At 45.2% G+C, this 144,179-nt stretch overlaps 1 protein-coding gene and 1 pseudogene across 1 annotated transcript; both read left to right on the top strand.

Moving 5' to 3' along the window:
* The first annotated feature begins 26,802 nt into the window (after positions 1 to 26,802).
* On the top strand, positions 26,803 to 96,196 carry LOC126209827 (uncharacterized). Its single transcript, XM_049938959.1, has 3 exons — positions 26,803 to 26,956; positions 94,422 to 94,549; positions 96,017 to 96,196. The coding sequence occupies exons 1-3, from the start codon at positions 26,803 to 26,805 to the stop codon at positions 96,194 to 96,196; spliced, it is 462 nt and encodes a 153-aa protein (XP_049794916.1).
* Positions 96,197 to 114,474: 18,278 nt separating this feature from the next.
* On the top strand, positions 114,475 to 114,592 carry LOC126210997 (5S ribosomal RNA; annotated as a pseudogene).
* The last annotated feature ends 29,587 nt before the right edge of the window (positions 114,593 to 144,179 follow it).

Below are 144,179 nucleotides of genomic sequence, written 5' to 3'. Positions count from 1 at the left end.
TTGTCGGCGGTCTCTGTCAATCAACAGACGTGGTCGGCCTGTACGCTTTTGTGCTGTACGTAGCCCTTCAGGTTTCCACTTCACTATCACATCTGAAACAGTGGACCTTGGGATGTTTAGGACTGTGGAAATCTCGCGTACAGACGTATTGTAAGTAGGCTGTTTAGGTTTTCTTATTGGTAACGCCACGTAGCGCAGTCTGTGGCTAGTTTGCATTGTTATCTGCCATTGTAGTATCGGGCAGCTGGATGTGAACAGCGCATAGCGCTGCGCACTTGGAGGTGAGCCACGAGCAGTGGTTGATGTGGGGAGAGAGATGGCGGAATTTTGAGACAGGATGATCTGGACGTGTGTCCATCAGAGACAGTACATTTGTAAGACTGGATGTCATGAACTGCTATATATATTATGACTTTAGAACATAATTAAGGTAAATACATTGTTTGTTCTCTATTAAAATCTTTCATTTGCTAACTATGCCTATCAGTAGTTAGTGCCTTCAGTAATTTGAATCTTTTATTTAGCTGGCAGTAGTGGCGCTCGCTGTATTGTAGTAGTTCGAGTAACGAGGTTTTTTGTGACGTAAGTGATTTGTGAAACGTATAGGTTAATGTTAGTGAGGGCTATTCTTTTGTAGGGATTATTGAAAGTCAGACTGCGTTGCGCTAAAAATATTGTGAGTCAGTTTAGTGTTGATCAGAATAAGTAGCCGGCCAGGGTGGCGCTACAGTCTGGAACCGCGCGACCGCTACGGTCGCAGGTTCGAATCCTGCTTCGGGCATGGATGTGTGTGACGTCCTTAGGCTAGTTAGGTTTAAGTAGTTATAAGTTCTAGGGGACTGATGACCTCAGATGTTAAGTCCCATAGTGCTCAGAGCCATTTGAACCATTTGAATCAGAATAAGTAAAGAGAGTAATGTCTGAGAACGTTCAGTCTTGCAGAGCTGTTTGAGAAGCAAATAACGTAAGAGGTTTATCAGCACAGTAATTCATTAATTTTTCTAAGGGGGCGTTTCAGTACGACACGCATTATACCCAATCACCTAGCCACGTTTGAAGTCCGTGAGTTCCGCGGAGAGCCCCATTCTGCTCTCTCACGATGTGTAATGACTACTGAGGTCGCTGATGTGGAGTACCTGGCAGTAGGTGTAGCGCAATGCCCCTAATTTGAAAGACGTATGTTTTTGGGGGTGTTTGGATACTTTGATCACATTCTGTATCGATGGAGAATGCGTAGGGAACTTGCCCTACCCATCTCATTTCCAAGTGCGATTGCACTGCTGCTAAAGTGCGGAGCAACAGCAGCAATAACATTTTTCCCCCTCTTCTATATTCACTTGTTTCCTTTTGTTACGTTGTCTAGGTGTTACCCTGCCACTTTTACCTAATTTGTTGAAGAGGTTGATAAATAACTACCGAGACGGTCTACGTCTGTTGCTATATCTTGCCACATACGCTGTACAAGAACGAATTGCGTTCTTCCTACACTCTCCACACAAAATGAGCAAGTCGACCTTTTCTGCACCCTATCATCCACTCACGACCTACTCCTTGGACTATCACACAGCAACTGACTAGCAACCCACAGTGCATTCGAGGAACACAAGAGCACACTGTAGTAAACATAACAACGTGGTACCTAGCAACTACGCAGGTTGAATGGCACGTTAAGTGCCGGTGTGGACACTTGCCGAAGTACAATATTTCTTAAACGACTCCCACTAGAATCCTGCAACAAACACCACTGACGTTTTAATTTATCCTACTTTTAGTTTTTTAATGTCGCTAGGCTCTGCTCCATTTAAGAAGTGTATAGCGGCACAAAAATACAAAGTATCATTACAATCTACTGGATAACAATATGAGCTGCTGACAACGAATCCTCTTGTGTGAAAACTGCACATCAATTGCGCTTTCCATTTCCGCAGTATTTGAGGTACAAGTTTCAGGTGATTCACGCTATAAATTTAACGTAAAGTGAAGAAAAAAAGCCGGGCAGTTCTAGGTGCTTCAGTCCGCAACCGCGCGGCTGCTACGGTCGCAGGTTCGAATCCTGCCTCAGGCATGGATGTGTGTGACGTCCTTAGGTTAGTTGGGTGTAAGCAGTTCTAAGTTCTAGGGGACTGATGACCTCAGATGTTTAAGTCCCACAGTGCTAAGAGCCATTTGAACCATTGAAGGGGAAAGAGCTTATTATGTCAGCTGCATCGAGACTGTAACTGGAGTCAGCACAGGCACCACACACTCATAAAATTATAGAACTTGTATGCTTCTGACGCGGTGCATATGACGGCTAATGTTGTGGATTGGCAAGACAGCCAATCCACTAGGAGGAAGCTGAAAGGCACGCGTTTAAGCTCACGCAGGCTGGCGTGAGGTCTGGAACAGGACACGGAAATGAGAATAGCCAAAAACGTACGTAGCTGCTGGAATACTTAACTCTAATCCATAATTGGTGAACATCGCTCTTGACGGTACATGTTTTACAGCATCAATAGTGACTGGTAATGGCGCCTTGCTAGGTCGTAGCAAATGACGTAGCTGAAGGCTATGCTAACTATCGTCTCGGCAAATGAGAGCGTAATTTGTCAGTGAACCATCGCTAGCAAAGTCGGCTGTACAACTGGGGCGAGTGCTAGGAAGTCTCTCTAGACCTGCCGTGTGGCGGCGCTCGGTCTGCAATCACTGATAGTAGCGACACGCGGGTCCGACGTATACTAATGGACCGCGGCCGATTTAAAGGCTACCACCTAGCAAGTGTGGTGTCTGGCGGTGACACCACATTCCTCCCCCGCAAATCGGTGGACGGTTGTGGCATAAGGCTTCCGCCCGCCGTGGGGAGGACCCCATGTTGACGTATGCGACGAGGTGGGGAGCCTAACAACAGGCGAGGCTGTGCCACCCGCACCCTGCCATTCGGTCCGAGGGGAGCTAGGAAACGCCTGAAAACTTGCTCCAGGGTGCACGCCAACATGCGGTGTATGCGCCCGCAGAGAGACAGGAGGGGCCGAAGGGTCGACCTCCATCGGGCCGGGGCACCCGACGGGCGAAGACGACATATGGTCCGGAGCGGGCAAGAGTTCCATGACGGAGGACAACTGGTCATGGGAAGCGATGGGCGGCGGGTGACCCAGGGAGGCACCCGGCGGTTGCAGCGACGCGTCCACTGAGGGCGGCGCCGGCGGGAGAACAGGCGGCGGCGGCGGCGGCGGCGCGTCGCCATGGGGCAAAATGGAAGACATCGTCGGTAACACCTGGGGCTGAGGCGAGCCAGTAGATTGGTCCGCAGGGCGCTGACCGGACGGCACCGTCGCTGAAAGCAGACGGGGAGCGGCAGATCCCGTGCGACGACAGAGATGCAGCTGATTGAGATGCCGACGCACCTCACCAGAGGCCCCCAAAACCAGATACATAGCGCGGCCGAGGCAGCGAAGAATGCGCCCTTCGAGCCAACGCCGTGAACCTCGATAGTTGCGGTAGTAGACAACGTCGCCTGGAGCAAAAGCAGGTGTCTGCCGCTGCACAGGAACCTGATGCGGCGGATGTAGCAAATACATCAAGGTTCGATGAGGGTGACCGTGGAGCAACTCAGCCGGCGAGCGACCATCTCGGGGCTGAGAGCGATACGAGGACAAAAAGAGCAATAACGCGTTCTCCCGAGAATGCGACTCTTTCAACTTCAACATCTGTGACTTGAAAGTCCGGACCAATCGTTCAAAGGCACCGTTTGACTGTGGCGAAAACGGCGCGGACGTCAGATGTTGAATACCATTGGCCTCGCAGAATGACTGAAATTCTGCGGACATGATTTGTGGGCCATTGTCGGAAACAATAGTCTACGGAAGACCTTCAATGCAAAAGATAGCAGATAACGCTTGGATGGTGGCGGATGACGTCGTGGAAGACATCCGGACAACAAAAGGAAAATTACTGAATGAATCTACCACAACCAACCATCGAGCACTCCAGAATGGACCAGCAAAATCGATGTGTAAGCGTTGCCAAGGGGAAGTGGCTTTTGGCCATGCAAAGAATTTCCACGGTGGTGCGGATTGTTGTTCGGCACACACTATGCAAGAAGAGCACATATTCGTAATCGCAGCATCGATTCCGAACCAAGTACAGTGCTGACGAGCAAGTTGTTTCGTTCTCACTATACCCCAATGTCCTTGGTGGAGAAGCTATAAGACAGAGGAATGTAACGAACGTGGGACCACGACCCTGGACTGATAATTATCTGAACGCAATAGCAAAACACCACGTCGTACAAAAAGTCTCTCCTTGTGAGCAAAAAATCGGCGAACCAACGGATCCCCGATCCGTGACTTTGACAAGGGCCATTGCGTAGCAATGAAACGCAGAACGGTAGAAAGGACAGGGTCGGCAGCTGTGGCTGTAGCTACACGACGAAAATCAATCGGAAAGGATTCGACCACGTCATTGGTTTCCGAATCAATGAACATGCAAGCAAGTTCGGATGAATCGAATGCTCTATCCTCAGCAACAGGCAAACGGGATAACGCATCGGCGTTTCCGTGCTGAGCAGTGGACCGATACAAGATATCGTAGCGGTACTGCGATAGGAAAATAGACCAGCGAATGAATTTCTGCACTGTACGTGGAGGTACAGGCTTGTTCGGATGAAAAAGCGATGTCAAAGGTTTGTGGTCTGTGATGATGGTAAAGTGACGACCATCACGAAATCATGAAACTTAGTGACACCAAATACGAGAGCCAATGCTTCTTTCTCGATCTGTGAATAATTTCTTTGCGCAGACGAGAGCAATTTGGACGCAAAGGCAATAGGGCGATCGTGCGATCCATCTTTCTGCGCAAGCACAGCACCGATCCCGAAATCCGATGCATCTACCATCAACAAAAGGGGTTTCTGGGGATCGAATGGCGTAAGGCAAGTATTGGAAAGCAACGCCGATTTCAACTGGCGAAAGGCGCGTTCGCATTCCGTCGTCCAGACGAACGGAACACCCTTACGGCGTAAGCGATGAAGCGGAGCTGAAATGGAAGAGGCGTGGCGCACATAGCGATGATAATAATTAATTTTTCCCAGCACACTCTGTAGCTGCTTCAAATTCTGCGGCGAAGGCAAATATTGTATGGCACGGAGGTGCTCGGGACTAGGATGTATGCCTTGGGCATTGAGTATGTTATATCCTAGCCAGTAATGCCAACCGAGCCCGCTGCCAAAAGGTTGGCAGCATCGAAGTCCGGACGCCGTCCGCATAAGCAGCGCCAGCGATACAGGAAATCGCCACAAGTCTGCGCGCGCCACCGCTGGTTTCTGGCTTCTTAAGCGCTGGAGTCGCGAGCGCTAGGACAGTTCTGTATTCGCCGCTCAGTTGTATACTCGCCACCGATTTGTGTACTTGCTAGTCAGTTGTGTGTTCATCGCAGCAGAGTTGTTGTTTGTCGTCAGCCGACGCTGACCTAGCCGCTCCGACTCGAACTAGACAGATTTCTGTAGACACGGAGTTCACTACCGTGTTTCTGTATCTTCGTTAATAAAGATAAGTACCGACTTTTATTTAATCAGAGTGTTTGGGTTTTCATCTTTCTGTGCACTGTTCCAGCGGACCGGTCGGCCCGCTATTAAAAGTGTGGCGGTGACTTCGTAAGCCATTCCTACAGCGAAGTGTTTGTCGCTACGAACGACACCACAAAATTGGCGACGAGGACTTCCGAACTCGTGTGCAGGGCTGGTTCAACTTGTTTCTTGTTATACTAATTATAGAGATAAAATTTTGGGGGCTGGTTTAATTTGTGTTCACTATGTCTGCCGAATTACAACAGTTGATCTTGTTACAGAGTCAGGAAATACAAAGCCTGGTGGAAGCAATCGCCAAACAAGCGGCTAATCCACCAACACAAAAGGAACAAGCACAGGCAGCACCACCTTTCCGTGCTTTTGATGCTTCAAGAGAAGAATGGCGAGAATATTTCGCGCAGTTGCAGGCGCACATGACAGTCTACAAAGTCACAGGTACTGAGCGGCAGCTTTATTTAATTTCCACTGCAGGCGTGGAAGTCTATAGACTACTTTGTAAGTTGTTCCCGGAATCCAAGCCAGAAGCTTTAGACTATGACGTTGTTGTTAACAAGCTTGCTGAGTATTTCGAGTCGCGAGTTCATGTGGCAGCAGCCAGATTCAAGTTCTTCAGATTAAAGAAACTGCCACATCAATCTAATAAACAGTGGTTAACAGATTTACGGGGCCTCACTCGTCAGTGCCGATTTAATTGTGTGTGTGGAGCTTCCTACAGTGATGTCATGTTACGAGACGCTATTACTCAAAACATTGCAGATTCTCGTATTCGTGCTGCTATCTTAAAGTTGCCTGACCCGTTCTTAGAGACTGTGATGAACATCATTGAAGCCCAAGATACTTTTGACTATGCTGAGTGTGAGTTACATCAGCCATGTATTTCTCAAATTGCCTGTGCTAAGCAAGTTATGTCACGCCCGCGGCCCCACCGGCAGCGTCAGACTGTAAACACTGGCCGGCCGCGTCATGTTAAACACATTTGTCAGCCGCGTGTGCAAAATGATAGAGTTAAGTCTTGCCCTAAGTGTGTTCTCGCGCACCCTCGTGAACGTTGCCCGTTAAGAAACGCGGTTTGTCACTTTTGTCAAAGGAAAGGACACATCCAGACTGTTTGTTTGCGTAAACGCAAGAACAATTCTAGTGCTGCCCAGCCCATGGATATTCATGTTCTTCAAAGCCAGCCCGCCCAGAAGGTCGCGTTTAAAGACTCTTCCACGGTTCGTGTGGGTAATAAACTTGTTCGCAATAAGCCACCCACCCAGCCCTCTGCTATGCGACCCAAGCGTAATTCAAACGCTGTAAAAAGTAATGTACAGACTGCAAGTGAAGCGGGAGTTGTTGTTCCACCCGCCCAACCCACGAGTTGTCGTAAGCAGCGAACACGCGCTAAACGCGCTGATTTTGTGTCTTCCGCCTCCACTGCACCGATCCAGAGACAGTGTAATAAACTATTTGTGAAGCTACGCATCCAGGATAAGACCTTCAATTTTCAATTAGACACTGGTGCGTCTGTGACTCTCATCAATAGTGCTACGTATGCGGCTATCGGCCGCCCTAAACTTTCAGCGGCAAAACATTCTTTGGCTACTTATAGTGGAGAACAAATTCCTGTGTTAGGTGTATATAGCGTGCCAGCCACATTCCGTGGCAATACAAAAACAGTTTCATTCACAGTGCTCTGCGCTACAGACAGTGTAAACATTTTCGGATTAGACTGTTTTGACTTGTTTGGCCTGTCTATCCAAGACAATGTGTTGCAAATTAATTCTGTTGTTGTTCCTCAAGACAGCATAACCGATTTGTGTAAACAATACAGTGACATTTTTAAGACGAACTAGGTTGCGCTGCGAACTTTGCCGCTCATATTACGTTAAAAGATAATGCTCAGCCTCGATTTTTTCGTGCTCGTCCAGTGCCTCACGCCCTCCGGGCACCTGTAGAAGATGAACTTCGTCGTTGGCAAAACAACGGTGTTATTCAACCCGTTTCAGCGAGCCAGTGGGCTTCTCCCTTAGTTATTATAAAGAAACCGTCTGGCAAGTTACGTTTGTGTGCTGATTTTAAGTCGACAGTTAATCCTCAGACTGTCATTGATTCTTTTCCTTTGCCTAGACCGGACGAGCTGATGGATAAGTTAGGGGAAGCTCGTTTCTTTTCCAAAATTGATCTCCGTGAAGCATATTTGCAATTGCCCCTCGACGAGCAATCACAACAGCATTTTGTCATAAACACGTCGTTGGGGTTGTTCCGTTTTCTGCGTTTGCCTTTTGGTTGTGCATCAGCTCCAGCTGTTTTTCAGCGTTTTTTGTCACAACTTCTGGCTAATGTGCCATCGTGTTGCAACTATTTAGACGATATTGTTGTGTCCGGTCGGACGCCTGCTGAACATTTCCGTAATTTGGAGTGTTTGTTTACAGTGTTGTCTCAGGCAGGCCTACGTTGCAACTTCGATAAATGTTCATTTTTCCTTACGGAGATGGTGTATCTGGGACATGTTATTAATGCTCAAGGCATTCATCCCTCCCAGTCACATTTAGCAGCTATTCGTGATTTGCCCGCCCCTCGCAATCTGCATGAATTGCAAGCGGTTCTTGGCAAATTGACATATTATATTAGGTTTATACCTAATGCATCACAGACTGCTGCACCGTTGCATCGTCTCCGCCGTAAGAATGTTCCGTTTGTGTGGTCAGCTGATTGCCAATCAGCCTTTCAGCAGCTTAAAGAGGCTTTATTGAATGATCGTTGTCTGGTCCATTACGACCCAAACAAGCCTCTAGTGTTAGCTTGTGATGCCTCTTCTTTCGGCCTCGGTGCGGTGTTGTCTCACCGAGTCGGTAACACCGAACGTCCTATGGCGTTCGCATCTAAACTGCTAAACAAAGCTCAGTGTAATTATAGCCAATTGGACAAGGAAGCGTTGGCTATTGTGTTCGGTGTCACAAAATTCCATCACTACCTCTATGGTAGACCATTCTATTTAGTAACAGATCACAAGCCTCTGACGTCACTGTTTCATCCGTCTAAACCAGTTCCTCAGCGGACAGCTCAGAGACTACAACGTTGGGCTCTTTTGTTATCACAATACCAGTATGAGATACTGTATCGCCCGACAGCTCAGCATGCAAACGCTGACGCGCTTTCTAGATTGCCGATTGCTGCGGATGATGTCTTCGATTCCCCTGAAGACTCTTGCCATCAGATTGACGCCGATGAGCATCAATCCCTCCGGGATTTTCCGATTGATTATCGTCAGGTGGCACGTGAGACAGCTACGGATCCTCATCTGAGTTTACTATTTTTGTTCAACGTGGTTGGCCGTCCAAGACAAAAGACATATCGGATCCTGTGGTTCGTCGCTATTATCCGCAACGTCATCTGTTGTCTGTTTCGCAAGGAGTTTTGCTGCTACGCACCGAGAATGACCAGCTTCGTGTAGTGGTTCCCCAAGTGCTCCAATCCAAGGTCCTCGACTTGTTGCATCAAGGTCATTGGGGAGTGGTCCGCACCAAGCAGCTTGCCCGCCGTCATTGTACATGGATCGGCATTGATAAGCAGATTACGCAGATGTCTACGGATTGTTCGACGTGTGCCGAACACCAAGCTGCTCCGCCTCAACGCTATTTTGAGTGGGCACGCCCTGCCGGTCCCTGGCAGCGAGTACATATTGATTTCGCTGGTCCATATTGGAATTCTCGTTGGCTCATCGTGATAGATGCATTTAGTAATTTTCCGTTTGTTGTGCCCATGCAGTCTACAACGTCTGCACAAACTATACAGGCGTTGACTTCAATTTTTTGTATTGAAGGTCTTCCAGAAGTTTTAGTGTCTGACAATGGTCCACAACTTACCTCTGCTGAATTTGAAAGTTTTTGTTCTGAAAATGGCATTCGCCATGTTCTTACTCCGCCGTTCCACCCTCAATCGAATGGTGCAGCGGAACGTTTTGTACGCACATTCAAGGATCATATGGACCGCCTTCGTGCTACGCACTCTCGTCAGCAGGCCCTCATCACGTTCCTGTCGTCGTACTGGACCACGCCACGCGACGGCCCTTCGCCTGCGGAGCTTCTCCACGGCCGTCGTCATCGCACCCTACTACGGTTGTTGCAACCCCCGGATCGACCCGCCGCTTCTGAGCATCGCACGCGTTTTCAGCGCAACGACGCCGTTTTTTTTCAGAGTTTATCACGGTCGCCGTCGTTGGGAACGAGGCACCGTGATAAGTGTCCAGGGTCGCGGTTTTTATACTGTTCAAGGTGCTACTGGGGTGCACAGGAGGCATCAGAACCAGTTGCGCCGCGCTGGCCGCCCGGATTCTGCCGCTCGTTCTTTGTCCACAGATTTGGTCCGCGACGGGTTCCAGCCACGCCTTCCGACTTCGCTGCCGCCACCAGGGCAGCAGCAGCAGCCGTCGCCGCTACCACGCTGACAGCCCGTCCCGTTGATGCCTCCCGCGCAGCTTCATCCGGGAGCGCCCCAGGTGGTCGCTCCAGCGCCTGCGGTCCCTCTTCAGTCGCCACCGCCTTCGGAGCAGATGGACGTCGACCCCTCAGCCGGGCCGCCATCCCAAGCGGTGGCTGTGCAGCCTGTCCTGCAGCCGCTTTCCTTGGGCACCCCCAAGGAGTCTGACACCGCAGCGCCTTGTCCGGCGCCCACTCGGCAGCCGTCGCCGCAGCGTCAGGAGACGCTGCCTCTCTTCGTGGGTCCCGACGCCCCGTCGCGTCCAGTACCGGAAGCTGCGCCCGTGGTCACAGGCGTGCACCCTGACCTCGGTTTTCAGTCGGTGTTTCCCGAGGCCCCGCGCAGCCACTGCTGGGGTGCGGACCGGGGACTGCCACCGACAACAGTCTCCGCCCCGGTCTCTTCTGCTACACCTGCGGCCAGACCCCTCCCCCGCCGTCGACGCTCGCCACGTCATTATTCAACGACGGTGCGGCGATTTGGGGGGGAGGAGTGTTATATCCTAGCCAGTAATGCCAACCGAGCCCGCTGCCAAGAGGTTGGCAGCATCAAAGTCCGGACGCCGTCCGCATAAGCAGCGCCAGCGATAGAGGAAATCGCCGCAAGTCTGCGCGCACCACCGCTGGCTTCTGGCTTCTTAAGCGCTGGAGTCGCGAGCGCTTGTTCTGTATTCGCCGCTCAGTTGTATACTCGCCACCGATTTGTGTACTTGCTAGTCAGTTGTGTGTTCATTGCAGCCGTGTTGTTGTTTGTCGTCAGCCGACGCTGACCTAGCCGCTCCGACTCGAACTAGACAGATTTCTGTAGACATGGAGTTCACTACTGTGTTTCTGTACCTGCGTTAATAAAGATAAGTACCGACTTCTATTTAATCAGAGTGTTAGGGTTTTCATCTTTCTGTTCACTGTTCCAGCGGACCGGTCGGCCCGCTATTAAAAGTGTGGTGGTGACTTCGTAAGCTGTTTCTACAGTGAAGTGTTTGTCGCTACGAACGCCGCCACAAAAAATGGATGCATGTTATCAGACACCTGTCAGAGTCGTATATAGAAGTATCACTGGTCCCACGTTACTCCAACTGCACACACCGCACACCAATGCAGAGCCTCCACAAGCTTGAATAGTCCACTGCTGACACGCAGCGTCCATACCTGCACACGCCAATCAATTTAAACGAGACTCGTCCGACCAGGCAACAAGTATCCACTCATCAACAGTCCAATGTCGGTGTTGACGGGCCCAGGCCAGGCATGAAGGTTTGTGTCGTGCAGACATCAATGGTACACGAGTGGACCTTCTGCTACAAATGCCCGTATTATAATGACGAACCGAGAAGGTGGTTAAGATCGAACCCAGGGAAATATGTTATATTGTGGCAAATCTCATCCTACGTGTTTGCTGCCAACATGAGAACTGCAATGAAATTATTTGAGAAGACTGGTGTTTGGCCAACGAACCTCGACCTCTTTTCAGTCGGTGACTTGCCACCAGCCGCTACGACTGGTATTCTGCCGCCACACAGAAGCCTTCAGCCGACCGTTCAGCAAAACCCACGCACTGACGCTCCCACTGACTCCCCAGAAGCACCTCGTGGACTCGCTCAAGCTGCCTGCAGCGCCAGATTACAAACTACTGAGGTGGAACAAAGACGTCAGTGTTCTTTGACGCCTGACGCTCCAAATTCGTCCATAAGTAACTCCACTGGGTCAACCGTCCCTAGTTTTACCCCGGAAAATGTCACGCCAGTACCCAGAGCAGGTCAGAGTGACGGAAAAGACAGGTCGAACCGCCATTCTCACATCATCTGCCTACGAGAATGAGGTACAACAAGCGACCAAGAAACCACGTAAGCTAAAGAATCTGAACAGAATAGAGCAGAGATCAGGCTGCTGGCTGGAGAAAAGGAGAAGAAAGGAAAAGAAACATGTCTTCCCTTACAGGATAAAATTGGAGTAACATTTTTGCCAATACGTATACTGGGTAACATGGGACTAGTACCATCGCCGTAGTTGTTTTCAAATCGACAGTTCGCTTAACTTTTTTGTTATGACTGACAGTAAACATTGAATGACGTTCGCTACCAGACTGTTTCTCCCATCCCGGGCTACTTATCGTTACAACGCAGGAGCACTGTAACTGTGTGTGTGTGTGGGCGGGGGGGGGGAGGAAGGGAGGTGTTGGTGCTCGGTTCCTGTCTGAGCTGGCTGCATAGGGTTAACTGCCTTTGGTTTACTTCGAACCGGCGGCCATTTGTGTAGCCATTCGACATCTGTCTTACTGCATCTACGTTACAGTGTACTGTATTAAGCGATGTTCGAACGACGACCCCGAGCTAGCGCCCAGGCAAGTTGTGCAATGCGATTAATTCGTTTTGCAAAAGATTTTAATTGGGATGAAACTAATGCACAGCTAATGGCACCATTTGTAGTTGCGCCGATAGCATTTTGTGTGCAATAACATGCAGAAAAAACGTTTATCCGGGAATTTTTTGAAACGTGCAGCTTCTGTACTTTAGACTTGCATAAATGGGTTCAAATTTTGTACGAAGGTAGGTGAATGGATAAAGTCAAAACGAGGCAAGGTACTAGCTACACACGGTTTCAGTTTTCAGTTGCTACGACGTGCCATTTTGGGCTTCCAAACGCGCATCTTTACTTGTGTAACTGAACAGGCGCGACCGATACGTGCCCGTGTAAACCCCGCTTAATGTACCAACTGCATTCTAGAGTCTGAAATGACTCCGCCAGTTTGCTGTTTCGGTTGTGTCTTTGCGCTACGACATACCTGACAGACGCAAATGCACAGGGTGACTCTGGAGGAACGTCCGATATTCAGGGATATTCCAGCGACAATCATTCGAAGCAAAAAACGCCTTAGCAAACGTATACTCTAAAGCACATACCTTAAGAGCTGTGACCTCCTCTTCATCTTCGATACTGTGAAGCAAATCGCTTCTACTGCCAGCTCTTTGCTTTCCATATTTTGAGAGGAGGTGTAAATAGCGATCAAATAGTTTCAGTATGAGGGTATTTCTGCAATGTATATGAAAGCCGGCACGATTCCGATGCTTGTATATAATCACCGACGTGTAATCAAGGGTGTAGTGTGATGATAGAAACTAATGTGTTATAGTGATCAGTGAATGTTTCGTTATGTTTTCTTTCTGTTACCCAATAATTGTATTGTGTTACGCCTCAGTCGGGCAGGTAGTTTAGAAAATTTTAAAAGGGAAGTGGATAGGTTAAAGTTAGATATAGTGGGAATTAGTGAAGTTCGGTGGCAGGAGGAACAAGACTTCTGGTCAGGTGAATACACGGTTATAAATACAAAATCAAATAGGGGTACTGCAGGACCAGGTTTAATAATGAATAAAACAATAGGAGTGCGGGTAAGCTACTACAAACAGCATAGTGAGCGCATTATTGTAGCAAAGTTAGACACGAAGCCCATGCCTACCACAGTACTACAAGTTTATATGCCAATACGCTCCGCAGACGACGAAGATATTGATGAAATGTAAGATGAGATAAAAGAAATTATTCAGATAGTGAAGGGAGACGAAAATTTAATAGTCATCGGTGACTGGAATTCGATAGTAGGAAAAGGATAAGTAGTAGGTGAATATGGAATGGGGGTAAGGAATGAAAGAGGAAGCCGCCTGGCAGAATTTTGCACAGAGCACAACTGAATCATAGCTATCACTTGGTTCAATAATCATGAAAGTAGATTGCATACATGGAAGAGGCCTGGAGACACAGCAAGGTTTCAGATAGATTATATAATGGCAAGACAGAGATTTAGGAACCAGGTTTTAAATTGTAAGACATTTCCAGGGGCAGATGTGAACTCTGACCACAATCTATTGGTTATGAACTGTAGATTAAAACTAAAGAAACTGCAAAAAGGTGGTCATTTAAGGAGATGGGACCTGGATAAACTGAAAAAACCAGAGGTTTTAGAGAGTTTCAGAGAGAGAATTAGGTAACAATTGACAAGAACGGGGGGAAAGAAACACAGTAGAAGAAGAATGGATAGCTTCGAGAGATGAAATAGTGAAGGCAGCAGAGGATCAAGTTGGTAAAAAGACAAGGGCTAGTAGAAATTCTTGGATAACAGAAGAAATATTGAATTTAATTGATGAAAATATAAAAATGCAGTAAATGAAACAGGCAAAAAGGAATACAAACATCTCAAAAATGAGACCGACAGCAACTGCGAAATGGCTAAGCAGGGATGGCTAGAGGTCGGATGTAGAGGCTTATCTCACTAGGGGAAAGATGGATACTGCCTACAGGAAAATTAAAGAGACTTTTGGAGAAAAGGGAACCACTTGTATGAATATCAAGAGCTCAGATGGGAACCCTGTTCTAAGCATTCCATTAGAACTATTGACAGCCTTGGGAGAGCCAACCCTCACAAAACTCTACCATCTGGTGAGCCAGATGTATGAACAGGCGAAATACCGTCAGACTTCAAGAATAATATAATAATTCCAATCCCAAAGAAAGCAGGGGTTGACATATGTGAAAAATACCGAAGTATCAATTTAATAAGCCACGTCTGCAAAATACTAACGCGAATTCTTTACAGACGAATGGAAAAACTGGTAGAAGTTGACCTCAGGGAAGATGTTTGGATTCCATAGAAATGTTGAAGTACGTGAAGCAATATTGACCCGATGACTTATTTTAAAAGACAGATTAAGGAAAGGTAAATCTACGTTTCTAGCATTTGTAGACTTGGAGAAAGCTTTTGACAGTGTTGACTGGAACACTCTCTTTCAAATTCTGAAGGTGGCAGGGTAAAATATAGGGAGCGAAAGGCTATTTACAATTTGTACAGAAAGCAGATGGCAGTTATAAGAGTTGAGGGGTATGAAAGGGAAGCAGGGCGTGGAAAGGGAGTGAGACAGGGTTGTAGCCTATCCCCGATGTTAATCAATCTGTATATTGAGCAAGCAGTAAAGGAAACAAAAGAAACATTCGGAGTAGGTATTAAAATCCATGAAGAAGAAATAAAAACTTTGAGGTTTTTCGATGACATCGTAATTCTGTCAGAGTCAGCAAGTTAACTGGAAGGGCAGCTGAGCGGTACGGACGGTGTCTTGAGAAGAGGATATAAGATAAACCTCAACAAAAGCAAAACGAGGATAATGGAATGTAGTCGAATTAAATCGGGTGATGCTGAGGGAATTAGATTAGGAAATGGACACTTAAAGTAGTAAATGAGTTTTTCTATTTGGGTTGCAATAGGTACTGGGAGATGAAGAAGCTAGCACAGAAAATAGAGTAGCATGGATAGCTGCATCAAAGAAGTCTCTGGACCGAAGACCACAACAACAAAACATAATTCAATTCCTCAAGTAAAAGTGGGTGAATTCAACAGCTGGACACAAACCGTAAGTTTTCGGCCGTGGGTTTTTGTCCAAAATACACTCCTGGAAACGGAAAAAAGAACACATTGACACCGGTGTGTCAGACCCACCATACTTGCTCCGGACACTGCGAGAGGGCTGTACAAGCAATGATCACACGCACGGCACAGCGGACACACCAGGAACCGCGGTGTTGGCCGTCGAATGGCGCTAGCTGCGCAGCATTTGTGCACCGCCGCCGTCAGTGTCAGCCAGTTTGCCGTGGCATACGGAGCTCCATCGCAGTCTTTAACACTGGTAGCATGCCGCGACAGCGTGGACGTGAACCATATGTGCAGTTGACGGACTTTGAGCGAGGGCATATAGTGGGCATGCGGGAGGCCGGGTGGACGTACCGCCGAATTGCTCAACACGTGGGGCGTGAGGTCTCCACAGTACATCGATGTTGTCGCCAGTGGTCGGCGGAAGGTGCACGTGCCCGTCGACCTGGGACCGGACCGCAGCTACGCACGGATGCACGCCAAGACCGTAGGATCCTACGCAGTGCCGTAGGGGACCGCACCGCCACTTCCCAGCAAATTAGGGACACTGTTGCTCCTGGGGTATCGGCGAGGACCATTCGCAACCGTCTCCATGAAGCTGGGCTACGGTCCCGCACACCGTTAGGCCGTCTTCCGCTCACGCCCCAACATCGTGCAGCCCGCCTCCAGTGGTGTCGCGACAGGCAAGAATGGAGGGACGAATGGAGACGTGTCGTCTTCAGCGATGAGAGTCGCTTCTGCCTTGGTGCCAATGATGGTCGTATGCGTGTTTGGCGCCGTGCAGGTGAGCGCCACAATCAGGACTGCATACGACCGAGGCACACAGGGCCAACACCCGGCATCATGGTGTGGGGAGCGATCTCCTACACTGGCCGTACACCACTGGTGATCGTCGAGGGGACACTGAACAGTGCACGGTACATCCAAACCGTCATCGAACCCATCGTTCTACCATTCCTAGACCGGCAAGGGAACTTGCTGTTCCAACAGGACAATGCACGTCCGCATGTATCCCGTGCCACCCAACGTGCTCTAGAAGGTGTAAGTCAACTACCCTGGCCAGCAAGATCTCCGGATCTGTCCCCCATTGAGCATGTTTGGGACTGGATGAAGCGTCGTCTCAGGCGGTCTGCACGTCCAGCACGAACGCTGGTCCAACTGAGGCGCCAGGTGGAAATGGCATGGCAAGCCGTTCCACAGGACTACATCCAGCATCTCTACGATCGTCTCCATGGGAGAATAGCAGCCTGCATTGCTGCGAAAGGTGGATATACACTGTACTAATGCCAACATTGTGCATGCTCTGTTGCCTGTGTCTATGTGCCTGTGGTTCTGTCAAGTGTGATCATGTGATGTATCTGACCCCAGGAATGTGTCAATAAAGTTTCCCCTTCCTGGGACAATGAATTCACGGTGTTCTTATTTCAATTTCCAGGAGTGTATTATGTACCCACTACCATCTACATGTATTAGAAGTTTGGAACAGGAATTTCAGAACACCCTGTAGCTCAATGCAATTACTAATCCACGATCGCATTTATTCCGGTAGTTCCAGATTTTTAGTATGTCATATTAACTTACCCCTGCTGTAAAATCTAAGGTCTAGACATTAGAGGGGACGTGCGCATGTGGTCACATTCGAAAAACCAGCCGAAATCGCGACAAAATCTTTTTCCCTGTATGTCTACTTTCCAGTGGAAATTTCGGTAAACGCAGCGTCAATAAATTTTGTAGAGCATTTTTCTGCAAACTTGCATCTACGATTATTTCTCTCCATTATGGGTTCCTAGATATTATGCTTTAAAAATATGTGTGAGTTAGGAGAAACACGCATTTTTCACGAATAGGTTTGAATTGTCACGAGTAGTTCTTTCCAGGGAAATTTTGAGAAAAATTAACTGACAACAATGTAGTACAGCATAAATTACCCATAATACATATAAGCTGGAATGGGTTAATCCTGTGCCCTAGTTAGAAATGCCGAGATAAGGGAAAAGGAAGAAGAGCAGATAGTTTAAGTCTGAACGCCATTTTAATTGACATGTTACAGTTTCCAGTCTGTAACATCCCAAAAGAACGTTAATGCATTTAAACTCTTGTTTTTCTGCGGGTATTAATCGACATGCGAGATTTTGCTCATCACTCCAGGTAATTTTCGATAGCAGGTGTTCCAGACTTTGTATCGTTCGAATTACTGATTAAAATTGCTATATAAATCGCTGGTGTGTTTTGTGACCAATTACTAGCAACAACTGCTGGTGACATTGCCAGCGAGATATTGCTCATGTGTAGGCTGCTAGATGAACTCGTCGCCGGCGAACCTATCAGATAAGAGGATACACAAGTGTGTAAGAGGTCACAGGTAAATGATGCTCACTGCTGTATGTTACATATCACTGAAATAAAACACAGCTTTAATCAATGATGATCACAGCTCTTGAATGATATTTCCGCCTTCTGACTGTACACACTTCCTTGTTCTATATTAAAATCATGATTTTGGCCTTAAGTCATTATCAGGTTCACTGCGTATAATCAGACATTGTTAAGTGAAGTCATCGTCAAGGTCTATTGAAATGGATGTCTCAGCGTGCAGAAAGTCCAAAATCGTCTAAATCTGTGACAAACAGGTAGCAAATATGTTTTCCAGTCATTAAACAATCGAGCCACAGAAGGAACATTAGTACAGTAGTTACATGTGTAGTGAATTTGGTCTGAAAATATACTATGAAAGATATTGATTGACTAATGCCCAAAGATGAATAGCATAGGTTGTATGTCCCTGTACGATAAGACATGTTCACAGGAAGATCATAGGTACATAAAATCATACATCTTTGGAATAACTATGTTTTCTGTGAATACACTTACAAATACATCTTTGGAAGATCAGTGTTTTCTGTGTCTACAAGGTGTAAACAGCATGTCCATAGCATGAAAATGTGACACCATGCCGAAAGGAATACCCACATCATACACAGGATTAAATGAGAAACATGTCCATGTGTCATACATGCCATACTACAGAAAATTACGAGAGTTTGCCTTTGCTAAAGTCGACAGCGAAATGAATCAAAGTATCAGCAGCTCGAATTCGTGCAGTCTCTACTATTTCAGTTCTAGGGAGATGAGAAGCCAACATAACGTGACAGCATTGCACTGGTGTTAAGGATGCGAATTTCATTGGCGCAAGGACGATAAAGACGCCTCATTTAATGACACACAAACGGTAAAAAAGCAATGAATAAATTCTAGTGTCCTGTTTCACCCTCGGCTTTGACCACAGGGTGAGCATTCGGATGCACGGATTTGATTTTCTGTTGTCGACACACATTGCCACAGTGGGCACGTGACCTCGGGGCGGCGTATGTCTGTCCGTAAAACGTCCCACAAAGTTGGAATGCCGCCATATCCTTAGTACCGACAGAGACCCTTCGTATGCGCTGTGTATTTGGAACAGGTGTTTTGTAGATGCCATAACAATTTGCATTCGATACCTGGAATAAATTCTTCTCTCAGCTTAGATGAGTAAAATGAGCGGGCGTCATCTAACTGCACCGTCAAGTCAGCGTGTGTTCACACTGTCTGTCACGTCATGTAGCGTCAATTCCCTTAGTCTGTGTGAGAGTATAGTATTGCAACTGAGGAAACAAGGTTGTTAATGGCCAAAGCAAACCTCATAAGGTATGTTCTTGATCAGTTTCGTTTGTGCTGAGACGTGAAACAACATTTCAAAACGTCGACATTTCTGTGCTGTGGGAAAGTGAGCATTTGTTCTGTTACTGTCAAACCTAAATAGTTTTGTCGCTTTCGGATATCTCACACTGCTTGTGTAAAAACATCCAATGCACAAAACCTCCAAGTCGGCATGAAACATTTACAATTTGCCACGAAAATAAAGCACAATAATAAAAGAAATATTAAGAAGATACAAAGCACCACATCCACTACTATAACACGCGTGAGTGTGGCAACATAGGTTAACTTACGATGTTAGCAGACGATGATACTGTCGACATTTTCTTCCCGAAAGTCGTTGACCTGCCGTGACGTGACGAGATGTGACGGTCTGTTGACGACTTGACTGAATGCCACCATTTGAAATGCATTGTGGAACATTTTGACGGGACTCAATGGCCAAGATGAACTGTTCTTAAAAACAGTCATGCCGAGATCACGTGATAATTTCTGCTTAATGTTGACAACGTGAGCATCACGCAGTGCACACTCCAGAGATTTTTCTACTCTATGGCTTTGACCGACGTCTTATGTAAGTCACAGACGCTACATCTGAAGGCAATGAGGTTTATTCGTAAAGCAAAGAATGTATCGCAGAAAAGAAAGATAATAGACGAACATACAATAAAATTTCATAGCAGCTCACGCGACTTAAATAGCCACTATCGCAAAGAAATTGAGGTAACAAAAAAGAAAGTAACAACATTAAAAACAAACAGGCATAAAATAATTCCAGAATGAGATTTTCACTCTGCAACGGAGTGTGCCCTGATATGAAACTTCCTGGCAGATTAAAACTGTGTGCTGGACCGAGACTCGAACTTTTTTTTTTTTTGAACATATATAGACTTTTATTTACAAAATAACAATTTTCGTTTTACAATTACAGTTTGCGTTTTACTTGTAAAGACGAGACAATCCATTCTTTGCTTTTATTTTTCTGTTACTGTACTGTCCAGGTAATTATTTCATTTGGTGCTTTTTTTATATATATATATTTAGAGAGTCTGTCAGTCACATTTCGTTAGTTGTTTCTTGCACTGTTTATTGTTGCAGTATAGCTTTTTCTGAGTCTTTGTGCACTACATCTGTGCGTGTGGCAGAATGGATTGGGAGTAAGCATTGATTGTACGATCTAGTTATTTACAGAGAAAAATTAGTAAAAAAAAGTTATTTTGTGGAAATTTTACTTATTACTAGTTATGGTATTATTATTATTGTTATTATTTTTGTAGATATTTTGAGTTGTGGATGTGCTCTATTCATTTTACAATAATGTTGAGTTATTACTATCTTCTTAGTAAATCTTGTGTTAGAAAACAAGGGGGAGGCATTTCACGTTGGGTCTTGAAAACGAGACCTTAGTGGGACATGCACTAGGCATGAAATCAGTTTGACAGAAATATTAACGAGTGTATCAATTGTCCGCTGTTGTTTGATGAGTGAACTCGGGATCTTTGCCTTTCGCGGGCAAGTGCTCCACCGACTGAGCTACCCAAGCACGACTCACGCCCCCTCCTCACAGCTGTACTTCTGCCAGTACCTCGTCTCCTACCTTCCAAACTTTACAGAAGCTCTCCTGCGAACCTTGCAGAACTAGCACTCAAAAAATATTTTAGCATTCTGAGGCGAAAGTTGGTGATCGAAATTTCGTGATAAGTTTCTGCCGCAACGAAAAACGCCTATGTTTTAATGATGTCCACCCCAAATCCTGTATCGTGTCAGTGACACTATCTCCTCCATTTCTCGATAATGCAAAATGTGCTGCTCTTCTTTGAACACTCTCGATGTAGTCCGTTTATTCTGTCTGGTAGGGATCCCACACCGTACAGCAGCGCTCCAGAAGAGGACGGACAAGCGTGGTGTAGGCAGTCTCTCTAGTAGATCTGTGGCATCTACAGCCAATAAAACGCAGTCTTTGGTTCACCTACCCACAACATTTCCTATGTACGGTTTCCAATTAATGTTGTTCTTAATTGTGATTCTTAGGTGTTTAGTTGAATTTACAGCCTTTAAATTTGACTGATTTATCGTCTAACCGAAGTTTCACCGATTCCGTTTAGCACTCATGTGGAGAACCTCACACTTTTCATTATTTAGGGTCAACTGCCAATTTTCGCAACATACAGATCTCTCTTCTAATCGTTTTGCAAATTGGTTTTGATATTCTAATGACTTTACTAGATGGTAAATGACAGCATCATCTACAAACAAGCCGGCCGGAGTGGCAGAGCGGTTGTAGGCGCTTCAGTCTGGAAGCGCACGAGCGCTACGTTCGCAGGTTCGAATCCTGCCTCCGGCATGGATGTGCGTGATGTCCTTAGGTTAGTTAGGTTTAAGTAGTTCTAAGTTCTAAGCGACTGATGACCTCTGAAATTAAGTCCCATAGTGCTCAGAGCCCATCTACAAACAACCTCAGACGATTCATCAATTGTCTCCGAAATCGTTTATATAGATAAGGAACAGCATTACCTCGGTATCATTAAGTGCATAAGAATAACGTTGGGGAATTTATAACGGAATGCAGAGTTCAGTAAACAGTTCATTCGCTTATCGCCTCACGGCAGCAAAGCAGAACTCGGAGGTCGCTTCTGGGCACAACAGGTGGAATCGCCAGGCTGGCGTACAACTTAGCAGTCAGGGTGCACGGAGTGACCACGAGAGTGACCCAGCCTTCATACGAAGCCCCACTGCAGACCGTAACCCCGGGTGTGTAGCAGGCAGACAGGTCGGCTGCAGGCACTCAAGCCGCCTCCTCCTAGTCGACTCCCGGCCATCACTGGCACCGAGGTGGAACCAGCCTCCACCAGGAAACACAAGACTCCTCCACCCTGCTGCGCTCCACTGAGTTCTCGCTTGACACCGCTCAACTCTCCAATGTGGCTGGTCTTGTGGGCAGTGATATGCACGCTACAAGGCTTCCACCTCGGACCTGTTCCTGAAGTAACCACTTTGTAACAGCCCATTGTGTCGTTGTGGTGCCAACTTCCACCTAAGCTGCCGCTGCAGATGCACTACGGTACGCCAGACCCATACGCCAAACACAATTGTTTTCCCTCTCTGTAGTTCCACGTGGCCGTTTGGAGTCCAATCTTATTGGCTCCGCAGTACATTGTCGTGACCGTTTCTGGCAACAATGATGTACAGTGGCAACATTCGGGGCAAGTTTTTCTGTAATGTTGCAAAAGGAACATGGACCTTCTTGTAGCCCTAATACACAACCTCTTTCAGCCCCAGTGACAAACATCAAGTGGCAAAGTCCAATTTCAAAGATAAATGAAATGTCATGTGACTAGGGCCTCCCGTCGGGTAGACCGTTCGCCAGGTGCAAGTCTTTCGATTTGACGCCACTTTCGCGACTTGCGCGTCGATACGGATGAAATGATGATAATTAGGACAACACAGCACCCAATCCCTGAGCGGAGAAAATGTCCGACCCAGCCGGGAATCGAACCCGGGCCCGTAGGATTGACATTCTGTCGCACTGACCACTCAGCTACCGGGGGCGGACAGTTTCAAAGGTAATTTAACGCTCACGAACGTTGCAGAAAGTATTTAAAGGAAACTTGATTTGCATCCTCATAGTGGCGCTGCTAGCCACACTCTTGTGCGACTGGCACTGCTCTTAAATCTGGATAGACATCATCATTCTGAAGCAGAAAGACGCCTCCCAGCTTACGTTTCAGTTGCAGAACTGCTCCTTGGTGTTGCGATTTTCAGATCCGACTATAGGGGTGCAGCTTTCTCCATTTCGAAGGAATCCCCCCCTGGCGTACCCCCCTCTCCACCCCTCCCCTCACAACCACCACCTACTCCCCCCCCCCCAGCTGATGTGGTGGCTTTGTCTTTTCAACTAATATCCTAGTAGCGCAGTTTTCTCGCCAATAGTAGCCATCTCGACACCTCACACTTACTACCATATATACACACACATGATCGACAATCATTTTGATCAACAAATTTATTTTTATTACAAACGCAGTTATCGACGGGTTTATATAACGATACGATATTGCAGTGCCTGTGTTATTCCGAATTACGACGTGAAGCTCGCTTCGACGTGCCTGCATCGTAGTTCGGAATAACACAGGCTCTGCAATGTCGTATTCATCCTCCGACTGTAGGCAGGCGACTTTATACAGAAACGTCTCCCCTATGTTGGAATACACATAATGGAGGTAAGAGTACAGCTTGCAGACACATGGTTGACAACAAACAGGTGTTTGCGGCTGGCCGCGGGTCTCGCTCGGATAGCCTAATGGTAAGGCGGCCACTCGCGACGAGTGGGACGTCCGGGTTCGAGTCCCGGTCCGGCACAAATTTTCACTGTCGTCATTGCACTCCACAGCTTACGGTTGTCCATATTCACAATTTCGAATACATTTAATGGCGTTCAAAAAGTTTTGCACAGTCGTCTCTAATTTTTTTATTTTTTGAAGGAGGAGAATGAAATTTTTTGTGAACATACTTGGAACATTTAGCTCTACATTGAGCCTACACTATGTAGCCTCCATCAGCTGTGACGCATCTGGCCCAACGTTCTTTCCATGACGTAAATGCACTTTGGTAAAATTCTGGGGATTGACTTTTACACCATCGCGTGACACAGGAAATAACTCTCACTATCAAATGTTTTACCGCGCAGGCGGGCATTCTGACGATCAAAGAGGTAAGAATCAGATTGAGCCAAGTCCGCACCGTACGGAGGATGAGGAACAATTTTCCAACCCATTGTCCTGATTTTTTTCTGAGGCATAAGAACTGTATGGGGTTGGGCATTGTCACAGTGTAGTCTGATGAACTGCCGCTGGAGCTGTGGTCTGTGGGCCTTGATGGCACGTCGCAGCTTGTCCATTGACAGTAATGGTCCCGATTAACTGTGGAGCTAGGTTCCAGAAAGTCAATGAAAACGACACCACACTGATCCCAGAAGAACGAGGCCATCACCTGTCACCCTGCTGTTCGTGAACCTGGATGGCGCCGCTCCATGGATTGGACTTTGCTCTCAGGTTCGGACAAAAACAACCATGTTTAATCCTGTCATGACGCCGTCAAGACACTGTTTCCACTCTTCAGTAAAGGTCTTCATTAGACCATAGCACACATTCTTCCTCATCGTTTTCATTTCGCTTGTCAGTAATCTAGGCACCCAACGTGCAGAGACTTTTCTGTACCCTAGTGACTGTACCAGTGATACCACACTACCCAATGACAAACGAGTCATTTGAGCAATCTGTCGTGTCGTCAAACATCTGTCATTTTGGATGATTTGATCAATGGTCTCCTTATTCACGTCACTCACTGCCGTCGATGGTCTACCGCATCGTGGATTGTCCAGTAGAGAGAAATCAACTTCTTTAAACCTCTGCAACCACCGCTGGATACTGCTGCCATTCACAGTGTCCCCCCCATAAACAGGGAGAAACTTCCTGTGAATCAATGTGGCAGAGTGATCGCCTGTTTTGAAATGGGAACTCCATCAAATGGTTCAAATGGTTCAAATGGCTCTGAGCACTATGGGACTTAACTTCTGAGGTCATCAGTCCCCTAGACCTTAGAGCTACTTAAACCTAACTAACCTAAGGACATCACACACATCCATGCCCGAGGCAGGATTCGAACCTGCGGCCGTTGCGGTCGCGCGGTTCCAGACTGAAGCGCCTAGAACCACTCGGCCACCCCGGCCGGCGGAACTCCATCATCGACCATAGTCGCCACCTGACATCTACTTCACGGTCCATTATGGCTCACCTGCAAATGAAAGGAAATACTTTTATACACCAACTTATAGCTGAATGTTCCAAGTACGTTCACAAAAAATTTAACTCTCCTCCTGCAAAAAATAAAAAAATTAGCGACCACTGTGCAAAACTTTTTGAACGCCCTTTGCAGATCTACAATGAAGCGCGAAAGAAACTGGTATAGGCATGTATATTCAAATACAGAGATATGTAAATAAGCAGAACACGGTGCTGCGGTCGGCAGCGCCCATATAAGACAACAAGTGTCTGGCGCAATCATTAAATTGGTTATTGCAGCTACAGTGGCAGGTTATCAACATTTAAGTGAGTTTGTACGTGGTGCTATAGTCGGCGTACGAGCGATGGATATGAAGTGGGGAGTTTTCCCCCTACGGTCATATCGCGAGTGTACCGTGAATATCAGGTTCAAAATGGTTCAAATGGCTCTGAGCACTATGGGACTCAACTGCTGAGGTCATAAGTCCCCTAGGACTTAGAACTACTTAAACCTAACTAACCTAAGGACAACACACACATCCATGCCCGAGGCAGGATTCGAACCTGCGACCGTAGCGGTCGCGCGGTTCCAGACTGTAGCGCCAGAACCGCTCGGCCACCAGCGGCCGGCCGTGAATATCAGGAATCGGGTAAAACATCAAATCTCCGACATCGCTGCGGCCGACAAAACATCCTGCAAGAACGGTACCAACGACGACTGAAGAGAATAGTTTAACGTGACAGAAGTGCAACACTTATGCAAATTGCTGCAGATTTCAGTGCTGCACCATCAACAAGTATCAGCGTGCGAACCATTCAACAAAACATGATCGATATGGGCTTTTGGAACCAAAGGCCTACTCGTCTACCCTTGGTGCCGGCACAACACAAAGCTTTACTCCTCGCCAGGGCCCGTCAACAGCGACGTTGGGCTGTTGATGGCTGGAAACATGTTAGCTGGACGGACGAGTGTCGTTTCGAGTTCTAGCGACGGATGGATGTGTGCAGGTATGGAGACAACCTCATGAATCCCTGCGTGTCAGTAGCGAGGGTTCAAGCTGCTGGAGGCTTTGTAAGGATGTGGGGCATGTGTACTTGGAGTGATATGGGACCTCTGATACGTCTATATACGACTCTGACAGGTGACACGTACGTAAGCACCTTACCTGCGTCCATTCATGTCCATTTTCCATTCCGACGGACTCGCGCAATTCCAGCAGGACAATGCGACGTCCCACACGTCGAGAATTACTACAGAGTGGGTTCGGGAACACATTTATGGGTTTAAACACCTCCGCTGGCCACCAAACTCTCCAGACATGAACATCACTGAGCACATCTGGTATGTGCTGCAACGTGCTACCCAGAAGATATCTCCACTCCATCTTGCGGATTTATGGTGTTCATTCCTTCCAACACTGCTTCAGACATTAGTCGAGTGCATGCCACGTCGTGTTGCGGCACTTCTGCGTGTTCGCTGGTGCCTTACACGGTGTTAGGCAGATGTACCAGTTTCTTTGGCACTTGAATGTGCATGAGTTCCCAATTCATTATTAAAGACTGGCACGTCATGAGATTTTGTGTCGGAATAGTAAACCAGTACGGCTGGACATCTGCTACAAGTCTCTTAGTGTAACTCGATGTCGTCCTAAGTCCACGTTGCAGGCGTATTTGTGAAACAAATGCTCTTTTGTGACGAATGCGTGTCCGCAGTTGATGACTGGTAAAGTAAAGGGAAAAATGAGCGAGTCACGGGTGGGAGACGTCACGCTTACTGCGGTTTAACCTTCCTGCGGAAACACTTCCGCTGCACGTAGCGCACATTCAGTCAGTGCTCCCTGCGGTACGCACCGCGTGTGTTCGTTCCCACCTCTGCGTGAGTAGCTGACAATGGACCCAGCGGGCGTAGCTACTTCGCTGCTGGTTTTGCTGGCAGCAAATAACTCCTCGATACTCGACTGTGTCTGTAACCACGTCGCCAACGTCACCGACGAAATGAGTTACGGCGATGGACTGATGTGGGAGACGTACTGCCAAGACCTCGGTGAGTACATCTTCGTAAAGTGTCGATTCACTCGACGTTACGCAGTACACAGTTATTATCTGCAAACAGGCTGTTTGACTTACACAAGGTGCTGTCAAACGTTCGCAGCCCACCAGCGAAGGAGTATATCATACGTCCACATCTATATGATCACTCTACAGTTCATATTTAAGCAGTTCATCGAACTACATTGTACCTTCAAGTTACGTGGCTAGTGTTCCACTCACGAAGAGCCTGCAGGAGAAATGAACATTAAATCTTTTCATACGAACCCTGATTTCTATTCTTCTTCTTCTCTGTGTAGGTGGGCGCCAAAAAAGATATTCCCACACTCGGAGGAGAAAGCTGGTGAATGCAGTTTCATGAGAAGAACCTGCTTTAACGTGAAACGTCTTTGTTTTCATGACAGCCACTCCAATTCCTGTATTATATCTGTGGCAAACTCTCCCTTTTTCGTGGTAATACAGAACGAGTGCCCTTCTTTGGACATTTACGATGTCCGTCAATCCTACCTGGTTAAGAATCCCACTCAATACAGCAATATTCCGGAACAGGGCGGACAAGCGTAGTGTAGGCAGTGTCTCTAGTAGACCTGCTACAGTTTTATAATCTTCTGCCAATAAATCGACGTCTTTTGTTAGCCTTCCCACACACATTACCTATGTGACATTTCCAATTTAATTTACTCGTAATCCTAATCTCTAATTGTTTAACTCAATTAGATTTCTTTAATTTATCGTGTTACTGAAATTTCGCGGATATATTTTACTACTCATGTTAATGACTTCACACTTTCCATTATTTAGAGTCAGTTGCACACTTTTCAAATCATACAGAGATCTTGCCTAAATCATTTTGAAATTGTTTTTTATCATCTTATGACTTTACGACAATCGTAAATTACAGCATCAGCAGCAAGTGGCTTGTAGTGAAATAGCGTGCTGACGGAATATCGTTTCAGTTATGCGACTGGATTCGTAATTTCCTGTCAGAGAGATCGCAATTCGTAGTAACTGGCGGAAAGTCATCTAGAAAAATACAAGTGATTTCTAGCGTTCCCCAAGGTAGTGTTATCGGCCCTTTGCTGTTCCTGATCTACGTAAACTGTTTGGCAGACAATCTGAGCAGCCGCCCTTGGTTGCTTGCAGATGATGTTTATCGACTAATAAAGTCATCAGAAGATCCAAACGAATTGTAAAACGATTTAGAAAAAATAACGGTATAGTGCGAAAATTGGTAATTGTCGCTAAATAATGAAAAGTGTGAGATCAGCCACATGAGTGCTATAAAGAATTCGTTAAACTTCGATTACACGATAAATCAGTCAAATCTAAGCACCGCTAACTTCCACTATACAACTAGGAATCACAATAACCAACAATTTGCCGGCCGAAGTGGCCGTGCGGTTAAAGGCGCTGCAGTCTGGAACCGCAAGACCGCTACGGTCGCAGGTTCGAATCCTGCCTCGGGCATGGATGTTTGTGATGTCCTTAGTTTAGGTAGGTTTAACTAGTTCTAAGTTCTAGGGGACTAATGACCTCAGCAGTTGAGTCCCATAGTGCTCAGAGCCATTTGAACCAACAATTTAAATTTGAAGGAACACATAGAGAATGTTGTGAGGTAGGCTAACCGAAGACTGCGTTTCATTGGCAACACACTTAGAACATCTAACGGGTCTACTCAAAAGACTGCCTACACTACGTTTGTCCGTCGTCTTTCAGGATACTGCTGCGCAGTGTGGGATCCTTACCAGATAGGATTGACAGAGTACATCGAAAAAGTTCAAAGAAGGGCAGCACGTTTTGTATAATCGCGAAATATGGGAGAGAGTGTCACTGAAATGATACGGGATTTGGGCTGGGCATCATCAAAACAAAGGCGTTTTTCGTTGCTACGGAATCTTCTCACGAGATTTAAATCAGCAACTTTCTCCTCCGAATGTGAAAATATTTTGATTACGCTGACCTACGAAAACGATAAGAAAATAAGGGAAATCAGAGTTCGCTCTGAAGGATATAGGTGTTCGTTTCCTCCGCGCAGTACGAGATTGGAATAATACACAGTTATTGTGAAAGGGGTTCGATGAACCTTCTGCCAAGTACTTAAATGTGATTTACCCGTGTAGATGTAGATGCAGATGAAGAAAATCTTTGTGGACTGTTCAGATTGTCTCCTAAATGATTCATGTAGATCAGGAACAGCAGAAGTCCCGTAAATATTCCTTGGGAATTACTCGATGAGTTTCCGTCGATTACTACGAACTATGGCCTTACCGACATGAAATCACGAATCCACTCGCACAACTGAGACACACGTAATTTGATAACATTCCGCCTGTGAGGAACAGTGTCAAAAGCCTTCTGAAAACATAAAAATGTTAAATCAATTTGACATCCCCTCTCGATAGCAGTTAGTACTTCATGAGGATAAAGAGCGTGTTGTTTCCTCACAAGAACGATATTTACTGAATATGTGATAGTTATCTCTCGATAAAACGTCTTCTTCCAGGTGATTCATAATGTTCGAACATAGTGCATCTTCAAAATCATACTGCAAATCGTCGTTACTAATATGCATCCGTAATGCACAGGATTACTCCTGCTTCGGTTCTTAGTACTGGTGTGACTCGTGCAACTTTCCAGTCTTCGAGTAGGGCTCTTCCGTGGAGCGGGCGGTTTTATGCGACTTCAGAGTACGGAGCTGTTGCATCAGCGTAGCCTGGAAGGAACCTGGCTGGTGTACAGTCGGGACTGGGAGAGTTCCCTTTATCAAAAGATTTGAGCTGCTTCGCTACAGAGAGGACAACTACTTCTAAGTTACTCATGTTGACAGTTGTTCTTTATTCGAATTCTGGTATATTTACCTCGACTTCTTCGGTGAACGAATGTCGGGAAACGATGTTTACTAACTCTTATTTACTGGCACTGTCATCACAAACATCACCATTGTTAACGCGCAGTGAAGGTATTGATTGTGTCTTGCTGCTAGTGTATATTACATATGATCGGAATCTCTCAGTTTTCTTTCAGATTTTTAGAAAACTATTCAAGACATGTTCCATCGAAGTTCCCGCTAAATTTCGAGCTTCTGTATAACTTTGTCGATCTAGGTGTTCTTTTGTTCTTTTAAAAATTTGTGTGCTTTTTTCTTTTGCTTCTGCAACACCGTTCTGATCTGTTTCGTGTATCGTGGGGAATCTGTTTGATACGCATCTCTCAACTGCGGTCGATGCCATTTCCTAGCATTCAAACCCCATCTTGTCTGTATTTAGATATTGCGATCGAAAAGAGTGGAGATTGCGTGAGGCGGATTTTTATCTGCTTGTTTAATTAGATGTATTTTGCATGTACACTATGTGCTCAGAAGCATCCGGACATCCCTAAAAACATACGTGTTTCATATTTGATGCACTGTGCTGCCACCTACTGCCAGGTACTCCATATCAGCGACCTCAGTAGTCATTAGACATCGTGAGAGAGCAGAATGGGGCGCTCTGCGGAACTCACGGACTTCAAACGTGGTCAAGTGATTGGGTGTCACTCGTATCATACGTCCGTCCGCGACATTTCCACACTCCTAAACGTCCCTAGGTCCTCTGTTTCCGATGCGATAGTAAAGTGGAAACGTGAAGGGGCACGCACAGCACACAAGCGTACACCCCGACCTCGTCTGTTGACTGGCAGAGACCGCCCACTGTTGAAGAGGGTCGTAACGTGTAATAGGCCGACATCTATCCAACCATCACACAGGAATTCCAAACTGCATCAGGATCCCCTGCAAGTACTATGACAGTTAGGTAGGAGGCGCGAAAACTTGGATTTCATGGTCGGGCGGCAGCTCATAAGGCACACATCACGCCGGTAAATACCAAACGACGCGTCGCTTGGTGTAAGGAGCGTAAACATTGGACGATTGGACAGTGGGAAAACGTTGTGTGGAGTGACGAATCACGGTACACAATGTGGCGATCCGATGGCAGGGTGTGGGTATGGCGAAAGCCCGGTGAACGTCATCTGCCAGCGTGTGTAGTGCCAACAGTAAAATTCGGAGGCGGTGGTTTTATGGTCTGGTCGTGTTATTCATGAAGGGGGCTTGCACTCCTTGTTGTTTTGCGTGGGACTGTCAGAGCACACGCCAACACTGAAGTTTTAAGCATCTTCAAAAATGCTTCAAACGGCTCTGACCACTATGGGACTTAACTTCTGAGTTCATCAGTCCCCTAGAACTTAGAACTACTTAAACCTAACTAACCTAATAAGGATATCATACACATCCACGACCGAGGCAGGACTCGAACCTGCGACCGTAGCCTTCGCGCGGTTCCAGACTGTAGCGCCTACAACCGCTCGGGCTGGCTTTAAGCATCTTCGTGCTTCCCACTGTTGAAGAGCAATTCGGGATGGCGATTTATGGTGGTTAAAACACGATCGAGCACCTGTTCATAATGCACGGCCTGTGACGGAGTGGCTACACGACAATAATATCCTTGTAATGGACTGGGCTGCACAGAGTCATGTCCTGAATCCTACAGAATACCTTTGGGATGTTTTGGAACACCGACTTCGTGCCCAGCCTCACCGACTGACATCGATACCTTTCCTTAACGAAGCACCCCGTGAAGAATAGGCTGGCACTCCCCAAGAAACCTTTCAGCACCTGACTGAACATACGCCTGCGAGAGTGGAAGCTGTCATGAAGGGGAAGGGTGAATTCCAGCATTACCACGAACTTGTAAGTCATTTTCAGCCAAGTGTCCAGATACTTCTGATAACATGGCATACGTTTGGTGGGTTTAGGTGTTACGGTATAGCCGGCCGCGGTGGTCTAGTGGTTCTAGGCGCGCAGTCCGGAACCGCGGGACTGCTACGGTCGCAGGTTCGAATCCTGCCTCGGGCATGGATGTGTGTGATGTCCTTAGGTTAGTTAGGTTTAATTAGTTCTAAGTTCTAGGCGACTGCTGACCTCAGAAGTTAAGTCGCATAGTGCTCAGAGCCATTTGTTACGGTATTCAGTCTCGTTACAACAGCCTTGTAGTCACTAATCTGTGTATCCGCCATTGTGCTCTCTATTTGCTCACCATTATTTGTTGCTAAGAGTTAAAATATAGTTTCGCAGCCATTAACACTCCGAGCGCGCTCCTGAACTAACTGTTCAAAATAGTTTTCTAAGAAAGCATTCAATGGTATTTCGAAATACGTTTCTTGCATGCCACCGACTGTAAACATATATTTTTTCCAACGTATCGAGGGTAGTTCGAAGTCTCCGTCACCTATAATTGAACGTATGGGTGGCGTGTTTGACATGAGACTCAAGCTTCCTTTGAAGGACTACGTTTATTAGGACTGAGTTTTTTAGAGGAAATCGACACCTCAGTTTCAAGTCTACAGATCTATGGACTTTGTCTAATCTGTTTTTCAGGCGAGACGATATCTTGAAGTATTTTTGGGAAAGCCTGCAAATTACCCGTGTAGATCAATCATAAAGAAAGAAATTGCAGAAGGTAGTTGAAGATTGCGATCTTTTTTCAGGGGCAAGGAATCGGAATTCGGAGCATGCGCAGTGATAGACAAATGTAAATTTCCGTGTCATAAGCGAAAATGGCGAACGGCATTCTGCGTATTACAATTTATCAGTTATCTGTCTGGCATGACAGCACTGAGCAGCTGTCATCAGCGATTCAGTTAAGCGCCTCCTAATGGTTCAAATGGTTCAAATGGCTCTGAGCACTATGGGACTTAACATCTGAGGTCATCAGTCCCCTAGAACTTAGAACTACTTAAAGCTAACTAACCTAAGGATATCGCACACATCCATGCCTGAGGCAGGATTCGAACCTGCGACCGTAGCAGTCGCGCGGTTCCGGACTGAAGCGCCTAGAACCGCTCGGCCACAACGGCCCGCACCTCCTAATGCCGATAATACGAGCATTCTCAGGCGGCATCGGCAGTCTGAAGGGCAGAACGTTCGTACAAAGCAAGAACAACCGGCCGGCGCGAAGCAGATTATCGCTAATGAGTTTTCCATGAAACCCACACATAACACCTGTTAAGCATGAACGCCTTTTTGATGTCTTTTACACTGAAAAGCTAAGGAAATGGTACACCTGCCTAATATCGTGTAGGGCCCCAGCAAGCAAGCACAAGCGCCGCAACACGGCGTGGCATCGACTCGCCTAGTATGTGAAGCAGTGCTGCAGGGAACTGACACCGTGAGCCCTGCAGGGCTGTCCGTAAATCCGTAAGTGTACTACGGGACGGAGGTCTCTTCCGAACAGCACGTTGCACGGCATCCCAGATATGCTCAGTAATGTTCATGTCTGAAGAGTTTGGCGGCCAGCGGAAGATTTTAAACTCTTAAGAGTGTTCCTGGAGCCGCTCTGTAGCAATACTGGACGCGAGGGCGTCACGTTGTCCTGCTGGAATTTTCGAGTCCGTCGGAACGCACAATGGACATGAATGGATGTGGGTGATCACGCAGGATCCTTAAGTGCGTGCCACTTGCCAGAGTCGTGTCTAGACGCATCGGTGGTCCCATATCATTCCAACTGCACATGGTCCACGTCAGTAGAGGGCCTCCACCAGCTTGAACAGTCCACTGCTGACGTACAGGATCCATGGATCCGTGAGGTTGTCTCCATATTCGTACACGTTCATCCACTCGATACAATTTGAAACAAGAGTCGTCCGACCAGAAAACACGTTTCCAGTCACCAGCGGCCCAATGTCGGTGTTGTCCACACCACTTTCTTTGGCGCTCCAGTGTATATTCTTTGCAGTTCCTGTCGGTATGTACTGCAGTGCATTGAACAGCTACATCCGTTTCCACTCGCTATATTAATTTTCCAGTGCCCTCTGTTATTTCGAGCAGTGGTTTGTAGTGCTACCAGTGTTTTCCAATGGCGGTTGAACGTGCTTAGCTGACATGGCGAGTCATACTCCGTGGTGCTTACAGCAGGCCGTAGTTGTGAGGGGTGGAACGGTACTTGAGAAGACTTCCTGCCTGCATAAAGTCATGTAGATCGCGGATCGCGGATCACCCAGAGAAGGGACGCCAAACATCATCATAGTTATAATAATCTATACACACACACACACACAAACACACACACACACACACACACACACATATATATATATATATATATATATATATATATATATATATATATATATATATATATATACTGACAAACGAATTGCCAATGGTACGCCACTCCTGGACATGGCATTTGCGGTGCACAGAAATATATTAGGCTCAATTAGAGAGGTCTCTTCCATAAATAATCGCCTCATGACCAAGCGTATCCAGTGCGCCAACAAGAAATACACATTGATAAATGTTCATGCACCCACAAACATAGACAACAAAAAACGCCAACTACAAACTGAAAAATTCTGGACTAAACTTGAAGATGTCATAGCCAAAATTCCCCGGGATGATATCAAAATCTTAATGGGAGATTTCAATGCACAAATTGGCAGAGAGGAAGAACACCAAAAAACTGTAGGAAAATATCCAGCACACAGATTCACCAACAGAAACGGACTGAGATTTATTGAACTATGCCAACAAAATAATCTAAAAATAATGTCTACATCTTTGAGAAAAAAACCTAGAAAACAAAAGACCTGGAGGTCCCCCATACAAGAGATCGGCGAATATCAGATTGACCACATTGCCATCTCCTATTTCGTACAGAAAGAGATCCATGATGTCCAAGTCCGCAGAGGGGCGAACACTGACTCAGACCACTACTTAACACGCATTAAAGTGAAATTCACCCCAAAAAAATTCTATCCGAAGAAAACACACATGATGAGATTTGACACACGAACAATCAAAGAAACCAATCTGAAGGAGGAGTGGGAAAAGGAACCAGCTGACTCTTGGGAAAAATTTCGAACAAAAATTACAAAGAAGGCAAAAGAACTGATCCCATTGAAAAAGAACACAAAACACCCCTGGTGGGACTCTGGATGTGAAAAAGCGCTGGAAGAAAGAAAGAAAGCCTTTCTGAAGTATAACAGTAAAAAATCCCCAGAAAATCTAGATCACTTCCACAACACCAGAAGACAAGTGGCAAAAACAATCAGACAAGTCAAGAGGAAGTACCTCAAGGAACAGTGTGAGTCTATTGAAGAAAATTTCCGTAACTATAATGTACGAGACTTCTATAAGACCTTTGCTGGGAGAATCAATGGATACGGCTCACGAAATCTATGTTTCAGAAAACCAGATGGAAAACTAGCGCTCACAAATCGGGAAAATTGTGAGGAGCTGGCGAGATACTTTTCCGGACTCCTCAATTGCCCTGAACCTTCTTCAAGATTCCCTCAAGAAACTGCTGTCTACACAAATCCAGAATCCCCACCACCTACACTAGAGGAGATCCAAAGACATATTCATAGACTGAAAAACAACAAGGCATCCGGAGAAGATAATATCACTGCAGAACTACTTAAAAATCTTGGACCAAATTCCCTCAAAGAACTCACTCAAATCATCACAGACATTTGGCAGACAGAAAAACTACCAGAAGATTGGAAATGCGCCCTAATTCATCCACTGCATAAAAAGGGAGACATGGCAGATATAAACAACTATCGAGGAATCTCCCTTCTCCAAGTCACTTATAAAATCCTCTCAGCTTGTCTTCTTCAACGAACACAAGAACAACTCGAACACAGTATTGGTGAATACCAAGCTGGCTTTCGCCCTCACCGATCCTGTGCAGAACAAATTTTCAATCTGAAGACAACACTAAAATACAAAGCAGTCAGAAACAGTCCGATTTCGCAAAGGCTTATGATTCAATCGATAGGCAATCTCTCTTTATTATCCTTGAGGAGCTAGGACTCGATCCGAAAACCCTAAACCTTATCAAAGAAACGCTCACAAACACAACTTCTAAGATAAAATTCCTGGGTGAAATATCAGAGCCCTTCCTGATCAAAACCGGCGTCAGACAAGGTGACGGCTTGTCTCCACTCCTCTTCAACCTTGTCTTAGACAAAGTCATCCGAGAATGGCAAAAAGAACTGAAGAATCAAAATTACTGGAAGCCTATACAACTAGGAAGATCGAAAGATGGTATTAAAATTTCATGCTTGGCATTTGCAGATGACGTGGCCATTCTAGCAGAAAACGAGACCACAGCAATTAAACAGATAGACATTCTCAAAGAATGCGCCGAGAAAGTTGGGCTACAAATTTCCTTCCAAAAAACCAAATTCATCTGCTCAAAATTTGAAACTCAAAAACTGACTACAAAATATGGACAAATTGAGAGAGTTCCATTCTTTAAATACTTAGGTGAGGTCCTAGAACCCACAGGGGGAGAGAAAACTGCACAAAAAGTTCGACTGCAAAAACTGAAAAGAGCATACTGGAAAACCCACAACATCTACAATAAAAAGTGTCTCTCCATTCACTCAAAAATACACTACAATACAGTAATCAAGCCCGAAGCACTATATGCCAGCGAAACACTCACACTCCATAGAAAAGGCGACCTGGAAGGCATCCTGAAAGAGGAACGCAAAATTATCAGAAAGATTCTTGGCCCAAAAAGAACTGAAGATGGATACAGGTTACAGTCTCGGAAAACTACAGAAAAATTATCTAACCTCGCCGCATACATCCGGAAAAGAAGACTAAAATTTTACGGTCATATCCACAGACTCCCAACACCCAGACTCTCCCACAAAATTTTAATATACATTGAAAAATTGAAAACCATACCCTGGATAAAAGAAACCAAAACAGATCTAGCAAATGCACAAATAAATTCTTCAGAAGTTATAAACAGAAATGTATACAAGCAAAAAATCAACAGTTGGAAAGTACAACCCGAGAATGAAGTTTGCAAGAGACAGGGGACAAAATGGACAGAGGAAAGAAAGAGAATTCATGGGGAAAGAATGAGAGAAGTTTGGAGAATTAAAAAATTGAATCGGAAAAGCTTTGCGTGATCCGTATGGGTCCAATCGCACATAATAATAATAATAATAATAATATATATATATATATATATATATATTGTGGATCATAATTAATAGTGTAAACGCATGTAGTTCAAAGTACACGATACTAGAAGCAAAAAAGTCTCAGTAAACATAGCGTCGTAAATGCATACCTTAAGAGCTACGAGCAATTCTTCATCTTCGATACTGTGAAGCAGATCTCATCTACTGCAGGCTCTTTGCTTTCCACATTTCGGGAAGTATGTCCAGTAACATTTGCTATAAAATGCAAACCTGAAAAGTTATAAGCAATTGTTCATTAGAAGAGTTGTGTTTCCAAGTAGCGAAGATGAGCACGTGTTCATAGCTCTTAAGGTGTGCATTTTAGAGCAAATGTTTACTGGAAATTTTTTCTTGTTTTCGTCCATACTACTACTTCCCAAAATGTGGAAAGCAAAGAGCTTGCAGTGGAAGAAATTTGCTTCATAGTATCGAAGATGAAAAACTGCTCGTAGTTCTTAAGGTATCCATTATCGACCCTATGTTTCCTGAGACTTTTTTGCTTCTAGTATCGTGTACTTTCAACTGCATGCGTTTACACTATTAATTATGATACACGGTGTATAGTGTTCGTTTCATTGTTGTTGTTGTTGTTGTGGTCTTCAGTCCTGAGACTGATTTGATGCAGCTCTCCATGCTACTCTATCCTGTGCAAGCTTCTTCATCTCCCAGTACCTACTGCAACCTACATCCTTCTGAATCTGCTTAGTGTATTCATCTCTTGGTCTCCCCCTACGATTTTTACCCTCCACGCAGCCCTCCAATACTAAATTGGTGATCCATCGATGCCTCAGAACATGTCCTACCAACCGATCCCTTCTTCTGGTCAAGTTGTGCCACAAACTCCTCCCCAATCCTATTCAGTACCTCCTCATTAGTTATGTGATCTACCCATCTAATCTTCAGCATTCTTCTGTAGCACCACATTTCGAAAGTTTCTATTCTCTTCTTGTCCAAACTATTTACCGTCCATGTTTCACTTCCATACATGGCTACACTCCATACAAATACTTTCAGAAATGACTTCCTGACACTTAAATCTATACTCGATGTTAACAAATTTCTCTTCTTCAGAAACGCTTTCCTTGCCATTGCCAGTCTACATTTTATATCCACTCTACTTCGACCATCATCAGTTATTTTACTCCCCAAATAGCAAAACTCCTTTACTACTTTAAGTGTCTCATTTCCTAATCTAATACCCTCAACATCACCCGACATAATTCGACTACATTCTATTATCCTCGTTTTACTTTTGTTGATGTTCATCTTATATCCTCTCTTCAAGACACCATCCATTCCGTTCAACTGCTCTTCCAAATCCTTTGCTGTCTCTGACAGAATTACAATGTCATCGGCGAACCTCAAAGTTTTTACTTCTTCTCCATGAATTTTAATACCTATTCCGAATTTTTCTTTTGTTTCCTTTACTGCTTGCTCAATATACAGATTGAATAACATCGGGGAGAGACTACAACCCTGTCTCACTCCCTTCCCAAACACTGCTTCCCTTTCATGCCTCTCGACTCTTATAACTGCCATCTGGTTTCTGTACAAATTGTAAATAGCCTTTCGCTCCCTGTATTTTACCCCTGCCACCTTTAGAATGTGAAAGAGATTATTCCAGTCAACATTGTCAAAAGCTTTCTCTAAGTCTACATATGCTAGAAACGTAGGTTTGCCTTTCCTTAATCTTTCTTCTAAGATAAGTCGTGAGGTCAGTATTGCCTCACGTGTTCCAGTATTTCTACGGAATCCAAACTGATCTTCCCCGAGGTCGGCTTCTACTAGTTTTTCCATTAGTCTGTAAAGAATTCGTGATAGTATTTTGCAGCTGTGGCTTATTAAGCTGATTGTTCGGTAATTCTCACATCTGTCAACACCTGCTTTCTTTGGGATTGGAATTATTATATTCTTCTTGAAGTCTGAGGGTATTTCGCCTGTTTCATACATCTTCCTCACCAGATGGTAGAGTTTTGTCAGGACTGGCTCTCCCAAGGCCGTCAGTAGTTCCAATGGAATGTTGTCTACTCCGGGGGCCTTGTTTCGACTCAGGTCTTTCAGTGCTCTGTCAAACTCTTCACGCAGTATCATATCTCCCATTTCATCTTCATCTACATCCTCTTCCATTTCCATAATATTGTCCTCAAGTACATCGCCCTTGTATAGACCCTCAATATACTCCTTCCACCTTTCTGCTTTCCCTTCTTTGCTTAGAACTGGGTTCCATCTGAGCTCTTGATGTTCATACAAGTGGTTCTCTTCTCTCCAAAGGTCTCTTTAATTTTCCTGTAGGCAGTATCTATCTTACCCCTCGTGAGACAAGCCTCTACATCCTTACATTTGTCCTCTAGCCATCCCTGCTTAGCCATTTTGCACTTCCTGTCGATCTCATTTTTGAGACGTTTGTATTCCTTTTTGCCTGCTTCATTTACTGCATTTTTATATTTTCTCCTTTCCTCAATTAAATTCAATACTTCTTCTGTTACCCAAGGATTTCTACTAGCCCTCGTCTTTTTACCTACTTGAGCCTCTGCTGCCTTCACTACTTCATCCCTCAAAGCTACCCATTCTTCTTCTACTGTATTTCTTTCCCCAATTCCTGTCAATTGTTCCCTTATGCTCTCCCTGCAACTCTCTACAACCTCTGGTTCTTTCAGTTTATCCAGGTCCCATCTCCTTAAATTCCCACCTTTTTGCAATTTCTTCAGTTTTAATCTACAGGTCATAAACAATAGATTGTGGTCAGAGTCCACATCTGCCCCTGGAAATGTCTTACAATTTAAAACCTGGTTCCTAAATCTCTGTCTTACCATTATATAATCTATCTGATACCTTTTAGTATCTCCAGGGTTCTTCCATGTATACAACCTTCTATCATGATTCTTAAACCAAGTGTTAGCTATGATTAAGTTGTGCTCTGTGCAAAATTCTACCAGGCGGCTTCCTCTTTCATTTCTTAGCCCCAATCCATATTCACCTACTACGTTTCCTTCTCTCCCTTTTCCTACTGACGAATTCCACTCACCCATGACTATTAAATTTTCGTCTCCCTTCACTATCTGAATAATTTCTTTTATTTCATCATACATTTCTTCAATTTCTTCGTCATCTGCAGAGCTAGTTGGCATATAAACTTGTACTACTGTAGTAGGTGTGGGCTTCGTATCTATCTTGGCCACAATAATGCGTTCACTAAGCTGTTTGTAGTAGCTTACCCGCGTTCCTATTTTCCTATTCATTATTAAACCTACTCCTGCATTACCCCTATTTGACTTTGTGTTTATAACCCTGTAGTCACCTGACCAGAAGTCTTGTTCCTCCCGCCACCGAACTTCACTAATTCCCACTATATCTAACTTTAACCTATCCATTTCCCTTTTCAAATTTTCTAACCTACCTGCCCGATTAAGGGATCTGACATTCCACGCTCCGATCCGTAGAACGCCAGTTTTCTTTCTCCTGATAATGACATCCTCTTGAGTAGTCCCCGCCCGGAGATCCGAATGGGGGACTATTTTACCTCCGGAATATTTTACCCAAGAGGACTCCATCATCATTTAATCATACAGTAAAGCTGCATGCCCTCGGGAAAAATTACGGCCGTAGCTTCCCCTTGTTTTCAGCCGTTCGCAGTACCAGCACAGCAAGGCCGTTTTGGTTAGTGTTACACAAGGCCAGATCAGTCAATCATCCAGACTGCTGCCCCTGCAACTACTGAAAAGGCTGCTGCCCCTCTTCAGGAACCACACGTTTGTCTGGCCTCTCAACAGATACCCCTCCGTTGTGGTTGTACCTACGGAACGGCTATCTGTATCGCTGAGGCACGCAAGCCTCCCCACCAACGGCAAGGTCCATGGTTCATGGGGGGCGTTTCATTGTAATTCATACAAATCTACAGTATTATTCCGATCTTCATGAAATTTTGCAAACTTTACCTTCAACGGAAGAGGATGGTCACTACTGCATAATATTTCGTAATCTGGCTTAAAAACATGTGTTTGTAGTACATATAGAGGAAAGGTTTTTACGAAGTAACTCTCAAAGTTCTTCGCCGATTTACTTCAAATTTCTACATGATCCCCTAATGAACGTTTGGGATGACGTAGGCTAAATATATTTTTAGCAAGAGCTGGTATTGTCATTTGGAGAGCGAAACCGGTGGATAAATAGTACTAACTTCGACCTGTGGCTCTTTTCAGAAACTTGTATGCGTACCTACACACGAGCAGTGGCGGATACAGGAAAACCTCAAGGAGGGGCGCTAAAGATATCTTGAGCTATCTTTACTTTTAGCTTAATATTAAATAATCACCGCCCGGAGTTGCCGAGCGGTTCTAGGCGCTACAGTCTGGAACCATGCGACAGCTACGGTCGCAGGTTCGAATCCTGCCTCGGGCATGGATGTGTCTGATGTCCTTAGGTTAGTTAGGTTTAAGTAGTTCAAAGCTCTAGGGGACTGATGACCTCAGAAGTTGAGTCCCATAGTGCTCAGAGCCATTTGAACAATTAAATAATCAAGTCACACGGAAAGTTTAAAAAAGTTTCATTTAAACTGATTATACACATATAGAAGAGCATGCCATCTTATGATATAAAAAAGTTACAATTGTGGTTCTCTTCCTTAAATGAAGAATTGTAAGCGCCTATTCTTCTGGGCAAATTGATTAATTTGCATAACATGCGTTATTGGGCAAGTGAAAATCCATGTTGGCTGCGACAAGTTGCACACCAAAAACCGCGGTCGGTGACTGTACGGTGTGTGATTCTGGACAGAATTATAGGCGCCTATTTCATCGAATGAAATCCTAATGTTAGGAAGTACACCACGTTACTGAAAGAAACATTAGGTCTGTTATTGGAAGAAATACCTTTAGGAACAAGGAACAGAATGTGGTATCGACACGTTGGGTGTCCGGCACATTTTTCGCTGATGGCTAGAAACGAGTTGCAGAGACAATTCCCAGATGGTTGGATTGGACGCGGAGGAGACGTGTCGCGGCCGGCTCGTTCGCCAGACTTGACGCCTCTGGAGTTTTCCTTGTGGGGATTCATAAAGTACATTGTTTATAAAGACGTTCCTACTACACCTGAAGATATGCGAGAGAGAATTGTCAGAGCATGTGGTTCGATAAGTGCCGAAGTGAGAAGGAATACCACTCAATCCATGACAAGAAGATTGCAGCACTGAATTGATACCAATGGTCATCAGTTGGAACACCTCTGTACACGGACGTTCATGCCGCGTTTTTGACCTTCGTTGATCTTCAAAGACCTTACTGTTACACGTCATTGAATTCGTCTCGATAGCCGCTATCAGCTAATAAGTACCAAACTATAGCATCCCATTTAAGAAAACGAAGTTGACCTTCATATCTCTGACGCGACACCACCTAGCAACAAAAAACCAACGTCATATTATGGCCGCCGTTGTCCTATGCAGCATTTGTCCCACAACTTTTCAGCTACTATCATACTTTCGGAGTTATTCTTGGTGGCAATAGTTGGTGACTCACCCTGTATATTCGTATGCGACTCTCATTTTCCATTCATCTGTATCTGTAATTTAATTAATTACTAAATCAACTTCTTGTATTTTGACTTACATAGCTGTCGATCTGTCTTTTATTGTACAAAACGTAAATTTTTTGGCAACTGCCATGTCTAGCTTTTATAATACTTTTCTAAAATTTTTCCTCTCATGTGACTGAAGCGCGGCAAATAGTATCCCCTGACGATCCAACCAAAGCCCATACGTTGGCGGGGGGTGGGGGGGGGGGGAGGAGGGGAAAGCAACAGTAAGGAAGAAAAAAAGTTGATTGCTGTTTCCCAAGCGCGGTTGCTTTCGCTGTGGGTATCAACAAGTCACAGGGCCAATCAATTTCTTGACAGATATTAAAGATTTTGGGCAACGTCGGGAATTAGTTACTTACAAGTATTAATGATTAATTATGTTGTAAAAAATGTCAGGCAATGTCTTTCAGCCACTGAGACGCTACTCCGATCCAGTAAACTTCCAGCCTTCTCCAAAGAAATGACGAGGACAGTGATCAGACAAGAGGCCACGCAGTCGTACCAAACTACTCAGTGGGCTGTGCTGCGTGCGATGTGAATTCGTTGGCTCTTAGACACAATGCAGCCAAGATCCGTGTGTTGTTGAGGACCTCGAAGCTTTCTGCATTTACAAGTTTACTAATATCTCATGTACATTACTGTAAAGCTCGCACTGATTATTTGCAATGTATACACTATGATGGCATCCCGATGTTTCGGCTGTTGATGATAGCTGCCTATCAGAAGCCTCGCTTCATGAGTTTACTTCACGACAGTGCTCCGACTGCGGGGAACATCGCAACGAACAGTAACACGGAGCAGGTACGAAACAGCTTAAATGTTCTCTCGCGAGATTATCTCTCAATCGAGATAAACTTTATCGGATGGCTCCAAGGTCGCTTCTCTCGGGCTCAACGTTGTTTGCTTCCAGAGACACTGAATTTTCTCCTATATTTCTTAGTCTAGGGCTCTTATTGCTCTTTCTTGGTGCTTTTCCTAAAGGGGACTTGAGTCGCCCTTTTAAAATATTCTCCTATCCTTCGTAACGGAACTAGCGGGGAGAATGTATTTCGCGTGCTAGAATAATCTGACCATAAATTTTTAGGCAGATGAATATAATTTTTTTATTTTTTTATTTACTGTGGGTCCACTTGCTGCCATTCAATCCTCTGCTGCTTCATTTCCGGCGTGTCTCATGTGTCAGCCACACTACTACAAATAAAGGCAGATCTTGGATTATTGTTTTAACCGATCCGAAGACTGTTGAGTAATTAGCTATCATATTAGCTTACTGTCAACCGTGTAAGTGTACGTGGAAAAAATACTGTAACACTGTAACTCTCTTACACGAGCAAAAAAAGAGGAATGGCAGTGCGTCAGGTAAATATACCTGACGAGATATTCAACGTATGCAGCTCAGAGGCGCATCACAGAAATTAAAACCACTACACTAGGGGCGTTCAATAAGTAACGCAACACATTTTTTCTCGGAAATTTTTGATTGAAAAAATAGGCATTTTTGTATGGTACATATTGTAATATTCTCGCCTATTGTCTCATGGAGCTCCGATAGTTGGTGGGGGACAATACGTAGCCTTTAAAATGGCGTCTGTAACAGAGGTGCGTTCCAATCAGAGAGAATTTCTAATTTCTATTGGCGGAACACCAGAGCGTCGCAGATACTCACAGGCGCGTGCAGAATGTCTACGGTGACGTGGCAGTGTGTAACCTCCCCACAGTAGAATAATATGAATAAGATTCACATTTAGTGTAACCTCTCAACAGTAAAAGTTCCGAAACCTCCCAACAGTAAAAAATATAACCATAACATTGACATTTAGCGTAACCTACCAACAGATAAATTCCGTAACCTACCAATAATAAAAATGTGACTGATCTCTCAATAAAATTGTCGCTCACTTATAACCTTTCAATATTGACTGTGAATTTAAACTGGTAAATTTTGGACGTCAGCAGTGCTGCGTCATGGCCCTGAAAGATCATTCTGAATAAATTGAAAAATCTTACCTTAATTAGGTCGCCGGATAACGCGTATATATCTGCTCCTATAAGAAATTTTTCTGGTGCAGCTAAGTGCAATTCTGGCCGATAGATTTGTCACGTATAAAAAGAAACAAATGATTTTTCTTTTCAATAATCGGGATGACCAAGGATTGGAGAAATTAGTAAATTCTTTAAATTCAAATGAATGATTGTCGAAAGTTACTTTTTATGAGAAAGATTATTATTAAGAGATTTCTTTTTAAAACATTTACATGGCACTTGATGTAACAATACTACATTTGCGCGAGGCTGCTTTTACCTTATACTACAACGCTCAGGCTCCGCCATCGCTCCACCAAGACCGGCCCAGCCAACACGATACACCAGACTGCTCGCTAGCAACAACTTACTCCTACTTCTACACAGTTCCTACTGCAGTCAACACTGCTCTTTGGTCTCAGATTCTCTTATAGCTTACATATCGCAGGCAGCGCGAGAAATCCATCGAAATTACATCTGCTCGAGTGCGCCAGCAACAAATTTCTTAATCGTGGACCTCTTACAAGTGAACGAAAGCACGGTGAGTCGTTGGGCGAGGCATCTAACGTCATCGCTACAAGGTCGCGCAAGACCTTCCGATCTGCCGCGTGCCGGTCGTCCACACACAGCTGTGACTCTTGCAGTGTTGGAACGTGCGGACACTCTCATTCGAGATGATGGACGGATCACACTCAGACATCTCGCTGCAGAATTGGACGTCCGTGTTGTTAGCGCCGACACACTCGTCCACCAGGTGAACTACTCAAAGGTGTGCGCCCGCTGGGTTCCTCGTCGCCTAACAGAAAGAGTGTTCTAGCAGCAGTGGACACTGGAAGATCCTGAAGAAGATCCCAGCAGAGGGGTCGAAACGTCGATTAATTTAGAGGAAATATGAAGCGGCCTAATAGCCCAGAAAATTTTAAATTCATGCAAGGACCGTCTGTGCGGAAATGCTTGCGCATTACGTGACTGATAGTTACAATGTTTTGTTGGACATCGTCACATGCTATGAAACTTGGATTCATCACTTCGAAACGAAAAAAAAAAAAAACGGCAATCCATGGAGTGGCGTCACACAACCCCACTTCTGAAGAAAAAAATTGAAAGCCATACCGTCAGTCGGTAAAGTAATGGCGTCCGTCTTGTCGGAGTCTGAAGGGGTGAAGGGGTTATTCTGTTCGATCTTCTCCCTCATGGTGCGAAGGTCAAATCTGAAGCGTACTGCGCTACATTCAGTGAACTGAAGAAACGACTTCTGCATATTTGCCGTCACAAAAATGCGAACTGAATTTTACATCTCCATCTACATGGATCCTCTGCAGATCACATTTAAGTGCCTGGCAGAGGGTTCATCGAAGCACCTACACAATTCCAATCTCGTGTAGCGCGCGAAAAGAACCAACACCTATATCTTTCCGTATGCGCTCTGATTTCCCTTATTTTGTCGTGGTGACCTTTTCTCCTCATGTAGGTCGGTCTCAATAAAATATTTTCGCATTCGGAAGACAAAGTTGGTGACTGGAATTTCGTGAGAAGACTCCGTCGGAACGGAAAAAGACTTTCTTTTAATGATGTCCAGCCCAAATCCTGTACCATTTCAGTGACACTTTCCCATATTTCGCGATGATAAAAAACGTGCTGTCCTTTTTTCAACTTCTTCGATGTGCACCTCCAATTCTACCTGGTAAGGATCCCAGACCGCGCAGCAGTATTCTAAACAGGACGGACAAGCGCAGTGTAGGCAGTCTCCTTAGTAGGTCTGTTTCCTGCCAATGAATCGCTGTCTTTGGTTAGGCTTCCCCCACGACATTTTCTATGTGTTTCTTACAATTCAAGTTCTTCGTAATTGTAATTCCTAGGTATTTAGTTGGATTTACGGCCTTCAGATTTGACTGATTTATCGCGTAACCGGATTCCTTTCAGTACTCATGTGGGTGACCTCACACTTTTCGTTATTTAGGGTCAACTACTAATTTTCGCACCATTCAGATATCTTTTCTAAATCGTTTTGCAATTTGTTTTGATCTTCTGATGACTTTTTTAGTCGATAAACGACAGCGAGATCTGCAAGTAACCTAAGACGGCTGGTCATATTGTCTCCCAAATCGTTTATATAGATATAACACTACGTTGCGGAACGCCAGAAATCACTTCTGTTTTACTCGATGACTTTCCGTCAATTACTACGAACTGTGACCTCTCTGACAAGAAATCAAAAATCCAGTCACATAACAGAGACGATATTCCACAAGCACCCAATTTCACTTCAATGCGCTTGTGTGGTACGGTGTCAAAAGCCTTCTGGAAATCCGAAAATAAGGGATCAATCTGAAATCCCTTGTCACTGGCACTCAAGACATCGTGCGAGTAAAGAGCTAGTTGTGTTTCAGAAAAACGATTTCTAAATCCATGTTGACTGTGTGTCAATATACCGTTTTCTTCGACGTAATTCATAAATTTCGAACACAATATATGTTCCAAAATCCTGCTGCATATCGACGTTAATGATACGGGCCTGCATTGCAGTGGATTACTCCTACTACTTTTCTTGAATATAGGTGTGACCTGTGCGACTTTCCAATCTTTGGGTACGGATCTTTCGTCGAGCAAACGGTTGTATGTGATTGTTAAGTTGGGAGCTAATGCATCAGCATACTCCGAAAGGAACCTAACTGGTATACAGTCTGGACCAGAAGACTTGCTTTTATTAAGTGATTTAAGTTGCTTCACTACTCCGAAATATTTACTTCTACGTTGCTCATGTTGGCAGCTGTTCTTGATTCGAATTCTGCGTTATTTACTTCGTCTTCTTTTGTGAAGATATTTCGGTTCAAAAATGGTTCAAATGGCTCTGAGCACTATGGGACTTAACATCTGTGGTCATCAGTCCCCTAGAACTTAGAACTACTTAAACCTAAATAACCTAAGGACATCACACACATCCATGCCCGAGGCAGGATTCTAACCTGCGACCGTAGCAGTCGCGCGGTTCCGGACTGAGCGCCTAGAACCGCGAGACCACCGCGGCCGGCTAGATATTTCGGAAGACTATGTTTAGTAACTCTGCTTTGGCAGCACTGTGTTCGATAGTATCTCCGTTGCTATCACGCAGAGCACACATTGATTGTTTATTGTCATTAACATACTTCAGATACGACCAGAATCTCTTTGCATTTTCTGCCAGGTTTCGAGACAAGTTTTCGTTGTGGAAACTATTGCAAGCATCTTGCATTGAAGTCCGCGCTTAATTTGGAGCTTCTGTAAAAGATCGCCAATCTTGGGGATTTTGCGTCTGTTTAAATTTGGCATGTTTGTTTCGTCGTTTCTGCAACGGTGTTCTGACCCATTTTGTGTACCAAAGAGGATGAGATCCGTCGTTTGTTAATTTACTTGGTACAAATCTCTCAGTTGCTGCCGATACTATTTCTTTGAATTCAAGCCACATCTGGTCTACATTTATATTATTAATTTTGAATGAGTGGATATTGTCTGTCAGGTAGGCGTCGAATGAATTTTTATCTGCTTTTTGAATAGGTATACTTTTCGTTTATTTTTGGAACATTTGGGTGTTACAATATTCAGTGTCGCTACGACAACCCTGTGTTCACTAATCCGTCTATCCGTTTTGATGCTCGTTATTAACTCAGGATTATTTGCTGCTAAGAGATCAAGTGTGTTTTCACAACTGTTTAGTATTCGTGTGGGCTCACGAACTAACTGCTCGAAATAGTTTTCAGGGAATGCGTTTAGCACAATTGCCGATGATGTTTTATGCGTACCTCCGGAATTAAACATGTATTTTCGCCAACATATCGAGGGTAAATTAAAGTCACCACCAGCTATGATCGTATGAGTCGGGTTGGTGTTTGAAATCAAACTCAAGTTTTCTTTGACCCTTTCAACAACTGAATCATCCGAATTGGGAGGTCGGTTAAAGGATCCAATTATGATTGTATACCGGTTGCCAACAATGACCTCTAGCTCACAGGTAGTATCTACTTCAGTTTTGCGGCATGTTGAACTACTTCTGACAGCAACAAACACGCCGCCGTCATCCATGATTGTGTAAGGCCTTAGAGAAGTCTACACACCCGAGACGAGCTCACAGACCTTCATGGGACTGTTGTTCCTCGTGCATACTACATTACGGAACTCAGACATTGCGATTGCCATCTGTTTGGCCCAGTGAAGGATAACCACTGCAGGAAGCAGTGCGTGGATGGTGGGGAAATTATTGATGCAGCAGGAGGCTGGCTCCGTCATCACCCAGTAGCGTGGTGCCATGAGGCCCTCCCAATGAGGCGGCGTAAGGGTGTCGTGCTGAACGGACGTTGTGTTCAAAAATAGAGTTTACGAGCAAGAGAACTAGGGAATAGTATGGTGTCTCGGTACCCTGAATAAAACATAGCTGTTGGCAGAGAAAAAGTGTTGCGTTACTTACTGAACACCCCTCATATGTCCATTATAATCATCATTTTTTTTTTGTTTTCCTGTATGAATGTGGGCAGACAGGCCATGGTGGGGGATGTAAAGAGGGTGTGATTCCGGGAGGTGAGAGCATGTTGGAAGGCAGGCGGGAAGTCGACGGCAAAGGCTGCAGGTCTGCAGAGCAGGCCGGACTGAGGCTCTGGAGTTGGCAGCACCCACCCCCGCTGGCCGCCAGCGTACAGAAGAGCCAAGTCTTAGGGCTCCTGCGAGCGGCAGTTCAGGTGCCACAGGTGCAGTCCAGCGTCTCTCATGAAGCCTCGAACAGACCTCTCGCTCACTGACGTACCGGTATCTCATCTCTGTCGTTCTGAAAAGTTTCCCATCGGCGTGTGCATACATCTGCCTAGCCAGCCCAGATTCTCCAAATCGCCAATCAAATCACTGAGAAATAGCAACGTTTTCGATTTGGAGAACACACTCTGTGTTCGCGTTACACATTGCGCTAGTGCGAGTTATTTCGGATAAAGCTGCAATTCAAACTGTGTGTAGACTGCCAGTCGAAAATCCCTGTTCCGTGCCATCTGAATCCACTACGACAGTGGGTATTAAAATTATCTGTTTAACACTGTCCTGTATTTAGTACATACTGTGTCGAAACATCTATCAACATTTAAAGCGTGTTGTCAGCCTGCCTTCATACTCCTGCAGATATTTTTCCGGTAGCACTTCGTCATACACTGATCGGTCAACACATTGAGACCACCGATCTGCTACCGATGTAACCCCGTCCAGGCGACAACAGCGCCACCTGGTGGTCAGACACATGGACAGTGCATGTAGTATGAATGAGCCTGCTGTCCATGTGTAGAATGGGGAACGCGTGCAGTCTATCTGAGTTTGACTGAGGGCAGACTGTGCTGGCCCAGGACACAGCACCAGGATTTCGGAAACTGCACGTCTTGTCGGGTGTTAGAGGAGTCCTGTGGTGAGTGTCTTCAGAACGTGGCGATAGCAGAGTGAAACCAGATGCAAAGGTTGGGCAGCCACCCCTCATTACAGGTGTCGGACATCGTAGGCTGGGCAGATTGGTAAAAAGGACAGGCAGCGAACTGTGGCGGCTCTAGCATCAAACTTCCATGCTGGGTAGAAAACATATACATACAGCAACAAGGAATATCTCAGTGGGCAGTACAGTTGAAGAGGAATGGACGTCCCTAAAAAGGGCGATAACGGAGGTTAGGAAGGAAAACACAGGTACAAATGAGGTAACTGCAAAGAAACCGAGGGTAACAGAAAAAAATATTTCAACTGATCTATGAAAGAAGGAAACATAAAAATGTTCTGGGAAACTCAGGAATACAGAAATAAAAGTCGCTGAGGATCGAAATAAATAACAAGTGCAGGGAAGCTAAGACGAAATGGCTGCATGAAAAATGTGAAAGAATCAAAGAAGAAATGATTGTTGGCAGGACTGACTCAGCATACGAGAAAGTCTAAAGAATCTTCGGGGACGTTAAAAGCAAGGGTGATAACATTAAGAGTGCAACGGGAATTCCACTGTTAAATGCAGAGGAGAGAGCGGATAGGCGGAAAGAATACAATGAAAGTCTCTGTGAGGAGGAATTGTCTGATATGATAGAAGGAGAAACAGGAGTCGATTTAGAAGAGTTAGGGGACCCGGTATTAGAGTCGGAATTTAAAAGAGCTTTACAAGACTTAAGATCAAATAAGGCAGAAGGGCTAGATAATATCTCATCAGAATTTTTAAAATCGATGGGTGAAGTAGCAACAAAAGGACTACTTACGTTGGTGCGTAGAATGTATGAGTTTGGCGACATACCATCTGACTTTCGGAAAAACATCACCCACACAATTCCGAAGACGGCAAGAGCTGACAAGAGCGATATTTATCGCATAATCAGCTTAACAGCTCACGGATCCAACTTGCTGACAAGGATAATATACAGATGCGTGGAAAAGAAAATTGAGAATGCGCTAGATGGCGATCAGTTTGGCTTTAGGAAAGGTATAGGCACGAGAGAGGCAATTCTGAAGTTACGGTTAATAATGGAAGCAAGGCTAAAGATAAATCAAGACACGTTCACAGGATTTGTCGACCTTGAGAAAGCGTTCGACAGTGGAAAATGGTGCAAGATGTTCGAAATTCTGAGAAAAATAGGGGTAAGCTATAGGGAGACACGGGTCATATAGAATATGTACAAGAGCTAAAAGGGAATAATAAGAGTGGACGACCAAAAACGAAGTGCTCTTATTAAAAAGGGTGTAAGACAAGGATGTAGTCTTGCACCCCTACTGTTCAATCTGTACATCGAGTAATCAATGATGGAAATAAGGTTCAGGAGTGGAATTAAAATTCAAGGTGAAAGCATATCAATGATGTGATTCGCTGACGACATTGCTATACTGTGTGAATGTGAAGAAGAATTACACGATCTGCTGAATGGAATGGTCTGATGAGTACAGAGTATGGATTGAGAGTAAATCGAAGAAAGACGGAGGTAACGAGAAGTAGTAGAAATGAGAACAGTGAGAAACTTAACATCAGCATTGATGGTCACGAAGCAGATGCAGTTAAGAAATTCTGCTACCTAGGCAGTAAAATAACGAGTGGCGGACGGAGCAAGGAGAACATCAAAAGCAGACTAGTAATGGCGAAAAGGGCATCCCTGGCCAATTGAAGTCTACTAATATCAAATATCGACCTTAATTTGAGGAAGAAATTTCTGAGAATGTACTTCTGGAGTATAGCACTGTATGGTAGTGAAACATGGACTGTGGAAAAACAGGAACATGAGAGAATTGAAGCATTTGAGATGTGGTGCTACAGACGAATGTTGAAAATTAGGTGGACAGATAAGGTGAGGAATGAGGAACTTCTGTGCTGAATCGGAAAGGAATATGTGGTAAAAAAAGTGGTAAGGAGAATGGACAGGATGATAGGACATTGTACAGGAAGACAGAGATAGGAATACATCCAGCAAATAATAGAGGACATAGGTTGCAAGTGCTACTCTGAGATCAAGAAGTTAGCACAGCAGAGGAATTCCTGGTGCATGTGCCAATGTTAACACCATGACATCGGCAGCTATGACTGAAATGGGCACATGGCCACTGGCACTGGAGGTTGGCGCAGTGGCAGAGCGTTGCATGGTCTCATGACTCCCGATACCTTCTTCATCATGCCGATGGCAGGGCGCGAATCCGTCATCTTCTGGGGGAACAGGTCCTCGACTCCTGTACTGTGGGACGCAGACAAGCTGGCAGCGGGTGTGTTTTGCTCTCGGGGACGTTCACGTGGGAATCTGTGGGTCCAGTGGAGCTCGGGCAAGGCACCGTGACACCCGAGGAGTATCGTAACTGGTTGCAGACCATGTACACGATCATGTTTCCCAACGCCAGTGGCATTGTCCGGCAAGATAATCCTCGATGTCTCGAGGCCAGGAGTACGATTGAGTGGTGCGGGAAACAGAGTGGCGAGTTCCAGTTGATGGACTGGTCCCCATGCCACCAGATCTGAACACAATTACACACATCTGCGATGTGACCGAATGTGGAGTCAGAGCTCATCACCCCACTCCCCGGAATTTATGCGAATTAGGCGACATACAAAGGCAACACTGCTTCCATGCTGTGATGTGTCGCCGCCGTTATCTGTGCCAAAGGTGGACATACCGGCTATTAGCTAGGTGATCACAGTTTCCTGGCTGATTAGTGTAGCTGACTGAATGACCTGTGCCTACTATTAATATTTTCTGATGGGTAATCAACATATAGTTTGGACAGTAAGGTTCCTGTAGAGATCCCAAAAAATCAATCGGTTTATGAACAGAGTGAATTTCTTTACGTCAACCAGCAAAGAATCTGAAATATGTGGGACATGCATGAACAGACTAAATCTTTATATATGTGTCAACTCAAAGGCTACGACCCAGGATATCAGGTAGGGTATTTACTTATCTTAAAATAAATTTGAGTAGTCATCAAACCAAAAATTACTAAAAAGAGTACCGTGATGGGGTTCCATTCAGGCTGCAATAACGCAGCTAGGACTGAGACTAATTCGACAGATGCAGAGGTAATCATAGTGAACTACACTACGAAATAAATACGACACACCAAGAATTATGCGAATGGGACGGAAATCGGTAGATGTGATGTACATAGGCAGACAAACATGTAATTGTAGTTTAAGAAAAACTGGATGATTTATTGAAAAAAAAAATAACTTGACAAGTTCAGCAAGTCTGTAACACGTTGATCTACCTCTGGCCTTATGCAAGCAGTTGTTTGGCTTACCTTACCACTGTCTGGGGCGCCTCCAGACACCTCTCCACTGGCCATCGGGGCTCAGTTCGAAGCAGAATTCATCAATGAAGACGACTCTACTCCACTCACTCAGCTGTCAGACAAAGACGTGTCTACAGCCGTCCCGCGCAGTGGCGGGACACCAACCAGAATGTCGCCCGCCACGTGGCGCGGCACCCACGAGTGGTCTGGGGTGACGTTTCTTTTCTCTTCGTAGCAGGAACACTGTGGTAGCCGTCTGCACCGCCTTTACTGCACAGTAGTACGTCGACGATTTTCTACGCCCACTTTTGTCGCCGTTCGTGGCAGACCATCCTGGGCTTATATTTCAGCAAGATAATGCTCTCCCACCGACGGCGAGGATTTCTACTGCTCGTATTCCTGCTTGCCAAACTCCACCTCGGGCAGCAATGTCGCCGGATCTCTCCCCAATAAATAACGTAAGGAGCATTGTGGAAAGAGCCCTCCCACCGTCTCGAGGCTTTGGCGATCTACACTCCTGGAAATTGAAATAAGAACACCGTGAATTCATTGTCCCAGGAAGGGGAAACTTTATTGACACATTCCTGGGGTCAGATACATCACATGATCACACTGACAGAACCACAGGCACATAGACACAGGCAACAGAGCATGCACAATGTCGGCACTAGTACAGTGTATATCCACCTTTCGCAGCAATGCAGGCTGCTATTCTCCCATGGAGACGATCGTAGAGATGCTGGATGTAGTCCTGTGGAACGGCTTGCCATGCCATTTCCACCTGGCGCCTCAGTTGGACCAGCGTTCGTGCTGGACGTGCAGACCGCGTGAGACGACGCTTCATCCAGTCCAAAACATGCTCAATGGGGGACAGATCCGGAGATCCTGCTGGCCAGGGTAGTTGACGTACACCTTCTAGAGCACGTTGGGTGGCACGGGATACATGCGGACGTGCATTGTCCTGTTGGAACAGCAAGTTCTCTTGCCGGTCTAGGAATGGTAGAACGATGGGTTCGATGACGGTTTGGATGTACCGTGCACTATTCAGTGTCCCCTCGACGATCACCAGTGGTGTACCGCCAGTGTAGGAGATCGCTCCCCACACCATGATGCCGGGTGTTGGCCCTGTGTGCCTCGGTCGTATGCAGTCCTGATTGTGGCGCTCACCTGCACGGCGCCAAACACGCATACGACCATCATTGGCACCAAGGCAGAAGCGACTCTCATCGCTGAAGACGACACGTCTCCATTCGTCCCTCCATTCACGCCTGTCGCGACACCACTGGAGGCGGGCTGCACGATGTTGGGGCGTGAGCGGAAGACGGCCTAACGGTGTGCGGGACCGTAGCCCAGCTTCATGGAGACGGTTGCGAATGGTCCTCGCCGATACCCCAGGAGCAACAGTGTCCCTAATTTGCTGGGAAGTGGCGGTGCGGTCCCCTACGGCACTGCGTAGGATCCTACGGTCTCGGCGTGCATCCGTGCGTCGCTGCGGTCCGCTCCCAGGTCGACGGGCACGTGCACCTTCCGCCGACCACTGGCGACAACATCGATGTACTGTGGAGACCTCACGCCCCACGTGTTGAGCAATTCGGCGGTACGTCCACCCGGCCTCCCGCATGCTCACTATACGCCCTCGCTCAAAGTCCGTCAACTGCACATACGGTTCACGTCCACGCTGTCGCGGCATGCTACCAGTGTTAAAGACTGCGATGGAGCTCCGTATGCCACGGCAAACTGGCTGACACTGACGGCGGCGGTGCACAAATGCTGCGCAGCTAGCGCCATTCGACGACCAACACCGCGGTTCCTGGTGTGTCCGCTGTGCCGTGCGTGTGATCATTGCTTGTACAGCCCTCTCGCAGTGTCCGGAGCAAGTATGGTGGGTCTGACACACCGGTGTCAATGTGTTCTTTTTTCCATTTCCAGGAGTGTATTTCAGCAAGATAATGCACTCCCACCGACGGCGAGGATTTCTACTGCTCGTATTCCTGCTTGCCAAACTCCACCTCGGGCAGCAATGTCGCCGGATCTCTCCCCAATAAATAACGTAAGGAGCATTGTGGAAAGAGCCCTCCCACCGTCTCGAGGCTTTGGCGATCTAATTTGCCAGCTGAGCAGAATTTCGCACGATGTCCCTCAGCAGGTCATCCAACAACTCCGTCAGTCAATGCTAAGCCGAATAACTGCCAGCATGAGGACCACAGGTGGACAGCACGTTATTGACTTGCTCAATTTGCGAAGCTCTTTCTCTTGAAAAAACTATAAATTTTTTTTCTTCACTTGTCATCACTTGTTTGTTTGTATCTGTACACCACGTCTACCGATTCGGATGATTTCTTCGTGGTGCGTCGTTTCTTCTTTGTGTTAGAGTGTACTCTGAGAAACTTACGTTCGTATTGAATGTTGATTACGCAGTGGAAAATATTGATAATAACCTCACATGACGCAGTTATCTATAATGAAGTGCTACCCGAAAGAACCGGCACAAACGTCTAACCATATGTTGAAAATCGATATAATTTCAAACTGGCACAAAGAATGGCAACTTGCATTAAACGTTCAGAAGTATAAAATCGTGCACTTCACACATAGGAATCACTCATGTCGTAGAAATATCTGGGTGTCACAACTTGTAAACATATTGGAATGGTCACATGTGCTCAGTCGTACGCCAAGACGGTGGTAAACAACGGTTAACTGGTACAGTACAGGGAACGTACAACCCATACAAATATTACAAATGTGAAAGTAACTCTGTGTGTTACATTGTCATGACTAAATCGCTGAACCCATTTGGATAAAATCTGGTATGGAGATAGCTTGGACCCCAAAGGAAAACGTGGTAAACTCAGGGAAGAAGAAAAAAAAAATCCTGTTAAATTGTGTAGCTGTTCAGCACTTAATGTTTCTCGTTTCCTTGTCTCTCTAACACTATCTTTTTTTCGGTTTCTAAAATGTTTTCAGTATTATCTACTCGTATTTGTAAAACATCTTTTCGATCTTTTTTTTTAAGTAGGGTAGTTGTATTATCTTTAGGAGTATTAGCCACATTTTTAAATATGGTATACGTGAGTATCACGCAGACGACACTCCTGCAGATGTCGACGACTACAAGTGTTTATAGATTAAACCGTTACAGTGCGAAACCGAGGTCTGCCCGTGCTTGCGGTTTCTGCAGTTTTAAAAATAGCTGCTACACCACTTGGTGAAGCCATACGATTTTTACGGCGTAATATTGTGGAGATACAATGATAAAATGCTAAGGTAAGCCCGAGAACCGTGTTTAAAACCATTACACCGGTTCAAATGGCTCTGAGCACTATGGGACTTAACATCTGAGGTCATCAGTCCCCTAGACGTAGAACTACTTAAACCTAACTAACCTAAGGGCATCACACACATCCATGCCCGAGGTAGGATTCAAACCCGCGACCGTAGCGGTCGCGCGGTTCCAGATTGAAACGCCTAGAATCGCTCGGCCACACCGGCTGGCTATTACGCTCGGAAAGCTATAAGAAACATACCACTAGCAGTGGAAAAATCGCTACTATCGGAGCACAAAATATGCTTTCCTTAAAAGGCTCTCATTCAAAAGTGGGTTAGCAGCTACTTTCTTCTGCACCTGTAAAATTCTACGCAAAAATATAGGCATGCGAACATATTCGCTCTTTTTGGACGACATGCAGACTTCCAAAAGTTCCACTACCTGTAACTCGCTCACATCCAGTAGTCCACCCCTGTAACCGGCTAATACTCATCCACTTCCAGATGTCCTTCGTCATCCACCCATTCAGCCCATCATCTCTATTATAACTTTGTGTATCTCTGTCATTCTCTAATGTCTCACAGCCACACTCCCCTTCATTCTGTCCTACTACTACACCCTTCTGTCACTGTCCACTGTCTCAGTCTCCCTCTTGCTCTTTCTTATTGCTAATACACTATTTCTTCCTGCCCACTGCTTGTGTCTCTTCTTCTTTGTCATTGTCATACACTTCATTCACTCTGTCTCTGGCTCTCCACCACTCCCCCCCCCCCCCCGGCCTCGCCCCACCGCCCTGGGACTGTCTTCTTCACTCGTTTCAAAGAACTGTTCTGTCACTCTCAACTATGCTCCACTGGTTCTGAGCTTCTCTGTTCCCCCCACACTGCCACTGTCTCGTTTGTATTTTCTATAGCACAACCACTTTCTACCATCTTTCAGTATTTATTACTTCACTGTGTCTTCGCAACTGCTACTCTCTTCTCTGTTAGCATAAAAGAGCGTGAGTATGTATGCATGTCTAAATCTTTAAAGATGCTGAGGAACATAGAGTGGCCAGATAGCACTCAGTTTTCAGTCAGAGTCTTTTAAATAAACAGGGACATATTCGCATTTTTTCTGTCCGATATGAACATTTCTCAGTTGTTTTCTTTCCTTTCCCTGCTGCAACAGGGCATGTAACTTATATGAAAAGAAAGTTATTGGCCAATAAAATATAGATACTTTACTTACACTACGTGATCAAAACTATCGGGACACACCAAAACCATATGTTTTTCATATTAGGTGCATTTTGCTGCCTCCTACTGCCAGGTACTCCATATCAGCGACCTCAGTAGTCATCAGACATCGTGAGAGAGCAGAATGGGTCCCTCTGCGGGACTCACGGACATCGAACGTGGTCAGATGACTGGGTGTCACTTGTGTCATAAATCTGTACGCGAGATTTCCACACTCTTAACGTCCCTAGGTCTACTGTTTCCGATGTGATAGTGAAGTGGAAACGTGAAGGGATACGTACAGCACAAAATCGTACAGGCCGACCTCGTCTGTTGACTGACAGAGCCCGCTTACAGTTGAAGAGGCTTGTAACGTGTAATAAGCAGATATCTATCCAGACCATCGCACAGGAATTCCAAACTGCATCAGGATCCACTGCAAGTACTACGAGAGTTAGGCGGGAGGATTTCATGGTCGAGAGGCTGCTCGTAAGCCACTCACGAGGCCGGTAAATGCCAAACGATCCTTGGATTGGTGTAAGGAGCGTAAACACTGCACGACTAAACAGCGGAAAAACGTTGTGTTTAGTGACGAATGACAGTACACAATGTGGCGATCCGATGGCAGGGTGTGGGAATGGCGAATGCCCAGTGAATGTCACCTTCCAGCGTGTGTAGTGCCGATAGTAAAATTCGGAGGCGGTGGTGTTGTGGTGTGGTCGTGTTTTTCATGGAGGGGCTTGCACCCCTTGTTGTTTTGGGTGGCACTGTCACAGCACAGGACTACATTGATGTTTTAAGCACCTTCTTGCTTCCCACTGTTGAAATGTAATTCGGTAATGGCGATTGCATCTTTCAACACGATCGAGCATTGTTCATAATGCACTGCCTGTGGCGGAGTGGCTACACGAGAATGGCATCTCCGTAATAGACTGGTCTGCACAGAGTCCTGACCTGAATCCTATAGAACACCTTTGGGGTGTTTTGGGACGACATCAATACCTCTCCTCAGTGCAGCACTCCGTGAAGAATGGGCTGCCATTCCCAAAGGCCCCTGATTAAACGTATGCCTGCGAGACTGGAAGCTGCATCAAGGCTAAGGGTGGGCCGATATCATATTGAATTCCAGCATTACCGATGGAGGGCGGGACGAACCTGTAAGTCATTTTCAACCAGGTGTCCGGATACTTTTGTCCACATAGAGTATGTGAAACTGAAATAACGCAAAACTGAGTTTCGCCTTCAGACCTGATTTTTAGAAGCAAATGGATTTTAGTTTTACAACATGAAGTTCCCAGATGATAACGGAGACACCTTACAGCATATTTCTTCTTGTTACGTCACTTTATGTATCATGGTTTCGTCTCAAACCGGATTATAGGTGCGTATTTTGCGTGTACAAGTAGGATATCTTTTAACCTCTCTGTATCTCGGAATGTAAAAAGCTATGAAAACAGTTTTCAAGGTCGTTCGAGACCGGGATCTTTGGGATATTTGCTGTGTATCGCTGTCTTGGAATCCTCGGCTGGGTTCTGGTCAGTCGGTGCAGGCGAAAGTATAGTAAAAAGCCTTTTTTGCATGGTTTTCCAAGGAACCGCATATAAACTAACGGTGCCTCCATCAGTTTCATCAAACACATTATAAACACTCCGTCACCAGGCCACAAGTGCCCCATCGGGACCATCCGACCGCCGTGTCATCCTCAGCTGAGGATGGGGATAGGAGGGGTGTGGGGTCAGCTCACCGCTCTCCCGGTCGTAAGATGGTTTTCTTTGACCGGAGCCGCTACTATTCGGTCGAGTAGCTCCTCAATTGGCATCATGAGGCTGAGTGCACCCCGAAAAATGGCAACAGCGCATGGCGGCCCGGATGGTCACCCATCCAAGTGCCGGCCACGCCGGACAGTGCTTAACTTCGGTGATGTGACGGGAACTGGTGTATCCACTGCGGCAAGGCCGTTGACCAAACACATTATAGACCACGTCAAATGCAAAAAGAGCCAACCGATTTGCTCCATTTGCCTAAGCAGGATGAAGTGTGTACTATTCGTACTTTGACCCTGTACTGTAGGTTAGTGGCGCTGAGAGGGTCCTTCTGCTGGGCATGCAAATGGCCTGTAGCCCAAGGTCCATCCACAACACTGGGCCCCACCTTTTTATCATTAACATAACCTCAGGTACGAGAACATTAAGGTCCTGTTTTTATACGCAGAGTTTTGGAGTATATTAGGTTCGCGTGCTGCAAGATGCACACCGATTATCGTTTATTTCATGCTACGCTTCGTAAACGTGAGTGTGATCTAGAGTATTTTCTAAGATAGCTCGGTCTGCGAAGGTTTCTCGAACTCATCAAGCCTCGAAGCAGTCTCAGAGCCGCCGGACCTTACATGCAGAACATCATGCGGCAGTAACAGCTGCAGAGACCGACCAGTCACTAACACGCTGCATTTTAGACAATGAGTGTCGCAGGTGTCTTGCAGCTTCCGAGACGCTTCAACACTCTGAGCGAAGGCGTTATTTAAGTGCGATATAAGAAACAGAGAGACTGCGTACATTTACATGTAAAATGTGAGAAGCATTTAGTGAGCTGCATTTAATTATGAATCATTTAACTGACTACGTTAATCATCGATTGGTAATCTTAGGGAGGATACATCAAAAATGTAAATATCGTAAAGTGTTGAAATAGTAGGAAGAAATGGTTGGTCTGATTTGCTCTGGAGACGAGCTCTCACTTAAATTCCTAGGAAACCCAGAGGAACCCCTAAAAACTGCATTTTTGACGGAATGTAATGAATCAATGTGTTGTTAAAATATAATTGGGAAATGCAATGCATGCTTTGAGACGACTTCATTTGCTACGGGTACGGAGGTAAAAATGCCAGGTTTTCACCTACTCTTACGATTCAAGGTGAAATTTACCGTAATTGCCTCTTTGCGCCCTCCACTTAACCATCACCATCAGTCCCTACAGACACACACAGTGGGGAATGGAACCAATTAAGCAGCCTGTAGGGATAAATGCGAGGCGTGGAAAAAAGAGAATGTTGCGTGAATACAATCACCTAATTACCAATTTTAAAACTGCATTGGAGAAAATGCTAGGAGGAGATTACAAAGAAGTGATTCACCCTGTCCATGCACCGAGGGCCGAACTGTAAGGTCGGTATACTGCTCCGTTATTCATCACAACATAACCACGGGTATGAGAGTACAGCTGTATCTAACGACTAATAAGGCTATACGGGAGCTTCCTTACAAAACGGTCGTGCAACCCAGCCCTGCTTACTGGTCAAATGAATGGAATGCATACCAAAAACCATTAAGTGGGGATACCGAAGGTAGACGAAGAGAGCAAAGGAGGGTATAAGATGAACATTAACAAAAGGAAAACGACGATAATGGAATGTAGTCGAATTAAATCAGATGGTGCTGAAGGAATTACACTCCTGGAAATGGAAAAAAGAACACATTGACACCGGTGTGTCAGACCCACCATACTTGCTCCGGACACTGCGAGAGGGCTGTACAAGCAATGATCACACGCACGGCACAGCGGACACACCAGGAACCGCGGTGTTGGCCGTCGAATGGCGCTAGCTGCGCAGCATTTGTGCACCGCCGCCGTCAGTGTCAGCCAGTTTGCCGTGGCATACGGAGCTCCATCGCAGTCTTTAACACTGGTAGCATGCCGCGACAGCGTGGACGTGAACCGTATTTGCAGTTGACGGACTTTGAGCGAGGGCGTATAGTGGGCATGCGGGAGGCCGGGTGGACGTACCGCCGAATTGCTCAACACGTGGGGCGTGAGGTCTCCACAGTACATCGATGTTGTCGCCAGTGGTCGGAGGAAGGTGCACGTGCCCGTCGACCTGGGACCGGACCGCAGCGACGCACGGATGCACGCCAAGACCGTAGGATCCTACGCAGTGCCGTAGGGGACCGCACCGCCACTTCCCAGCAAATTAGGGACACTGTTGCTCCTGGGGTATCGGCGAGGACTATTCGCAACCGTCTCCATGAAGCTGGGCTACGGTCCCGCACACCGTTAGGCCGTCTTCCGCTCACGCCCCAACATGTGCAGCCCGCCTCCAGTGGTGTCGCGACAGGCGTGAATGGAGGGACGAATGGAGACGTGTCGTCTTCAGCGATGAGAGTCGCTTCTGCCTTGGTGCCAATGATGGTCGTATGCGTGTTTGGCGCCGTGCAGGTGAGCGCCACAATCAGGACTGCATACGACCGAGGCACACAGGGCCAACACCCGGCATCATGGTGTGGGGAGCGATCTCCTACACTGGCCGTACACCACTGGTGATCGTCGAGGGGACACTGAATAGTGCACGGTACATCCAAACCGTCATCGAACCCATCGTTCTACCATTCCTAGACCGGCAAGGGAACTTGCTGTTCCAACAGGACAATGCACGTCCGCATGTATCCCGTGCCACCCAACGTGCTCTAGAAGGTGTAAGTCAACTAGCCTGGCCAGCAAGATCTCCGGATCTGTGCCCCATTGAGCATGTTTGGGACTGGATGAAGCGTCGTCTCGCGCGGTCTGCACGTCAGCACGAACGCTGGTCCAACTGAGGCGCCAGGTGGAAATGGCATGGCAAGCCGTTCCACAGGACTACATCCAGCATCTCTACGATCGTCTCCATGGGAGAATAGCAGCCTGCATTGCTGCGAAAGGTGGATATACACTGTACTAGTGCCGACATTGTGCATGCTCTGTTGCCTGTGTCTATGTGCCTGTGGTTCTGTCAGTGTGATCATGTGATGTATCTGACCCCAGGAATGTGTCAATAAAGTTTCCCCTTCCTGGGACAATGAATTCACGGTGTTCTTATTTCAATTTCCAGGAGTGTAGATTAGGAAATGAGGCACTTGAATACTAAACTAGAAATTAGTTTTGCTGTTTGGGAAGCAAAATAACATGATGGTCGAAGTAGGGAGGATATGAAATGCAGCCTGGCTATGGCAAGAAAAGCGTTTCTGAAGAAGAGAAATTTGTTAACATCGAGTGAAGACTTAAATGTCAGGAAGTCCTTTCTGAAAGTATTTGAATGGAGTGTAGCCATGTATGCAAGTGAAAAATGGGTGGTAAATAGTTTACAAAAGAAAGGAATAGAAGCTTTTGAAATGTGGTGCTACAGAAGAATGCTGAAGATTAGATGGATAGATCATGTATCGTGTGGTGCAAAAACTGTAGAGGGAGACCAACAGATGAATACAGTAAGCAGATGCAGAGGGATGTAGGTTGCAGTAGTTACTCGGTGATGAAAAGTTTTGCACAGGAGTAGCATGGAGAGCCGCATCGAACCAGTCTTCAGACCGAAGAACACAACAACAACAACGAAGAGAGCAATTCCAATGGCCACAGGCTTCTCTGAGTCGCGTAAGAGCATCAGGGGAACTCTGTAAAGGCCAAACTAGTCTCAGCTATTACTCGAAAGCCTATATAGGGTGACGATCCAGTGAAAAAGTTTGGAATCAGAGATTTAATTAGAGCCACATACGCATTTCATTCTTCTCGTGTACAATACGCAAAGCATTGAGGAACCCCTCATGTGTAGTTCAAGGGAAAGCAGCGTGTAACAAGCATTCCATCTACATCTACGTACGTACTGCCCCGGCCAACACACGGTGAATGCAGGAGGGTTCAGTCCGCCACTGCTAGTCAGTTCCGTTCCACTCGTGAATTTCCTCAGCAGGTTTTCGCGAATGGAGCATCGTCTTCACTCCATGAGTTCCCATTTGACGTCACCAAGCTTCTTAGTAGCACTCGCGTGTTTATCGAACCTACCGGTAACAAAAGTCCAGGAGCACTCCTCTGATTTGCCTCGACATCGTCCTACAGTTCGACTTGGTGGACGTACCACACACGCGACCAGTACTCAAGAATGGACTGCACAAGTCTTCCATATGCGGCCTCCTTTGAAGATGAGCTACGCTTTCCTGTAACCGAAGTCGACCATTCGCCTTACCTGTTACCGTCCTTACGAGCTCGCTCCATTGCACATCGCTTTGCAGCGCTACTTCTAGGAATTTCACTGATCAGTTCTTTCGTTACTGTTTCTACATGGATATAGGTTCTCTCTCCCAAAATGTTAGCTAACCACACATAAAACAATGTAGATTACAAAAAGACGTTACGAAAATGAACATATAAAACACCGCCAACAGTTCCCTTTCCACAACAATGCCAAACACAAGATCTCATTTCTTTTACACTTAAGAGCCAAAGAAACTGGTACAGTACCTAATATCGTGTAGGGCCCCTGCGAGCACACAGAAGTGCCGTAACGTGACGTCGTATGGACTCGACGTCTGAAGTAGTGCTGAAGGGAATTGACACCATGAATCCTGCAGGGCTGTCCATAAATCCGAAAGAGTACTACGGCGTGAAGATCTCTTCTGAACAGCACGTTGCGGGGCATCCCAGATATGCTCAATTATGTTCATGTCTGCGGAGTCTGGTGGGTAACGGAAGTGTTTTAACTCAGAAGTGTTCCTGGAGCCACTCTGTAAAATTCTGAACGTGTGGGGTGTCGCATTGTCCTGCTGGAATTGCCCAAGGCCGTCGGAATGCACAATGGACACGAATGGGTGCGTGTGATCAGACAGGATGCTTATGTACGTGTCACCTGCCAGAGTCGTATCTAGACGTATCAGGGGCCACATATCACTCCAACTGCACACGCCCCACGTTACAGATTCATGAGGTTGTCTCCACACATTCACACGTCCATCCGATAGATACACTTTAAAACGAGGCTCGTCCGAGCAGACAGCATGTTCCCAGTCATCAACAGTCCAGTGCAGGTGTTGACGGGCCCAGGCGAGGCGTCAAGCTTTGTTTCGTGCGGTGACGAGGGTACACGATGACGTTTCGTTGAATGATTCGCACACTGACACTTGTTGATGGCCCAGAACTGAAATCCGCAGCAATTTGCAGAAGGTTGGGGCTTTTGTCACGTTGAGCTATTCTCTTCATTCGTCGTTGGTCCCATTCTTCCAGGATCTTTTTTCGTTCGCAGCGGTGTCGGAGATTTGACTTTTACCAGATTCCAGATATTCACGGTACGCTCGTGAAATGGTCGTACTGAAAAATCCCCAGTTCATCGCTATCTCGGAGATGCTGTGTCCTATCGCTCGCGCGCCGACTGTAACGCCACATTCAAACTCGTCTTGATTAACTGACATTGTAGCAGCAGTAACCGACCTAACAACTGCGAGACACACTTTTTGCTTATATAGGCCTTGCCGGCCACAGCGCCGTATTCTGCCTGTTTACATATTTCTGCATTTGAATACGCATACCTATACCAGTTTCTTTGCCGCTAAGTGTATAATGCTTCACTAAGCTGAAGCGTTATGTGTCGGAGATAAAAGGTATGGTACTGAACGTATCATTAGAATCGACACTGAAGTGTTTTAACGAATGATGACATTTGAGACTGTTCTTGAAAATGCTGCAGTATTGAACAAGATTTTTGTTTAAAAAAGACGAGTAATGTCAGTATGGGCACTTAACAACTTGAAACCTCTACACTGTTAATTATTTCTTATCTGTATTCTCGGTTAATCAGTGGTAGGATGCTTTTGACAGTACAAAACTAGTTGGTGTGTGTGTGTGTGTGTGTGTGTGTGTGTGTGTGAGTGTGTTTTCAAATTTTAAAGGTAGCCCATTAGTGGCAACAAGTCAGTAACTTTTACAAAAGAACAATTAACTATTTTTTCTGCTGATGATTTTTTACTAGCCTTCACAATAATGCATGTATCACATGTGAAAATCACTAATTCTGTCCGCTGATGTAAGTAAAATAATAGATCATTAACATGAAGCAAGAACAGTAGTGAGTACATTTATCAGTCAGTTAATTAGAGCAGAAATTGCTGTGTTCATGAACATGGGCATGTACTGAGGAATAAAAACGTTCAATAGATTTCTTAAGAAGACAAAAGAGACTAGAAACGAAAATATTTACAGATGCAGTTAATAGCCACCTGTTAAGCAGTAGGGTCTATACAGTAAAGGATTACTTGATAACGCAGAGGTTTCCTAACAATATAACACAAGTAAATAATAATAGTACACCACAGTCATATCACAGCAAATTTTCTATCTGCATTTTGTTATTATGTAAAACTTCATCTCAGTGTTCTTTACTCGAAAATACTGACATCTCTCAGAGCCCAACAGCTCACTCATTGTGGAGGGATGATGGCTCAATATTTTCCGGCAAGCCGATGGGAAGTTATAGTACATGAAATTAAAACCTAACATCATCGTCATAATGTTGATAGCAGTTGATATTGTGTAGGTCGAGTATGCAGGTCTGTTACTAAGAGATGAACGAACAGTACACCACCAGTCTGCTCTATTCACCACACAGATATTCTAACTTAAGTATTTCCCTAAATCACTTCAGGCAAATGCCCATATGGTTTCTGCTATGAGGCCCCAGCTGACTAACTGCCCCTTCTTGTCAAAATAGATGTGCAGATATCTAAATGTCTGTCCATAAGAATTGTAAGAATTATGTTTGTTGTCTTCAAGCTGCAAAACAAGGACGTGTGCAACATCCTTAAAACATTGATCCACACAGACATAAAACTGCCATTCCAGCTGTTACATGAACCAGGTTGAGCATGCTTTAGACTGGATGAATGTGTGAGTCTACCATCACGAGAACTCTCTCCATACTCATTCGATGGTGACCGAGGACAGAGTGTGACAGCCCGGAGATCCAGCACGGAAACTGCACGACTTGTCGGGTGTTCTAGGACTGCAGTGGTGAGTGTGTTCAACATGTGGCGACACGAAGGTGAAAGCACATCCATACGTCGTGGGGTTGGGTGGCCACCCATCATTACAGATGTCGTACGTCGTAGGCTGTGCAGACTGGTAAACCAGGACAGGCAGTGAACTGTGGCGGAACTAACATCAAACTTTAGTGCTGGCCAGAGTTCAAGTGTGTCTAGACACACAGTGCACCAAACACTTCTAGTGACAGGCCTCCGCAGCTGACAGCCCGTGTGTCTGCAAATGTGAACGACGTCAGCAACTGCGACTGAAATGGGCACACTACCATCGACTCTCGAACTTGGCGCATTGGTATGTTGTGGCATGATCTGATGAATCTCGATATGCCGCTGGAAGGGCCCCAATCCGTCGTCTTCCAGGGCAACAGTTCCTTGACACGTGTACTGTGGGGTGGAGACAGGTTGGTGGTGACGGCTCCATTATGGTCCAGGAAACACTCACGTAGATATCCGTGGGTCCAGTGGAGCTCGTGTAAGGCACCATGATGGCCGAGAATAGTATACTGGTTTGCAGACCACATACACCCCTGCATGACGATCATGTTTTCTGACAGCTTTTTTTTCAGCTAGATGATGCACTATGTCACATGGCCAGGAGTGTGATGGACTGGGTCAAGGAACACAGTGACAAGTCCCAATTGGTTTGCTGGCCCTCCAACTCACCAGATCTGAACCTGGTCGAAAACATCTGGCATGTGCTTCAACGTGGCGTCGCAGCTCATGGCCCTCCTCCCCGAAATTTATGGGAATTGGGGATTTGTGTGTGCAGATGTAGTTTCAACTCCGTTCAGCGGCCTACAAAGGCCTCACTGCTTCCATACCATGATAAGGCTCCACTATTATCCATGCCAAACGTGAACGTACGGGCTATAAGGTAGGTAGTCATAATGTTCTGGCTGATAAATGAATTTCCAGTAGTGAGACACGTGGGTGGCTTTGTCATTTGCCATCATAACGTATGCCACTGTGATCGTTTTGCCTGTTTTTGGACATATCGTTAAGTCTTGTGTTGCAGCACATTCACAGGAGTTGTTCTTCTTACAATTTTCTCAGATTGGTATTGCAGTGTGTGATGGTAGTTCTTAAGTGGTGAACCACCTGCCATGTCGGAAACAACAGATGATTCGCAGCAGCCAGTGGTTCTTCAGTCTTTATGAGCATCTGATCAGTACAGTTTTGCAGTACATTTTTTATCCTATTTCAGGAGGCTCGTTTACAGAATTAGTCCTTCGCATTAAACTCCACTGGGATATCAGTAGCCTGTGCTGTATTTGGTAAATGTATAAATGGTGCCGGTGATAATCGGACTGCAACTTACCTTCTGTTTATGGGTCGAGCTATGTCGAAAGTTGGGTAAATTTGCCGAACTAGCTTTGATTTTAGGAGCCAGACACTACGCGCTCTTTCTCATTGTTTGCCATGTCGGCATATGTGACAACTGCAGAGTGGTACCAGGCATTTGTCGCATTCTCAGCTGCAGAGAAACATAGGACGAGAGCCGATGTTCTCAGAATTTGAGAATGAACTCCCCAATTTCGTGCCGCTGAATTTTTGGATGATATTATTACTCATACAAACTTTTCCCTTAACGTCCAAAATGTCACACTGTTGTCAAGTCGGATACCCAAATATTTCAGCGGTTCATCTGGTTTAGTTCTTGACCCAGCCTCGTCACTTTAAATTGTGTATGTGCGTCTTTATTTCTAAAGTGAAAGACACACATCAGAGTTCTACTGGGATTTGATGTGCGGAAGTGTTCTCCATAGTATGTCTTTGAGAATTCACACCACAAACTATTTTCCTTGTGAGCCCATGGCAATATCGTCGATATATATATATATATATATATATATATATATATATATATATATGTGTGTGTGTGTGTGTGTGTTTGTGTGTGTGTGTGTGTGTGTGTGTGTGTGTTTGTGTGTAGGCTGGCCGAAGTGGCCGAGCTGTTCTAGGCGCTAAGTTTGGAACCGGGCGACTGCTACGGTCGCAGGTTCGAATCCTGCCTCGGGCATGGATGTGTGTGATGTCCTCAGGTTAGTTAGGTTTAAGTCGCTGTAAGTTATAGGGGACTGATGACCTCAGAAGTTAAGCCCCATAATGCTCAGAGCCATTTGAGCCAATTTTGTGTGTGTGTGTCATTTTTTCGCCTTCTCCTGTGCCTATTTCTTGTTTGTAGCGTCACATAAAAAGTCTATTTTGAAATAGACGTTCCCCTAATTTTGTCATTCGGAAGTCCTTGTTATAAAATTTATCGAGCAGCCGTTGGTGACTGACAGTATCATAGCCAGCCGAGAGATCTGTAAAAGCGAGTCCCATTATCTGTTTCTGTTGGAGGCCGTCCTCTATATGTTGAATGAGACTGAGTATTTTACCATAACCATCAGGCATAAATCCTACTGGTTCTGGTATGAACTTGGTCTCTAATGCTACAAAAAGTCTTTCAAAAAATATTCTTTCAATGGCCCCATATGACACGAATGTGAGAAAGGCGACAAGTTTGAGTATCTGTAGGGTTTTTAGCAGGGCTACCACTCTGGCTTTCCTCTAGAGTTTCGGAATGCGCATGCTAGTGATACAGCTATTTATTAACCGTACATTACATTTTAATGCTGTAGTACCAAAATGCTTTATTCCTGTATTGCAGATATCATGCAGGCCAGCAGCCCTGTGTTCCCCCATTTCTTGGTGTGGCAAAGACGTCTGTTTCATTATTCATATCTCGTTCGATTTTCAGTCTTTTTAATTTTATATTTTCCCGTTTAATTGAGGGCGGTAAGATGATCCGCAGGGAGTTACTCTGGTCTGATCGGGTGTGCTTGAGTTGTAGGATGCCAGGATGTGGTTTCGCCTCAGTGTCGCCTCGCATTGAAGACACTCCCACAGCACTCCCGGAACATCCGTAGAGTCGTGCAGCTTCTGAAATGCTCGCGCCGAGCCTCTGGGCCATCACAATCCGCCCTTGGAGGAACTCAGATGGACTGCGTGCCTTCCCATTCTACACACAGACAGCTCGCTCACTGATACCACATGAAGCACGTGTGTGTGTGTGAGTAGCACACGTTCCTCGCCAGGTAACGCTGCTACAGTCTGGACGGTTTCATATCGATATTTCCAGAATGAGATTTTCACTCTGCAGCGGAGTGTGCGCTGATATGAAACTTCCTGGCAGAGTGAAAATCTCATTCTGGAAACATCCCCCAGGCTGTGGCTAAGCCATGTCTCCGCAATATCCTTTCTTTCAGGAGTGCTAGTTCTGCAAGGTTCGCAGGAGAGCTTCTGTAAAGTTTGGAAGGTAGGAGACGAGGTACTGGCAGAAGTAAAGCTGTGAGTACCGGGCGTGAGTCTTGCTTCGGTAGCTCAGTTGGTAGAGCACTTGCCCGCGAAAGGCAAAGGTCCCGAGTTCGAGTCTCGGTCGGGCACACAGTTTTAATCTGCCAGGAAGTTTCATGTCAGCGCACACTCCGCTGCAGAGTGAAAATCTCATTCTGGAAACATCCCCCAGGTTGTGGCTAGGCCATGTCTCCGCAATATCCTTTCTTTCAGGAGTGCTAGTTCTGCAAGGTTCGCAGGAGAGCTTCTGTAAAGTTTGGAAGGTAGGAGACGAGGTACTGGCAGAAGTAAAGCTGTGAGTACCGGGCGTGAGTCGTGCTTCGGTAGCTCAGTTGGTAGAGCACTTGCCCGCGAAAGGCAAAGGTCCCGAGTTCGAGTCTCGGTCGGGCACACAGTTTTAATCTGCCAGGAAGTTTCATATCGATACTAATTTGGTGGTCACAGTGCTTTGGTTGACCAGTGCGCTGACCCTGTCCAAACCCAAATAAAATAAGGATCACAGCGTTACATCTCCACAATGAAGAGGTACGCAGCAAGTTCCAGATGCTACTAAATTGAATAAAAGTCTCCTTTAACTGCTTCCCTAAACACCTACTGTAGGCGTCTCCCTTTATCTATCTCTGTCATTTGTGCTGCACTTCGTGAACCTGACAAAGTTCGGCACAACAGTAAACCAATTTTCAGGAAACGACTGGGGATTAAATACAGATATGCTACGCAATGCCCCAGCATGAAAATGTAGTGACGATTATGCACAATGAGGCCTTGACAACCGCTAGCGGCACTGCCAGATCAAGTGCCACTCAATGGTTGCCTGTCCTATCCAACATTGCTCCCGCTCACCTGAGATCTAAAGTGACCGAGGTGCAAATTTTGAAGCCCCGTATGAACTCAGTTCTAAATACCGTTTCCATAAATCCACTGATTGCACAGCTGAAGAAAGCCACACACGCCACTTAATGTTTATGTTCGGAATTATCTTCCATGCCACCGAGATGTAGAAAGAATGTGGGAATGAACATCCACCCAAAAGGCGCATCTTATTCAGAAATCAAAGGTGAAGCGTCCAGAGTCTTCTTTGTGGTGAATGCTCATGACTCAGCTGCATCCGAGCGGTGCAAGGGAGATATGGCGACCTCTTGATGAAGTTTTGGCTTTATAGTCAAAGTGTTGCATGTGACTGTGCTGTGGATGAACAGACACTTGTAGAGAACTGTCAAAACCATGTTTCTAAACTTAGTCTGAAAGACTTGCGTCAAGTGACACCGAGTGCTGTGATCTGGTTATGAAATTTGAACATTCACCAACAAACACAATGTATACAGCGTGAAAAGTAAACCGACAATCTCTGGAAGGTTGTAGGGGACATCAAAACAAATATTTTTCCCTAATGTCATTTTTTCCTATGAGCAGTATTTAAACCGGTACAGGAAGATTTCTCTGGCGGCAAATTAATTAAACCAACAAACACTTTTCCATTTTTTTATGACCAAGAGACAACAAGTAGGTAGCTGATACGAACCAATTAAACAGTCTCCAACAACACCGACCCACACATTAACGAAGAACCGCTCTTGATGAGCGCTAGTAACTGTGGCATGTGGATTATCCTCACTCCAAAACATGCGAATTGTGCATGTTGAGGACTCCGTCACGCCTGAACGTTGCTTCATCGGTAAACAATACAGAGGACATAAATGTAGGATGCATTTCACACTGTTCCAGGTACCACTGCGAAAACTGTGTTCTGGGTGGATAATCAACTGGTTCCAGGTTGTGGACACGCTGCAAGTGAAATGGACGTAACAACTGCTCTCGAAGGACTGTTCTTACATTCGTCCGATTCGTCCCCACGTTACGTACCATTGCACGAGTGCTGATTGAAGGATCCCGCTCCACATGCTGCAAGACAGCTTCCTCAAATTGCAGCTTTCTTACCGTGCGACGGCGTCCCTCTCCAGGTAATCTGCTAAATGACCCGGTCTCACGCAGACGTTGGTACACAGCATCAAAGGTCGTATGATGCGGGATACGACGATTAGGATATTGTTGTTGATAAGCCCGCTGTGCAGCTCGCCCATTGTGGTGCGCTATGTAGTACGCACCAACCATATCAGTGTACTCACTCCAGGTGTATCGCTCCATTAGTAAACAGAGACAATGCACTGCTACACTGGTGGACAGCAGTTGCCTACAACTGAAGAGCGTAATAAGCCCTCTAACTACTGAAGATCGTAATACGGCCTCTATCAACTGAAGAGCGTAATACGGCCTCCAACGGTTTAAATAATCCTCGTAGGAAAAAAATGACGTTAGGGAAAAATACTTATTTTGATGTCCCCTACAACCTCCCAGAGTTTGCCGGTTTAAATGCTTTTCACCCTGTATGTTTGTATGTTCTATAAGGAGTACGTTAGTAATGATCTATCTGTACCAGAGTTTGTACTTGTTCTATCATAGTATTTGATGAATTTATGCACAAGTATTCTTGTATTTCAACAAAGACCGCTCACTTTACCAAAACATGTCAACAGACTCGCATACCATTCATAAATCACACTTGAATAACTCAGTCTAATATCTTGATTCATACCTAATGACCTGGATGTCAGTATCGAAGGGCGACATAAAAACTTGAGATGTGACTGGCTGAGTTTGGTTTCATTGTTCTGTTCAAGAAAAGACAGTCTAGTATCAAAATGCCACTTGTTACATCAGGTGACCGCATTTTATTGTTTAATGTTGGATAACATTGAATGGAACCTGGAGACACTGCAAACGGATCGGCTGAGGAGTACGACCCTCTCCAAATTACTGCACGCTGTACAGCAGATCACAAGAGCCATAAACCACAGGATTCGCCTTGTCTTGGATTATAATTGGGAATTTCTTCATAATGACCACAACATCAGCAAAACTGGTGAGTATCTTCTTTGAAAGCTTGTTACCTCTATATATGAAGGGCCATGTCCTGCGTGATTGACTCGTCACGACCCAGCCTTAACCACCAAGGATAGAAATTCGAAATCTGGAGAGGGTAAAGAAACAGTGTTTCGGCATTTTTGGGAATTGAATTCCTGTGGGGGGGGGGAGGAAGAAATAGTGTGTGACTGTCTTTTTTAAATAAATCTTTATTAAAGAACTGTTAAAGCAATTATTGAAGCTACATCTATGTCACTTGAATTTTTGCTTGGAAATATAAAGAAATACTTTTTTTAATATTTTTGGAAATTCAACGCCTAAGAGGGTGAAATAGGTGGTGAAATGTTTTATGAAATTATTTCTTTATGAAAGCATTTTAAAGCTAAATTACTGAAAATTTGTATTTCGATTCTCGGTTAGAAAGAAGAAATACGTGTTTCGGTTTTTTGGAAATTCAGCCCCTACATGAATGAAATAGTGTGTGACTGATTCAGTGACTCATCATGCATCAGCCCAAACTGACAATGAGACAAACTTGAACTACTGGAATGGGTGCTGGTCTTACACTGTTACCACCATTTAGTGAGGCATTGTTTGAAATTCCATCCATAAGAGGGTGAAGTAGGGGATGAAATGTTTTTTGATGATATGTCACTATTATGTTCATTGTGATGCTAGAGTTTGAAAACTGGTATTTGGTTTCTCACTCAGAAATAAAAAAAATTACAAGCTTCGGTATTTTTGGAGATTTAACCACTAAGATGTTAAAATAGTCGGTAAAAGTTTATTTTGAAAATAAATCATTATTACAGTACTACTAAAGCATTTTTAAAGGCGTATCTCCGAAGAATGGTGTAGGACTTCTTGGTTAGAAATCAAAATGTGTGTGTTTTGGTGTTTTTGGTATTTTAGTCCCTAAGGGGGTGAAACAACCGATGAAAATTTTTATGAAAGTATTTCATTAAGTAATCCTTTTTAAAGCTAATTCTAAGAAAATTTGTATTTGTGCTCTTGGTTGAAAATCTAAAAAATTATGTGTTTCGGTGTTTCGGGAAATTCAGCTGCTAAGGAGGTAAAATTGGGAATAAAAACGGTTCTGGAAATATTTGATTCCGAAAGAATTTTTTCAAATAAAATGTCTGGAAGTTTCGCTTCTCAGTTAGACGTAAAGAAATTCATGTTTAAATGTTTTCTGGAAATACAACCCCTAAGGGGTGAAATAGGGGACGAAAAGTTTTATACAAAATTTCTTTATATTAAAACGTATTTATAGTTAAATCTATGAAAATTGGTATCTGACTTGTACAGAAACATGCGTTAGGGAATGAAAGTTTTGATGAAAGTAAATGTCACCGAAAGAACTCAAAGGGGTGGATTAACGAGGATCTCTGACTCCAGCTACCAGAACTGATTTCTGGTCGGAAGTGCATCCGGAAAAGACCATGCTCCTACGGCCTTAATTAGTGTGAAAAGCTTAGAAGATGTAACGGCCTGAGACTGTTTGCCGATGTATACAGGAAGGTAGTATCACACGAAAGTTGTGAACAAATCACTGAGGATTTGCAGAAAATAAATGCTTGGTGTAACGACTGGCAGTTATCTCTCAATACTAGTAAGTGTAACCAATTGCATATAACAAGGCGAAAATACCCATTAATGTAGAGTGCAAAATAAATGCCCAGTCTTTGGAAGCGGTAACGTCCGTCAAGTATCTGGGTGTGACTATTCGAAATGATCTCAAATGGAATGATCAGATTACACAAGTAACAGGTAAGGCGAACTCTAGATTACGGTTTATTGGTAGAATTATGAATCGATGCAGTACTTCAACAAAGGAAATAGCTTACAATACGTTAGTTCGTCCAGTCTTGGAGTACTGTACATCTGTATGGGACCCTTACCAGTTGGGTCTGATTCAAGAGATTGACAAGGTCCAAAGAAGAACGGCAAGATTCGTGACTGGTACATTTAGCCATCGCGAGAGCGTTACAAATCTCACAGAAAGTTTGAAGTGGGACACACTTGCAGATAGAAAGTGCGCTTAACAGAAGTGGCTGCTCACTAAATTCCGAAATCCGATCTTCACCGAGGATTTAGAGCATATATTATTACCACCAACTTTCATATCGCACATTGATCACCATTCAAAGGTAAGGGAAATGAGAGCTCGCACTGAGGCGTTCAGACAGTCGTTTTTCCCTCGCGCGATCCGCGAGTGGAACAGAGAGAGGGGGGGGGATGACTTTGGCACGAATTGTGCCCTCCGCCACACACCGATTCGTGGCAAGCGGAGCATATATGTAGATGTAGATTTTTGAACGACGTAAAAATTCGATAAAGAATTAATCGGTGTAGACCATACACTCCACACAAGAGAAGTAGTGGGTGCTAAGATAGTTGTTAAATGAAGCGGAATTTGCCCTTTAAGTTATGTTAGAAAGTAAATCTTGTCTAAGATAAAGAACACATAGATTATGGGGTTGTGTTTACCGCACACTCCTCGAAGAGACGCGAATGGTACACTACTCCCTTGCCTACATGTCGGTGCTTATATACCCACATAAGAGTCATGCGACATTGCAGATATACTGTAGCGAGACCTTTCAGATGGAAACTTTTTGATCGTCCCTTATACAATTCAGACATTATTTCTGGCTGTACTTTCCCTTTATTTGTCTGCTCCACCTCTTGCAACTCTGCAATTATCTGCGTTTTCCTGAGACATTTCCCAGAAGTGAAAACTTCTCCCTACTGCCCCAAACCTCTTTTTCTCCTCGATATACACGACGTTTTATACTCTTTTTATTCAATATTACTCCAAACATCATCATTATGCTGACCCCTTTCAACGTATAGGGGCGTCTACTTCATTAAGTCTTGAGTTCTTTTATGCAGTGCCTAATAACTACACTTAGTTGCATCTTCAGGCTTTTACTAGCTTCATCTTCCACGCAACGTAAATAGATCAGAGATAATACGGCTCTGTGCCTCCATACACATTCTCTACTATCTACATAAGATATAAATGTATATATATTTGTTTACGTAGTTCTCAGATGCAAACTCTCTTTTCAGATTTCTGTCTTGATTCAAAGTGGTCAGTATGATGTAACTGTTTCAGCTGCACCATTCTAATCAAGATAGTCAAAAATAAAGACAAATAACGCGTAATTAATAAGAACAAAACATAAACGGGAGTATGAAACCTGAATTTGGAAATAAAATTCCATTCAGCTCAGCCCTCCTAGTTCGCCAAACTGTGTACCTACCATGCAGCAGTACCTTCCCAACAGACTCTTGGTTAGTGTTATTTATAATTTTTTTCAGGGCTATAATGTTCCTGAGTCTCAATTCCTTCCAAATTTTCAGATATTCGAGAGACATTCACGTGAGGTTTCGTACAATTCTGAATGGTTGCTTATATACCTGCATATCCATTTTAGTTTGCTCCATTTTGCTTTATTCATCAGTCTTTACTAGTACCAGTTATCCTACTTTGAAACTAGAGGGGGGTTGCAGATTTTACATCATATCACCATTTCGCATCTGAAAATCTTTCCTCTATGTTTACCCTTTTTTGTGCTTGATTGTTGCCTAATGAGATATCGAATAAAACAAGAAAGTCAGTCAGCTCTGGTTTATGGTTACATATTAATTTGAATGATGCAAATACGGTTGCATCGGGCTTGTGGTTGTTAATGATGCCCCTCTAAATACTTAATATTATTACCCAAAGTGGAATGTTTTCTCTACATCTCCTGCAAAGTCCCATATAACCCTACCACTCATATTTATCCAAGGGAAAACCCTAAGATAATTATGTATCGTATCCCAACAACATTTCTCAAATTTTTTAGCATCAAACCGTTTACCATTACTCACCACAATACTCTCAGGCCTACCTAAATCAACAAACTTGTTGTTACCCAGCTTTTATATAGGTGTTGTGGCAATAACTCTTCTGTCTGGAAATAGCTTAATGTATTTACTGAAGTAGGTGTAGGTCGAAAATGATCTAATGCTAATAATTCCACTGTGTTCAAGGGATTGCTTATTCCCTTGCACAATGCTATTTACTAATCTTCTATTTAACTCAAAATGCATGTTTTCTAAAGTTACTCTGTCACTGAAGCATGCAATGCATTTCTTAGTCCCTTAATGCTATTACCGTAAATGCACTTAGTCTATTAAAAGCGCAGATTTTTGGAGGGGAAGCATAGTATCCGTTCTGGCAAATCCATGTTCCTCCTCTTGCACCAAATTTCTTAATGGATGTTGTAATATTGTGTTACCATGGGATAATTAGGGTCTCCCAAATGATGTTTTACTAATCTCCGAAGATTACCCTATTCTGTTCTCTTTCAGAGTACTGACATATTTTCTTCAAAGCAATTTCCGCCTTGATTTCATTTATAGCAAAAGTGGGTATCGACTCGTTTTTAGTTAATTTAAGTTCGGACGCCTTATATAGCTCAGCATTTCTAGGCAACCTGTTGGCCGCCAAACTACACTTTCTTCATATGGTTTTAATTTCATGATCGAACTGTTGCAGGAACATTGCTCACCTTGCATGTTTTAACTGACAAGTTTGCAAAAATGTTTATACTTTAAAATCATTGCATATTATTACTTGGTGATTCAACAAAGAATGCTCAAATTTCTTCGTTCCAAATACGATGGCCAGTGCGTCTAGCTCTGATACTCCTTTATTATGCTCCACTGATTGCAGTGATTAAGTCGTAAAAGCTATCATCTTTTGCACTTTAACATCCCCTTCTTTTTTATTTTAAACATCTACACTCGTATACAATATGCACTAGAGTTCACTAAAATAAATGAAGTCTTCTAAAAATCTGACACATTCAGCAGCGGGTTATTTAAGATACCATTTTTCAGCTTCTAAAATGTGGGCTGATATTCTTCATTCTGAACCCAGGGGCTACCCGCTTTTAACAATTGATGTGTGCAAGAAGCGTAGAATGACTCCTTCTACAAATCGCCGATAAAACACAAACAGGCCAAACATGGCTTTACGTTTTTGCTTTTTCTTTGACGTTTCAAACAGCTCAGTCATTGAGAACCTGGATGGTTTTGCTAAAATCCGTTCTCTGCTAAACACAAGGAGCAAGAAATTCAATTGGTTCTTAGTGCAAACTATACTTTCTTAATTGAGTTTTGTGCCACATTTTCCTACTTCATTTCATACATTGTCCAGAAAACTAAAATACTCTCCCCAAGTAGGACATGCAACTTTATGTTGTCTACGTAAAATCTCACTTGCCCTAATGGTTCCTGTCCCTGTATCAGCGCCATGCTCTTAAAATGGCAAAGACCGATATATTAAAGGCAGAGGGAAGTACTCTATACCCATGAGAAATTCCATTATATATACATGACACATATTTTCTTTAATCTTTTGCCAATGGCAGATTCCAATAACTACAAATTATATCCAACCATATATGAACCAAGTAGCTCCTCTGAATTCTTGTAATAACTCTGTGTATTTTGTGCGTTGTCCGTCATTAAATTTTGTTTAAACTATGAGCATTCAGTACCAGCCTTACAATTCTATCATATTTCAGTGCTACCGCCAGTGGATTTTTAAAAATATGTATTGCTTGTTCCAATATCCTCCAATATAACATTAGTTGAATCGTTTTTTTAACAGGTTCTTGGCAACTGGCCATAATTGGGTATGGTTTCTTGAAAAATATTTCCATCGTCTTACATTTAAATTTTATTAGTAATACGTTTCCATACACTTGAAAACACATTGTTATGCTTGACTAACACTTGCCTAAGCTCTTCCCTCTGTTTACATGAAACTGCATGTACAGACTGAATTTTAAGTTCAGTGCACAATGGCTCCTGATATTTTTAATTCTATTATAGGGTGGCTCAACTTATTATGAACTACACTGAAGCGCCAAAGAAACTGGTATAGGCATGTGTATTCAAATGCAGAGATATGTAAACAAGCAAAGACAGAGCACTGGTCGACAATTCCTTCATAAGACAACAAATCTCTGGTGCAGTTGTTAAATGGGCCTTCAGAGACAATGACCGCACGACACAAAGCTTTACGCTTTGCCTGGTCCCGTCAACACTGACATTGGACTGTTGATGACTGGAAACATATTGCGTGGTCGGAAGAGTCCTGTTTCAAATTGTATGGAGCGGATGGATGTGTACAGATATTGTAATGTTGTTGACTGGAAAGATGTTACCTGGTCGCACGAGTCTGGTTTCAAATTGAATCGAGCGAATGGACTTGTACCTCATGAATCCATAGACCCTGCATGTCAACAGGGGACTGTTCAAACAGGTGGAGCCTCTGTAATGGTGTGGGAAGTGTGCAGTTGGAGTGATATGGGACCCCTGATACGTCTGGATACGACTCTGACAGGTGACACGTACTTAAGCATCCTGTTTGATCACCTGCATCCACCAGGGCAATGCAACATCCCACACATCCAGAATTGCTACAGAGTGGCTCCAGGAATGCTCTTCTGAGTTTAAACACTTCCGCTGATCACCAGACTACCCAGTCATGAACATTGTTGAGCATATCCGGGATGCCTTCCAACGTGCTATTCAAAAGAGATCTCCAATCTCCACCCCCTTGTAATGTTACGGATTTGTGGACAGTCCTGCAGGATATATGGTGTCAGTTTCCTCCAGCACTACTTCAGACTGTAGTCGAGTCTGTACCACGACGTGTTGTGGCACTTCTGCTAACTAGCAGGGGCCGTACATGATATTAGGCATCTGCCCCAGCTTTTTTTGGTTCTTCAATGTATCTTCAAAAGCATGCCCTTCAGGTAGAAATGGGAACCTTCATGGTTAGGGGATAGATGGCTACCGCACCATAGAACTCCCTTGATTGTACCGGGACTCCTTTCTGATTTTCAGGGACACACATATTGTATACACTTCTCCAATATATATTGATTATAAACCACGAGCATATGTTTTTGTACTCGATAAATCATATAAATCATAAATAATATCATCAAAGATTTTACTTAGGAATATTGAATCATCTTTGGTAGTGTCATCTCTCTCACCATCCATGGTCGTGTTGTGTGTATACAGGAAAGACGGTCAGCTTGTGTATTGTAACTTACACCAAGTACATGTCTAATTAATTACAATCTTCTAGTAATTCAGACTGAAAATTTCTGAGTTTGTCTGCTTAGCATGGTATTTTAGTTAAGATGTATTTTCCCGGTTATAAGCCTGGTGAAATTAGTTTCGATCTTTTAGACCAATTTCAAACTATTTAGGCATGCTTATGGCATTGGAGTTCTTATTTTAAGCTTCAAAATCTTGTTTTCGAACCAGTTTCGCCGAATATCTGTGTGTATGTGTATGTGTGTGTGTGTGTGTGTGTGTGTGTGTGAGAGAGAGAGAGAGAGAGAGAGAGAGAGAGAGAGACTGAGAGAGAGAGAGAGAGAGGGAGAGAGAGAGAGAGAAAGAGAGATAGTTCGAGTGTTTGTGTACAAAAATGTCTTACGTTACTAACTCTGACTTCAATGTGAAACTTATGGAAATACTGCAGCTTAACACCATTTTTACGCGTGATCTACACAATTAAGTGATTAAATTCAGAGAAATGTGTGTGTGTGTGAACGAAATATTACTAAGCAAATGATGCCTGTCTTTCACATTGGTTCCCATTCAAGTTTGTTACGTAATTTTTTACTGCACATCTTTGAAATTAGCGACATCATTATGTTTGATTTTAATACCACGGTGTGGCTGTTTGTAGAGTGTGATGAGATGACGGTGGGAAAGGAGAATGGGGCGGGGGGGGGGGGGGTGGGGGGCGGAGCGTGGGTTGTCATTTGATAGACAAGGGGGCGTGGCTGCCGCTATCTTAGATTATGATGTGAGTCACATGATATAAAGAAAGTGGTCCAGAACATATGTATAATGTAATGAAAGAGGCCCAGCATCCCCATACACCGTGCGACTTACACTTTTGTACCAAATCGAATTTACTGCAAACTAGTAGAACGGCTTCGCAGAAACATGGAGAGAACTGAATCTCGAGAAGCGATTAACTGATCAGTGATAGAAGGAGTTACAGTGAACGTTTCACGGCTATGTGGACATGCAGTGTCGAAAATGGAAAATGTTTACCATAAAACACCAGTCAGATTTTTGCTTAACTTTGCGCAAATGTTTATCATTAATCGGTATTAAGGGGTTAAACATTCATTTTATTCGGAACTAGTGTCCATCACCATAAACTCTCTCCAAATGTCCTCTTGAAGTACTTATTGCCATGCTTAAAATATATGATATGGCATTTCATAAGTATTTTTGGGTGGAACCTGGTATGAATTTATGTCATCCTATCGCATCCCAGACATGCTCTGAGTGTGCCATATCTGGGGAACCGGGAAGGTCACTCGTAGATTCGTGCATTTCTCAAGGCGCTTCTGATGTGTAAGGTCATGCATTGTTCTGCTTGATTTGCCATTTTACATTATGCACGTCAATGAACTGACCATAGTGTTTCCAGTTCTCGTCATGTACTTTGAAATCACTACTGTGATATATCCAGCAGCTACGTACACTATGATTCCATGAGTTGGGGCGGTATACATCTTAAGAATCACTGCTTTCAGGGACCTTTCGCCACGTCGTCTGAGGACAAAGCAGCGCCGATCTGACCACCGCAATGAGAAGCGACTTCCTTCAGTGTCCACCACTGAACGCCTCTGTTTGTCCCAGTTGACTGTGGAAGTCTGTCTGCTCTGTAGCATTTGAAACTTCCTGGCAGGTTCTCGTAGTGGGTTGTGAGACGTGCTTGAATACATCAGTCAGCTGCGCACTTGTCCATAAAAGGCAAAGCTCCTGGTTTCAAGTCCTAGACTAGCTCATAGTTTTAAACTGCTGGGAAAATTAATCTTTCTTTATTAAAATCATGGGTGTCACCACCGATTGTGGTGAGAGGGGGCGACAATGGGGACATGTCGGCAAAGGTTTCTTCAAAAGCAATTTCAAGTTTTTGAGGAGAAGTTCCCAGCGATGGGATCGACTATCTGAAATCATTTATACAGTGATATATGTCAAGATCTCAAGGTTCAGACGCTGCAGGCATTCACCATGACAGGCCCTCATTTACGCCGGCCGAAGTGGCCGTGCGGTTAAAGGCGCTGCAGTCTGGAACCGCAAGACCGCTACGGTCGCAGGTTCGAATCCTGCCTCGGGCATGGATGTTTGTGATGTCCTTAGGTTAGTTAGGTTTAACTAGTTCTAAGTTCTAGGGGACTAATGACCTCAGCAGTCGAGTCCCATAGTGCTCAGAGCCATTTGAACCATTTTTGAGCCCTCATTTACGAGCAATCGACGAAAAAATTCGGAATTTCTCGTAATTATCTTCAACTTTAAAGAAGGTACTTTCAAACAGACTGGTTTCACAGCGTATTTGTTAATATACAGACCTCACATGTAGGAAGTTAAGAGTTCGGAACTCGTCAGGTAGATAAAAAATTTTTATTTTAAAATGTTTTTTGAAATGGCTTTAATCATTATTTTTGTTCAATTAATTGGGTTCAATTTTTTTATTTCCATTCCTTTGTAACATCATTTTAATCAATATATTTTTAAAATTGCTCTCACTTTTTCTACCTCTGATGCTTTTTGAACTTGGAATTTATTTGCATTTCATTTTATTATTTTTATGTATTAACTTCGACTCAAATTCTTCTTCCTTATCATTCTATGTTTCTCACCATGTTATTGCATTCATTATTTCCATTGCTCATTTGGCTTGGATTTCGTTTCATTTGTAATCCGTTCTTATGTTTAAATCATCATCTGCGTTACTTAGTCCCTAATGGCATAAGAATAATTTTTTAAAATGTTTTTATGACATGAACCTTCCAAAGAAGGAACACCTTACATCGAAATATACATTTTTGGCACAAATGCACAGCCAGTGTAAAGAGACTATTCCGTCTTTTGTTTTAAACGATTCATCCATTGTTTCAAATGTTTAAATAGTATGAGAGATAAATAAAAATAATCAACACACTTCAAAATGATACCAGTTGGCAAAAGAAAGTAAAAAAGAAAAGAATGAGACAAATTGTAAACGTTGATGTGTTGTTATTGTTGTGGTCTTCAGTCCAGAGACTGCTTTGATGGAGCTCTCCATGCTACCTTATGCTGTGCAAGCTTCTTCATCTCCAAGTATCTACTGCAACTTACATCATTCTGAATCTGCTTGCTGTACTCACCTCTTGGTCTCGCTCTACGATTTTTCAAGTTGTCTCACAAACTCCTCTTCTCGCCAGTTCTTTTCAGTACATCCTCATTAGTTATGTGATCTATCCATCTAATTTTCAACGTTATTTTGTACCACCATTTGAAAAGCCTCTATTCTCTTCTTGTCCAAACTGTTTATCGTCCACGTTTCACTTCCATACATGGCTAAACTCTGTACAAATACTTTCAGAAAAGACTTCCTGACACTTAAATCAACGCTCGACGTTAACAAATTTCTCTTCTTCTGGAACGCTTTCCTTGCCATTGTCAGTCTACATTTTATATACTTTCTATATCGACCATCATCAAATATTTTTCTACCCAAATAGCAACTTATCTATTACTTTAGGGTTCTCATTTACTAATCTAATTCCTTCAGCATCACCTTATTTAATGATACATTCCATTATCCTCGTTTTCCTTTTGTTGATGTTCATCTTATATCGTCCTTTTAAGACACTGTCCATTGCATTCAACTGCTCTTCCTGGCCCTTTGCTGTCTCTGACAGAATTACAATGACATTGGCAATCATCAACGTTTTTGTTTCTCCTCCATGGATTTTAATTGCTTCTCCAAATATTTCTTTTGTTTCCTTTACTGCTTACCCAATGTATACATTGAATAACATAGGGGATAGGCTACAAGTGTGTCTCACTCCCTTCCCAACCACTGCCTCCTTTTCATGTTCCTCGACTCTTAGAACTGCCATCTGGTTTTTGTACAAATTGTAAATAGTCCTTCGTTCCCTGTATTTGACCCCTGCCACCTTCAGAATTTGAAAGAGACCATTCCACCCACATTGTCAAACGTTTTCCCTGTGTCTACAAATGCTACAAAAGTAGGTTTGTCTTTCCCTAATCAATCCTCTAAGACAAGTCGTAGGGTCAGTATTGCCTCACGTGTTCCAACAATTCTACGGAATCCTAACTAATCTTCCCCAACGTCAGCTTCTATCAGTTTTTCCATTCGTCTGTAAAGAATTTGTGTCAATATTTTGCAGCTGTGACTTATTCAACTGATATTTAGGTAATTTTCACACTTGTCAACACCTGCTTTCTTTGGGATTGGAATTATTATATTTTTCTTCAAATCTGAGGGTATTTCGCCTGCTTGATACATCTTGCTCACCAGCTGGTAGCTTTTTGTCAGGGCTGGCTCTCCCAAGTCTTTCAGGAGGTAATGGAATGCTGTCTACTGCCAGGACCTTGTTTCGACTTATGCCTTTCAGTGTCCTGTCAAATTCTTCAAGTAGTATAATGTCTCCCATTTCATCTTCACCTACGTCCTCTTCCAGTTCCATAATATTGCATTCCCGTACATTGCATTTATATAGATGCTCTATATACTCCTTACACCTTTCTGCTTTCCCTTCTTTGCTCCATCTGAGCTCTTGGTATTCATACAAGTGGTTCTCTTTTCTCCAAATCTCTCTTTAATTTTCCTTTATGCAGCATCTATCTTATCCCTAGTGATATATGCCTCTACATCCTTACAATTGTCCTCTAGCCATCCCTGCTTTGTCATTTTGCACTTCCTTTCGATCTCATTTTTGAGACGTTTGTATTCCTTTTCGGCTGCTTCATTTATTCCATTTTTATATTTTCTCCTTTCATCAGTTAAAATCTATATCTCATCTGTTACCCAAGGATTTCTAATAGCCCTCATCTTTTTACCTATTTCATCTTCTGGTGCCTTCACTATTTCATCTCTCAGAGCTAACCATTTTTTCTAGTACTGTATATCTTTCCCGCATTCTTGTCAGTTGTTCCCTAATGCTGTCTCTGAAATTCTCTACAACCTCTGATTCTTTCAGTATATCCAGGTCCCATATCCTTAAATTTCCACCTTTTTACTGTTTCTTCAGTTTTAATCTACAGTTCATAACCAATACATTGTGGTCCAACGCCACATCTGCCTCTGGAAATGTCTTACAATTTAAAACCTGGTTACTAAGTCTCTCTCTTACCATTATATAATGTTTCTGAAATCTTCCAGTGTCTCCAGGGCTCTTCCACGCGTACAACCTTCTTTCATGATTCTTGAACCAAGTGTTGGCTGTGATCAAGTCATGCTCTGTGCAGAATTCTACCAGGTGGCTTCCTCTTTCATTCCTTACCCCCATTTCATATTCACCTACGATATTTTTCCTTCTCTTCCTTTTCCTACTGTCTAATTCCAGTCCTCCATGACTATTAAATTTTCGTCTCCCCTCACTATCTGAATGATTTCTTTTATGTCATCATACATCCCCTCAACCTCTTCGTCATCTGCGAAACTAATTGGTATATAAACTTGTACTGCTGTAGTAAGCATGGGCTTTGTGTCTATATTGACTACAATAATGTGTTCACTATGCTGTTCATAATAGCTTACCTGCACTCCTATTTTTATACATTATTATTAAACCTAGTCATTACACGTATTTGATTGTATTTATAACCCTGTATTCACCTGAACAAAAGTTCCTCCTGCCAGGGAACTTCACTAATTTCCACTATATCTAACTTTAAGCTATTCATTTCCCTCTTTAAATTTTATAACGTACCTGCCTGATTAAGGGATATGACACTCCACGGTCTGATCCACAGAACGCCTGTTTTCTTTCTTCTCATAATGACATCCTCCTAAGTAGTCCCCAATTGGAGATACGAATGGGGTACTATTTTACCTCTGGAATAGTTTACCCAAGAGGACACCACCATCATTTAACCATACAGTAATATGCATGCGAATGGGAAAAATTACAGCTGTAGTTTTCCCTTGCTTTCAGACGTTCGCAGTACCAGAACAGGAAGACCATTTTCATTAATGTTACAAGGCCAGATCAGTCAATCTTACAGACCTTTGCCCCTGCAACTACTTAACCTGTTTGATCCCAAGAAGGTGTTCCATTCAAATCTCTTACCAATTCCTGTTTACATCTTGTTTGGAGTGTAGATAAACCATAAATACCACTTTCATGATTGTAACAAAATATTTAGTATAAAAAAATGGACAATCCCAAAATTGAACAGTGGGATTGGGAGGGTACAGGTACTGTGCATGGTAATACTGTGAGAAAAGAATGTAAATTTTTCATATTTACTTTTGTTTTTCTCACTACGTATTTGATACAGCTCATTTACAGATTATACAAAATGTGAATATACGAGGGCGGTTCAGAAAGTAACCTCCGATTGGTCATAGTGCGGGTTGTGGGGGGAGTAGCGACGCCATCTGTGCGTTCACGCACTCAACAGGTCAGTCGGCATCAAGCCGTGGTCGAGTGAACGTCGTACCTGCGCTAGTTTAGTTTTTGTGGCAGTTTGAAATGTGTGCTGCAATAGAAAACCCCGCCAAATGTGAAGTGCGTGCTGTCATAAGGTTTTTTACAGCCAAAGGATATTCTGCAGCAGCTATTCATCGTGAGCTTTGTGCCGTGTACGGACCAAGAGTTATGAGTGAAGGAGTTGTCCGTGAATGGGTACTTTTATTTAAAAGTGGACGAGAAAACGTTCATGATGAAGAGAGGAGTGGTAGACCATCATTGGTGACTGACGAACTCGTTCAGACAGTTGATGCAAAAGTTCGTGAAAATCGACGTTTCTCAATGTCGGAGTTGTCTACTGGTTTTCCACAGATTTCTAAGACTCTCTTGTACGAGATAGTGACAGCAAGATTGGGTTACCGTAAGTTCTGTGCACGATGGGTGCCCAAAATTCTTGCCGACCACCACAAAACTCAAAGAATGGCCTCTGCATTAGACTTTCTGTCACGTTATGAGGACGAAGGAGAACCATTGTTAAACAGAGCCGTGACCGGTGACGAAACCTGGATTAAGTACGTGAACCCTGAGACAAAAGAACAATCAAAGATGTGGGCACATTCAAATTCGCCTACCAAACCAAGAAAAGCCTCGCAAGATTTTTCTGCCAGAAAACTGATGGCAACGGTGTTTTGGGATGCCAAAGGGGTGTTGTTGGTTGAATTCATGGAACGTGGTACGACCATTAATCAAGACGTGTACTGTGAAACAATAAAAAAGTTACGACGGGCTATACAGAACAAACGCCGTGGTATGCTGACTTCTGGTATCATTTTTCTGCACGATAACGCCCGTCCTCACTCTGCTCGCAGAACAACGGCCCTTCTTGAGTCCTTCAAGTGGGACGTTATCAACCATCCACCTTACAGCCCAGACTTGGCGCCAAGTGATTATCACCTCTTCATGCATTTGAAGAAATGGCTCGGGTCACAGCGGTTTGATGACGACGAAGAGCTCAAAGATGCGGTCACAGGCTGGCTCCAGGCACAAGCGGGTGATTTTTATGCAGAAGGAATTTCAAAGCTTGTGAAGAGATACGATAAGTGCCTCAATCGCTATGGAGACTATGTAGAAAAATAGTGCAAAGATGTAGTTGTAAGATGTATATATTAAAATATTTTTATTTAACTTGGTGTATTTTTTTAAATCAACCGGAGGTTACTTTCTGAACGGCCCTCGTATAACCAAATAAGAAGTAAACAAAAATACACTGTGTTTTACTGAGCTCAGTTTCAAATTTAGTTTGTATGAAACAGCCCAAAATAATTTGCATGCAAAGGAATTTTACATTTCTTACATTGTTTTGTTGTGTTCTTCTTGCACTGGCCACATCTTAGTTGTTTGCCTAGTGGTACAATCAGATGATCGTGTCCATCATTGAGCATCCTTTTATGTAAAGCTTTTGGATTTCGCACTGGATGGGCAGGTGATTGTCGTGAGCTGTACTTTTGAAAGTAGGTTGACCACATACCTTCTGAAGCCAAGAAGATCCAGTGGATTGCCCTTATACTGTACTGTTTGTCTATACAACAACCAAGCATTGTTTGTTGTTGCAGTTAACAGAAAAGAAGGTGGTAGTACCATTTCTGTGTTCTGAAATTCATCCTGTATTTTATATTTTCATCAAGTCTGCCCACTCCTCTCATCTAAGTGTTGTAGTTGACACCTGCAGCAGGAGTAATTATATCAATAAACTTTCTCAACTCCTACTGTGTCGTTTGGATTGTCCAGTTGGTTGAACTCCACTTCCATTTGAGATGATGGTAACAATGCTGTTGTCATGCTAGCGAATCAGAGTCAAACCCGATTTATTATCGGTTACTTGGCCGTATGTTCCTCCTGAAGCTTTTTTCATTTGCAGAGGAGCACCCTCTGTTCTATTTGAGCGAATTGTTCCTGTTCCAGTGCAGCCCTTTCCTTTAGTGCATACAAAAGTGGCAATGAAGTAAAGAAGTTATCAAAAAAAAAATCATATGTCTGTTCATTCTCAAATGGAATTTTGATACTAGGTCTAACACAGCTGAACCACATACAACAAACTCAGGTCTTGTGTTTCCTGTTGCAACACCCTGGTATGGTTCTGCTTGAACTAGGTACCCTAGTCCTGGCAAAGACAATAAACTTTATAATCAAAACTAATCGGTTTACCTGCCATTTGTTGCTTTGTTCCATGTCTACCATAATACGGAATTATAGCCTCATCAGTACATAGCAGTCTTTCGTTATTGAAAGCTCTTAGCCACCTACCATTCAAGAGTTTCCAATTTTGAAAATCTGTCATTTGGATAAGCTGTTGTTATCACAGGCATGTATGCATTTCACAATTTTTTCAAATCTTCCCCTTGTCATTGCTTTTGACACAGCTACATTATGGCAATCCTCATTCATTTCTCAGTACAATCTAAAGGTAAAGGGTTGTAACCTGTCAGAAGAAATATGGCCAATAATGCTCTTATTTCTACACTTGACACACTGAATGATGTGTCTCCCTGCTGATGAGCGTAAATATATGTGTAATTGGCTAGCATGTCAACAATAATGTCATCATAAAACAGTTCAAGTGGCTGTACTGGTGACATTTCTTCCATCAAAAGTTCTGGAAGTGTCCATGTCTTCATTTGCACTTCATTTATGTCATTCTGGGCCCATCTCCTATCAACCCTCTTTCTTCTGCCAGTAACAGGAACGGTGTTTGATGTAGAACATTCGGGACTGAGAACACTATCAACATGGGCAGCACCAGAAGCTGAACATGATGGCCCATTAGACTCCCTATGACCTACCTGTAATATAAAAACATCAGCTTTCCAGAAACTATAAATAATATTTAAATAGTTACAGATAAATAATGTAGAAGATTCTAATAAACGTATTTCCTAATCAAAATCTTCAATTCATAGTATTGTCTAATATTTACTTCTTGGGTAACAATTTCCCATTCACAATTCTTTGCAAGTTTTGCTTCTGCAACAGATTCTACCTGGTTGCCACTATGATTTATATCACTTTAACACTTATCACCTGAATCTTCATCTGACCACTATGGGTCATCAGGGGGATTTATGTACAAGTCAACATCATAAAAATCAATATCCTCTTCCAATAATGCTATAATTTCGTTGGCAGTCAACCTAAAATGCAAGTGCTTTACTGTTATTTCAATGCAACCACTCAATCCTACTGTTCCAAAAATGTAACACTCATCTGTAATGCATCATAACCCATTGTTGAGAACAGATATGAACAAATAAAACACACACACACTATCATTCTTGTATTTATACATCATATTTCGAAACTATAATATCGTTATCCACTGTCAAATATAGTAAAACGTACTTGCCCTTTCTTTGTAGTAATTTTTCCATAAACAGCAATTACTACAGCACAAACACTGTTCCTATCCAGATACTCGCAGCGTAAGTGGCAGTCTTGTGTAAAAGCAAGGAGCATGTAGAAGGCCAGCAGTGTAACAAACTTACCAATAACTAAAATCACTGTACACAAAAAATTACAAACTTTCGTTCCAAAAATGAAACAGTGGGATAAAATGGGTTAATATGCTGGTGCCCCTCTTCAGGAGGGACCTCTCAGCAGATACCCCTCCGTTGTGGTTGCACCTATGGTGCGGCCATCTGTATGGCTGAGGCACGCAAGCCTCCCCACCAACGGCAGCACTTGACGCCTGTAGCTTCAGCGTTACACTGCACAACTTGTAGCACCCTACAGAAGTTTTCTGAAAGTCCATGACACCGCTGCAGACGTTTCCTTGTTAGCTGACAAAGAAGGAATGACGTCGTTGAACGAATATTTCCAAACTCTAACGAATTACACATATCGAAAGCTCGTGTGCAGTGATTAGTAATGGTTTGCAGGATTTACTAACGTGTCAGTAAGCAAATCCTCTTATATTATTCAATAAAAAGGAAATATTTCGAGCGCTAATGAATTGTGTTAGTATGACTACGAGGGGTGAATGATGAGGGTAGATGAATGTGAAACTCATTGATTTTGCTGAAAGCTTTTTCGAAGGGATGGCAAGGAGATACCCAGCTGAATTCCATGCAACAATCATTTACAGCCTAATGTTGGTATAATAATAATGTTGTAGTTATTGCTTGTGTCAAAAGCAATTGCTATGAAGAGTGTTACAGGCAACTGATTGCTACTTCATTTCCTGAAAGGCAACGGAATGACTACCAAGCCTGTAGGAATTTATTAACTGTTTTTTAAAGTGACTGAAAGACAGCGTATAGAAAATTACATTTGTACATATTATCATTCCTTGAATGTTCCCTAGAAGAATGTTTATAATAAACTAGCGCTTTACATATTGCAGCTTCGTCCGTCTTACACAGAAAAAAGATATTCTTGTAAAATAACAGGTTTTCAGCGATCTGCATGCTTTTAAAGCATAGGTCTGTACTTGAAACTATGAAGTACATTGTCTTTTCTGACGGGTTATCTTCACTTTCTTAAGCTGGTTTTAATAATGAAACTAATACAGTATTTAAAAATGTGGTCTCCACCTCTTACTGTTTTACTCGACCGACTGAGACGAAATCGTGGACGAACGAATCTTTTATTTGCTTTGAAAACTGGTAAAGTCTGAAATGGTTTTCCCGTTGGTTTAGGAGGTAATACACTTTACTCATACGCACAGCCTCAAAAGTGCATATTTTAATATCATATATGTTTTATACTAGGTAATAGCAAAACAAGTTTTAATCTGGGCTTAAATTGGAGAGCTGTAGAAGTTTAAAAAGCTACTGAAATAAAGTAACGGAAAAAAATTGCAACACAAAAACGAAATTAATGTAGACTAACTAAATTTCGGGAATATATACACTCCTGCAAATGGAAAAAAGAACACATTGACACCGGTGTGTCAGACCCACCATACTTGCTCCGGACACTGCGAGAGGGCTGTACAAGCAATGATCACACGCACGGCACAGCGGACACACCAGGAACCGCGGTGTTGGCCGTCGAATGGCGCTAGCTGCGCAGCATTTGTGCACCGCCGCCGTCAGTGTCAGCCAGTTTGCCGTGGCATACGGAGCTCCATCGCAGTCTTTAACACTGGTAGCATGCCGCGACAGCGTGGACGTGAACCGTATGTGCAGTTGACGGACTTTGAGCGAGGGCGTATAGTGGGCATGCGGGAGGCCGGGTGGACGTACCGCCGAATTGCTCAACACGTGGGGCGTGAGGTCTCCACAGTACATCGATGTTGTCGCCAGTGGTCGGCGGAAGGTGCACGTGCCCGTCGACCTGGGAGCGGACCGCAGCGACGCACGGATGCACGCCAAGACCGTAGGATCCTACGCAGTGCCGTAGGGGACCGCACCGCCACTTCCCAGCAAATTAGGGACACTGTTGCTCCTGGGGTATCGGCGAGGACCATTCGCAACCGTCTCCATGAAGCTGGGCTACGGTCCCGCACACCGTTAGGCCGTCTTCCGCTCACGCCCCAACATCGTGCAGCCCGCCTCCAGTGGTATCGCGACAGGCGTGAATGGAGGGACGAATGGAGACGTGTCGTCTTCAGCGATGAGAGTCGCTTCTGCCTTGGTGTCAATGATGGTCGTATGCGTGTTTGGCGCCGTGCAGGTGAGCGCCACAATCAGGACTGCATACGACCGAGGCACACAGGGCCAACACCCGGCATCATGGTGTGGGGAGCGATCTCCTACACTGGCCGTACACCACTGGTGATCGTCGAGGGGACACTGAATAGTGCACGGTACATCCAAACCGTCATCGAACCCATCGTTCTACCATTGCTAGACCGGCAAGGGAACTTGCTGTTCCAACAGGACAATGCACGTCCGCATGTATCCCGTGCCACCCAACGTGCTCTAGAAGGTGTAAGTCAACTGCCCTGGCCAGCAAGATCTCCGGATCTGTCCCCCATTGAGCATGTTTGGGACTGGATGAAGCGTCGTCTCACGCGGTCTGCACGTCCAGCACGAACGCTGGTCCAACTGAGGCGCCAGGTGGAAATGGCATGGCAAGCCGTTCCACAGGACTACATCCAGCATCTCTACGATCGTCTCGATGGGAGAATAGCAACCTGCATTGCTGCGAAAGGTGGATATACACTGTACTAGTGCCGACATTGTGCATGCTCTGTTGCCTGTGTCTATGTGCCTGTGGTTCTGTCAGTGTGATCATGTGATGTATCTGACGCCAGGAATGTGTCAATAAAGTTTCCCCTTCCTGGGACAATGAATTCACGGTGTTCTTATTTCAATTTCCAGGAGTGTATGTCTAGGTACCATATTTAGATGATTAGCGCTGGTAGATCTCAGCTTAATGTAAGCAGGGCGAAAGCCATTCCACATGTGAAATGCTGGCACACTAGTAAACGTGTAACTGCCGGAATTTAGAATGCAGGCATGCAAACGAGCATCTGTTGTGTTGTAGAGGTGCCAGATTTCAGTTTGTCGGATGGAGTTTCGTGCCTGTTGCACGTGCTCACTCAATGCAGGGACGGTTAAAGCTGGGTGTGGGTGACGCTGGAATCGTCGTCTGACGAGGACTCATACGTGCTCGATCGGAAATCTGATGGTCGAACAGCCCAAGGCGACATGTCGACACTCTGTAGAGCATGTTGGGGTCACTACAGCGAGCGTTATCCTGTTGAAAAACACCCTTCAGGATGCTGTTCGTGAATGGCAGTTCAACAGGTCGAGTCATCAGACTGATGTACAAATTTGCGTCAGAGGCATGTGATAACCACGAGGATGTTCCTGCTGTTATACGAAATCGCACCTCCTACCATAACTCCAGGTGTAGGCTGAATGTGTGTAGCACACAGAGAAGCTGCCTCTGACTGGCCGTCACTGGCACCGAGGCAGAACCAACTCTCATCAGAAAACATGACAGATCTCCACCACCGAAGTCGCAAATGGCGGTGGTTTGGGGTGAGGATAGGGCACAGTACAGGGAGTTTTGCTCAGAGCTGTCCTTGAAGTAACCAGTTTGTAACAGGTCATTGAGTTTCCGTTGTTCCAACTGCTGCTCACTTTCCTTCAGCCATCTGCCGAACACGATGGTTTTCCCTCTCGGTAGAGCCACGTGGTCGTCCGGAGCCCAGTCTTCTCGAGACCGTGCATTCTCGTGCCCACCGTGGCCAGCAGTCACGTACAGTGGCTACCTACCTACCTGTCAAGTCTTTCTGCAATATCACAAAGGAACATCCAGGTTCCCATAGCCCTATTACAAACGCTGTGAGGTGTTGATAATAGCGTGTCTGTCGCCTTGAAGATATTATTGACTAACGTCAATCTGCCACATCCAGTCTCAAAGGTAACTGACCATCCAAACCGTTACAGTGTGTATTTAAATAAATGTAATTTGTATCGTCATAGGCGACTGGCGCGAAACTGAAATAGGCGCCATCATTAAGATATAGAAACACTCCTACTTTCGTTTATGTCACACAATTCTTTCTTGGTGTTGCGTTTTTTTTTTTTTTTCGTCAGTTTATATGGTCTGAGACCTTAGCAACGCCCCAAAAAATGATTTTAGCTCCTAGTTTTTGTACTTTCTTCAAGGAGATCTCCCATTTAGAGTCTTTTGTGATGTAACCCTGCCTATTCGGTCCCCCTTCCTCCCCTCCCCCCACTACCCCCCCCCTCCCGCCCTCCCCCTGGAATTTAGTGCTGGTGACGCCAGTGTTTAAAATGCTAGAAGTAAGCTTACATAGAGATGGCATTTCCATCAACAAATGCTACAGGCATAGATATGCTACTCATGTATAGCTTGCGTTCGAAAAATGTGTCCATACTGTAGTGTGACTGCAGTCTGACAGTGTATATATATTTAGTAAATTCTACTTTCATATCCTCTTTATCCTTGTGAATGCAGAAAGTGAATGTTGTGCTTGCATAGAAATCTGATCCACTGACTTTTTCACCACATTGTCGTCTGTCTTCTTGTCCAGAATTCCAGGCCGAGATACCGGTCTTCCTGGAGCACCTCTCTGACTACTGGCGGGACTCGGCGCAGCTGCTCTCACTGGGTGTGAAACATTTCTCTCAGCTGCTCGTCCCCCTCGCTTTCGAGCACATGGTAAGTGGAGATTCTTTTCGTGTTTTATGTTATATGTACGCGGGATGAGAAAGTGATACACACAGCCACGATTACGTGGTCAGTCTTCTTAGTCTGTTTACTGGCTTACATGGCTCACACTGTCGCTATTTCCGCCGCTCTGACTGCAATGTTAACTCACTGCAAGAGATCGGACCCCCTCTACCTTGTGCGGTTATTAGGGAAAGCAAGCACAGTCGCAACGGTTAAGGATAGGCAAGAAAATCATCCGTACCTTTCTTGTTCGTAGTTTCTCGTAACTTCCTAAAGCAGCTGGAAAACTTCCTGTCAGATCTTACAGTACAAGCCTAAGCCTGGTGGCCACATATTTCTTAGGGAATGGTCCAGATGTTACTAAACCGTCCTTTATCTCACTATCTGAGAATCTGCTTATTTGGAGTCTATTACTCTGTAGGTAATACGCGGGAGAGAGGGGTCAGGGATTACGGTCTGCTATAAAGATCACCTTGCGTAATAGAATTTGACAGCCTATGTTGATTTTTTAAAGGCTTCATCGTTCAGAAATAACTTGGAGAATGTCTATCCACACATGAAGAATTTAATGGGCGCAAACTTAAGCTTATGCACCGTGGACATCATGACCAGCCACTACCTACCTCACACTCCAGTATTCCTGCTCCTTCTGCGAAATTACACTGAGGTGACAAGGCACGGGGTAACGATGTGCTGCTCACTTACTGATGGTGGTAATGTCGCGTGCACAAGGCGTGGAAGGGCAGTGCATTGGCGCAGCTGCCAACTGTACTCAGTTGATTCACTTCTGACGTGGTTATGATCGCACCACGGCAATTAACAGGCTTTGTACGCGGAATAGTAGTTGGAGCTAGATGCACGGGCAATTTCATTTCGGAAATCGTCAGAGAATTCAGTATCCTGCTGCCTACAGTATAAAGACTGTGCCGAGAATAGCAAATTTCAGGGATTTCCTCTCACCACGGACAATGCAGTGGCTGACACCCTTCAGTTGATGATCGAGAGCAGCGGCGTTTGACTACAGCTGTCACTGCTAACAGACAACCAGCACTGCGTGAAATAACGGCAGAAATCAGTGCGGGGCGTATGACGAACGTATCCATTAGATCCATTTATAATCTGTTTAGGGAAAGTTTATCTATAACTACCCATACACATCCATTGCTAGTATGTGTTAATGTCGAATGTAGGTGGTGGTCACATTAGTTCGACTCCATTGTGTATAAATAAATGCCACTCTCTCAACTGACTTTGTAGCTCGAGAATCGTGTGTTTGATAAGACATCAATACAACCCACTTTGCATTAATGTTATAATATGTTGTACAAAACTGACTAGTCACAAGCTGGCATTAATTTAAGCATTATGCAGTAGTCGCACCTACACGTGTAACTTACAGTTGGCTGCTAATTCTGAATATTGTAAGTAATTTGAACCACCTTCTGTGTGTCTCAGGGTATCCGTTCAAATGATCTGCAACGCCATGGATGGATTAAGAGCATGAAACATCTGAGAGACATGCTGCACACGAAATTAAGCGGCTGGGTTCATGATGTGCAATCCGTCAGCGAGCAGATGGCGTACTACAAAGTGGAAGAACACAAGAACAGGCCTGGGACTTATATACTTAGGTAAAAGCGAGTATACTTTGTAACTTTTGTCGAACTCATTACGATTCATGAATTTTTACTCCATTCCTTCCCCTCGTACGTATTTTTTACAGTTACGTAAACAGCTGCGATAATTTAATTCAGGACTGAGCAGAAAATGTGACTAGTGGACAACAGTCAAATACCGTTGCTGCCAGATACTACATAAGTTTACATAATTTATGGAAACAATGAGAACCTCTGAAAATTTGTGGTACTTGACACATAAACCTAGTATAGAGGTCAAACAGGGCTAAAACAATTTGTCCAATCGAGGAAAGTCATGCTAATAACGTGTATTTCCACGTCTAGCCTAGATGATGGCACCAATTAGGGAAGGAAGAGCGTACAAAAGTTATATTAATCTAAGGGCTAATCAGCGATAACGATTAAACAAAAGATGAAGAGGTGTCGATAGGAGGGTGTGGGGTGGTAATTGGTCATAGTTTTCATGTCTTACACTGTGACGTGCGGTTTTAAATCCGTTCATAGCACAGTGCATAAATACTGGAAGATAGAAGTGAGAGGTACAGGGGGTATGCTTCTCCACCATTGGGCATGTGGGGTCACGGAGTGGCCAACTTGGGATTGTCGAGGATGGTGAGTTGTCTTGGAGGTGGAGGACGAAAAGTTTTACTATACTTACGACGACCCCTTTGAGTGCGGGGTGGCAAAAGGCCAATGATGTTTGTGGCATTCGACTCCTCACATATTGTCTATCATGGAACCACTATATTGACTGCCAATGACAACAGGGGTGGGACTGGAGGTCTCCAGCTGCGAGCACAACATGAGGCTATGGAACATAACTGAACTGCTTAGTCAACGAGTAACTCGCAATAGAGTTACAATGCTAGTGGTGCTGATATGAAGCAGAGCAATGGCATCAATAAAGAAACAAACATTGTAATATATCTACAACAACACTTCACGAAGTTGATGATTCGTCAGAAAGAAACACAGGGATTTTTGCAGAGTGAGAAAGAAGTGGCAGATGAAATATTAAGGTTTCTGCAAGATGATTCAGTGAGATGAGCGGCATCGTATAGGTTTGACTGTACAGATGGTATAAATAACGATTTCAATAATGATAATATGTGCTTAACAAGTGAAACTGATACCGAAACGAGTCCCAGCTATGTAGTTCATCATATTTGTAGGGCAGGGAGCCAGAAATCTCGGCTCCATTGAAACGTAGTAAAGGCCAATCGTTGTCCAAGGATCGTGTATTAAACATAATTATGTACATGGAAGATCATCCACAGCATAGGAATAACGCAACTATGAATAGATTTCGAATAATTCCACAGCAGTATGACCGTGTTCTGCATAAGAAAAAGGACAAATATTCAGGGGAGAACAAGAAGCACTTTTTACAAAAACTGATCTCCGCGCGTTTCAAGGATTCTTGATAAAATTTATGGGAAGTCCATGATAGTTACCTACTACGTTATGCAAATCAAATTGTGTGTGACGTAGATTACAGTGATTTCAAGGGAAGTAGTAGACGGTAGCATAACTTGAAACAGTGCTATAGAATTGGAAGACATAAGAAAAGACATTTCAAACGAAGTGTCCACTTGACATGCACAGCAAACTGTGGAATCGACCTGAAAATTTGTAGATGATTATTCTATCCTTCAGTAAGGAATTTGTTTGGAGAAGAAATGCATTTAAAAGGAATCCAGGAAATTAGAGGTACTAAGAGAGTTGTGTCAAAGTCGAGTAAAATCAATGCCTCAATACATTAGTATACAATTATACCAATTGTTTAACTTGATGGTAAATCGGCTAGAAAGTTATTTATTGTGCTGCGACAAGCTGAAGGTGCTCTGCTCCCTACGACTCTTTCTCGTGTTTGTGATCTCGCAAGGGCAGTAGGATATATTTATGTCACAGAAAGCAAGAATGGAATAGCGGCATAAGAAAACTACAGCTATGGTAAGAGCAGTGGTTTGGGCCAATCGCTGGTCCATATAACTTGTTTTTGCTTGATTCCTCGTCTCCAGATAAAAATCATGCTCCTTTAGAGCAAACTATTCCTCCCAAAAAATGTGTGACATTGCATTTCAAAAATGGTTCAAATGGCTCTGAGCACTATGGGACTCAACTGCTGTGGTCATCAGTCCCCTAGAACTTAGAACTACTTAAACCTAACTAACCTAAGGACATCACACACATCCATGCCCGAGGCAGGATTCGAACCTGCGACCGTAGCAGTCGCACGGTTCCGGACTGCGCGCCTAGAACCGCGAGACCACCGCGGCCGGCCATTGCATTTCACACCACCTGGAACCACTGTGTAAATTCGACCTCTGGATGTTTGCTTTTTGCACATATATAAACCATATTATAGCACTTGTAACCTACCCCTCACTTATCGACCTTAATGACAGTGAAAAATTAAACTGTGTGTACCTAATGGAAATTTGGGAAAAGCAATCGTCACCGAAGTTAATTTGTCGGTAAAGAGGGAGGAAAGGGTTACATCTCAATGAAAGGAAAAATGCAAATGAAACTGGTGGAAATTAATTTTGAAAAGGGGTAAAGTTAATAAAGAAAGTAAATGTGCGGCCGTTACGTTAACAATTAACTAGCGGTAATTAGATATTTGAGATTTGGGGGAAATTACGGTCACCAGTCCTAAGGACAATTACTATAGTAACTGAAAAAGAAAGGTTATTACACATATAATTAGCACTAGAAGCGTGGCAACTGAAGGTTGACATGTGTAGTGTGAAAACTGAAGGTTTGTCAGAAGTAATAAATTTCGCTACACTCTGACTTAATTTAGCAAAAGAATTAATAAAACCGGAAAATCGAAAGTTAATTTAGTGACTGAAGTTAATAGTGAGCTTTCTTTCTGAAGCACATCGAAATTCAGTAAAATACGGTTAGTCTTGGACTACCTCAACAATCATTTCAAAAGCTACTTGAATCTACGCAATGTAGAAATAAGAGATATAGCTTTGAACTTGAATTAAATGATTCTGAACAATTAACAATAGTAAAATTTAGTATGTACCAAGCTGAGCTGCAGTCACAGGTAAGCTAAAATATGGTAACAAAACTCGCACTCTTAATTTGTGCTTGTGTAATCTAAGTAATGTAGCCAGCTATGAATACTTTAACTGAACTTTGAAATTAAAGTAGTGAAATGGAATGATTGTACTTTAATGCTGGCGTCTGAATTTCAACGACACTCGGGTTCATTCCGGAAAAGGAAGGGACCCTGCTTGGTAATGCAATTGGGACAGTGAGCAACAAACGTTCATGCTAAGTTGCTGTAATTTTGTGATGCAACAATTTTAAAAGTTTGAAAAGCTGAGGTCTGCCATACAGTTCTAAAACTTTACGTGCTTCCAGTCTTCCTTGTTGGTTGATTGAAGGTTTGTGATGCACTGCGTAGGATCCTACGGTCTTGGCGTGCATCCGTGCGTCGCTGCGGTCCGCTCCCAGGTCGACGGGCACGTGCACCTTCCGCCGACCACTGGCGACAACATCGATGTACTGTGGAGACCTCACGCCCCACGTGTTGAGCAATTCGGCGGTACGTCCACCCGGCCTCCCGCATGCCCACTATATGCCCTAGCTCAAAGTCCGTCAACTGCACATATGGTTCACGTCCACGCTGTCGCGGCATGCTACCAGTGTTAAAGACTGCGATGGAGCTCCGTATGCCACGGCAAACTGGCTGACACTGACGGCGGCGGTGCACAAATGCTGCGCAGCTAGCGCCATTCGACGGCCAACACCGCGGTTCCTGGTGTGTCCGCTGTGCCGTGCGTGTGATCATTGCTTGTACAGCCCTCTCGCAGTGTCCGGAGCAAGTATGGTGGGTCTGACACACCGGTGTCAATGTGTTCTTTTTTCCATTTCCAGGAGTGTAGTTTCAGAATGTTGTTGTGGTCTTCAGTCCAGAGACTGGTTTGATGCAGCTCTCCATGCTACTCTATCCTGTGCAAGCTTCTTCATTTCCCAGTACCTACCGCAACATACAGCCTTCTGAATCTGCTTGGTGTATTCACCTCTTGATCTCCCTATACGATTTTTACCCTCCACGCTCCCCTCCAGTACTAAATTGGTGATCCCTTGATGCCCCAGAATATGTCCTACCAAGCGATCCCTTCTTCTAGTCAAGTTGTGCCACAAACTCCTCTTCTCCCCAATTCTGTTCAATACCTCCTCATTAGTTATGTGATCTACCCATCTCCAGCATTCTTCCGTAGCACCACATTTCGAAACCTACTCTCTTCTTGTCTAAACTATTTATCGACCACGTTTCACTTACATACATGGCTACACTCCATACAAATAATTCCAGAAACGGCTTCCTGACATTTAAATCTATACTCGATGTTAACAAATTTCTCTTCTTCAGGAACGCTTTCCTCGCCATTGCCAGTCTACATTTTATATCCTCTCTACTTCGAACATCATCAGTTATTTTGCTCCCCAAATAGAAAAACTCCTTTAGTACTTTAAGCGTCTCATTTCCTAATCTAATTCCCTCAGCATCACCCAACTTAATTCGACTACATTCCATTATCCTTGTTTTGCTTTTGTTGATGTTCATCTTATATCCTCCTTTCAAGACACTGTGTTTTGTTGAAGAGCGAGATCGTCACAAACTGACCAAACGCTTTGGTCCACCTGTGGTTCTCATGCAAGCAGATATTCGGCTCTGCATCATTTGATAGAGTTTTTGGATGTCAACCTGAGCCGTATGGTGCCAAAATCTCTCCCTGTCCATAGAGCTCCAAGCGTTGTCAGTTAGGGAGAGATCCGGCCACTTTACTGGCCGAGGTGGGGCTTGGCAAGCACGGAGCCTAGCAGTAGAAACTCTCGCCTCCTGCGGGCGGTCATTATCTTGCTAAAATGTGAGCCCAAGATAGCTTGCCACGATGGGCAATAAAACGGGACGTAGATAATCATCGACGTACCACTGTGCCGCGGATGACAACCACAGTGGTCCTGCTATGAACAAAATGGTAACTCAGACCACCAATCATAGTTGTTGGGCCGTATGGCGGGCGACAAGCAGCTTGGTACCCCAACACAGTCCGGGGCGTCTGCAGACTAGTCGTCGGCATGGAATCTCATTGACTGGAGTAGTGCTGTCTTCAGTGATGAGTTCCGCTGGTTTCGTGCTTGCCAAACCCTACCTTGCCCAGCGAGGTCACCGATCTATACCTATTTTAGAATGTTCGGCATCCAATAACTCCGTCAATCAATGGCAAACCGAATTACTGCTCGCATAATGGCCAGAGGTGGACCAACGATTTATTGACTTGCTCACTTTATGAAACTGTAATCATTTGTTTGTCTGTACCTATATATCACATCTCATCCATCGATTTCCATCCCATTCGTAAAAATTCCTCCGTGGCGTTTCGTTCTTTTTAATTTTATTTTTAGAGATTTTTGCGCAGAATATTTTAGTGACAGTAGACCAGGAGCTGCGTTATATGTTGCCCCCTCTTTAGCCCTTTTTTTCACATCGTTCCATGCCTCTGTCACGAGGAAACGTCTCACGCCAAAACTACAGCCCCCAAATTAGTTTTATGTCGCTGAGTGTAGGATCTCACCTTTAACTATCTATGCAGAAACAAGTACTATAGCCCCACAACTTTTTCGCTCAGAAATTGCTAAAAATTCGGAGCTCTCGCCGAACACTGGCCACGCGCATGACTGGAGTACACCAGAGGCAGCAACCATGAATGCCGAGGCAACAGAAAAGGTTGAAGAAGACGTATACAGGTCTCAAGGACCAATCCCTCCCCAACAGTAGAATGCACCAAGAAGAACGGGCTCTGCCAACTCGCACGTACGAAACAGTCGTTAAACGACAACCCAACAGCCAATCATAGCAGATTCAACGAACTCCTACGCCAAATTGAGCGCCCTGAAGAAGAACAGAGAATTGGAGGAGAGAGGCTAAAACGCCGGTCTGTTTTCACTGTGGATGCCCTGGACACATTGTATGTTACTGCAGAAAAAAGATGTGAGTTTTGCACTTCACCGGATCTAAACCAAGACAACAGTTCTATTCACGCGAGTTAATGGCAGACAAGTCTACCGCCACACCATGGACGAGGTCGCTTTCCAACACGGTGTAGCTGTTCCGTGTCGCCGTTCAGAAGTGCGGGGTGGTTTACACTGAAGCGCCAAAGATACTGGTATAGGCATGCGTACCGGTATTCAAATACAGGCGTATGTAAACAGGCAGTAATACAGCTCTGCAGTCGGCAACGCCCAAATAAGACAACAGGTGTCTGGTGCTGTTGTTAGATCGGTTACTGCTGCTAAAATGGCGGCTTATCAAGATTCAGGTGACTTTGAAAGCGGTATTATTGTCTGCGCACGAGCGATGGCACACAGCATCTCCGAGCTAGCGAGGTGGGGATTTTCCCTTACGACCATTTCACGAGTGTACCGTGAATATCAGGAATCCGGTGAAACATCAAATCTCCAACATCGTCGTAACCGGGAAAAGATCTTGTAAGAACGGGACCAACGACGACAGAAGAGAACCGTTCAACGTGACCGTAGTGCTACCTTTCCGAAAATTGCTGCAGATTTCAATGCTGGCTCATCAACAAGTGTCACAGTGCGAACCGTTCAGCGAAACATCATCGATATGGGCTTTCGATGACTGCACGACACAAAGCTTTATGCCTCGCCTGGGCCCGTTAACACCGACATTCGACTGTTGATGACTGAAAATATGTTGGGCGAGTCTTGTTTCAGATTGTATCGAGCTGATGGACATGTACGGGTATGGAGACAACCTCATGAATCCATGGAGCCTGCATGTCAGCAGGGGACTGTTCAAGCTGGTGGAGGCTCTGTAATGGTATGGGGCGTGTGCCAGTTAGAGTGATATGGGACCCCTGATACGCCTAGATACGACTCTGATAGGTGAGACTTAAGTCAGTATCCTGTCTGATCAGCTGCATCCATTCATGTCCATTGTGCATTCAACGGACTTGGGCAATTCCAGCAGGACAACAAGACAATCCAGTCGTCCAGAATTGCTACACAGTGGTTCCAGCAACATTCTTCTGAGTTTAAACACTTCCGCTGGCCACCAAACTCCCCAGACATAAACATTATTGAGCATATCTGGGTTGCCTTCCAACCTGCTGTTCAGAACAGATCTCCACCCTCTAGTATTCTTACGGATTTATAGACAGCCCTGCAGGATTCATGGTGTCAGTTCCCTCCAGCATTACTTGAGACGTTTGTCGAGTCCATGCCACGTCGTGCTGCGGCACTTCTGCGTGCTCGCGGGGGCCCTACGCGATATTAGGCCAGTGTAGCAGTTTCTTTGGCTCTTCAGTGTAACTGACGTGCAGCTGCTTAGAGAGGTCCAGTGTGCGCTGTAATTATCATATGGCAGCGAAACTTGGGACATGTGTTAATTTGTTAATGCGGAATTCATTAACGCTGGAAAAAATAAGATCAAATTTTTGCTATCAGGTGCAAGTCTGGCGCTGCGATTGTAAGGTATATGCAAGGAAATGTTTCCATATAGAACCCCAAAAAGAAAAGTGACACAAATGAAAGCAATGGCAATTTTTAGTTTTTCTCACTAAAAAATACGAGGGAAGTGCCCCAACCTGCACGAAATTTTGTCCACTTCAGCGCTGTTTGGCACATTCATCTATAATGTAAGCTGAATATAAGTTCTGATATAGTTAATTATTTACTTATTACAATTTCTGTGTTTTCACAGTGCCTGTAAGTGACATTACAATGTTTCCCAGACGTGCATGCATGTCTGACGGAACAGACACTGTTCTGACGATTACAAGTGTTGTAAGTATTACGAAATTTCGTGCGTTGCAGCGTACTAAGTAAAAAAATGGAAATTTTTACTATAAAGAAATTTAGTACTGAATCCCTTTTCTCGACAGAAACTACTCCTACATTACACAAGCCCATTTATGATTCTATGTTTCGGAAACCTCTGTTCCTAAAATTTTAACTAGCTGACGCTCTTTATTAAACTGTTTTAATCCCGTCCGGATAGCCGCGTGGTCTAACGCGCTGCTTCCCGAGCAGGAAGGAGCGCCTGGTACCCGGCACGAATCCGCCCAGCTGATTGGTGTCGAGGTCCGGTGAGCCGGCCAGCCTGTGGATGGTTCTTAAGGCGGTTTTCCTTCTGCCTCGGCGAATGCGAGTTGGTTCCCCTTATTCCGCCTCAGTTACACTATGTCGGCCATTGCTGCGCAAACACTGTCTGCACGTATGCGTACACCATAATTACGCAAAAATTTGGGGTTACACTCGTCTGGTGTGAGACGTTCCCTGGGGGTCCACTGGGGGCCGAACGGCACAATAACCCTGGGTTCGGTGTGGGGCGGCGGTGGGGTGGGTGGACTGCTGTGGCCTGTTGTGGGGTTGTGAACCACTGAGGGCTACGGCGGTACGAAGCCTCTCCGTCGTTCCTAGGTCCCCGGTTTAATACACAATGCAGAATACACAAACTGTATGAATTTTCATAATTTACGATTTTGTATTTTACATTTTTCTAATATAACAATTACAACTTTTTTCATCTTTTATTTTAATTTAGGTACTAATTTTGAGCGCTTGCTAATAAAATTGGAGAGGAATTCCGCCTTATGCAAGACAACTTTTTTGTTTTATTTTCACCCAGGCATGTTTCAACGCTTTTTGTTATCTTCAGTGAGTTTGATTATTTTTCTTCCGCAAAATTCCTACATGTTGAGGAATGCCTCGTCTCAGTGATACATGTCTTAACTCAGTACAGTATCCAAACAAATGTAAAAACACTTGGCAATAATGGTTCATTTCAAAAATATAAGTAATTCGTAGCAAAAGTTTCTTTAAAGGTTAGCATGTGACAGTTTTACAAAAGGAAAATAAACAAACCCACTGATGATAGCACAAAGAGCGCTGATTCATGTCTGGGTGAAAACAAAACGGCAAAGGTGTCTCGCATAAAGCGGAATTCTTCTCCAGTAATGAGCGATCTTATTATCTTGACCGTAATGTAACTGACCCTAACAGATTTTCATGGCTTACCTGTGGAAACGAAAAGTCGGTACCGCCCGAAGTCATGAACATAAATATGTAGTCCAGCAGTAAATCAGCTAAATAGAAAGAAAGCTTTCCGCAGTGCAATGCTAGGAGATGCAACTATTCTAAACAGATATTGTTTCCAGAATGAGATTTTCACTCTGCACCAGAATGTGCTCTGATATGAAACTTCCTGGCAGATTAAAACTTTGTGCTGCACCGAGACTCGAACTCGGGACCTTTACCTTTCGCGGGCAAGTGCTCTACCAACTGGGCTACCGAAGCACGACTCACCGCCCCTCCTCACAGCTTTACTTCTCCCAGTACCTCGTCTCCTACCTTCCAAGGAAGTTTCATATCAGCGCACACTCCGCTGCAGAGCGAAAATCTCATTCTGGAAACGTCCCCCAGGCTGTGGCTAAGCCATGTTTCCGCAATATCCTTTCTTTCAGGAGTGCTACTTCTCCAAGGTTCGCAGGAGAGCTTCTGTAAAGTTTGGAAGGTAGGAGACGAGATACTGGCAGACGTAAAGCTGTGAGGACGGGGCTTGAGTCGTGCTCCGGTAGCTCAGATGGCCAGTCGGCTCTCAGCCGTGGCAGCGTGCGGACGGCCCCGCGCGCCGGCCAGTGCTCCGCTGCAGGGGTTTTGTTTACTTCCGCGTCGTAGCTTTAAGGCTTGTGTCCGTCCACCGTGAACAACATGTCGAGCGCTTACCGCCGTGCGACCCTTAAAGTTTCCTTCCCAGCTGAACATGCGCGACCTCGTGCACATGAAGTTGAAACGTTCATACGTGAAGAAGTTCGTTTAGATCCTAACCACGTTATCGGAATCCATTTTTCGATCACGAGTAGTGTCGTTTATATTAAAATGACAAACACCGAGGTGTGTGAAGATGTTATTCGCCGCCATGCCAATGGACTTAAGTTCAAATACTCTGATGGTCACGTCGGAGCTGTAACACTTGAACTCGCCGAGTACGGTCAACGCACGATTAGGGTGTTTGAACTACCTTTTGAAGTGCCGAAGGACGAAGTTGTCTCTGCGTTACAACCATACGGTAACGTCATCGGTTACGTAGAGGAAAAATGGCAAACCTTCACGACCTACCATGTCCTTAATGGTGTGCGTCAGGTCAAAATTGAACTGAAAAAACATATTCCATCATACCTGACCATTGGCGGGGTGCGAGCCATTGTCATGTACGACGGCCAACCCCGAACATGTGCGGGTTGTGGACAAGAAGGCCACGTCCGATCCGCCTGCATGCGACGCCGCCTGATCCAGACGCCGGTCGGCGAGGAAGCGTCCCCAGCAGTGATGACTCAGATCCCTGTCACATACGCTAAGGTTGCCCAGGAAGGTAGCACGTCTACACAGAGTCTTCCTGCTCCGTTGACGTCGTCTGATCAGGTAGATGCAACCGCTCCTGAGATTCCTTCTGAGGTGCCCCAGACGCTAGATCCTAACCTGCCGAATCATCGCTGCACCGTGACTGAAAATGCTACTGAGATGGACGTTGATCCGGGAGTGGTACCTACTTCTGCTTTCCTTCAGACTGGTCCGGAGTCAGACGAAAACCACCCGCAATCGGACTCTGAACGACCTGTTCGAAAACAAGGGTCGACACGAAAGAGAAAGAAACGTAGCCGTACACCCCCTGATGAATCCATTCTACGGATGGATACCAGGGATGCAGACCCGAAGATGGACGACAAACCGCTCTTTGATGACCAAAAGTCTGATGCGAAAGACCCGCCACAGGCGACCACTGGCAACGAACACCCCTCCTTACTGACGCCGTCGCCCCCACAGGTCGACGTTGAAGAGAGCCTATCCGATGAGACGAATACTACGTCTCCTCTCCACGTGGATGACGTGCACAGCCGATGCCCTACCGCAGTATCAGTCTCCTGGGCAGACGACGTGGAGATCGAAGGGACTGGGGTGGACGCTGCTGATGATGGGGCACCCCCATCGGTTGCGCCCGCGCCCGCAAACTCTCCACAATAGCAGCCTCTTCAGCGGACCGGCAAGATCGACGACCTCTCGCTCCTGAAGAAGAAGCCCCACCTGTGCCTGTGGGACTCCAACACCAGCATTATCGTGTCGCAACGATTAACCTCGCGACCATTCGTGCGCCCCACAAACTAGCGCTGCTCCGCGATATGATTTATGATGCGGACATAGATATTGCGCTTTTTCAGGAAGTGCATGTCGCCGATTTTTCACCACCACATGGCTTCACGGTGCATCTTTCTCCCGCTTCGGACACCGGTAGTGGTGTTGCCATCATCTTACGCGAAGGTCTTCCTGCCGAAGATGTCCTATACCTCCCCAGCGGCAGAGGTATGGCCCTTACTCTCTTTGGTGTACGCATCGTCAACATTTATGCGCCGTCGGGCTCCAGCTACCGTCGTGAACGCAATGCCTTCTTCGCGAATGAAGTCACACCCCTTTTTGTGGGACCACACGATGACTGGGTCATGGGTGGAGACTTCAACTGCACCCAGCGACCTCAGGATCAATTGCCGCGTCACTCACCATGCGCAGCTCTGGAAACAGTCGTCACGCGGCTACAATTTGTCGACACGTGGAGACATGTTCACGGTGATCTTTTGGGCTTTACGTACTACACTGCGCACTCCTCTAGCCGAATGGATCGCATCTACATCTCGCGATCCCTAATTCAACACACTCGACAGGCTGAAATCTGGCCTGTTGCTTTCTCAGACCATGAAGCTTACTTCTGTGATGTTGTTCTCACACGACAGGCAGTATGGCACGGACGTGGTTTATGGAAACTGAACACGGCACTTCTTAATTCACCTGACTGTCGACTTCTAATAGAAGACACTTGGATTACATGTAATAGACGCCGACCCACGTATCCGTCTACCATATCCTGGTGGATCCAGTGTGCAAAACCTGCTCTTCGAAAAACTTTAATCCGGTATGGCAAAGATGTTGTCGCCTGGAGGAAGAGCACTGTGGACTTTAACTACAGGATCCTACGAGAATGCTCCACGATGCCAGCCTCCCCTGAGCGCCATACAAGGATGAACCAAGCTAAGGCCCAAATCTCCAATTTCATGCGACGGCATTTGGAAGGAGCGATAGTACGATCTCGTACTGCTGATCGCATGCCTCATGAACATCCGTCGATGTACCATATCATCCAAGAACGACAAAATCGACGCCGAAAATTGATTCACGTCCTAACGGATCAAGAAGGGCGTCGCTACGTAACCCAATCTGCAATAGGGAATGTGCTTCACGCCCACTACCGGCAGCTCTACGCCGCAATTCCACATTCCCCAGAGTTGATCGAGGAAGTCTCACAGCTCAACTTCGGTGGTATCCCAGGAGATGCGGCGATTGACTTGATGTCGGAGGTGACTGGTGAGGAAGTCCGCGATGCGATCCGGGCAGGAACCATCAATCGCTCCCCAGGACCCGACGGTCTTCCCCTCGAATTTTATCGCACCTTCCGTGATTTGTTAGAGTCCACCTTCACCTCCATCTGTCGGGAACTGATGTCCCCGGAAGTACCCGTGCCGGACGCTTTCATGGAAGGAATTATTATTCCTGTACATAAACCGCACGGTGGCAACAATATCAGTGATTATCGGCCCCTCACCCTCCTTAACAGTGATATGAAAATCTTCACTCGCCTTTTGGCAGCACGCCTTAAAAACGTTGCCCGATATGTTGTGTCGCCAGACCAAGCATCTTTGGGAGGAGATCATAATATTCGCACGGCTTTATGCCGCTACAGGGATATGATCGCCGTTACCCAGGCACAACGCCTCTCTGGGGCACTTGCGTCTTTGGACTTTAGTCAAGCTTTTGATAGGGTTGACCATTCGTTCCTTACGGCCGTTCTCCACCATACGGGTTTCCCAGTCGCCGTTATCACAGTAGTGATGCGCCTTCTGCGGGATGCCTCATCCAGGATTATGTACAATGGCAGACTCACTCCACCGATAACAATAGGTCGATCTGTACGTCAAGGTTGCCCTCTATCAGCAATTTTGTACGCCTTTTCCTTGGAATCCTTGCTATGTGGACTAAGACAACGTTTGGTAGGGTTGTCCATAGGTCGCTACCGATTCTGTTGCACGGCCTATGCTGACGATGTAGTCATCTGTTTACGTAACGCCGACGAAGTTCGAGCTGTTTTGACGTGGGTAGCGACTTATGGTGAGGCGTCGGGTAGCTCTTTAAACGTACGTAAGTCACAAGTTATGTTCATTGGCACGGGACTTCCCGTGGAGTGCGTTACACCTCTCACCATCGTTGATACCATTCGTTGCTTGGGAATAGATTTTTCATCTGATCTCCGGCGTTCAGCCACCATCAACTGCCGACGCCTCCTTTTAATGATCAGAGCAGGTCTTATGGACCATCGCCTTCGATCCCTAGATATTCTCCAACGAGCTCGATATGTCAATACATATATCGCATCCCGAGTTCCCCATGTAGCGCAAGTTCTACCTTTCCCGCTTACTGTGGCACGTCGCATGTTGGCAGCGATGGCAACTTTCGTCAGCTCTGAGATGTTGTTCAAAGTTAACTATACAACCCTTACTCTTCCCCGTGAACGAGGTGGGATAGGTCTGTTTCACGTGCCGGATAGAGCTCGCGCCCTATTTATCAGCTCCCAGATGACGGTATGGACACGTTGCCCAACGAGCCTCACTGGTCTCCTCCTGTCGGCATACTCGCCGGTCTCACTGTCAGCCCCAGTGATGATATCGGATGTTCCGGCCCAGTTCCATTATATCCGGTACTTCTTTCTGGAACTCAGTTATCTACGCCTCACCTTACCAAGACAGCTTTTACTCAAGACAAAGGCAGTATACAATGTCCTCCAATTAGGTCGTCCACCTAACCCGATTGAACAAAAGTTCCCCCAGGTTGACTGGCTTCATGTATGGCGCGCGGTGTTCGCCTGTTACCTTGACACGAATGTTCAATCTGTCTGGTACCTAACTGTCAATGGTAAGCAAATCAACCAATTTCGCCTTCATCGTATCCACCTCGCCCAATCACCTCTATGCTCCACGTGTGGAGTGCCAGACAATGATGAACATCGGTTTGTTTGCGGACCGGCGGCGGAGGTTTGGCACTTGGTTCGACGTATTGTGGCTTTTCTAACGCGGGACATTCCGGATCGGATTACTCCCCTTTCATTATTATTTCCGGAACGTGAATATTTTCCTCGGCCAAAGACCAATGCTGTGAATTGGATTCGCGGACATGCCATTCACTACTTGTTTGGACAAACTGTAGACTCTGTACTCGATTTTTGGACGTACCTCAATGACCGTCATTATGTCGTTGTCCGTCACCCAAAATACAGACAATTTTTCTCGAACTTCCTTGGGAGTGCTTTCCACGAGCCGCCTCGCAGCTGGAATGTGTTAAGCGAAGAGAGAAGAAGGTTTCCTGTTTGAACCAATGAACATTTCTGAACAATTGAACGGAACACATCAATTTCGAGAAGACGTGACTCAACATATTACCAGCGGGGCGCAGAAGGCCTCTGATCAATTACACACACACAAAAAAATAAATAAAAAATAATATATATATATATATATATATATATATATATATATATATATATATATATATATATATAAAACAAAAAAAATTCAGAAAAAAAGGAAGATTTTGTTTTGTTTGTAAGGATAGCCCTAACCTTGATTTCCCATATTTCCCCTGGTATATAGGCAGCTCTCTGGGATAGGTTTAGTCAGGAGCCAACGCCTGAAGTGGCCCAGATTTTTTTGTTCTAGGATTAAAAGTGGCGGTGGCACTTGTTTTTTTTTTAGTTCCATTAAAAAAAAAAAAAAAAGAGATGGTAGAGCACTTGCCCGCGAGAGGATAAGGTCCCAAGTTCGAGTCTCGGTCCGGCACACAGTTTTAATCTGCCAGGAAGTTTCAGATATTGCTTCCATTCTAAGCAAATGTGTTCCGCACATTGTTAATCGGCAACACATCTAACCAGAGAAATAAAACTTTGCGAGCAGACGGTGTAGAGTTTGAGTTTGCTGAATGACTGAAACGAGAGTACCGTTTTTTAAAAACCGTACTGTGAATTATGAAACTCGTGCTTACTATGATCTTTACGAAAATTAATTCTTATTAAAAAATGATTCTGCTGTGGAATTAATTATTGAAATGGTAAAGGAGTGGTAAATCAATATCTACCGAGAGAAAACCATGTGAACTGGTGACTCGGACTTTTATCATCTATGAACAATGAAACTAACTACCGAAACCGGCAAAGAAATATTCGACTAAAATTTTCTATTCTCCAAACACATCATAAATTACGCGCAAGCAAGCAGCGCAGCAACAACAGTATCTTCATTTCCCCAATTAATCTTTACCATATCATATTTCCAAAATTCACCATTCTCAGTATCTTCAAGCTCAGTAGCATGACCAACGTCCGAACTCCCTAGCTTTCGTTAGTACGCTACAGCGACGAAGACCTACTAGCAACCAAAGATCACATTGCTTGCACTGAGAACTTCGATGGCGTAACATATCCACTACTGAAAACTTCTGTTTGAAAAATATCTAGTATACAGACATCGAATGAAAATAGAAATCACTTTTCTTGAACACCGAAAATTACCTAGAATACTTAGTGTATTGCTGTTATTTGGGCCATCAATAAGTTTCTGCCGTATTTACCACTCGTCTATATCTGCAGCTATAAACATAATCCACAAACTACAATACAGTGTATGAAAAAGATAGCACCACTAGTCATTTCCTTTCCTGTTTCACTCGCAAACTCACGCCCCAACATCGTGCAGCCCGCCTCCAGTGGTGTCGCGTGAATGGAGGGACGAATGGAGACGTGTCGTCTTCAGCGATGAGAGTCGCTTCTGCCTTGGTGCCAATGATGGTCGTATGCGTGTTTGGCGCCGTGCAGGTGAGCGCCACAATCAGGACTGCATACGACCGAGGCACACAGGGCCAACACCCGGCATCACGGTGTGGGGAGCGATCTCCTACACTGGCCGTACACCACTGGTGATCGTCGAGGGGACACTGAATAGTGCACGGTACATCCAAACCGTCATCGAACCCATCGTTCTACCATTCCTAGACCGGCAAGGGAACTTGCTGTTCCAACAGGACAATGCACGTCCGCATGTATCCTGTGCCACCCAACGTGCTCTAGAAGGTGTAAGTCAACTACCCTGGCCAGCAAGATCTCCGGATCTGTCCCCCATTGAGCATGTTTGGGACTGGATGAAGCGTCGTCTCACGCGGTCTGCACGTCCAGCACGAACGCTGGTCCAACTGAGGCGCCAGGTGGAAATGGCATGGCAAGCCGTTCCACAGGACTACATCCAGCATCTCTACGATCGTCTCCATGGGAGAATAGCAGCCTGCATTGCTGCGAAAGGTGGATATACACTGTACTAGTGCCGACATTGTGCATGCTCTGTTGCCTGTGTCTATGTGCCTGTGGTTCTGTCAGTGTGATCATGTGATGTATCTGACCCCAGGAATGTGTCAATAAAGTTTCCCCTTCCTGGGACAATGAATTCACGGTGTTCTTATTTCAATTTCCAGGAGTGTATTTTTGAAGTGAACGTTTCCTTCCGAAGACGCCCAAAATCGCAAAATCCGTACTATAATTAGAAAAAAAATATAAATTTGACTGTAAGACCAAAGTGCTGCATATAGCCTTACACAGAATAAAAGAAGGAAAATATTGGTGTATCACATTTTGCGATACGTTTGTTGGTTCGCTCATAATTAAAGTGTAAATTCGAGTGTCCATAATAAAAAATCCTATAGTAAGAGGAGTCGTCAGGAACCTCATCTGATCAGTTTAAACAAATAAAAATAAAATAAAAACAAATGATGTATACATAACATAATTATGTAATACACATATCGGTAATAGTACGAAGAACAATATCCAGTCTAGACGAACTCCGATGCAGAGGCGCTGAGTCAAGCTGGTCGAGCCGCGAGCTGTATTGCTGCATGAGCTAAGACCGCAGAGACCAGAGTGACACCTGAGTTGCTTTGCTCAACGCTCTGGCTAGAGTCGAGAACGGTGGGGTGAGCGTTGAGCGGGCGAGTTCCGAGGGTGTGGGGAGTGGTGAACGGCCACCAGTCACCCGCTCCGAGACAAATCATCCGTTCTCTTGCGAGCAGGTTGTTGCAAGTAGTTCTTATGTTCTCCGCTAGGAGGCTCTCTGTCCTGTTGCTCGCATCAACTGCCCAGAGGGCAGGACGTGCGACTGAAACGATCGCCGACGGAGTGCGATGCTAAGTTAAGCTGCGCCAGACACTGCACGCGGCAGAGGAAGCACAGAGACGGCACGGCATATGTGAAACACAAAATCCAATGGGGCACTGCCCAATGCAGGCAGCCAAGGCAGAAGCAGGGCAGAGGCCGGCGCTGGCTGTGTTGTGTGGCGTGCACTGTGCTCTGACCAGCAGAGGCCCCGCTGATATGCTCTCTCTCTCTCTCTGTCTCTCTCTCTCTCTGCTGTGTGAAACGTTTGGAGCTACCATTCTTTTTTTCCGAATCACTGATTGTTCACTCCTTTGAAAGATTCAACTCTATGAATCAGTTCAGGAGCGGATCCCCCATCTCTATGCCAAACCCCACCTCGGCCAGCAAAGTGGCCGGATCTCCCTCCATAACAGAGAAAGTTTGGAGCTTTATGCACAGGTAGAGAATTTGGCACAATATGGCTCAGGTCGACATCCAAAAACTAACAAATGATGCAGAGCCGAATATCTGCTTGCATAAGAACCTGAGGTGGACCAACGCGTTATTGACTTGGACAGTTTGTGACGATCTCGCTCTTCAACAGAACACCCAGTTTTTCTGCAACTATAATCATTTGTTTTGGTAGTACACGTACACCACGTCTACCTTTTCCCGTCCCTTTCGGATAATTCGTTCATGGTGCGTCGTTTCTTCTTGTCCGACAGTAACCTAAGTACAACTTCGGACGCCAATAGGCACTGCACATTGTCGCCTAGGCAACAGAGTGCTACAGAATTGTCTTTGACAAGTAACGGGCAACACATCGGCATTTCCATGTAAATGGCGTCGCCTTGAACTACCAAGAAGCACCACCAGCTGGCGTTCAACGTTCGCACAACTTCTCGTATTGGTGCACTTCTATTTAAACAATTTTTAATGAGCTGCACTATTTATTTGGCAATGGCCTTGCCACAGTGGATACACCGGTTCCCTTGAGATCACCGAAGTTAAGCGCTGTCGGGCGTGGTCGGCACTTGGATGGGTGCCCATCCAGGCCGCCATGCGCTGTTGCCATTTTTCGGGGTGCACTCAGCCTCGTGATGCCAATTGAGGAGCTACTCGACCGAATAGTAGCGGCTCCGGTCAAGAATACTATCATCACGACCGGGAGGGCGGTGTGTTGACCCCATTCCCCTCCTATCCGCATCCTATACTGAGGATGACACGGCGGTCGGATGGTTCCGGTAGGCTACTCGTGGCCTGAAGACGGATTGAGTGCACTATTTATTTAAACAGCAGCACTTGTATAATGATATACATATAACTCTTCTGTTAGTTATTTACTTGATCTGCATGTCATAAATATTTTTACGTAAAGTAAGGTCGCACTGGCAGCAGCTGACGTAACGCAGCACACTGGTGCGCTTTCGAGCACTATTTAACACGTGGAAGGGCAGGTACTACCGCCAGTTATCGTCTTCACGACGAGCAGCTGCCCAACATATCGCCAGTTCCAGCAAATGGGTAAAACATCACGCCTTCTTTAGTTTAATCTTTGTACATTTTATGCAAGACCGACTTCCTTAAATACCATGCACTGTTATAATCTTTACAGCGCAGTCAGTCTGAAGAAGGCCTACTGTATGTAACTACACCGGTCATTTTACAATGAAGCGCCAAAGAAACTGGTATAGACATGCATATTGAAATAGAGAGATATGTAAACAGGCAACATACGGCACTGCGGTCGGCGACGACTGTATAAGACAACAAGTTTCTGGCGCAGTTGCTAGATCGGTTGCTGCTGCTACAATGGCAGGTTATCAAGATTCAAGTGAGTTTGAACGTGGTGTTGTGGTCGGCGCACGAGCGGTGGGACACAGCGTCTCCGAGACAGCGATGAAGTGGGGATTTTTCCGTACAACCACTTCACTACTGTACCGTGAATATCACGAATCCGTTAAACATCGGTTTGTTGCTGGATTCTCGAACATATTCTCAGTTCGAATATAATGCATTTCCTTGAAACAGAGAAGTTGCTGTCCATGCATCAGCACGGCTTTAGAAAGCATCGCTGCTGCGAAACGAAACTCTCCCTTTTTTCACATCACATCTTGCGAACCATGGATGAAGGGTATCAGGCGGATGCCATATTCCTTGAGTTCCGGAAAGCGTTTGACTCGGTGCCCCACTGCAGACTCTTAACTAAGGTACGAGCATATGGGATTGGGTTCCAAGTATGTGAGTGGCTCGAAGACTTCTTAAGTAATAGAACCCAGTACGTTGTCCTCGATGGTGAGTGTTCATCAGAGGTGAGGGTATCATCTGGAGTGCCCCAGGGAAGTGTGGTAGGTCCGCTGTTTTTTTTTTTTTTTTTTCTATCTACATAAATGATCTTCTGGATAGGGTGGATAGCAATGTGCGGCTGTTTGCTGATGATGCTGTGGTGTACGGGAAGGTGTCGTCATTGAGTGACTGTAGGAGGATACAAAATGTCTTGAACAGGATTTGTGACTGGTGTAAAGAATGGCAGCTAACTCTAAATATAGATAAATGTAAATTAATGCAGATGAATAGGAAAAAGACTCCCGTAATGTTTGAATACTCCATTAGTAGTGTAGCGCTTGACACAGTCACGTCGATTAAATATCTGGGCGTATCATTGAAGAGCGATATGAAGTGGGACAAGCATGTAATGGCAGTTGTGGGGACGGCGGATATCCGTCTTCGGTTCATTGGTAGAATTTTGGGAAGATGTGGTTCATCTGTAAAGGAGACCGCTTACAAAACGCTAATACGACCTATTCTTCAGTACTGCTCGAGCGTTTGGGATTCCTATCAGGTCGGATTGAGGGAGGACATAGAAGCAATTCAGAGGCGGGCTGCTAGATTTGTTACTGGTAGGTTTGATCATCACGCGAGTGTTACGGAAATGCTTCAGGAACTCGGGTGGGAGTCTCTAGAGGAAAGGAGGCGTTCTTTTCGTGAATCGCTACTGAGGAAATTTAGAGAACCAGCATTTGAGGATGACTGCACTACAATTTTACTGCCGCCAACTTACATTTCGCGGCACAAAGATAAGAGAGATTAGGGCTCGTACAGAGGCATTTAGGCAGTCATTTTTCCCTCGTTCTGTTTGGGAGTGGAACACGGAGAGAAGATGCTAGTTGTGGTACGAGGTACCCTCCGCCACGGACTGTATGGTGGATTGGGGAGTATGTATGTAGATGCAGATGTTGTCTTGCAAACGTCCCCATCTGTTGACTCAGGGATCGAGACGTGGCTGCACGATCCGTTACAGCCGTGCGGATAAGATGGCTGTCATCTCGACTGCTAGTGATACGAGGCCGTTTGGATCCAGCACGACGTTCCGTATTACCCTCCTGAACCCACCGATTCCATATTCTGCTAACAGTCATTGAATCTCGACCAACGCGAGCAGCAATGTCGCGATACGGTATACCGCAATCGCGATAGGCTACAATCCGACCTTTATCAAAGTCGGAAACGTGATGGTACCCATTTCTCCTCCTTACACGAGTCATCACAACAACGTTTCACCAGGCAACGCCAGTCAACTGCCGTTTGTGTATGAGAAATCGGTTGGAAACTTCCTCATGTCAGCACGTTGTAGGTGTCACCACCGGCGCCAACCTTGTGTGAACGCTCTGAAAAGCTAATCATTTGCATATGACAGCATCTTCTTCCTGTCGGTTAAATTTCGCGTCTGTAGCACGTCATCTTCGTCGTGTAGCAATTTTAATGGCCAGTAGTGTATCCCTGAATACGCATGCCTATACCAGTTTCTTTGGGGCTTCACTGTATTTCGTTAGCGTCTGTTCCTGACCGAGTGCCATTTGCAGCACTTTTACGCCTGGCTCGACGAACAGCAGACCGCGTTGTCAGCAACGTCTCGCTGTCAGCCGTCAGCACGTAGCGGTGCGAGCGGAAGAAAGCCACGCGCCGGTGGCGGCGGATAGAGCAATGGCCGCCGGCTCGGCCGACGAACTTACTAACACGGCTGGCACCAGTGAACATCTCTTCTCTTATTGCCGTACGTCAGACCACTATTACACACACACTAACTCCACAATAGCACACCGAACGGTTTTATACTCGCGATTTCGCGCACTTAAAACTTGTTTTCTTCTTCTTGTCAGTGGCGGCTGGCGTGTAAGAGCATATGAACATCAAAAATGGCTCTGATCACTATGGGACTTAACATCTGTGGTCATCAGTCCCCTAGAACTTAGAACTGCTTAAACCTAACTAACCTAAGGACATCACACACATCCATGCCCTAGGCGGGATTCGAACCTGCGACGGTAGCGGTCGCACGGTTCCAAATTGTAGCTCCTAGAACCGCTCGGTCACTCCGGCCGGCTAGTGGTGTAAGGAGTGCAATGATTGAGAAGACGAGTTAGCAAACTCAGGGCATAATAGTCTCTATGCTTATCGGGACATATCTATGGTAACTGTTTATAGGCAAATGTTTAGCATACAAGCATTCATCGCCGGTTCCAGACGACGCGACATTTTGTACGAAAGTCCTTGGACAACAGGATCACCATAATCAAGAATGACGAGTATAAATTGGTGAATTATATGGCACTTCAAAAAATACATCAGAGGTCTGAGAAATGCGTGTTAATTTCACAAAATTATCACAGAACGTACAAAAAATGAAATTTTATGTAAATTGCCTGAACATATTCTTGCCGAGAAGATATAGCTACTTCATAGATTTCCATACAGTTTCACTGATTTTGTTTGCTGGTATTACAGAACCAAACGTAAATCATTCGAATAACCTGCCTGTCGGCAGAAACCTCGCAGTTACCCCTAATCCCTCGCCTACATCTACACGACACTCGGCAACCCACACTTAAGTGCCTGACAGAGGGTTCACCGAACCACTACACTGTATTTCTCTTCTGTTTCACTTTTCGAACAGTCATGGGAGAAACCAACACTTAAATCTTTCTGTAAGAGCTCTGATTTCTCTCATTTTGTTATGATGATCATTTCTCCCTACGTAGGCGGGCGCCAACAAAATATTTACACATTCGCAGGAGAAAGATGGTATTGAAATTTCCTGAGAAAAGCTTGCTGCGACGAAAGATGCCTTCGTGTCAATGATTGCCACCGTAACTCGCCTGTGATATGCGGGGTTCTCTCTCCCTTATTTCTCGATGATACAAAACAAGCTGCCCTTCTTTGAACTTTTTCCATGTCCTCTGTCAGTCCTTTCGGGTGAGGATCCTACTTTTCTTCTCTTCCTCAGAATCTCGAGCTCCAGGAAGCTGACGCTCCGGTAATGTGCAAACGCTTAGTGATCGTCCTCACTGTTCCGCAAGATTACAGCTCGCGGCGTGCTTGTTTTCGGAGAAAAATCGGGGTGCTCTCCAATCTGCAGTGGCCGACGCATCCTACATGCTTGTTTCCGTGACGCTTTTCTCCTGCTGCGAGGCTCTTCTGCAGCTTGTGAGCGGTTCACAACAAAGGCTAGCGGGACACGCCGTCCTTCACGGTCGGTCTGTATTGTCCTCGTCCCACGCTCCGAAGGGGCTGGACAGCGCGAGTAGACAGTCAAGCGGGTCCTCTTACCTGTGGGGCAGGCGCACCTCGGCAGCGACACGCTACACTGTTTCACTCACTACAACTATACAGGCTGTTACAAAAAGGTACGGCCAAACTTTCAGGAAACATTCCTCACACACAAATAAAGAAAATATGTTATGTGGACATGTGTCCGGAAACGCCTACTTTCCATGTTAGATCTCATTTTATTGCTTCTCTTCAAATCACATTAATCATGGAATGGAAACACACAGCAACAGAACGTACCAGCGTGACTTCAAACACTTTGTTACAGGAAATGTTCAAAATGTCCTCTGTTAGCGAGGATACATGCATCCACCCTCCGTCGCATGGAATCCCTGATGCGCTGATGCAGCCCTGGAGAATGGCGTATTGTATCACAGCCGTCCACAATACGAGCTCGAAGAGTCTCTACATTTGGTACCGGGGTTGCGTAGACAAGAGCTTTCAAATGCCCCCATAAATGAAAGTCAAGAGAGTTGAGGTCAGGAGAGCGTGGAGGCCATGGAATTGGTCCGCCTCTACCAATCCATCGGTCACCGAATCTGTTGTTGAGAAGCGTACGAACACTTCGACTGAAATGTGCAGGAGCTCCATCGTGCATGAACCACATGTTGTGTTGTACTTGTAAAGGCACATGTTCTAGCAGCACAGGTAGAGTATCCCGTATGAAATCATGATAACGTGCTCCATTGAGCGTAGGTGGAAGAAACTAAAATCAGCTCTAACATGGAAATTAAGCGTTTCCGGACACATGTCCACATAATAACTTTTCTTTATTTGTGTGTGAGGAATGTTTCCTGAAAGTTTGGCCGTACCTTTTTGTAACACCCTGTATAGTGTGAGGCAGCTAAGGAATTATTCCAGGATGAATAAATGCATTCTAGATTTGAAGCAACATGGTTGGAAATGTCAGCGGCCTTACTTGCGATAATTACGAGGGTAATCCCAAAAGTAGCGTCTGCTATTTTTTTTTTATAAGTACATAGACCTGTTTATTTCTACAATGGTTTATACAAGTTTACAGCTTGAACACTTAGCTATTTTTCGACATAATGACCATTTCTGTCGATGCATTTTTGTAGACGCTGTGGCAGTTTTTGTATGCCCATGTCATACCATCTCGCCGCCATGCTGTTCAGAAAGTTATGAACCTCTTCTTTCACCTCGTTGTCGGAACTGATTCGCTGGGACCACAATTAACGCTGACAGGTACTGTGTGACTGTGGAAAAACTCAAACGGGCAATTCAGAATCGGAGAAGGGTAATGTTGAGCAAGGGCGTACACATTTTCCATGACAACGATCGCCCACACATCGCTCGGCAAACCGTTGCCCTCCTGGAACAGTTTCAGTGGAACATAATCACACACCCACCCTATAGTCCTCACTTGGCGCCCATTGACTATCACCTGTTCCCTAGGTTAAAAGAACATTTGGACTCCGACGACGAGTTGAAAGAAGAGGTTCATAACTTTCTGAACAGCATGGCGGCGAGCTGGTATGACATGGGCATACAAAAACTGCCACAGCGTCTACAAAAATGCATCGACAGAAATGGTCATTATGTCGAAAAATAGCTAAATGTTCAAGCTGTAAACTGGTGTAAACCATTGTAGAAATAAACAGGTCTATGTACTTACAAAAAAATAGGAGACCTTAGTTATGGGATTACCCTCGTACTTAGAAACAGTCACTATCGCAAAATATCACTTATTTACACTGAAGAGCCAAAGAAACTGGTACACCTGCATAATATCGTGTAGGGCCCCCGGGAGCACGCAGAAGTGCCGCAACGTGACGTAGCATGGACTCGACTAATGTCTGAAATAGTGCTGGAAGGAATGGACACCGTGAATCCTGCACGGCTGTCCTTAAATCCGTAAGAGTACAAGGGGTTGGGGATCTCTTCTGAACAGCACATTGCAAGGCGCCATGTCATCTTTGGGGAGTTTGGTGGCCAGCGGAAGTGTTTAAACTCCTGCAGCCACTCTGTCCTGCTGGAATTGCCTAAGTCCGCCGGAATGCACAATGGATATAAACGGGTGCCAGTGATCAGACTGGATACTTAAGTACGTGTCACCTGGCAGAGTGGGGTTTAGACGTATCAGGGGTCCCACATCATTCCAACTGCACACGCCCCACACCATTACAGAGCCTTCACCAGCTTGAGCAGTCCTCTGCTGACATACGAGAATCCATGAATACGTGAGCTTGTCTCCATACCCGTACACGTCCATCCGCTCGATACAATTTGAAACGAGACTCGTCATTCCATGCAACATGCTCCCTGTCATCAACAGTCCAATGTCGGTGTTGACGGGTCCAGGCGAGGCATAAAGCTTTGTGTTGGGCAGTCATCAAGGGTACAGAAGTGGGCCTTCGGCTCCGAAAGTCCATATCGATGATGTTTCGGTGAATGGTCGCACGCTGACAATTGTTGGTGGCCCAGCATTAAAATCTGCAGCAGTTTACGGAAAGGTTGCACTTCTTTCGCCGGCCGCTGTGGCCGAGCGGTTCCAGGCGCCTCAGTCCGGAACCGCGCTGCTGCTACGGTCGCAGTTTCGAATCCTGCCTCGGGCATGGATGTGTGTGTTGCCTTTAGGTTGGTTAGGTTTAAGTAGTTTAGGGGATTGATGATCTCAGGTATTAAGTCCCATAGTGCTTAGAGCCATTTGAATTTTGCACTTCTTTCACGCTGAACGATTCTTTTCAGTCGTCGTTGGACCCGTTCTTGCAGCATCATTGTCTCACCTCCAACTGCGCAACGCTGGGCGCTGTTAACAGCCAACTGCCCAACACTACAATGGCGAATATTACAACAATGCCATCCAGCCACAGACTGCACACAGCACAGCCAGTGATTTTCATACAGAGCGCTACATGGCGTTACCAATGTAAAAACCTAAACAGCCTACTTACACAAGTATCAGAGTGTGAACCACTCAACAAAACATCATCGATATGGGCTTTTCAGAGCAGAAAGCCCACTTGATGACTGCTCGACACAAAACTTTGCGCCTCGCCTGGGCCTGTCATCACCGACATTGGACTGCTGATGACTGGAAACATGTTGCCTGATCAGACGAGTCTCATTTCAAATTGTATCGAGCGGACGGATGTGTACAGGTATGGAGACAACCTGCATGTCGGCACGGGACTGGTCAAGATCGTGGAGGCTCTGTAATGGTGTGGGGCGTGTGCAGTTGGTGTGATATGGGACCTCTTATACGTCTAGGTACGTCTCTGACAGGTGACACGTACGTAAGCATCCTGCCTGATGACCTGCATCCATTCACGTCCATTGTGCATTCCGCCGGACTTGGGCAATTCCAGAAGGACAACGGGACACCCCACATGTCCAGAATTGCTACTGAGTGGCTCCAGGAACACTTCCGCTGGCCACCAAACTCCCCAGACATGAAAATATTGAACACATCTGGGATGCCTTGCAATGTGCTGTTCAGAAGAGATCTCCACCCCATCGTAATGTTACGGAATTATGTGCAGTCCTGCAGAATTCATGTTGTCAATTCCCTGCAGCACTACTTCAGACTTTAGTGGAGTCCACGCCATGTGCTGCGGCACTTATCCGTGCTCGCGGGTTCCCTACACGATATTAGGCAGGTGTACCAGTTTCTCTGGCTCTTCAGTGTACAATCAATGTATAGTATGACAACTGCCAAGAATTCAGAAAGAGAACAAACGTTTTAGTGACTGGATGGACAGTTCATCATCTTGTGAAAAAAAAATGAGTGCCACCAGGAAGTTCAGATCATAGCTCGTCCACTTCACAGTCCAACACCGTGACCAATTAACCGCTGCTGTTCATGTGCCCTCATTATTGTACTTGTTATGCTTGGATATTTCACTGTTTCTATTTCACTTTTTTTGTCACAGTTCAGTACACCTTCTTCCTGTTTTCACACATGATCTATGTTCAGTTTTTGACGGGCTATCCATTGGGACATCTTTCCACTAAATCTGGGGATGGTGCGATGGGGATTTTTCCCTTGCTAATAATGCGACCTGGCACGAAAATCAAAAAAAGTAGTCACACAGAACATATAAATTTAGCACAACGAAATGAACTGAGGGCCTGCATATCCAACATGTGTATAATTTATCTCAGAGGAGTAATCACAGCCTACATCTTCAATTATTTGTTGGATGTATTCCAGTGTCGTCGTGCTCTGCAGTTTTTACTTTGTACATTACCTTCTAGTGCAATCGAAGTTATTCGCTGATGTCTTATTTTCTATCATCCTGTCCGTTCTTCTTGTCAGTACTTTCAATATGTTCCTTCATTCGACGACTCTGTATGGAACCTCCTCATTCCACCTAATTTTCAGCATTCTACTTTAGCGCCACATCTCAAATGCTTCCATACTCGTCTGTTCTTGTTTTCCCTAAGTCCATGTTTCGCTACCCCACACAAGGCTGTGCCCCAAGCGTACAAACTCATAAGTTACTTTATTTGATCTTAAGTCTTTCAGATTTTGACTGTGGATTCACCATCTCTTCCATATCAACTCCAATTTCTTCTTCAATCAAGTAATAAAAGAATTCCTTTCCGTCATAGAGTCCTTCCACTTATCCTTTAGATGTACACGTTCTCTTTTTTACGTTTAGCCGGCCGTGGTGGCCGTGCGGTTCTAGGCGCTTCAGTCTGGAACCGCGTGACCGCTACGGTCGCAGGTTCGAATCCTGCCTCGGGTATGGGTGTGTGTGATGTCCTTAGGTTAGTTAGGTTTAAGTAGTTCTAGGGTACTGATGACCTCAGAAGTTAAGTCCCATAGTGCTCAGAGCCATTTCTTTCTTTCGTCGACCAATGAATTATTTCTTCTGTTTCTCTGAGGTTACTTTCCTAATACCTAATTTTGTCTTTCCAACATCTGTTACTGAAATTATAGAACTGTCCACTCCTCTTCAACTACACTCCCTGCTCTGGTATTTCTTATCGCAGTAACCACATCTTTAGAGAGCTTCAAACACATCTGATCATTCCTCTGTACTTTAGTATCTCATTTCTCTCCACACTGAGTTTTCTGTACAATTGTCCTCTTCATCATTACTAAATTGTGATCATAGTCCATATCCACTCATTTTGGAATCTCTGCCTGACCATGATGTAATCTAATTAAAATCTTTCCGTATCTCCCAGCCTTTTCGTAGTACTTGCACACCTCTTCCTCTTGTGATTGTTGGACAGAGTATTCGCTCTTACTAGCTGAAATTTATTGCCGATCTCAATTAGTCTTCCTCCTCTCTCATTCTTATACCAAGCCCGTATTCTCCCATAGTTCTCTCTTCTACTCCTTCCCCTACACAGCATTCCAGTTCCCCTTCACTATTAGATTTTTGGCTCCCTTTACGTACTGAATTACCCATTCAGTATCGTTATATAATTTCTGTCTTCATCTCCTGCTTGCTACGTCTGCACACATACCTAAAGTATTGTTGTCAGTGATGGTTTTCTGTCGATTGTGTTCAGAACAGTACTATCGCTGAACTGTTCGCAGTAGCTCACTCTTCGCCCTATCTATCTAATCGTAATGAATCCTCCCCTTTATACCATTTTCTGCTGCTGTTGATATTACCCTAGATTCGTCTGACCAGAAATCCTTCTCTTCTTTCCCTTAAACTTCACTGACGCCGACTATATCTACACTGAGTTGTCAACTCCCTCTTCAGATTTTCTAGTTCCCTAAAACGTTCAAATTCCTGAAATCGCACGCCCCAATTCCTGGAATCTTACCCTGCCGTTTGTTGTTGCATCTATTTCTCATGCTCACCTCCTCCTCGCCAGTCTCATCCTGGAGATTCAAATGGGGAACTAGTCTGGAATGGAGAGATCATCGTGACACTTTTTCAAGTACAGGCACATGTTTTGTGAATAGATCTTACGTGTGTTTAGTGCAGTGGTTTCCATCGGCTTCTGCATCGTTGTGCTGCTAATCATTGCTGATTAACCCACCTTTTAAGGGCAGTTTCCCAGCCCAAAGCCAAGAGAGTACCCTGATCAGTTAATCATCTAGACTGTGGCCCCTGCAACTACTGAAAAGGCTGCTGCCCCTCTTCAGGAACCACACGTTTGTCTGGCCTCTCAATAGATACCCTTCCGTTGTGGTTGCACCTACGGTACGGCTATCTGTACCACTGAGGCACACAAGCCTCCGCCACCAACGGAACTTCCATGGTTCATATCTGTTATAGCCAGTAATAACACAATAAGTATATCAGCGTTCGACAGTTTACTGACACAAAACTGATACAAATAATTATGTTACCAAGTGCAATTTGTAGATGAACACTTCATGGAAAATGACATAAATTGATGGTGGTTATACCATTGTCCAGGAAGTGCAAGTGAAATGCTGAACTCCGGCGGAAATCACAAGTCAGTTGTCATAGTAAGCCTAGTAAACGTTGAAGTCTGAGTGCCAGTGAAGCCTTCGGTTTAAGTCTAGAGCGCAGTCGAAACAACATCGAACAGAAGGACCTCCGCGGCGTAGGGCTTCCGAGTTGTGGAGTAGAAACAGAGAACGATGAGAACTGGCTTGTAGACGTCAGGAGGGGCGTTAAATAAGGCTCCACAGTTAATGTAGCCGACGGCTGGGGGCCGCTCTATATTCTGGTCGGCCAATCACTGAGTGTCATGGGTGGTCAATCGCTGTGCTGAAGCGAGCACGAGCGAAGGCGGCCCGCTCGACCGCGCGATATGGAGCCCAGAAGCGACAATGCTTCGAGCTTCTGTTTACTTTAAGATGGATTGTTGGCGGACACTCTCAGTGTTGTGCGAGCGCCGGTCATGTGTGGTTGCCTCACAGGACCTATACCCCCGCCGGCGAAACATTGCACTTGACAGTTCGCTTTTTGTCTAGTTAGGTTGGCTATACTGTAATAGCAATGTTGCAACAGCAGCCTCTATACACACAGCAGACGATACAGTTGTCCGTCCCGTCTCGTAAATGCAAGCGATTGAGCAATTATAGTGTATATAAAAACTCGTTTTGCCGGCCGAAGTGGCCGTGCGGTTAAAGGCGCTGCAGTCTGGAACCGCAAGACCGCTACGGTCGCAGGTTCGAATCCTGCCTCGGGCATGGATGTTTGTGATGTCCTTAGGTTAGTTAGGTTTAACTAGTTCTAAGTTCTAGGGGACTAATGACCTCAGCAGTTGAGTCCCATAGTGCTCAGAGCCATTTGAACCATTTGAAAACTCGTTTTTAGTTGTACTACAATGACAGAAAGTAAACAACCGTATAATAATGCATGTAAAAGCATAACAATGCGCACCCTTTCGATAACGGAGCAAAGAAATACAAAAAACAAGCATCTGACGACTGGTACTTTAAAATCAATAATGTACGTAGTTTACAAAATAAATAATAACAGAGATTGCAATAAGTAACCAATATTAGTAATTTTTCACTCACCAATTTACAGCGATAATGGCGCAATTCCATCCAGCTCGCCATCGTCACTGTTGTCCGATTCATCGCTAAAACCGTCGTTATCGTCGTCATCACCAAGACAAATCATTAACTGTTCATGGCCACTGATAATGCCTTCTACTGTCTGTGCTGCTCGTATAAGCTTCTCGACGTGCTCTACTTTTTTTCTCCATGAGGCTGCATCCACAGTCACAAGAGCTTCACGCAACAGCTTTTCCACCTCTCTTATTGTAAAGGACTTATTGTTGTTCCTTACATACACTTTTACATCACTCCATATTAACTCAATAGGATTGAAATGGCAGTGATATGGTGGCAGCCTTATTACAGTATGACCCTGCTCCTTGGCAATTTCGTCTACTACATATGTAGGTGTCGTGGGCTTATTTTATTTAACAAGAGAATATAACAGAACCTTTGTCATACTCATATCCGCTGCAATATTTCGAGCCTGTAACCACTGCACCATAACTTCTTTCCGATCATTTGTGGTTGGGGCTTTGTTCTGTATCACCGAATGATATGGAGCATTGTCCATTAAATTGTTGTAGGGACAGGAAATTGTTTTAAAAGGTTCCTGAACCACTCAACAAATCGTGTGTGATTCATATCTTCATGGTAATCACCAGTCTTTTTTGATCTAAAAACTAAAAGTGCGTCAGGGACAAAACCACCGGAGGAGCCTGCATGGACCACAATTAATCTAGCTCCTCTTCCCATCGGCTGATGGCCGCTACTGCTGGGTGTGTTATCCGTCCAACATTTACTGACAGCATCCCCGGCATTAACTCACGTTTCGTCTAGCCAAATTATGGAATGAATGTCTCTGCCCACAATTTTGTGCAAGAAAATGCTACGAGCGGTAACAATATGTGCCCTCTCTAACAGTACTTTGCGTCCGTCTAGCGTTTTGTAACGGAAATCCATATTTTAGCACAATTTTTAGTGATGTTTTACCACCCGTGAAGAGTTCACTTTCTTTTAAAGAGATTAATAACTTAGCTACAGTCGGATACTCTTTTTTGCTGTAGTAAGCATAAACATGCCTACGAACTGCATCAGTCTGGAAAGAATCTAAATCTGTGATAGGACTAGGCCGCTTTTTCTTCTTTCCCGGGGTTGATAAAAATGTATTATTTGATCCAGACAGCTCGGAATCATTACGGCTCACTTCAGTATCTTCCAAGTTTTGTAGTAATACTCCCTTACTTACTACAGTTCTTGCACTAATACCAAGAGTTTCCGACGTACGTTCCACCACTTTGTCGGCAGGAATTGATGGCTGTCCATGAATGCTTACGTAGTTTTTCTCCTGCTCGTAAAACTCGCAAGTTCTGCGTAGTAACTCCAGTGCCTGGCTCTATAGCGGCACCCCTCGACGCAAAGGATTGTCAGTATGTGAACGAAGTCTTTTCGGTGGCATTTTCCAAGTATGTAAACTCACAACATAACAAAAGTTACAACGATATAGCACACAGTACACGAAAACACGCGGTAAACAACATACAATTCACGTTGTATACACATTCACTAAACAAAGCCGGCAACGCGGGAACTTTGACGTCACAGCACGTGAGTAACAGCAGTGCTCACTGCGCTGTGATTGGCTGGCGCCCCACGCTGAACGCCTAGCGCCTATCGTTCTTCACTTGTTACTCTGTTACGCTGCCAACTTCATACGCAAACGTCAAGTGCAATGTTTCAGCGGCCCGGGTATAGTCACAGTCGGCGGTCTACCACTGTAGCCCACGCAACATGTTACGTAAGTATTTTCGAAAAACAGTTTTTTTTCTTAGTGCACTTTTTCCACTCATTTGTTGGAAGACGTGTTACATCTATTCATTATTGTTTCACAATGTACACTATTGGCCATTAAAATTGGTACACCAAGAAGAAAGGCAGATGATAAATGGGTATTCATTAGACAAATATATCATTCTAGAACTGACATGTGATTACATTTTCAGGCTATTTGGGTGCATAGATCCTGAGAAATCAGTACCCAGAACAACCACCTCTGGCCGTAATAACGGCCTTGATACGCCTGGGCATTGTGTCAAACAGAGCTTGGGTGGCGTGTACAGGTACAGCTGCACATGCAGCTTCAACACGATACCACAGTTCATCAAGGGTAGTGACTGGCGTGTTGTGACGAGCCAGTTGCTCGGCCACCATTGACCAGACGTTTTCAGTTGGTGAGAGATCTGGAGAATGTGTTGGCCAGGGCAGCAGTCGAACATTTCGCGTATCCAGAAAGGCCCGTACAGAACCTGCAACATGCGGTCGTGCATTATCCTGCTGAAATTTAGGGTTTCGCAGGGATCGAATGAAGGGTAGAGCCACAGGTCGTAACACATCTGAAATGTAACGTCCACTGTTCAAAGTGCCGTCAATGCGGAGAAGAGTTGACCGAGACGTGTAAGCAATGGCACCCCATACCATCACGCTGGGTGATATGCCAGTATGGCGATGACGAATACACGCTTACAATGTGAGTTCACCGTGACGTCGCCAAACACGGATGCGACCATCGTGATGCTGTAAACAGAACCTGGATTCATCCAAAAATATGACGTTTTGTCATTCGTGCACCCAGGTTCGTCGTTGAGTACACCGTCGCAGGCGCTGCTGTCTGTGACGCAGCGTCAAGGGTAACCGCAGCCATCGTCTCCGAGCTGATAGTCCATGCTGCTGCAAACGTCGTCGAACTGTTCGTGCAGATGGTTGTTGTCTTCCAAATGTCCCCATCTGTTGACTCAGGGATCGAGACGTGGCTGCACGATCCGTTACAGCCATGCGGATAAGATGCCCGCCGTCTCGACTGCTGGTGATACGAGGCCGTTAGGATCCAGCACGGCGTTCTGTACTACCCTCCTGAACCCACCGATTCCATATTCTGCTAACTGTCATTGGATCTCGACCAACGCGAGCAGCAAATTTCGCGTCTGTAGCACGTCATCTTCGTGGTGTAGCAAATTTTAATGGCCAGTAGTGTATATGCCTGCTGTCGAACCGGATACTAGAAACCTTTACTTCCGCTTCCTTCCACCACAGCGCCTCACATATGCTTCCGTCCGTTACTACCACCAGAACCCTCCTCTCTGTTTACTACACTTCTGGGAACCACTTGCTCTGCGTACGAAAACAAACAGGCTTGCTTTTAGCGAATCATGTTGTCGCAAAAGGTTATCTGCCAGACAGGGCGAGCGACTGCTTGCAGGGCGTATCCCCTCAATGTGGAATTATGACGACTGGCCACTGGGGCAGAGAAATACCGTCTTTCTGCTATCTCGTCCTAGTAAACTCGAAAGGAAAATTTCCGCTTAAAAGAAGAGTGAACAAAGGGCAATGTGCGAGGGAGACAAAACGTGTCGGCGCAAACAACTCCCTGGCTACTGAATACTGAGAACTGAAAAACCTTTTGGAAAACATCCTGTTGTTAGGTTTGCGTCGGCACCTACAAAGAAGTCTCCTCGTTCCCGAGAAAATTCCGAGCGTCTACTTACAAGGGAACCTCCCCATCGCACCCCCCTCAGATTTAGTTTTAAGTTGGCACAGTGGATAGGCCTTGAAAAACTGAACACAGATCAATCGATAAAACAGGAAGAAGTTGTGTGGAACTATGAAAAAAATAAGCAAAATATACAAACTCAGTAGTCCATGCGCAGGATATGCAACATCAAGGAGAACACGAGCTTGGGTGCGCCGTGGTCCCGTGTTTAGCGTGAGCACCTGCGGAACGAGAGTCTACCTTCCAGTCAAAAGTTTTATTTTTTGTTTTCAGACGATTATCAAAGTTCAGGCACTCACACATAATCAACTTCGCTCTCCAAAATTCCAGGACATGTTCAGATTTGCTTGGACATATGCAGGAATGGCCGGTCTACACACGGAAAAATTTGAAAACGTTAAAAACATATGTTTTGACAGAGCACAGGGAAAACTGTGCGACTGTGAAACTGTTGCAATCATTTGTTGCAGTTTATGTGACAAACTCTTATGTTTTCATCACTTTTTTGGGAGTGATTATCACATCCACAAGAAAGCCTAAATCGGGCAAGGTAGAAGAATCTTTTTACCCATTCGCCAAGTGTACAAGTTTGGTGGGTCGACAACATATTCCTGTCATGTGAAGCACATGCCGTCACCAGTGTCGTATAGAATATATAAGACGTGTTTTCCTGTGGAGGACTCGGTTGACCTATGACCTTGCGATCAAATCTTTTCGGTTCCTATTGGAGAGACACGTCCTTTCGTCTACTAATCGCACGGTTTTGCGGTGCGGTCGCAAAACACAGACACTAAACTTATTACAGTGAACAGGGACGTCAATGAACGAACGGACAGATCATAACTTTGCGAAAATAAAGAAATTAAAATTTTCACTTTAGGGAAGAATTGAACCAAGGAGCTCTCTTTCCGGAGGTGTTCACGCTAACCATGTGACCATTGCGCTCCTGAGCCAAGATTATGCTTGATGTTGCTTATCTTGCTCATGGACTACTCAGTTTGTATATTTTGCTTTTTTTTTTTCATAGTTCTACACTACTTCTTCCTGTTTTCTCGATTGATCTGTGTTCAATTTTTCAAGGCCTATCCACTGTGCCAACTTATAACTAAATCTGAGGGGGGTGCGATGGGGAGGTTCCCTTGTTAGAAGAGTCATTTGTTCTGCCCCGCTTCGTAAGGCGCCATCAGGCCGCACTGTGCGATGGTCGTACATTGTTATTGAATAGTGATGTGCTTAACTGCTCTGGCGTCTCGCCACCAGCCAGTCTCTTGCCAAAGGAATTAATTCTCCTTCCAGTAAGCTTTAGATCTCCCATACAGGAGGCGCAATTCTCTGCTATGTCGCGGAGAGGCGTCCCTTGAAGCTTCGCAGCCGGAATGGCGTACAAAGCATTCGTGCGGGCGCGAATATGTCTTCCTTGACGGCTGGATCCTCCCCACCATTGAGATAAAAAAAGAACGGAGTGACGCTATTGGCTTACGCTGTAAGATGTTTTAAAGGCAGACCGGGCGTGGCGTGCCGCCATCTTAAATCACTCGTAACATTAGTAGACAACTACTGTCGTGTGCAAGCAGCAGCTATATTAAATACTACACGAATAACAGTGCCAGAAAGGCTGTTTTTGAATGCGTGTTTGCTCTAGTAATACGACGCATTTGGCCTCGTTAATGTAACTTGTTTTTTGTTGATATGCAGGGTGATTCACGACGATATGCAAGTAATTTAATATGTTGTTCTACAAGTAAAAATAAAGAAAAAAGTTCATGTAAATATCGATCCGCAAATGTTTAGTTGCGGAGTTACGGCTAATAAAAGATTTTGCCGGAAATTTAGCAACTTCGCTAATATGAAGCCATCGCAAAACTGTACGAGGGTAAAGTAAAGTACGGTTTCCATTCATTTTGTTGTTGTTGGTCTGGTGAATCTAATAAAACAAGTCCCAGAGGCGTATGTGCAGTAGTTTTCCAGAACATCCAGAGAAGCAAAGATTATTATACAAGTAAATTTGTTTACTTTCCATTAGGAATGAAGAAGTATTTATGTCATTTTTGGCAACCGTTAGTGAGTTCTTTCAGTAGTTTCCTAACATTGACACGACTTAGTTTTTTGTATTGTTCAGTGAAAGAATATAACAACAACAGTGTTTTTACGTTAAACAACATAGTAACTGATGTAGTTTGTAGATTATTTATGAAATAGGGATGCCTTTCAAATTTTCAGTTAACGTTATTACAATCATTTTGCCAAAATTAAATTCTCTACAACTTCTGTTCAAAACTTCGTGCAATTGTCTGGAGTTTAAAAACAACTTGGGCCAAGTATTTAATAAATTAAAAATTTTATGAAATTACGTCTTTGCTTCTCTGGATGTTCTGGAAAACTACTGAAAATACACGTCTGGGATATGTTTTATTAGATTCACCACATCAATAACAACAAAATAAATGTGAATCGTGCTTTACTTTAACCTCGTACAGTTTTGCCATTACTTCATATTAGCGAAGTTGCTGAACTTCAGGCAAAATCTTTTATTAATCGTAACTCCGTAACTAAACATTTGCGGACCTATGTTTATAGGAACTTTTTTCTTTAGTTTTACTTGTTGTATAACGTATTAAAATATTAGCATATCTTCGTGAATCAGTCTGTATTTTGAATAACCAAACTGAGTAGGACGTGAGGTGAAAAGGATGCTTTCGTAATCCATTTAATTCCACTTTTACTGTATTTGTGTAGAAACCAAATGAAGCTGGAACTCTAAAAACAAAGCTTGTTTGCTTACTAGTTCAAAAATGGTTCAAATGGTTCTGAGCACTATGGGACTTAACATCTGAGATCATCAGTCCCCTAGAACTTAGAACTACTTAAACCTAACTAACGTAACGACATCACACACATCCATGCCCGAGGCAGGATTCGAACCTGCGACCGTAACGGTCGCGCGTATCCAGACTGAAGCGGCTAGAACCGATCGGCCACACTGGCCGGCTGTTTACTAGTACTACTTCTTATTCGTTACATTTTAACCTTTCGACTCGTATGTACAACATTTTTAAGGACTAGTTTACAAAAAACTTACCTACATCTTCTTTGGTAGCCCATAAACGTGTATAATGAGGAACGAAGCAATGTATACTATCGTATCTTGTGCATATCAACAAAGTGAACGATTATTGAAATGGCAAAGAAACAGAACTGCACAGAGGTATACATCTACGCGGAATAAAGTTCTTGTGTTATTGAATTGTCAATGAATTAGTCTCACTGTAGTTTACACATATTCTCACTTTGAAATCTTATCTATAACGCGTCATTCATTGTGTGGCCAATAGCAGCAGTTTACAGGATAAAAAAGAATTACAATGAAAGTTAACAGCGCAAACATAATTTATGTAAACAAAAGAAAATGTCGTTCAACGGCTCAACTTACGAATGAAACGTGATTCCTTTAAACACTGGACGGATTAGTACACCAGTAAACGACGCAAGCTGGCATTTTTGGTGAAACAACGTCTCCACACAATCACAGAACCGGGTGTTATTTGGGATACGACCACGAAGATCACAAATATGCCGAACGATCGAAACTGGGCACATGCACATCATAGTGACATCAGGGGAGTACCACCGCGGTGGACCATGGAGGTATAAATGCGGTGAACTTCATTATTTTGGGGTATATAAGACGGCAGGCCTCGGCTTCAAGTTTGTGACGTAATGAGAACTCCTTTTTTACGTCTTTTCTCCATACAGCAAGCGGCTCGTCGTCTCTTTCTTTGCTCAGGGCTGAGACCCCAGAACTGAAATTACACTACCGTTCAAGAATTTAATCTCTTATACCGGCTGATCAGAGCTGCCAATTGTCTTCAGCCATATAAATGTGACCACCACCTACCTATATTTGAGGTCAACCTGCAATATCCACTCACGGTCGGAGGGTGCCAGGGGTAGCTAAAGCGGAGTTATTGAACGCAGTTTTCCGAAATTCCTACACCAGGGAAGACGAATGGAATATTCCAGAATTTGAAACACGAACAGCTGCTAGCATGAGTTTCTTAGAAGTAGATATCTTAGGGGTTGCGAAGCAACTCATATCACTTGATACGGGCAAGTCTTCAGGTCCAGATTGTATACCGATTAGGTTCCTTTCAGATTACGCTGATACAATAGCTCCCTACTTAGCAATCATATACCACCGCTCGCTCACCGATAGATCTGTACCTACAGATTGGAAAATTGCGCAGGTTGCACCAGTGTTTAAGAAGGGTAGTAGGAGTAATCCATCGGACTACAGACCTATATCATTGACGTCAGTTTGCAGTAGGGTTTTGGAGCATATACTGTATTCAAACATTATGAATCACCTCGAAGGGAACGATCTATTGATACGTAATCAGCATGGTTTCAGATAACATCGTTCTTGTGCAACGCAGCTAGCTCTTTATTCGCACGAAGTAATGGCCGCTATCGACAGAGGATCTCAAGTTGATTCCGTATTTCTAGATTTCCGGAAAGCTTTTGACACCGTTCCTCACAAGCGACTTCAAATCAAGCTGCGGGCCTATGGGGTATCGTCTCAGTTGTGCGACTGGATTCGTGATTTCCTGTCAGGAAGGTCGCAGTTCGTAGTAATAGACGGCAAATCATCGAATAAAACTGAAGTGATATCAGGTGTTCCCCAGGGAGGCGTCCTAGGACCTCTGCTGTTCCTGATCTATATAAATGACCTGGGTGACAATCTAAGCAGTTCTCTTAGGTTGTTCGCAGATCATGCCGTAATTTACCGTCTAGTAACGTCATCCGAAGACGAGTATCAGTTGCAAAGCGATTTAGAAAATATTGCTGTATGGTGTGGCAGGTGGCAGTTGATGCCAAATAACAAAAAGTGTGAGGTGATCCACATGAGTTCCAAAAGAAAAACGTTGGAATTCGATTACTCGATAAATAGTACAATTCTCAAGGCTGTCAATTCAACTAAGTAGCTGGGTGTTAAAATTACGAACAACTTCAGTTGGAAAGATCACATAGATAATATTGTGGGGAAGGCGAGCCAAAGGTTGCGTTTCAATGGCAGGACACTTAGAAGATGCAACAAGTCCACTAAAGAGACAGCTTACACTACACTCGTTCGTCCTCTGTTAGAATATTGCTGCGCGGTGTGGGATCCTTACCAGGTGGGATTGACGGAGGACATCGAAAGGGTGCAGAAAATGGCAGCTCGTTTTGTATTATCACGTAATAGGGGGGAGAGTGTGGCAGATATGATACGCGAGTTGGGATGGGAATCATTAAAGCAAAGACGGTTTTCGTCGCGGCGAGATCTATTTACGAAATTTCAGTCACCAACTTTCTCTTCCGAATGCGAAAATAATTTGTTGAGCCCAACCTACATAGGTAGGAATGATCATCAAAATAAAATCAGAGCTCGAACAGAAAGGTTTAGGTGTTCGTTTTTCCCGCGCGCTGTTCGGGAGTGGAATGGTAGAGAGATAGTATGATTGTGGTTCGATGAACCCTCTGCCAAGCACTTAAATGTGAATTGCAGAGTAATCATGTAGATGTAGATATAGATATAAATGTAGATGTAGATATGAGTACATTTACCAATCAGTTGCATACATCAATATTAACATTGGTAATTACTATACAAGCAGCTCGGTCCATTATCATTGAAAAAAAACTAGACTGAACTTACAATTACCAAGAAAGAATAAACATAAAACTCGTAACAGCATTTTATACCAAGGAAGAAAACTGCATAATAAATTTCTGGAGGAGATTAAAGAGGTTACTAACACATACATACTTAAAAAGGAAGTTAAGAAGCACCTGTTCAACAACACATTCTATACATTGAAGGAACAGTTAGATAACACAATGTAGGAATTTCCTATAAAAAAGTGTAACACTTATAAATAATAATGTTGTTGTTGTGGTCTTCAGTCCTGAGACTGGTTTGATGCAGCTCTCCATGCTACTCTATCCTGCGCAAGTTTCTTCATCTCTCAGTACCTACTGCAACCTACATCCTTCTGAATCTGTTTAGTGTATTTATCTCTTGGTCTCCCTCTACGATTTTTACCCTCCACGCTGCCCTTCAATACTAAATTAGTGATCCCTTGATACCTCATAACTTGTGCTACCAACCGATCCCTTCTTCTAGACAAGTTTTGCCATAAATTCCTCTCCTCCCCAATTCTATTCAGTACCTCCTCATTAGTTATGTAATCCACCCATCTAACGTTCAGTATTCTTCTGTAGCACCACATTTCGAAACCTTCTATTCCATTCCTGTCTAAACTATTTATCGTCCATGTTTCACTTCCATACATGGCTACACTCCATACAAATACTTTCAGAAATGACTTCCTGACACTTAAATCTATACTTGATGTTAACAGATTTCTCTTCCTCAGAAACGCTTTTCTTGCCATTGCCAGTCTACATTTTATATCCTCTCTACTTTGACCACCATCAGTTATTTTGCTCCCCAAATAGCAAAACTCATCTACTACTTTAAGTGTCTCATTTCCTAATCTAATTCCCTCAGCAACACCCGATTTCGTGAAATCTTCTCGGGTGATCAACCGAGTAAAGGCGTCGTCTTCTCGCAACGTTTCGAAGGGTTTCGTACCCATCATCTTCAAGCGAAGTGTCGAGATGACTCCGACTCCGTTACTGACGTGCCTACCTGAGGCACGTGTGTGAGCAGGGTAAGCACTTGTGTGCTGTTCCTGCAGAACCTGGAATAGATGTTTCAGAAAGGACTTCCTAACCGTTGTTGGGGTCCTCTCGGTGTTCATCTCGTGGGTCCTGGTGTTGTTGGGGGAGGGGTTATTCCCGCAACAGGTCCGGCCAACGGGTAGTTGGTCGGTGGTGTTGCTGCTGGCCCAAGCCCTGAATGAGCCGATTGCGGGATTGGCCCGCTTTTTGGTAAAACTGACGTGCTAGGACTCGGAATCGGTCCTGCAACGTCAGGATACCCGTGTCTTCATGGAGAAAGGTGGTGGGGTAGAACTTGGGAAGGCCCAGCGCAAGCTTCAGCGCCTTGTTTTGTACGCGTTGTAGCGTTCGTATGGAGGAGTCGGCGGCATTGCCCCACACCACGGCCGCGTACTCTAACACTGGGCGTACCAGTGTCAGATACAGCGTGATGCCGTGACGTGAGGGCAATGTGGACTCCGGGTTTAACAAGGGATAGAGTGCACGAAGCCGCCCTATCGCCTTGTTTCTGATCCACTGGATGTGTGGGGCCCAGGTGAGCCGCTGGTCTAGTCTCACTCCGAGGTAGGTCGCTGTTTTTGACCACGGGATGGGGCCTCCCGCGATGTGTAGGGCTTCTAGGTTTGGCGGCACTCTGCGCTTCGTGAACGCCACCGCCTGGCTCTTGCCAGCGTTAAATTTAAGGCGCCACATGGTGGCCCAAGCACCAAGCGCTTCACATCCTTGCTGGAGGCGACGCCCCATGGTATGCGCGTTCATGCTCCGGGTGAACAGAGCAGTGTCGTCCGCATAGAGGGCCAACTCTACTCCGTCCACACGCGGAGCGTCGGTGGTGAAGAGCGAGTAAAGTATGGGGCCGAGTACCGACCCCTGCGGTACGCCGGCACGTATGGGTCTGTTGGTGGACCTTCCCTGTTCTGCCCGGACGTGGAAGGTCCTGCCAGATAGGTAGGACCTGAGAAGCACTCCGTGCGACGTCGGTACCCCGAGTACAAACAACTTGTAGACGAGGCCGTCATGCCACACGAAGTCGAAGGCGCGTGAGACGTCTAGGAATACCGCCCCAAGGTATTCCCTCGTCTCCAGAGCCCTCATAGCTGGTTCCACGAGGCGGAGCAGCTGGTGGGTCGTGGAGTGACCTCCACGAAAACCAAACTGCTCGTCTGGCAGTATGCGTTCCTGGTCCACGTGTTGTAGAAGTCGCCGCACGTAAAGTCTCTCGAAAACTTTCGAGAGACATGGAAGGAGGCTGATTGGCCTGTAGCTGGATGGCAACCGGGGGTCCTTGTCCTGTTTCGGGATGGCCACCACCTCGGCATGTTTCCACACCGAGGGGTAGACACCCGAGGCAAGGATTTCGTTAAAGACTGTGGCCAGGTATTGCTCATACTCCTGAGGAAGATTCCTAAGGAGTGAGTTCGGGATGCCGTCTATGCCACCTGCCCTCCGGGCGTTGAGCGATCGGAGTTGCAGTGCGACTTCTTCGGCGGTGATGGGCTGTATGCTGTCACCCTCCTCTCGTGCGTCGAGGAAGACTGGGAGACGTTCTTCCACTAGACGGACGTGGGCCACGTCAATGTCATCTACCACGGGTCGGAAGTTTGCCTCAAAGGTGTCCGCTAGGACACTTGCCTTGGCGTCCGGCTCGCAGAAGTGGTCCTGACCGAGTTTCAGGGGAGGAATGCGCTGCCTGCGGCGCAGAAAACCTCTCACGACGCGCCATGCACTGCCGTCGTCTGGGTCAAGGGACTCGACAAGGTCGGCCCATGCTTGGTTGCGGTGTTCGCGGACGGCCGCAGTGATGGCACGACGCATGCGGTTTACGCGGCGTTTCGTTTCTGGCTGTCGCGTTATTTGCCACTCGCGGAAGAGGTGGTTTTTCGCCACTATAAGCTCCCGTATTTCTTGCGGGAGGCGTCGCGACCTGTCTTGCGGCTGACGAGTGCGACCAGGTGTGGCAGTCTCTGCAGCTCGCAGGAGCGCCTGATTTAGGGAGGCGATGGCGGCTTCCGCCCCCACCTCCTCCGGATCAGGGGCCTCTGTGAGGTACTCCCGTACCTCGGTTTGGAAGTGCTCGACGTTGATCTTTTTGAAGGATGGACGACCGGCCCGCACCGCCGCGCCGACGACGTCTATGTCAAAGATCACTGGCAGGTGATCTGATGACAAAGCCGTCCTCGTCTCGGCAGTCGTAAACCGATCGACCCCCCTCAGTATAGCAACGTCGAGAACGTCTGGTTGTCCGCGCACTGGGATGTGGGTTGGGTCGTAGGGCCCTAGAATGATGGCGCCGTGTCTGAGGGCGGCGCGTTCAAGTCGGCGCCCGCTGACGTTTGTGAGGCGGGAGTTCCAGTGGGCGGACTTTGCGTTAAAGTCCCCCCCGATGAACAGCCTCCCCTCCATGTCCAGTAGGGTGTCGAAATCGGCCTCTTGCAGAACACCCCGCGGCGGCCGGTATGCCGCCACGAAGGTGATCTTGCCGACAGACGTGTTGACGGTCACGCCGGTGGCTTCAATGTGCTCGAGTTGTGGCAGTTGCACTGGGTAGTGCCGCAAGGACGACCTGACATAAGCCGCCGTTCCGCCGCCGTGAGTCGGCCGGTCGGTGCGGTAGCAGCTGTAGTTCGCGACCCTGACGTGCACACCGGGTTTTAGGAATGTTTCACAGACGAGGCAGATGTTTACTGCCTCGTTGTGTAGAAATTCCCTAAATTCACCCTGCTGCGGTACAAGACTGTTTGCGTTGAAAACGCAGATAGTCAGGCCATGGGTATGGTCGTTATCCATGACTGGGGGGCTGGGCGATGGCCTGGAGGGCCGTCGCAGCTGCGGAGACTAGCTTGGGCAGTTGTGTCATGATTCCGTTTAATGTTTGCAGTAGCGTCTGCAGATCCTCGGTGATAGCGCTCGCGGCCGCAGGGGCGGGTGGCGCTGGGGCTGTACTAGGCTGGCACTGTTTTGCGACGGGTGTCTGCGCAGCAGGGGCAGCCTGTCCATTTTCGGCGCGGGTCAGGGGAGGCGGTGGGGGCAGCCCAGCAGCACTGGGTTCCGGCTGTGGGATGGTAGGTGGTTGCAGGTTGCGGGTGGGTAGGCGGCGTTCACCGCGAGGCGGGGCCTGCTGTTCAGCAGCCCGTCTCCCGGCAACGGACGCAAAACTGACTCCTGGCTGCACTTTTTTGGCAGCCTTGCCACGCTTGCGTGGTTTGAATGCGTTACAGCCCCTGTAGCTGGCAACATGCGGTTCACTGCAGTTGCAGCATTTGGGCTGTTCGTCGCGCTTTTTTACGCAATCACGGCTTTGGTGTGCACCTGCGCACTTCACGCAACGCGCGGGCATGGTGCAGTTGTGTGCAACATGGTCTAGGCCTTGGCAAGAGTAACACTGAAGCCTCTTGCCTTTGGCCTTGAGTAGTTCGACTGAAACGTCGATGTCCGCAATTTTGTCGAGTTGGAAGATTTTCCTGTTGTCCTCGTTGTCCACTAGGACGACAAGGAACAACGGCATCTTTTTGTGCGTGCGCGGCGATGTCATTAATTCTACCGTGCGCGCGGAAAAACCCGACTCCGCGAGTTCGTGTTTAAGGTGGGTGGGGTCCATCTTGATTGGCAGGTGACGTATAACCACCTTTAGCAGCTTCAGGGACTCGGTGTTGTGGGTATAGCAATGGAGTCCCTGACCCCTAACAAAGTCCATGAGCTTTTTGTGCTCGTCTATGGATGTTGGGAACACCTTATAGACGTCATTCGCTTGGACTTTGAATGACTTTATTTCCGCCACTCCTTTAATCATGCGGCGGAAGTCCATGAATTCATCGTCCCACTTCATGACTACTGGAGGGGGGCGAGTCTGTTTACGTGCTGGGGCGGCGGGTTCCGCTTCCATGACATCTTCGGTTGCCTCTGCGAACCGATTTGATGTGGCTGGAGGCGGGGGGAGCACCTTTTCAAGCCTTTTGGGCTTGGCAGTGTGCCGCCGGTTTGGTACGGTAAAGCCATCTTCCTCGGCTGCAGGGGGCGCTGTGGGGGCGTCTGCAGCAGCAGCCTTCTTTTTTGTTTGGCGCCCTTCAGGCGCGGTTGCTGTGGTTTGTTCCTCAGAGTCAGAGGTGGCCGGTCGTTTCCGTGATGCCTGTTGCACTTCCATCGGCATTTCTACCGATATAAGTGTCCCCAGGTTGGCTTCGGGAATTTCTAGAAGAACTGGCGTTGTTGGGTGCCGTGACGGATTTGGGTGGTTGCTGTCAGTCAGTCCCTGCACGGCGGGGACTGGCGCACTAGCGGCCTCTTCACTGGAATTGTCCGTTGGGGCGATCAGCAGCGCACTGGCTTCTTGAGTAGCCAAGTCTGGTGACGCAACACCACTCGGGGCCGCCTCCGCCGGAGCAGCAACATCTTGAGTTGCTACACCCGGCAGGGCTCCCGGCGGAACAATCACCTCTTCTATGGCCGAGCGCGGCAGTAAACCCGGCAGAATGGAGAAATCTATTTGCGGCTGTTGTCCCGTGATGGCAGCTATCTCGTAGTGCTGGAACATCACGTACGCCTTTGCCGCGGCTTCTTGTTCTTCGACTGTTTTTGGCTTTGTCATGCGATTGATAATCGCAAACAGTTCGACGCCAGAGATGGGGCGGTAGCCTGGGGGGGCGCAAGAAGCGTCGACCGTGGACGTGGTATCGCCGGAGGCGGGTAGTGCGGCGAAAGTTGCCGCCGACAGAGCGCTATCTGTCGTGGCGGAATCCTCCATGGCGGTTAGGCAGCTATTTTTCGGGTCCATGGGGCACCTGTAGTTGAGAGAGAAAAGGTGGAGATTTCTAACTCTAGTGATCGCGGACTGGTCCCACGTGAAGGGGGTCCTGGATCACGGCGTGCCCTAACGTTCCCTAGGCGTGACGCAAATCGATTCCTGAATCGATTTGTGCCACAGCCAGTAGCAGATAACACGACAATTTTGCCGCTGACCGACCCGCGTGCGAGTAGTCAGCAGGAGAGACAGGCTTTTGCTTTTGCCACGCGGACGCCGTTGACCAGCGCACCTTAACAAAGGAGCGCAGACAAAGACGTGCGAGAACAATAGCGCGAGCGAGACGATAGCAGCTGCGTTGAGCCAGAGCGTCCTGTCGCTACGACGGCTCAGCGCAGACTGGTAGTGTCGAGATGCTGTGACGACTTTCACTAATATTTGGCCTCATGTTTGAGAGCCGGTTTTTGTGGAGGGTATTGTCTGTTGACATTTCCTCCTGCCTTGAATGGAATTTGTGTTACTAATGTTGGCCTGTTTTAGGTATGTCCTGTGTGTGCAGTGAACACGATTTTTTGTATGACCTGTGGGGCAGATTGCCGGTTTTCTTGTATTTTTTTTAAATTTTTTTATTTTATGTTGTTTTTTTTATTTTTTAATTTTTTTTTTAAGTATTTTTTTTATTTTAGTGGTGTTTTGTGTGTTTTTTTTTTAAATTTATTTTTATGTGAAGTTTTACTTTATGTGTATGCGCGTACACATACACATATACATACATGTATACACACATACACATATACATACATATATATTTTTAATGACGTTTTCGTGTGTTTAATTGTCGTTTAGTGTAAGTATTTTTGGTCTCTTACACCTAAACTGATGTGGGTCATATTGCCGTAGACCGCTGATGAGCTCATTTTGTGAGCGGTGGGCCTGCCTATAAAATGCTACGGAGAGTTCTTTGAAGCGCACTCTTAGTGGTTTCAGACCTGTTATGTCATGGAGGTCGTTTGTGGGAAACCGAGTGTCCACGTGTATGGCTCTTTTAAGTGCCCTATTTTGTATGGTTTGGAGCCTCTTTAGGTGGTATTTTGCTGCGTAGCCCCACACTGGGCACGCATATTCTAATATGGGCCTGACCAGGCTGCAGTAGACCCTGATTCCTAGGTCGCCGGAAAGGCCGCTGCTGGCGTTTAGGATTGGGTATAGAACCTGTAGCCTGGTGCTTGCTTTTTTCCTCAGGTTAGCTATGTGTGTTTGCCAAGTGAGTCGTTTATCTAGAGTGACCCCGAGGTATTGTGCAGAGTTCCTCCATGGTAGATTCCTGCCTTGGAATGTCAACACAGGCGGAGGTCTGTATCTGGGAGGTCTTTTCCCTAGCTTTTTCGTGAACATTATCGCTTGGGTCTTGTCGGCATTGAGCGTGATCCGCCACTTTTTGGACCACGCTTCCGTCTTGTTTAAGATGCACTGGAGGCGCGCGGTTGCGACATTGCGATTCCCACTGAGGGAGAGGAAGGCGGTGTCGTCCGCGAATTGTGCGTTTTTAACATGTTGGGCTGTGGGGGTGTCCGCTGTGTAGCAGTTGTACAGGGTGGGCCCTAATAGCGATCCCTGGGGTACTCCCGCTCGTATGTCCCTTTTGGAGGAACATTTGTTGTCGATTTTGACTACAAAAGTTCGTCCTGTGAGGTAGCTCCTTATTAGTTTAACCAATGCCCCAGGGAAACCTTGGGTATATAGTTTATACAGTATACCTATGTGCCAGACCGTATCGAAGGCTTTTGCTACATCTAGCATAACCATTCCACAGTAGCCTTTGTAGCTGTATGCTAGGGTAGCGGCCTCTACTACCCTCATCAGCTGTTGTGTTGCAGAGTGGTTTCTTTGGAAGCGAAACTGCTCTTTCGGTATTATCTGTTCCCTAGTGAGGTGCTGCTGAATAGGGAACAACAGAAGGCGTTCATATAGCTTGCTCAGGGTAGGGAGAAGACTAATTGGCCTATAGTTTTGCGGGAAAAGGGGGTCCTTACCAGGTTTCGCGATCGCGATTACTTCCGCGTGTTTCCACGCTTTTGGAAATCTGCGCGATCGCGTGATCTCGTTAAAGATGTCTGTTAGGAGCTCTATTGCAACTGGCGGTAGGTTCTTTAATACTTCATTTGTGAGCACGTCGTGGCCAGGCGCTTTTTTTGTGGGTAATGCTTTTATGGCGACTACTACGTCTTCTACTGAGAAGGGTGGCAGTGCGTCATCTTCGTCGTCATCTGCTGCGAGGAAGACCCTGAGTTGTCTTCTGACGACGGCTTCGTGGGCCCTATCCTGTGCCTCTGCCGGTTGGAATTGTCTTTCAAAGACGTCTGCGAGTGCGTTTGCCTTGTCAGCAGCGCTAAACGCGAGGCCGCGCTCGCCGTGCAGAGGCGGCATTTTTGCGCGTCTTTTAGTAAATTGTTTAGTTGCCTGCCACAAGCTGTTGTCCTCCACCTTGAGGGCGGACAGACGAGCAGACCATTCGTTATTTCTGTGCTCATCGAGCGCTGCTCTCAGCTCTCGTTGCAATCTATTGAGTAGTCTCCTAGTATCTGGATTTCGGGTCATTTTCCATTCTCTCGCGATCCTATTTTTGTGTCGTATT

Source organism: Schistocerca nitens, chromosome 10, assembly GCF_023898315.1.
Source record: "Schistocerca nitens isolate TAMUIC-IGC-003100 chromosome 10, iqSchNite1.1, whole genome shotgun sequence".
In the NCBI taxonomy this organism is placed as follows: Eukaryota; Metazoa; Arthropoda; class Insecta; order Orthoptera; family Acrididae; genus Schistocerca; species Schistocerca nitens.
This window is presented reverse-complemented; position numbering and strand designations above follow the sequence as displayed.

Coding starts and splice junctions, on each gene's coding strand:
- LOC126209827 (XM_049938959.1), top strand. CDS start 26,803: ATGGACCCAGCGGGCGTAGCTACTTCGCTGCTGGTTTTGCTGGCAGCA. Junction 26,957..94,421: donor GACGTACTGCCAAGACCTCG/GTGAGTACATCT, acceptor CTTCTTGTCCAG/AATTCCAGGCCGAGATACCG. Junction 94,550..96,016: donor CCCTCGCTTTCGAGCACATG/GTAAGTGGAGAT, acceptor TGTGTGTCTCAG/GGTATCCGTTCAAATGATCT.